The sequence below is a fragment of the Quercus robur genome, chromosome 2 (genome assembly GCF_932294415.1).
Source record: "Quercus robur chromosome 2, dhQueRobu3.1, whole genome shotgun sequence".
NCBI classification, from domain to species: domain Eukaryota; kingdom Viridiplantae; phylum Streptophyta; class Magnoliopsida; order Fagales; family Fagaceae; genus Quercus; species Quercus robur.
In genome coordinates, this window is record NC_065535.1 from 65,166,229 (window position 1) to 65,310,407 (window position 144,179).

Below are 144,179 nucleotides of genomic sequence, written 5' to 3' on the forward strand. Positions count from 1 at the left end.
ATGGAGGGGTATCATCCACCTAACACCTTGTGACATTTTAGATTTACTAAGACCAATCTACACTCATCCCAGTCAATCCAAAATATCAATAATTTTTTTTCTTCAAAAAATTAAAATCAATATTTTGTATGCTTCACTTTTCTCAAAAATAAACCACAGGATAAGGTCATACTCTATTTTTATAAGAGATCATACTCATCTTGAAAATAACTTAATTCTAAAATTAATTATATCTTACTATCTTTTTTCATTTAAACACACTCAAAAAAAAAAAAATTATAGTACTATGTATCAAAATTTGATTAGAAACTGTGTCAATTTAATCTTAAAATGTTAAGTTTCTCAACAACAACAACAACAACAACAACAACAACAACAAAAAAAAAAAAAAAAAAAAAAAAACTTAAAATTTTAAGAGTCTGAGTTATTTTTACAAAATTACCCTATAAAATAATATCACTTCAAGACAAAAGGTTAATTATAAATGAAATCAACCTCGATTTCAGCCACTAATTTTATGAATAAAATGATCTTAAAAACATCATTAAATAAAAATAAATTTCAATTAAACTTTTGTAATTGAAATTTGAGTATAGTATACTAGTTTAGTTTGGCCAAAGACAACAGAAAAATAAAGAAGTGAAACTGTCTTTCTCAAACCCCAATTATCATATCAGTTCACATTTCTTTGAAGTCAAGAAAACTCTGTTATTATCCGCGGACAGAGAGAGAGGCAGCAAAAGACACTATACAGAAAAAATAATGAACCTCAAAGTGATCACTGATCAAAAAGTCAAGAATTAGCTAGCTTGTACTATATATAGGAATATGACACATTTTTTATCTGCTAACTCAATTTCTCTTTACTTATTATAGTAACTCTTCTTCAATCCACTTCTTTGATTTCCCTGCTGAAGAAGAAACAGAATCCCATCAGCGGCCATGGCGTTCGTGCTGTTCTTCTTGTTGTCGCTGATTTTGTTGGCTTCATCAGAATCCACGTTCATAGCCTACAACACCACGCACAGAATCGTCCCAGATAAGATCAACGTCCACTTGGTCCCTCACTCTCACGACGATGTTGGTTGGCTTAAGACTGTCGATCAGTACTATGTTGGCGCTAACAACTCCATTCGAGTACTCCCATATTGCTATTTTTTGACTTTCTCACACTCTTTATCTTTGTTTGTGTTAAAGACTGATTTCTGGGTTTTTGTTTGGTGGAATAGGGAGCTTGTGTGCAGAACGTGTTAGACTCTGTAATTTCGGCTTTGTTGGATGATAGTAATCGCAAATTCATTTATGTTGAGATGGTACCCATTTTTTGTTTTCTCTTTAAATTGTGTTTTTTTGATATGGGTATTTTTTTTTTTTTAAATAGTGCATGTGAAGGACTAGGGGTTAAAGTAGTTATGGTTGAAAAATTTGTTCAGGCATTCTTTGAAAGATGGTGGAGGCAGCAAAGTGAGGGTAGGAAGGCTAAAGTCAAGGAGCTTGTCAACTCTGGTCAACTTGAATTCATGTATGATTGATTAATTTCATAAACTAATTAATGTACTAGTTCTTTGTGAGTTGAGTAATTTGTTGATTTTGTTTCGCACATTACAATTTTTTTGGATTTTGAAGAAATGGGGGTATGTGCATGCATGATGAGGCTACTCCGCATTACATTGATTTGATTGATCAGACCACTCTAGGGCATCAATTTATCAAAGACGAATTTGGTAAGGTTCCTAGAGTTGGTTGGCAGATCGATCCTTTCGGGCATTCTGCTGTGCAGGCTTACTTACTTGGTGCAGAGGTATGCCTATAAAAAAATTTGTAGCTCTCTTTTGTGTTCTTTTTGGTGCTAGAAATTCTTTATCTGTTGCAATCTAACAATGGGTATTTATCAAAGTTATCATGGATTGAATCAAGGACCTGGTCATGTGGTAGATTTTTATAGTTTTTGTGTGAGCGTTATCGTCCTAATGTGTCTGAATTTCTGTTGCAGTTAGGATTTGATTCTCTCTTTTTTGCTCGAATTGATTACCAAGATAGAGCTAAGCGTCTAAATGACAAGAGTCTTGAGATTGTTTGGCGGGGTTCCAAGTCTCTAGCTTCATCTTCACAGGTTAGGGAGGGACATGATGTCTATATTCTTTTACCTATTCAAAGCGTTCGACTTGAGAATTTACTACTTGTTTTATGTGTTCTACTTTGATGATATTTTATGTACTCTTTTGACTCATTTTGCAAACTTCATATGCAGATATTCACTGGGATATTCCCTAGGCATTATGACCCTCCTGATGGCTTCACATTTGAGATTAATGATGTTTCCCCTCCTATTCAGGTAAAACTTTTTGTGGTAAAAAACATACATATGGTTCTCCTGAATTTTTGCTCTAGAGGTCTTATTGAAATGATATTTTTGATTGAAGGATGATATTCTCCTGTTTGACTATAATGTTCAAGAGCGAGTTAATGACTTTGTAGATGCTGCATTGGCACAGGTAAGCAGTAGAAATTTTTATCTCATCAATATTCATGTTCCTTATTGTTTGCACAACGTGAAGGTTAATTCATAGCTTCAAATGGCCATGTTGTGTAATGACTAATTTGAATAATTCAAGTTTAGGAAGTGATTGAACTTGAAGTACTTCACCAAATGCACATGGAAAGAAATGCCTTCAATCCCACTGAAGTTTTTTAGCTCAATGATTATTACAGATAAAAAATAGACTTTCTTCTTTTCTAGGCTAATGTAACCAGGACAAAGCATATTATGTGGACCATGGGGACAGATTTTCGCTATCAATATGCAAATTCATGGTTCAGGCAGATGGACAAGTTCATTCATTATGTCAATGAGGTACTTAATTTTTAGAAGCCTTTTCAAAGATTACCAGATTAAGATTACATGGCTTCATAGGTTTACGTCCTTTTGTCATTTCTGTCACTGTTTTATATGTATTGTAAATTTATTAAAAAGTTTTATTGGAATATTCTCAGGATGGGCGTGTTAATGCACTGTACTCAACCCCGTCCATCTACACTGATGCAAAATATGCAACAAAAGAAAAATGGCCTCTCAAAACCGAAGATTTCTTCCCGTGAGTTTGATATTATAATTTTGGCACTCAGCTCATCTTTGTTTTACGAACTTCGAATTTAAATATATAAACCATGTTCAGGTATGCAGATCATCCAAATGCCTATTGGACTGGTTACTTTACAAGTAGGCCAGCGTTTAAAGGTTACGTCAGGATGATGAGTGGTTATTATCTGGTAAGATCTTGGTCCTTACTTCTTCTATTATGTCCTGTCAGGCTATCTTGGCATGCTTTGAACATTTAAATCCTTTTGTGTTCTACGATTAGGCAGCAAGGCAATTGGAGTTCTTCAAAGGCAGGAACAAATCTGGGCCAAACACCGATGCACTAGCTGATGCTCTGGCAATTGCTCAACACCATGATGCAGTTAGTGGTACAGAAAGAGAGCATGTTGCTGCTGATTATGCAAAACGATTGTCGATGGGCTATGCAGAGGTGCAACTTAGTTTGATTTCCAACAATAAGTTATGATTGTTGACATTGTAAAGTTTTATGTGAATGTCTAATACTGCCGAGTTATATTTCTCTGCAGGCAGAGAAGGTGGTTTCCTCTTCACTTGGTTTCTTGGCAGACTTGAGATCAAGTACTAGACAAGGAAATCCAGTAACAAATTTTCAGCAGGCAATATACAATATCGACTATTTTCTTTATTTATTTATTATTTTTATTTTTGTATATCATGTACTCTCTGCTTTATATTACATCAGGAGGATCATGCTATAAATTATTCTTTCTGGTATGGTGGCAAATCATTTGACACTAAACTTCATATGACTAATATGATTATTAGATCATGTTACATGTCATCTTTTGTATCTGCTGCAACATGAACTCTGGTTTGTTTCACGCTCAAATTTTGGTGAACTGCACTTTCATACTAAATTATAGCCTGTTGTAAGATCTCAAGATGATGTCTTATCTAACAACAGACTATCCAAGATCTGAAGTTTAGGTGTTTTTGTTTGTCCCTTAATTTATCATGTGTAAGAGTGCTACGTTGTCTTCTAAGAACTTATTCACGAAAGGTATAAAAAAAATCATTGAAATATTATTCTGCTTAGCGTTTGTAAGAAAATTTGGTGAAGGCTACATGTGCTCACCCTTTTCCTGACCATTTTGTATCTCATATGAACTCTGTAATCAATTCTTAATTTTAAATAATAACAGAGTTAAATGTTCTGCTGACTTTTGTCTCATGGAAATTTTGGGTACTTGGCAGTGTCCTCTTCTTAATATAAGTTACTGTCCTCCCTCAGAAGCTGTATTGTCAGATGATAAAAGCTTGGTAAGGTCATCATTTTATTTTAAACATTTTGATTTTATCCTTCATTAAAAATTAAAACTAAATCTTGCAGTTTGATATATTAATTATTGTCTTGTATTCTCATTTGCCCTGCAGGTTGTTGTTGTTTATAATCCCTTAGGATGGAAGAGGGAGGAAGTAATACGAATTCCTGTGAGTGTTTCTGTTCTTAGTCTTTCTTACGTAATTGAATGAATATTTTTCACCAATGCTTCATAGCCAGCACTTGTTATCATGCTCCAAAATTAAATTTATTATCATATTGTTTAGATTTTTCTTCATCCCTTGTTTATCTAATGGTAATTATCTACATGTAAACTGCTTTTTCATAAGTTTAATCATTGCTTATTCATTCCGATCTCTGGGCCTTTCTGATACTACTCCCTGCCACTTAGAGCACCCTGAATAGCATTGCTTTTAATGACTCTGCATAGCTTATGATGTAACCTTGTAATAATTTTCAAATTACATAAAAATAAACCTTTGTTTCAGTATAAATTAACATTATTTTATTTGACCATCCAGAAATCAAACTCTGAGATTGTCTCATAAGTTGTATTATAAACATGTATGCTCTCACTTGCACAGACACACAGTTCATCTACATAGAAAGGTAACCTCTTATTACCTAAAATGAGTGAACATAGAAGAGGATGTGAATCGTAAGATAAGAGCATGGTGGATGGGGTGAACATCAAGAGTATTATGTGGTTGTAGAATACCTATTAAATTAAAGGGATAATTTTATAAGACTCCTATAAGACTTGTTATGCTCTATGCTACTAAATTAAGAAGTGACATGTTCATAAAATTAGTGTAGCTGAAATGAGATTGTTTAGATGGATAATTGGAAATATAAGGAAAGATAGGATTTGTAATGAGGATATTCGCTTAATGATGGAGGTGGTCTCTATTGATGAAAAGATGAGGAATAGTTGCCTGAGATAGTTTGGTCATGTGCAAATGAGGGCAATTAATACACTACTGAAAAAGGGTAAGTTGATTCAAGTTGAGAGCACATAAAAAGATAGAGAAATAACTAAAATAACTTTTAGAAGTAGTAAAAAAAGACATGTCAATTAAGGATGTTAAAAATAGTATGACTTTGGACATAATAGAATGGTGGAAAAGAATATATGTGGCCGACCTAGGACTAGCCTATTGAGGATCCATAGCTGACTCCAAAATTTGGGACTAAGACTTGATTGTGGTTGTTGTTATCAAAAAGCTCCTATCCTTTTGTTAGGGTTAGAATTTACATAATACTTTATAGAAGTCATTCAAATCTTAAAAAAAAAAGAGAATTAACTTTACTTACAAATAGCTTACTGCAAATTGAACTTGCTACAGGTTTCTTCTGATAAGGTTTTTGTTCAAGATTCTGATGGGAGAGAAATTGAATCTCAGCTTCTACCTTTGTCAAATGTGACTTTGAGCATAAGAAATTACTACGTTAAAGCATATATGGGTACATCCCCTAATGGATCACTTAAGTATTGGCTTGCTTTTTCAGCATCCGTGCCTCCTCTTGGTTTCAGCACTTACATTGTCTCAAATGCAAAACAGACAGGTTAGGAATATCTTTTCATTTACACTTCCTACAAACATTGAACTATAAGGAAACAGTGGTACCAAGTTGCTGACATGAAATATTATTTCCATCTTTCCACTTATTGAAATAAAGGTCCTAGTTCCACCATCTCAATGGTTTATACATCAGAAGGAAGCACAAGCAATACCATAGAAGTTGGGCAAGGCAGTTTAAAGCTAATTTTTACTGTAGATGAAGGAAAACTTACTCATTTTGTTAATAGCAGAAATCTGGTATGCTATATTGTATAAGATACAGTTTCAGTGTTCTATTGTATTTTGTCCATGTGACTTATCTTTACCCTGGGATATGTTGAATCCCAATATGCTTTCAGATTATGATCAAGTAATTAAACATGGAATATATAGTTTAATGATCTTCAATCATAGCCTTTCTCTATATATTCTAGAATGATGAATGTAATGCTTACATTTTGACAATCTTTTTCTCATTACTGAAGGTCACAGCATCTGCTAAGCAATCATACAGTTATTATTCTGGAAGTAATGGAACTGATAAAGATCCTCAGGTAGTCAAATCTGTATACATCAAAGCTTTATTATGTCTTGTGAAACATCATTATTCCACTGTTTTTATATTACTTGCATCAAAATTTCTGTTTGCTTCAAATGTTGAAAGAAAGTTGTAAGATTTATTACCATTTTATAATTTTTCCTTTTGTTGAAGGCTTCTGGAGCATATGTCTTCCGCCCAAATGCTACGTTTCTGGTTGAATCTGAACACCAGGTAATCATGTTCTTCAAAGATCTTCCAAAATTCATCAATAAATCTCTCTCACTATAAACTCATTGCGTACAAAATTTGAGTGCCTGATTGCAAGTTAATATGCATCTCTGTTCCAGGAGCCTTTAACAGTTCTCAGGGGTCCAGTATTGGATGAAGTACACCAACAAGTCAACCCATGGATATCTCAGGTTGTTTGCTTTTCAAAAGAACACACAGACACGCACACACACAGAGGCACCAACTTTTGTACTGAACCTTACATTTTCTAATGCAGTAATATAAAAAAGATTAATTTGATTTTCTCATCCACTAAAATTATATCGATAAATCATTTACTTGATTCAAGAAAGCTTTCTGAATGCATATGTCAAGAGATTTGTGATGGTGTCACATGCATAAAGAGGAAGCTGCATATGTTTTGTGCTATAGTGATTGAGCTGAGAGAGAGAAACCAAAGCAATTGTTTATAGGTACTGTTGCTGTATTGCTTCTGTTGGTGGAAATGTGACGAAGTAGGTTGAGGATGGACGTGGATGCATTTGGTGTTGGCCTAGGTTGTGCTGGATGCAATATTATGCACCAACTTCTATGGGGCCCCGTTGAATTGAATTTTGGTGAGGGTCACAGGTGAGTGTTGTCAGACAAGAGAGGCTGACGATTATGAATATATATCGGGATAGCCACCATTGAGAATGCTGTATGTGGGCATTGCTAATGAAAATTCCATGTAGTGTGCTTTCACCTGTTACCTAATTTCTTTGCAGTTGTGGAGGAATTGTGGAAATATGACATGTGTTGGTTTTAATTAGTCTTATTGAAATCTTTTTTTTAGATTTATCAGTGTCACTTCATGAAATAGATAGTGCTTTAAAAGAGGAAGCAGTGAGATCAAACAGTTCTCTTAGATCCTGAGGCGGTTATATTCTAATTTCCTGCTGAATCTCTTTTTGAACGATAACTTTATGCTGTGTAAAATCTATTGTCTCTCTCCCCCACCCCCTAAAAGAAAAGATTTTTTTACTTCTACTTCCATAATATTATGCTGGTTGTGTGGACAGATTACCAGAGTATTCAAGGGAAAAGAGCATGCTGAAGTTGAGTTCAGTGTAAGTTAACTTCTCTTGTATGTTGATTTATTTAAGCGATTACTTTTCCTCCCTTTTGTGGTTTGATGAGATAGCGTTTATGCAAAATAGAAATAGAAAAATAGAAGACGAAATCACACAGGGAACACAAACAATTACATGGTTAGGCCTTAGGCCAATGCCCATGGGCAGCGTCAATGAGAAAGTTTCACTAATAAAATAAGGAGATTACAAAGGTGGCACAAAAGGACTCTCACAAAGTCTAAACCCCAAATACACCCAAAGAGCTATCTTTCTCAAAAGCACACAAGAAGAGAATCCTTATTTTCTCTAAGCTAATGCCACAGCTTGAACCCTCTTTTTCAAAACAACCAAGATATGTATATAGGTGCTCCCTGTATCACTAAAGAAGACCTAATAGAATCGGCTAGTAGAGGTCCAAATATTACTAGGGCTAGGTCAATAATATTAACCAAAAAGACCTCTGAAGCAACATGGTTATTATATGTTTGAGAAATCACTTTGAGGCTTTATTTGTTTACTTTATTTACATGAATTGTAGATTGGCCCTATACCTGCTGATGATGGGATTGGGAAAGAAATCACAACTCAAATCACAACAACAATGAAGACCAATAAGACATTCTACACTGATTCTAATGGACGTGATTTCATCAAAAGGGTATGGCAATACTTGCTAACTGTTGTTTCTACAATTTGTTTCTTTAAGATTTAGCTGCATTACTTATGATTGGAACAATGTGAATGATTTCGACTGTTGTATCTGCTATGTTTTAGGTGAAATTCTCCTCTCTCTCTCTCTCTCTATATATATATATAATTTTTTTTATTTTAATAAATGGCATCCCACCCCGGGGGGGGGGGGGGGGGTGTGGGGAGTTGGGCATATAGCTTAAATAAGACAGCATTATCGTTATCATTAAGGATGAAAATTTGAATGGGGATATTTTGGAAAAGAAACATACATGATATGCTTGATTAAAAAATTGCACTCAGGGTATTAATTATAGTATTGACTTTCATTTCAAGGTTTGGCCTCATACTTCTAATTGATTTGCAGGTTCGGGATTTCAGGACAGACTGGAACCTGCAAGTGAACCAACCAGTTGCTGGAAATTATTATCCTGTATGTTTTTCTTTTGCATGAAATATTTTGGCAACTATTCTTTTGATAGATATAAAATGTTAGGAGCTTTTTTAATTTATGTGAATTCTTATATTCATATTCCAGCTTTTTCTCTACTTTTCCAATCTTTATATATTCATGCGCCTTACAGGATACACACACCCCATTTTTCCCCTCCCTTTTCTTGGACAGAAAATATATCATTTTGATACAAGTGGTGTCTTAAGTTAATGCTATTAGTTTCTTCTTTAAGAAAAAATTCTTTCTCAAATGTGATGTCTAGCAGTCTCCACAATGTCCTGCATATCAAGCAAAATTTGTTAATTGAAAGAAGTATCAATTGAAAAATGTTTCATCGGGTATATTCTACTGTTAAGTGTTGACATTACTTCATGGCACTCAGATGCTGTCCGGTAAGCCCCAAAAGCCAGTCAATTACCACCACCAGTTTAAAGTTTTATGTTGCATATAAAGCATGTTAAGTTGTATAGTGGTTCAGTGTCCCTTGCATATAAAGCCTGTTAAGTTGTACAGTTGTTCACTTTGTCCCTAAAAAGGCATTATATGGAAACTAGAAACCAGTCCGCTTGGACACACCAAATCCACACCCAATTTCACAACATGTTTGGGTGTCAACTTGTGATTGGATTACATCACTTACACATGGAACTACCACTGGTACTTAGTGAAAAAGTGGATTTGGGTGAACCAATTACAAGTTGACACTAAAGCATATTGTGGATTTGGATATGAGTTTGGGTGTTTCCCTAGAGTTTCCAGAAACTAAAGGCAAGCCAACTTTTAGAAGCACTTGCTTACTTGCCTTTTAAGGAATATTGGGTTTAAAGATGGCAAGCCTCTTATGAAAGCATTCAAGGAGATCTCTCTTAGCATTTATTGTCAAGCATATTTATAATGAATTCGTTTTCTATGTTGTTCATTTTTAATAATTCTTTTGCATAGCAAATCTTTTTCTTTTACCTTTACTCCATTGCTTCAGATCAATCTTGGAATTTATGTACAAGATAGCAGCATGGAACTCTCAGTATTGGTGGACCGCTCAGTGGGAGGAACTAGCTTAGTGGATGGTCAAATAGAGTTGATGCTGCATAGGTTTCTTATATCTCTCACTGCTTTCTATGATAATCAATTATAATCAATTATTATGTACTTTGATTCTGTTTTTATCCATTTCACTTGTATAAAGAGAATTTCTTGTTCCTTCATGATCTCTGATGTGCTTCTCTGTTTCATAGGAGGTTGCTTCATGATGATTCAAGAGGTGTTGGTGAGGCATTAAATGAAACAGTTTGTGTCCTAGCTAAATGTGAAGGTTTAACTGTAAGCATCCTTTTCTCAAAAAAAAAAAAAATTGTAACCATCCCTTACCATGTCACATACAAGAACATGTGGTTCTATCGTTACTATGTTTCTACCTGATCATGTGGTCAGTTTTCAAATATTCAAGAAGATCATATGATGTACATGTGTAATTTGGCTTCTGGCTGTCTTTAATACCCATTTCCCTCAAGGCTTTTACCTTCTTAAACCTATTCTTCTCCCTTTTTACTGCTGCCTTGTTACTAAATATCAAACTTATTTTTTAATTTATTGTCCTTTATTTGATGATAGACCATCAGATTATGGTTGTTTTTTTTTGCTACAGTACACATTAACATTTTTTGAAGGCACTGTAATAGAGATTGAGCGTAAACCCATATATTGCTATTTCTCTTTTTACTGCAGCTGTCACCTCTTATTGATCTATGGCTATATTGCAGGTCCAAGGAAAATTTTATCTCAAAATTGATAATATAGGAGAAGGTGCCAAGTGGCGCCGCACAGTTGGCCAGGAGATTTATTCTCCACTTCTCTTGGCCTTCACAGAGCAGGTGAATGAAAAATCTTGACGTTGATTTGTTGCCATGGGGTCACAATACTCAGGTGATTAGTTTTCCTTTTTTCAGGATGGAAATAATTGGGTAAATTCCCATGTACCTACTTTCTCAGCAATTGATCCTTCCTATGCTTTACCAAACAACATTGCCGTGATAACCCTCCAGGTAATGGGTAAATTCCTTATGAATATTTCTTCTAAGTTGGGCCCCGTTAATGTTAATGAGGACAGGTTGGTTATAAATTTTTTTATTTTTTATTTTTCTTGATATTGTAGGAACTTGCAAATGGAAAAGTGCTTCTTCGGTTGGCTCACTTGTATGAGGTGTGCTTATCTGCTTATAAGGCTAAAAGTGGTTATTCTGGATACCAACTTTAAAGATTTGTATGGGCTACCCTTAGCCTTAAGTATTTTGAAGTACAAATTCAAGAAACTGGTTTACATTTTAGGTTGCTCTATCACATTGCTCTTCATGTAGGTTCTGTGTGTTGTGGAATGAGTCAAGACATACATTCTTATGCAAACTGTGATTGGCTGTTGGTTTCTTTTTCTCCAACTTTGTTTCTTCCTCATGCATATTTAATTATGTTTGCCTGTCAATGTGTGATGGGTTCACATATCTGCTAGCTTCTAGTTTATCTTGCCATGGTCAAAATTTTTTTATCTATTCCCAACATCTTTCTATAGTTTCTTTCTGCTTCTTTGAGAACTGTTTTGCAATTTACTGTTGAGTAATTTTGAATCGGATATCGCTGGAAATGGAGGTAGTCATTGCAATCTACAATGATCTTACCAGAGTAGCAGTGTTGCATTATGAATCGGTTGCTTTCAAAATGCCCAAGTCCTGCTCTAGAACCAAAAAAGGGAACTCCTGGCATTTGTCTGTTGTCTTATGTGCCAACTTGAATATCATCTAAGAAGAGTTTTTAACAAGTGACTGATAAATTTTAAGCATTACTCTTAAAGCTGATTTATCAATTATTGCCCTTTGGTTTACATATACGCATCAATCAATATATATTCTAAACTCGACTTGGTTGCTCTTTGATGTGTACAAAGATTGGAGAGGACAAGGACTATTCAGTGATGGCGAGTGTGGATTTGAAGAAGCTGTTTCCAAAGAAGGAGGTAAGAATAATAAGTACATGACTAAATCACTCTTATCATTGGCAAATACGTTGTTGAATCATAATTCTTAGTTTCATTCCATATTCTTTGCAGATAAGTAAAGTCACAGAGGTGAGTTTGTCTGCCAATCAAGAAAGAGCTGAGATGGAGAAGAAAAGGTTAGTCTGGGAAGTAGAAGGCCCTGCCGAAGAATCCAAGGTGGTAAGGGGAGGGCCTGTAGATCCAGTAAAGCTAGTGGCGGAGCTTGCCCCAATGGAAATTCGGACTTTCTTAATTGACTTCGATTATCTCCAAATGTTTGGTTCTTGAAAGAGAAGCTTAGGTCTAAGTTGCATTTTGGTCTAAGGTGAACTCTTTGCTAAGCTTCACTTCTGTATGTGCTAATGTCACAGTGTGGAAATACCTCTGTACAGTACCCATAATTTCAAAAAAAGAAAGATAAAAGAACTGATAATCAGTTTTTATATTATTGTAATTCATTAGTGGCTGAAGTTGAAATATCATTCAATTTGTAAGCACCAGAAAATGCCTGTTTGACCCTCGTGTGTAATTGATATCTGAGTAAGAGCAAGAAGAGCTCAGCACCCAGGTACCACATGATCACCACCATTTTCGTGCGAGAGTAATTCTAGGACTGCACTATTTTTTATAATTATCCTACGTGATAGATTGTGACTGACTACCATTTTACTTATACATGGTTTCAACATTTTTTCTCCAACTCTCACAATTTGCAACATAAGAGTTGTGGCACAAAAAAGTGTAGTTAAATTTTTATCTTTTTGCTCGACTTCTTTCTTGCATTTAGATATAATATTTGATCAGCATTTACTGTGTCAACAGTGCACTCCGTTTGCTACGTCAGATATTTCTGGCTATTGACTGACAGAAAAGACCAAAATAACACGAGCTAATTGATTTAGGGGCTAAAAGTGGTGAAATTAAAATGTAGGGACCAAAATGGAAAAAAACTAAAATGTAGGGATTAAAAGTGCATTTACGTATTTTATTTTTAGTTATTTCACAATGTTGAATTATCACTTAGATTGGTTAATATTTTTAGTTAATCATAATGCAATTTCTAGATTGGTTAATATTTTTAGGACGAGTTTGGCTATAGTTTTTTTTCTTTATTTTTTGAGAAGATTTTTTCTTTTTACCTTTTTAGTCTTAGCTGTTTTTTCAAATAATATAACTTTTAGGTTTTATTAGGAACGAAACTAGTTTTTAGCTATTTGTTACACTTTAACATAAAACTTACCAAAAATTATATCTTTTTGATAAATATTATGCAAATAACTACCGAAAATAAACAAAACCCAAACGGACTCTTAGCTTCCTATTGTTTCTCAAAAAAAAAAAAAAAGATTCCTGTTAAGATTAAAAAATTGTTCTTTTGATTTCGTTAACATTCTTCTTTGTTTCTTCATTCAGTTGCCAAACAAATTGCCCCTCTACCAGCCATTGTTACTAGCACACCCACCTAAGTTTTTTGGAATGTCCATATGAACACTCTCTTAGCTGTGTACGTTGACTTATTTTCTTTATTTATACTCAATTTTGGTATGTTTTCTTTACTTATTTTCACTTATATATGAAGAAGATCATGGAGCATACCACAAATGACAGCTTAAGAATTACCCACAATTCGACACATATGAAGATATTCAGTAGTAGTTGGCTTAAAACTCTTTAGTTTGCTAAGCAGTAGTTGGTTTAAACCTCTCTTTTTGACATAATAAATAAATTATTAAAAAAAGATGTGTAAAATTGTGGGAATACTAAACTTATGTGACAAAATATTAGAATGTCAACAAATGGTTAAACACTTCGGTTTTATATTTTAGTTATGAACTTGCGAAAAATATTATTTTATTAAGAAATTAAGCGAAAATTTATTACATAGTTTCAGAACTGATAGTTTTTAGACCTCATAAAAACACAATTAGATTAACCTAGGTAATTAGTCAAGTGATTACTTAGTCCAAATTACAAGTCTAGGTTATCACAATCAAACAATCATATTATGCATAGCAGTGGAAAGATAAATAACACAACGATATGATAACCTAGAAAAACCAAACCGGTAAAAAACCTGGGGAGGATTTAACCTAGCTATCCTCAAGGTAAAAAACAAATCCACTAGAAAGAATCGAAGTTCATACAATAAGACTTACAAGCCCCCACGCTCGACTTCTTATTGCTACCCACCAGTAGAACTTACTGACACGACCATGTGCAAGCTCCGAATCCACGGACTCCTTCTTTCTTTGGCCTTTGCAAAACACAAACACCCCCGTTTGTGACTTTGAGATCCCACTCAAAGGTTTAGCAACACAAACTCTCCTGTTTGTGACTCCAAGACCACCCTTGAAGGTTTAGATCATCAACACCTTTGATGACAAGAGAAGGTAGCAACTTCTACAATACCGGATCTTGAGATTCTTCAAGGAATAGTACCGGTAGAAGACATAAGAAAGTTTTTTAGGAACAAAACCCTAAATATAAAAGAGACACATTCTTTTCTCTCTGAAAAGCCACATAAAAACGTGCTTAGGGTTTCCTTTATATACTGGGAGAAGTAGATTAGAAACCCTAATCCTTAATGGGCTTGAACTGCTGTTTGGGTTTAATTAAAATTCTGCAGATACGACTTTCGATCGATCGAGCCTGTCTTTCGATCGATCGAACCAGACAGATTATGAAATCTTCTTCCTGCAGCTTGTGTGTTCTTGAATCTTGACTTGAATCACATTGAGTATTGTCTAATAAAACCTATAGACTCCAAGATCTATATCTAGACAAGTTTGTGTTCATGATTTGCTAATTGTTCTAAACATTTAGAACCTAATAAACTCCCCATTTGGCAATTCGTGACAAAACTTTCATACAAAATGAAATGCTCAAATACAAGAACAACCCAATATAATAAAATGCCCAATTACATCAAAAATCCCAATCTAAGACTCCTAACCTAGAAGTTGCCAATAAGAGGTAGAAAGTCTTGATCAGAATGTACTTGTCTTTCCTGAAACACTCAACAAACACATCACCGCATGTGTGGAAAGAAAGACATATAAACAATAATATGAAACAAAATATAAAAAACAAAAGTAAATTCTAACTCTCCCCCTAAGTTAGATACATCAAAAAGTTTTTATATTCTCCCCCTTTGAAGAACAATTTTATCTCCCCTTAAACAAAACAAACAGGATTCCCACATATTCTCACATTTCATCTCCCCCTTTTTGTCATGTATTGACAAAATCAACCCAATCAGAAGGTTGACAGAAAACATACGCAACAGAGAATAAGAGAAAATAGAGACAACTCTCCCTACGAAGAGCAACAACTCCCCCTATGAACAACAAGGGTTAAAAACAAGCTTCCCCCCTATAAAAATAGGAAAAACACAATAAGTTTTGGGAAAAACAGTTTTGGGGAAAAATAAAGGGGGTGGGGATAAATAAAAAGACACAATCCAAGTTTAAAAAAAAACTAAGTTGAGGATACACATGAAGAAAAAATATTATCTCTTTCAATAAAATGCAAACATGGCACTATGTGACCCATAAACAGTTGCATGAGTAGAGAAAATATTTGCACATTGATTATCCATCATAACTCTTAAGAAAATAATTTTCTACAATTCACACATAAAAATAGCATATACTAGAAAGTACATAACTCAAAAATTAATCAATCAATTTTTAAATCAAGTTGAGTTCTCAATTTAGCAAAGTGTATGCATGTTATGTGTGAAAACAATGAGAGATATGACTGCAAAACTGCAAGATGGATACAGAAAACAATCCAATGCATGTGAATCCTAAACATAAATGATGCATGGAAAAATCAAATTTTTGAAAAAACAGATCAATTTAATGCAGAAACTCCTCAAAGCACAATATTTCATGAATGAAATGCATGAGTATGAGATTAAAAGTTAAAAAAAAAAAAAAATTGAATTCAACCCAGATCTTCCAAAAACAAGTTTTTCAATCAATTTGTCCTCAAATCTCAAATATTAAAGCACATTTTGCATCAAAATCAAGGAACATGTAATCTTGGATGGCCACAACAAGATCACACACAATATAATGTACCAAGTTTAGCAAAGAGTAACTTGTGTAGTGTGTGCAACTAGTAAAAGCTTGAAAAACATGTGAGGTGATATGTAAATAGAAATCAATCGCAATTTCTACAAAATTCATCACATAGAATTTGAAAGAGACTATCACCTAAAGAGTTACATCATATAATTCCCACATCTCCTAGATCATAAGCTTGCAATTATGTAAGTTTCTTGAATTATGCCTCATAATATACACACCAATTTTATTTGAGTAGAAACTTATTAAAATAGCCGGGATAATGTACACACCAATTTTATTTGATTGATTTAACATTAAGTCTAATAATGTACATACCAATTTTAACATTTAAACCGAGGCTACACCTTATGTTCTTTTTGTGTATGTGCTACACTTTCTCGAGTACAAAATCTTATGATATACACTAAGGTGTTCATGATTGGCTAGTGAACAGTGGTGAGATTGTTATTTATGCATTTCTCTAAAGGTTCAAGTCCGAAAGTCAAAGACATGTGACTTGAAGATCAAAACAAAGTGATCAAAACCATAAACATCTTTCCCACACAACATGCACTACAAAGTTTCAACTAGTAAAGTATAATAAGTAAGCTCATCAAAGCTAAACAAGGTACATAAACTTGTTATGTAAAGATAATATGGTCAATCCTTGATTATAAATCCAAGATGTGAAATACAAAACACAAAAAACTTTTTGGTTTTAAAAAAAATTATGACCAAAAAACAAAAAGCACACATTATGCTAAATGAACAATGCAAATGCAATGCATGATAGTGCTTAACTAAGCTATAGAGGGTACACAAATAAAAAATATTAATTTCTTAATTAATCCTTGAGTTCATGTACAACTTAGTACATACTCACATAAAATCAAAAATAGCTTAGCACTTATATAACACATACTATTCAAGTTTCTCCACAATGTCAAGCATGTTCTAAATCAAGAGAGATATCATAATTCATGTAATCCTCAAAACAAATAAAACAAGACACAAAATAAAATATTTTTGTCTTTTTGAAAAATTTTCAATGTTTTTGGATTAAAAAAAAAAAAAAAAAAAAAAAAACTTAAAAAACAAAACAACCAAAAACAAAAACAAAACATGTCCACAAACAATTAAAAGAATTAAATCAGGGACAAGTCAACAACACTCACCTTAAAGAATCTTTTCTCACCCATATAGCACGAGTCTTCGGCTTTGTAGGTGAAAATCCATGTGAAACAGAGTGTATTTTAGGAATTACACAAATCTTCTGAGAAAGACTAAAATCCTGTAAATTCCTTTCACAAGCCAACAAGCTCAAATTTTTCAAAAGAATATGAAACAATTTATATGGACTTATGGCAGGAGAAATATCATCACAAATCCTAGATTGAAACACAGAATGCTTAAATTTTAGTTTATAACAATTAGGACGAATGTGACCATAAACACCACAAAAGTGGCAAACAGGAACAAATTTAGGAATATCAGTATTCCTAGTGCAGTTTCCGGTCACAGGCTTTGGTTCTTGCCTCAACAAAGAACAATTTGGTCTAATATGACTAACAACACTACAAAGGTGACAGGTAGGCACAAAAACAGATTTATTATACTCTTTAACAGTAGGTTTAGACTTAGGTTTAGAAACTTCAGCGTTTACATCAGAACTTTTACCTTTGTCTAACCTAGCAAAATAAGCATTTTCTTTATTATTCCTCTTGAAAGGAGGGATATAAACTTTTTCAGTTTTAGACTTAAGAGAAACAGAAACACTTATATTATCAACAACAGGCTTGGTACTAGTCAAATTTTCAATTTTAGCTTTAGATTCAACTAACTCTTGTTCCAAGCTTTTCATCTTCTCATCTTGAGAGGAAATTTGATTTCTTAAAAATTCATTCTTTTTATTAGATTCATCTAATCTAACAATCAATTCCTCTTTTCAAGATTAGCCAATTTTAACTCTTCCTTGAATTTCTTAGCAATTTTCATAGATTTTAATAATTCCTTACGAAGAGTTTCACAGGTATTAATAAAATCAACAGAAGCATGAGCAGAAACATGATCAGAAAGACACTTCAAATTATCCATGACAATAGGGGTCAAGGATCAGCTCATAGATCAAAAGATCTAAAACAAAAGAGCTACCCGCTCTGATACCACTTGATAGTTTTTAGACCCTTTAAAAACACAATTAGATTAACCTAGGTAATTAGCCAAGTGATTACTTAGTCCAAATTACAAGTCTAGGTTATCACAATCAAACAATCATATCATGCATAGCAGCGGAAAGATAAATAACACAACGATATGATAACCCAGGAAAACCAAACTGGTAAAAAACTTGAGAATGATTTAACCTAACTATCCTCAAGGTAAAAAACAAATCCACCAGAAAGAATCGAAGTTCATACAATAAGACTTACAAGGCCCCATGCTTGACTTTTTATTGCTACCCACCAGTAGAACTTACTGACACGACCACGTGCAAGCTCCGAATCCACGGACTCCTTCTTTCTTTGGCCTTTGCAAAACACAAACACCCTCGTTTGCGACTTTGAGATCCCACTCAAAGGTTTAGCAACACAAACTCTCATGTTTGTGACTCCAAGACCACCCTTGAAGGTTTAGATCATCAACACCTTTGATGTTGATGACAAGAGAAGGTAGCAACTTCTACAATTCCGAATCTTAAGATTCTTCAAGGAATAGCACCGGTAGAAGACATAAGAGAGTTTTTTAGGAACAAAACTCTAAATACAAAAGAGGCATATTCTTTTCTCTTTGAAAAGCCACATAAAAACGTGCTTAGGGTTTCCTTTATATACTGGGAGAAGTAGATTAGAAACCCTAATCCTTAATGGGCTTGAACTGCTGTTTGGGTTTAATTAAAATTCTGCAGATATGACTTTCGATCGATCGAGCTTGTCTTTCGATTGATCGAACCAGACAGATTATGAAATCTTCTTCCTGCAGCTTGTATGTTCTTGAATCTTGACTTGAATCACATTGAGCATTGTCTAATAAAACCTATAGACTCTAAGATCTATATCTAGACAAGTTTGTGTTTACGATTTGCCAATTGTTCTAAACATTTAGAACCTAACAAGAACTTCCATATAATAAAAATGAAAAAAAAGAAGAAGAAGAAGAAGCTGAAAGTAGATTTTACTTTCAGAAAATTATTAAGCAAAAACTATTGGTGCCTTGGCCTAGCTATGATAATGAGCAATTATTTAAATAAAAAAGAAGAAAAAAATTATTAAATACCCCTTTATTAAACTTTGTGTTTAAACTCCAAGAAATTACCCAAACACATTTACATGAAGGGTTATAAACATAGAAAATTAATTAAATTTAAAAGAAATTTCACTACAATAACCAAAAAAAAAAAAAAAAACTTAACTTGATTGTAGAGTTAAGCCGAAACTCCAATTCAATAATTAAAAACAATCCAAATTTATTTTAAAAAATAGAAGTTGAGTTAAGAGAGAGAGAGAGAGAGAGTCACGTGATGTTTGAAGTTTTGAACTAAAACAAATCTATCATTAAAAAGATATGGAATGCACGTTTTTAAAGTATATCATAGAAGATATATTTGGAATCACCTGAAACTTTGATAGGTAGTAGAATTTTAGTTAAATTCTATGATCTAAAAAAATATAGGAGAAAGTCCAAACTAGATATACTTAAAGGCACACTTCTATTATTTTAACTTTTTAAGACCAACTTGCATGAAACTTTTGACATGTTAGGCCTTTATATGTCAGTGTTTTGTTGTTTGGATCAATTGCTCTTGTTTGTTATTACATATTTTAACCAAAATTTTAAGTTTTTAGCTTTTTAATGTCTTGTGTTTTTATACATACTTCAATTTATACTATAGTTTATTTCCAAATAAATTATGTTTCTGTTGGAAATTAAAAAAAAAAAAAAAAAAACACATTTCATACTGGGAATATTGATCCAAAAAATTTATGTAATATCATTGTACTTTTTAATCATATTCCTTTAAAGAATATCGAATTCTCTCACACATTGTGTGGGCCAACAATTAGTTTGACCATAATAAGACTTACTATTTAACCCACACAAGTGATAATGTAGTACTGATCCAGTTAATGGGTGTTTTTAGAGAATTTAGAAAAATTTTAATACTACTACTTTTATGGAAAATATAAAAATTTGTCAAAAAGGTTAGCTTTTTTTTTTTTTTTATAAAAATTTTCTAAACTTATTTTCTTAACCTCCTTAGAGTATTTTTTTTAACTTTCTAAAAATTTTGCAAGTATGGAGAATATAATATGAAAATGTAATCTAATGGTGGATTTGTCAAAATTAATCTTTAATAAAAAAAATATTTAGTAAGATTGTAGCATAAGTTTATAACCAATTTTGTAACTAAATGTTGTCATTTTTTATTTTATAGGTAACTCTAACCCACACATATATAAAGAGAGAAGAAAGACTATCAGCTTTATTAACTCAAATTAGCCATATTGGCCTGAACAAAATTCAAAGATTGGGATGAAACATCCACCAACCACACAGTATAGTCTGAAAAATTTATTGCTAGTCTTGCCAAACTATGAGTAGTTTTATTGTCATCTCTCTTAGTATGAGAGTGAGACAATGTGGAAAAGGAACTAGAGAAGAGGCTAGCATCCTTAAGTAATAACCCAAAAGTCGCTGACCCTGATTCCTCGTTTTCCAAGGCCTTTAATACTACCTCAGAATCTCCCTCTAAAATAGGCCAATGTATGCCAAACTCCAAACCAAACTTGAGGGCTCTACTTGCTGCCATGGCCTTGACCTCAACTGCTTGATAGGCTTGGGATAGTTGTTGAACCAAGGAAGCAATAACCAACCCTTGGTTATCCCGGATAACAACTCCAATATCTGATTTGTTCACCTTTGCAAAAACAACCCCGTCATAATTAAACTTAAAATAATTCTTTGGGGGTGGCAGCCAATTTGCTCGATGTTGTTGCCATCGCGACTTCATTGAATGGTGGCAACAATGCTTTGAACTCCTCATATTTGTTTTTAGCTACTTGAGATAGGTGGTCCATGGGGCAACTAGGTTAATGGAGATGAACTTGGTTTCTCTAGTTCTAGATAGACCAAACTGTCGTGGCAAAAGGTTCAGGTCCTTTGTTTTTCTTCAGAATCCATGCAGTGAGGGCTTTAAAATCCTGGAAATATACTTGACTTCGAAAATCCGAGTCTTTCTCGGCTGTCCAGATTATATCAAGCTCGGAGCATGACCAGAGGGCATACAATGGATTCTCTGTAGTTGCTACGCATCGATCACAAATTGGGTATGAAATTATAGTTCGTCGAACTAAGTTACCCTTCGTTGGCAAAGAATTTATACAAGCCCTCCAGATCAAATTCTTCACCTTATTTGGATATTCTAAAGCCTAGATTTCTTTCCATAAGTCCTTCTCCAAGCCTGGTGGTTCTTTTATGATGTTGACAGTAGCTTCTTCCTTCAAGAATCGATAGCTTGATTTACATGTGTATTTCCCATCTAGCTCCATGGGCCAGAAGAGAGAGTCCTCCACCACAACCTGAGACAAAGGGATTTTCTTAATTGCATTAGCTTCTTCAGGCACAAAAATACCTCCAATCTTACCATAGGAACCTAAACAAATAGGGAAAAACGAAGCTTTAAAGATTCGGTAAATTAAAGAGAGAATCCTTGTTATTTAGGACCTTCCAAGCTTGTTTTCCTGGCAAAGAATCATTAAACAAGGTTAGGCCTCTAAAGCTCATCCCACCAACCATCTTGGACTTCATCAGTAGTAAACTGTTCTCACACATTCCATCATTAGATCCAACCATCTTGAACAAAAGCCCATTTTTCTCATGAGTTTTTCCAGAAAAATCCATCCCACTCAATCATATACCAAAATTTGATCATATTGTTATTTATATTTCCTTTGTTGATATCATAAATGACTCATTAAATTATTGCTGAAAAAAACCTACCAAAAATATCTTTTGTTTTTTATAATGCACGGTTTTTTTTTTTAATAATTATTTTTAATCTATGATGTCTACTCTTAAAGATTGTTCTTAGTTTTTGGAGTATGCGAGGATTGAACTCTAGATCTTTTATTTGATGACAAGAGACTTTTACCAATTCAACTAATTAGAATCCATAAAACAAGGCTTAAATGATTGATAAAAGAAACGAAAAAAAACACACACACACACACACAATTGCCTTGCATTTATCTATGGGCTAAACTTAGATACAATACTCTTAAACTTCTCTCTTAAATTTTAGCCATCTATCTATTTTAATAGCTTAGCAAGTGGGGGATTTTGATTTTGATTTGCAAGTAAATCAAAGATCAAGACAAAAGAAAATCAAATGGAAACTGTGAATTCAAAAAAGTGCTTAGAAGATCTTAAATTTCAGCCACTAAATCATTGAAGAAGAAAACTAGATGGCTTCAGTTCAGATTTTTGTTACAATATAAGTGTCTCACATGACTTAAGTACTAGTTTAACCATTTGTATAAAAGCCCTTGGGCAGTACCATTCTCTTACAAGTCGGTTGATTTTTAAGAGTGGGTTCTACCCATGAGTTTGTATCAATCTTTCTAACTTCTCCCATCAAATCTCACAAGAAGAAATCTAAATTTAGTAAAAACTACCATCCTTCAAAAAAAAAAATTTTTCCTACGCTTTCTTGGGAACCAAATAGAGTTCAAACCAGATGGTTACTGTACCAGAGCATAAACAAATGTTCTTGGAGATGGTAAAAAAAGAAACAACAATAAGAAGAAATTTTCTAAGAGAGAGAACGTGTGGGATGGGAAGAAGTTGGAGAGATTTGAATTGAAGAAGTACACATCTCTTTTCTCACGGGCCAGGGAAGGGAAATATATATATAAAGATGGGATTTTGTTATTATCAGTTGTTGTACTATCTCAGACATTGTATTTAAGTTTTGACTATTTATCTATAATTTTTTTAAAAAAATACATATAAAATGAATAATTTTTCATTTTTCTTGATTTCATCAAATATCTCCACGACATGTAAGCCGGTTATGTTTCTAAAGAAAAAAAAATAGTCTTAAGTGCAACTACAATTTATTATATATATATATATATGTTACTTTTGAAAAAAAAAAAGAGAAAGAAAAAAAAAACTACCACAATTCTTGAAAATAAAATTATTTCTCTTAGTCCATTTAGATTTTATTAGCTTTGTGAGAGAAAATAGTAACGAGATCCTTCCTCAAGTGAGATCCTTCTAATTAAATCCAATAGGAAAGTCATTTATGTGAAAAATAGTCTATGACATTACTCATTCTGCAAAGATAACTACAAAAGATTAATTTAAGAAAATTATTTTCTAACTTACATACTATTTTCCTTTTCTTCGCATCTAGATGCAAAAATTATCTATTTTTGATTCTCAAACTTATTTTATTTATTTTACTGTCCCATTTTGCAATTTATTTTATGCATTTTACAACTCACCCAACATCTCAATTTTTATTTTTACATAAAACTCAAAAATAATATAAACTATACTTTACATACAGCTCAAAAATAATATAAACTATACCAACAAATAATATAAATAAATCAATTTTACAGTGATGTGACATAACCGAATAAAACATGTTTTTGGTGTGTGAGGGTGTAAAATAGCAATTGGGGCTTTTACACTCCAATGCTAAGGCCCTGTTTGATAATTAATGCTCTTCTAAGTTATTTTTTGAGAACATAAACATGCCCAAATATAATTAAAAAAAATTTAAAAATTCTATTATGATTATTCAACACAAAATTACAAAAATCTTGGCAATATGGATTCCTTTTCTCACATTGGGTGTTCTTTATTTTTTTACATTTTGAAAGACAAAATAGTTTGGTTTTGGAGACTTGGATGTATACCTGCTTAGCTCCTACAGATAGGGGTGAAGCTTTCTTCAAAAATACTAACACCTCGGAACATATTAATAGGAGGAGAGCTTCTTAGATTAAAAAATTCAAGAGCTTTGCTTTTGATGTCATATAAATACCATCTTTGTGCATCGTCTGAAAATACTAGTATTTTCCCTATCCTGAGGCATGATACACATTCTGGATATGAGTCAGAAGCATCATATTCATATTGTTGGAAATCCTCAAAAAAGACTCTAAATCGAAATTCCCATTGATGATTCTCCAGCATGATATAGACATCTAAGTGTTCCCCATTGTGTTCGACGAAGTCAACTAAACACAACCTCCCTTCTTCATGTTCTGCCAAATACAAAGTCTTTAAAGGGCTCATGTCAACTTGTGGAGGTAGACCGATTTCTTGGAATGTTTCATCACTAACGTTAAATGCTGTAATGTGATGATATTGATATTGATTTTGGTTTTTGGAGTAATTCAACCAGTAGAAAGTGCCATTAATACAGAATGTTATATTATTAGAAAAAGGATAGGACGATGGGATGTCAATAATCCTCCATGATGAATTCGAACGACCCACGGTTATTATTGCAGCCTTGAAGCCAGAAAGTGGAGTCTGATTAAACACGTCTCCATACACATAGTGAAAGATGCTCAATACTTTATATTGCTTTGTCAGAGGACAATATCCAAATCCAGATAATATAACAGACCTTCGCGAATCTGGAAAAGCTGGAAAAGCATCGCAAGGACAAGGTGGGAGACTAGCAAACTCTCCTGTGGTGGGATTGAATACATCAAAATCTTGGCCATCGTTCAAGCAGATCAAACCGTCCAAGGAATGTACTTGGCCGATACTCCAGTACCGCGAGTACATGTTTGATCTAAATACCTCTTTTTTCAAGAGAGTCTTAAACCGACCTCCTACTTGTAAAGAACGTATTTCAAAGGAAATCTTGCAATCACCAGAATCACAAGAATCACGGTGGGTGTGCAAGTAGACGATCCCACGAGATGTTTCCCTCAAGCGCTTCAAGTGTAAAGCTTCAAAGTCACTGATTAACGCAGACCACGCCTTACACACGCACTTCAATCTGAACACACAATCCAGTGGAAGCAGTGAGAATATATATGAGAATATATGGAGGATGATATCATGTGGGAGAGAATCGTAACTGCTGCCTCCTTCCATCGTTCTTATTGCTTCTTCTTTGGCTTGACTATCTGAAACACAGTAATATACAGATAACGTGTAATAGTCGCGCATATATATACAAAAAAATAATTTAGGGTTAGTTGAGAGAAGGGCCCAAGCCCAATACACAGTACCGACAAAAATAATAAAAATATTGTTCATATATATTTTACTCAGGGGGATAAAGTTGAATTTGACAGATTTGACGGGTGCATTCTGGAAAGCAAAGGGTACATCTAGTACATTCCGATAAACATTGATATCCAAAATACCTTTTCGGTCTAAACAAAATTAATTAGCTCAAAAATAACAACTTTAACTAGACCAACCAAAATCCAACCATAAAATAAAAATCCGATCTAAAAAATTAGACACAAAACAATCACTAATAAAAAATTCCAAAATTAGTCAAAATTTTCAAAACATAAAATAAAAATCCGGTCAAATCAAGACTATCCACAAAACAATCACAAATCAAAAAATTACACATACCGTTTCTCTCTCTCTCTCTCTCTCTCTCTAGTCCTACTCTTAAAACCTTTTGTAGGTAGCTTAGGCTTCTCCTCCGATCTGATCACGTCTGGTGCTCTCTTGAGGTACAGTTTTAATTTTTCACTGACAAAAAATAATAAAAATGTTTTTTTTTTTGAGAAACGAAAATAATAAAAACATTATTACTCCTTACTCGTATATCAGCAGATACTACATAGTAGTTCATAAATATTGTAGGTAGATCTTACTTGGCCCTTAATTATTACTAATCTCATCACATGCGCTCCGCATGTGCGATGATGTTTTTATTATTATTTTGAACTTAATGTAATTTTTCAATTTGCATTTATCCATTGTTAGTGAGGTTACTCAGGAATGAATTTTTAAAAAACTAAAATTTAGGATTTGAAAATAAGTTAACGGATAGGTTTAGTGTGTGTAAGTTTTTTTTAAAAAAAATTATTAAACGAGATATATTCAAATAGAGAGTGGACTAATTTTTAGGAAAAAAAGTTTATCTAATGGTTTTTTTTTTTTTTTGAATTTTGTTGAATTACAAATTTAACCCTATATATATTTTTTTAAAAATAAGGATTATCTAATTAGATTAGGGGTATTTTTGATATTTTTTGAAGTCATAACTAACTTTTTGAATTTTCTTAATATATAAAGATAACATGATACGTATACCAAGGAATAAAGTTTGGATTTGGGAATTTGATTAAACTTATTTGAATAAAACTTGACTGATTTTATACTAGTTGCTACAACTTAATCATCGAAAAATAAAGACTCTACTATGTTCACGATCTAAAAACAAGGAACTGCCCATTACGTGAGTTACAATGACTCAACTACCCAACCTATTAGGACTCTAACAACTAAAAATAAACTCCAACTTTACAATAAATAAAAAATAATAACAACAATAACAAATACCAAATTCTAACGTGAATAAAACAATACTCATAGTAAATAAACTAAATTACTAATGGATATTATTTCTCACATCACTTAGTTGTTGGCTCCTATTATTTCCCATCAGCCCATCTCTTCTAGTGTTACCCATATGGACACCAACTACACAAACACAAGTCCTCATAGAAAACCACACTCCAACAATTAGTCCAATGGACCAATAATTCTAAATACATGTACGTATCATTAGGGGCGGAGACAGGAATTTTTGTTTGGGGGGCCAAGTTGTAGCACTGATATATTTATCAAGACAACCCCCCACATACACATATACACACGTTTTTTTATTATATACACACACTTTTTTATTTGATAAGTTATATATATATATATACACACATCAAAAAAGAAAAAAGAAAAAAGAGCTTAGTATTTTCAATCAAAATTATGTTTGATGGCGATCTTTTATAAAATAAAATTCATTTTTACCATTTTTATAGTGAAATTCCTAAAAAATTTCATTTTTGATACAAATTATCAAATTTTATACTAAAGTAAGTAAAAAAATCTTTCAATTGAACTAATGAAATTTTCAAAAACATGAATAATCGAAAACTTGGAGGAATAAAGTAGGCTCCAAACATATTTGAAACTATTTTGCTCTAACCCATTATGTGGCAACTAAAGAGACATTTCATTTGTAGTTTTAGTGACATTATTTTTTTGATGATTTAATGACTTGTTAATTGCCACATAACTGGTTGAAAAAGATATAGATTCAAATATCTTTGATGCCAAATTTTATCAAATATTCAGCAAATATAAGAGCATATTTTATAATAAAAAATAGAATTACGAAAAATAATGTTATATCTCTATAACGGTTAGACCAATTATTTTTTTTAAGAGTATCATTGGACTAAATCAAATATTTGGGGGGGCCAACTCTTATTTTTGTAGACTAAATTTTGAAAACATTAAAATAATTATATATATTTAAAAAAATTTCAAATTTTGTTGGGGGGGGGGGGGGGGTAGCCCCCCACCCTTACACATAGCTACATGCTGCGACTTAAATAATGCTCTCAAGTGCAGGATTGTTGTGAAGTAATAACTTGGTAAGGCCAAAGTCGAATCTATTGGGAAAAGGGAATTGATTAGCAAACCACAAGAAAATAAAACTAAAATAATAAAGTTTGATTGAAGAGATTTTTGTTTGGTTTAGTAAAGTTAATTGAGTAAAAATAACCATATATTAAGGTGTTAAGGTTTAGGGATCCACACACAACACATCAATTGGTAGTCTTAACAATATTTATTTTATAACTCAACTAAAATTCATACAAATGAAGATCTTAGTTGGATGATTTAACAATAAAAACTCAAGAATTAATTGTCTAAGGTAGTTTCATGAAATTGATTGATTTTAGGCAAAACAAAACAAGTTAATTAGTTCGCAGGAAATACCAAGCATTTAACGTGCCTGGAGTCTATGATAAATCAAAGAATTATACAGAGCTAAACACTTTTCTAGATGAGTAAATCAATCAAAAACATAATAACATAAGCATTAAAACCATAAAATAATTGTTAAGAACATACCAATAAACAGTTGGGTTTCACTCCTTACCTTAACAAGGTTTCTAGCAAGCCATAATACAAATAAAACTCTAAAAATTGTAAAGAAATTTTAAGAAAACCTAAATTAAATTCTACAGCAGCTCCCTCCTGAATTTGACCCTAAAGAGCCTTTAAATAGGTCAAGGAATCCTATTACAAGTTGAATTCCCGTTTGGAGAAAATTCCAGGTTTTTAGGCTTCACTTAACCAACGTTTTCGGCCAATTTAACTTCATAATTTGGACTTTTGGTAAACTACAAAGTTGTAGCTCTTTAAGTTAACTTTACATTTTAACTTGAATCATCTCGATTGGACATCTGAGCCGAAATTTATGCTCCAAATACTAATTGGTGCATAGGTTGGAATCCTAATTCTAATTGGACTGATTTGGTGCAAATTTCCTTTGATTTCTTGCTCCAATTGGACTCGAATTTAATTGGGTTGGCCTTCTTTGCCTTCATCATGGCCCTTGTAAAAGTAAAGTCCATTAGCTTTCTTCTTTACACAAATTCACTTATTTAATTTCATTATCCTATAAAAGATAAATTCATGCAAAATTCAATTAAGCACAAAATTGATTATTTAGCATTATTCCAAAACCAACTATAAAATGCAAGAAATAACTCAAAAATAAGTATGATAATGCTTTCTAATAATGATATAAATATGCAAAATATATTAAGCTATTATCACTACACTCCTGCGTATCATAACATCATTAATTGTCCTTCCCTTAGGTTAAAAAAAAAAAACAAAAACAAAAAAAACAAAAAAAAAAAAAAACAAAAGGGTTTCCCACAGATGAATCAATGAGTTCCGAACATTCAAGCCAAACTAATAGTCAAAGAAATGAGAATAAAAAAGGACCTAGAAACCCATAGCAGTTGTGAGGAACAACAAAGCTTGGAGACACCAACCAATCCACAAGAACACAAACTTCTCCAAACTAAACACATTACGATCCCAAGACTTCCTGGATACAACAACACAAAGCCTCACTTTTCATCCAAATTTTTGGTAAATACATATAATACAATTAAACAACAACAATAACAATACTAATAGTTAAGATAAAATAAAGAAGACCCAGAAAGAAAAAACTGTTCTTTGAGGAAAATATAAATGAAAGATGATAATTCAAAGAGTTATGATTTTTTTATTTTTTTTTTTTCTTCACTTTAAAGCTTTTTTTTTTTTAATTAATTTTTTTTTCCAATAAAATATTCTCCCATCTATTGCTTCTTCTTCTTCTTGGTTGGAGCCGCTAAGTAGACCTTCTGGAGTGGAGCTGAGCCACTGAGAAACCCTAGAGCAGAGCCACTGAACACCTCCTTCTCCCTCTCGATCTCTCTTTCACCCTCTTTTAGTCTCTCACATTTGGGTTAGGCTATAGGGATTTTTTTGTTCTTTAGAAGAGGTTGGGTGGGGACTGTGGGGTAAATGGGTTATTTTAATTTCATGTTTTTTTTAATTAACATTTTTTACAATCAAGAAATAAATAATTATATATTAAATTATAGCCAAAATGACGTCGTTTTAGGTAAGTTAACGGCAAATATGGATGTGAGTTAATGGAGAACTTAATCGAGGAGGTTTGAAACTTAAAGGCCTGAAATGACAAAATGCAAACTTAGAAAATTGAAATGAAAAGTGATGAAACTTAGAGAGTGAATTTTGTATTTTGGCCTTGATTTTTTTTTTAATTCATAATAAATGGTGAACAGTAGACTATTCAAATGGGCTTGGGAAAAAAAATGATTGGTAGTCAAATGGGCTTGGCCATGAGCAAACAAACTAATTTGTCTCTTAAATATTCTATTGGGTCTCATAAAATAAAAATAAAAATTATTGGGTACTAAACTGTGCTTTGTCATGACTTAAAAATAATTTAGAAACTCAATAGCTATTTATGTTTTTTTAGAATTTAATAACTCTTATTTGTATTATGAAAGTTATGTTATAAAAAATACTATCTATATTTGTTTTGGATTATTTTAGTCAAAATTTCAATTTTTACTAATCTAATATATTTATTTATAATTTAATTATGACGTCATCACGGTTTGATTTCGGTTTGACTTCGGTTCAACCTTAAAAATCTTGAACCTCTTTCTTTTACGGTTTATTGAATGGTCCGGGTTTCAAAACCATTTTGTAGGTAGATCTTAGTTACTTAGACCTTAATTATTATAACATTATTAATTGTCCTTCCCTTAGGTCAAACAAAAAACAAAAGGGTTTCCCATAGGTGAACTTTCTTTTTGGGTTGTGAGTACCTGGAGTTGGAACGAAAACAAAAAACAAAAGAGTTTCCCATAGGTGAACTCTCTTTTTGGGTTGTGAGTACTTGAAGTTAGAACGAAAATGAAAATATTAAAATATTAAGAGGATAAATTCAATAAGAATTTAGTGTAAAAGCTTATATATATACCATACACTTATATTGTGTCATGTCAAATTTTTACAATTTTTTTTTTTTTTTTGAGAAACAGTCAAATTTTTACAAATAATTAATTGCACATAATAGTCATATATATATAAATTTAGGGTTACATGACAGAGGGGATCAATCCCAACACAACACCTACTCATGCTACGTCAACTACCACTCAATTCTAAACCATTTCTAATAATATAAACCTTGACCGTCTAAGTAAGTTTAGTGAATGACCGGAAATGGCAAATAAAACCAAAGAGAAATAGATTTTTGCTTTATTTATTAATTTATAATTTTTTGGGGGATTTAGTTAAGGTGAAAATGCAAATTTCTAAACAGAGTAGCATTTGTTTTCTATTTGGATTTCAATGAATTCAAATCATAAAATTTTTCACTAGGATTGTGATATTATATAATAGTCCTATGCATAAACTATATCCTTAAATGCGTACATACATATTGTGTGTGAATAAGGGTAGGATCAAAACAAAAGTCTATTTCACTCACTTTTGTTTTTCGGAGCAACCTATTACATCACTGAGATGCTGTAGTGTGTGTTTTTTGTTGCTAGCCTTACACTATCTTTTTCATTTATATTGTGGTCTTTGTGGTTCGTAGTGAACATTGTTTTACCCTGCAATTTGATGTTCACCCATGGTGCAATAATTGATATTCCTTTAGGATTTCAGTTTGTTTAATTGGGAACTATTTCATCTTATGCCTTTTTGTTATAGTATATATATTTTGGGCTCATTTATAAATCATAATTGTTAGACTTTTTTTTTGGGGGCAAATGGCTACTAACATTAGTTTTCTGAAGTCTGAACCATAGCGCTATTATTATCACTGATCATATGCTATGAACTATGCTAAAATGAACCATTTTCAAGTGCTTCCCTTAGGTCAAACAAAAAACAAATTAAAGGGCTTCCCATAGGTGAACTCTCTTTTTGGGTCGTGAGCACCCAAAGTTGGAACGAAAACATAAGTATTAAAATTAAACGGCAACTAAAAGACCTGCTGTTTGGAACTTAATTCACCTAACCTGTGCAATTGTGCGTTATATATATAGTCTGATTTATCAATTATTGTTCTTTGGTTTCCAAATACTCTAAGGGTCCGTTTAGATACAGCTAAAAATTGAAAACTGAAACTGAAAACTGAAAAACACTATAGCAAAATAATTTTTAAATGTGTGAATAGTACTGTGGGACCCATTTTTAATGAAAAAGTTGCTGAAAAGTGAAATTTGTGGGTCCATAAATAGTACACAATGTGCACTGATTGGCTGAAAAAAGTGAGAAAAGTCAAACTTTGCGATTACTGTTTATTGAACAGTGCATGAACAGTAGCCGCAAGTCTCACAAAGGCGTGAAAAAAAAAAAAATTACAGATGCAAACGTGGGTTTTCAGCCCAATCCAAACATAACCTAAACACGACTTGGTGGCTTTTTGAAGCGTGCAGAGATTGGAGAGGACAAGTACTATTCAGTAATGGCAAGAGAGAATTTGAAGATGCTGCTTCCAAATTAACATGGAGCGTAAGTAGGTAGGTAACTAAGAACAATAAGTACATGACTAACTTGCTCTTATCGAATGTATAATTCTTAGTTTCCTTCCATATTCTTTTTAGATAAGTGAAGTCACAGCGAAGAGTTTGTTTGCCATTCAAGAAATTAATAGCTGAGATTGAGGAGAAAAAGTTAACCTAGAAGTAAAAGTCTCTGATGAAAGAACTCAAGGTATTGCACCATGCAATTACCATTTTTTTTAGATATAAAAGTTAAAATTATAATTTTTTTAACCTTTTACGTACTTTTTAATTTTAATTTCTTTCGATTTTTTGTTTCAATACCTTTTTACCATCTTAATTTTTATATGTCACAACAAATGTTAACTGTATGGGCCAGTGGCGGAGCCAGGAATTTAGATCAGGGGGGGCAAGATTAAAAGACAAGATTGGAAGTAAAAAATTAATCAATATTAATAACAAAATAAATAAACAACTATATGATAATGTAATTGTCATACAGAATCTAACATAAAATGTAAACTTTAATTTATTTTTTCACACTTAGCTTATTTTACTCAATTGCCCTCGACGATTTTTCATATTTTGAAACCGCTGCATGATTTCTTCACATTCAATAGTTTTGAATATATCTTTCTCAATATATGTGACTAAGCAATCATTCATCCACTGATCTCCTATTCGATTGCGTAATCGATTTTTAATTATGTTCATTGCTGAAAAAGCTCTTTCAACAGTAACTGTTGCAACTGGTAAGATCAATGCCAAAGTCACTAATGAGTAAACCAATGGATATGAAACATTCTTTTTCATTTCTACCATCTTTTCAGCAAGCTGTCCAATTCCTTTAAGTGCTGAAAACTCTTCAGTGGACCGCATGTCATGGATGTATGTCTCAAGTTGGTTATCCAAGAAAGAAACTTGAACTGTTGAAAAATCACTTGGATAAAACTGAGCAAGCCGAATCAATTTCTCCTTGTTGAATGCTGAAAATAAGTTATCTGGGTTTAAACACGCAACACAAAGTAATAATTCAGAATTTTCAAAACGACTATTAAGTTCCTGAAGTTGCATATCTATAACAGTATAAAAAAGCTCCACTTGATAATGATGTGAATTTTTCATGTTTTGAGCTTTTCGTCGTGGCCAAGGTTGATATAAATCATCCATATCAGGAACATCAATATTATTTTTTGCACAAAATGTAGAAACCTCCTCTAGCAAAGTGTTCCACCCATCATCTCTCATGGCTTGTAAACGTTGCTTTGAAATGTCAACCAACTTCATAGCATTCACAATATCTTGATCTTTTCGTTGTAATGCCTGTGACAACTCATTACTTATGCCAAGCACACCTTTCATCAAATGTAAATCAAACACGAATTCAAATGTCTGGAGTAAACCGATTAAGATATTTGCTTCTGCTCTCTGATCAGAATCTAAACCATCTTCTATAATAGTTTCAATCACATCAATTACAGAAGAAAACATATGAATAAGATTTACAAGTGCACCATAATGAGAGCTCCAACGTGTATCTCCAGGTCTTTTTAGACTCATTTCTTGATTCAAGCCACGACCAGTTGAAATTTCATTATTTTTTAGTGCTTCTATAACTTCAGCATTACGTTTTTCGCGAAGAATATCACGACGTTTACATGATGCTCCAACAATATTGAATACCTTTGCAACCAAGTTAAAAAAGGTTGCAATTTGGATGTGATTTTTTGCTACTGCAACTAATGTTAGTTGAAGCTGATGTGCAAAGCAATGGACATAATAGGCAGAAGGATTATCTTTCAAAATAAGAGTTTTTAGTCCATTTAACTCACCTCGCATGTTGCTTGCCCCGTCATAGCCTTGTCCCCGCAATCTACTAATGCTTAAGCTATGTTTATTAAATACTTCCTCAATTGCACTCTTTAGTGTCACTGCTGATGTATTATTAACATGTGTAATGCCTAAAAAGCGCTCATTCACATGTCCCAATTTGTCCACATAGCGCAAAGCAATTGCCATTTGCTCTTTAGTAGACATATCACGTGATTCATCAACTATAATAGCAAATAATGAGTCTCCAATATCTTTAATAATAGCATTTATTGTCTCAACAGCTGCAGCATTAGCTATTTCTTTTTGGATATCAGGAGAGGTCATTTGATGATTTTCAGGAGCATTTTCAAGAACTGCCTTATCAATCTCTTCATTGTGATTTGCAAGAAACCGTAATAATTCAAGAAAATTTCCTTGATTATTGGAGTCTTTAGATTCATCATGGCCACGAAATGCTAATCCTTGTCGTTGTAGAAAACAAATACAATCCACTGATGCATTCAAATGAGTTCGATATTCCCTTTTCTCAACATCTGATTGCTTGTTTATAACTGTTTGAATACTTTGTCTCTGGTTTAACAAAGCTTCACATTTTCTTTGAGCTATATTATGTGCACTGTTGTGATCCCCGATCCCCAACGTGATTTTGTAATTTCTCCTTTTTTTTCCAATTTCTGAATCCTTCAGTAACAAATGAGTCTCCCCCTCCTTGATCACCAGTATCAGGTTGAAATAGATAACAATATAGACAATATGCAGCATCTTTGGTAATGCTATATTCCAACCAACCTTCAAATTCTTTGAACCACACTGGATTAAATCGACGCTTTGTTTTGCCAAATTGACTTTGTGGAAAATCATGGTTAACTGGTTGACAAGCTTTATTTTGTAGATAATGCCTTCTAATTTGATCTCTTTCATTAGGATGATAGTTAGAAATTTTTATTCTTAAACCAGGATCCGTGGGAAGATTTGCAACATCCACTTCGATACGAGTTCGTTTAGGATTTGATCCGGACTCATTATTATGATCAGGATTCTCCATAATCTCAATTAACTACAAATATATATGTCATATCATTAAAATAAAGAAAAAAAATTACAATTTATGATTAAGAATAATCAAATTAAGAGATCATTATAAATACAAATAGTTTAAATATATAATTTGAATTATAAATTAATGGTTAAAAATAGTCAAATCAATTCATCTAAATATAAATAGTTTAAACATATAATTTAATTCTTTAAAAAATTAAATAAACAAATAAATTAAAGCAAAAGTATTAAAAATATACATACCTATGAATATTTGAATGTGACTTAAAAACCCAACTTGAATGCTTTTAAAAACTGCACAAAAACTCTGAGATCCAAAGAAAGAGACTGGTTTGAAAAGAAATTTTTTTCTTTTTGATGGGAGGCCGTGCTCTGTTTGCACTTTGCATTATATATACTTTTTATTTTTTAAGAGTTCTATGCTAGTTCTGATTCCTATTCCGTGTAGAGGTAGCAAAGTTGTTATTTTATTATTATTTTTTTTAATCAATACCAAGTGGGACCCACGGTTTTATTGAATAAGGTGAATTCATTTAATAATAGATCTCTTCAGGCGGCTTGGTAGAGCATAAAAAAAATTCTACTGGCAACTTGGTCTAGTCTATCAAGTTTACTAAGTGGGGCCCATTGATTTTATATATAGAATTGTACCACCATTAGGAGTAGAAGTCAACTGCTACTAGGAAAGTTGGAAAGGTAATGTGAATTTACTTAATTGAGATTTTTTTTTTTTTTTTTTTTTTTTGTCTTTTGTGTAGGGGGGGCAAAGATGGTATTTTAGGTCATATTAGTTAAAAAAATTTGAAAGTTCAGGGGGGCAGGTGCCCCCCCTCCCTCCGCCCCTGGTATGGGCTATTGCACCAGATTTAAATCCGCAATTTAGTTATTATCTCAAGAGAATAAGTTATGATAGTTTCAACTTAAGTGCATGAAAGATCTTTCAGTTACTGCTATGGGGAGAGTTTGTTGAAGAATTCGTTTATCAACCACTTTAAACTGCACACCTTGCAATTGCCTCATGATCTAGCAAATCTAACACTGCTCAGAAGTGTCAACTGTCTAGACTCTAGAATACTCTCCAACTGTAACAACCAGAAATAACCTTCAATTCTTCATTCTCCCTACTCTTTTTAGTTCTTTTACTATAGTAATGCACTGTAGGGGCCTTTTCTGTGTGATATGGTATGTTGGGTTGCCTCCTACGGTAATGGGCTGGGCTGCCTCCTGCGGTGATGGGCCCTATTGTTTTTGAGTAAGGGAGTTAGGGCCGGTCCAATTGTAACTCAACTTGGGCCGGTTTGTGCACAAACTTATGCCTTGTCTGCTAGGAGCAAGTTTACGGCAAGCAGAATTGTTGCAGATGAATTACGGCAGGCGGAACTGCTGTAGACGAGTTACGGCAGGCAGATATAATAATAACTAAAACAGAGTATTTTGACTTATTTAAATAAACATCTATGTATTTCCTACTTAATAAAGCATGATTACAGTCATAATGATATCGATCACAGAGAAGTACGAAGAAAATAATACTGGTTAATTTAAATGGGCATAAATTAAGTTTTAAGCTTAGTCTGCCGCAGCAAAGCCAAAGAGGGGAGAACGCCTCTTCTCAATGCAAATAACCCCCTCAGGAAAAGGATCCTGCCATGGGGATTAATGGCTTTGAGGGAGTCGGACCTAAATGGTTGTTACCCAAAAGAAAAAGTCATTGTTTGCGTTTTGGAAGAAGGTAAGATTTGAAGGGGGAGAGGGAGAAAACGATCTATAGGTGCATGCCCTCTTTGAAATAACTCTCGTTTTTCTTAGTTTTTTTCTTATCTTTTTTTCTTTCTTCTTGCTATGTTTTCTCATTTTTACTCAAGAAAATATACTATGTTTTTCGATCCTCATTACAAGGCACGGCAAGAGCCTTTTTATAGTGCCTGCCGCAACCATGATTTTACCATTTTGCCCTTTAACCGTCTTTGTCTGGTCTGGGCGTACTTGCCGACCACCAGAGGTGTGTGCCACTCACCCTTGTCAGACAGAGGCAGGTTTCAGTTCTCCCCCTGCCGTAGCACTTCTTTCCTGCTACGGTATAAATGCTTTCTCTCTCTACTCTCAGAGCATGCACCAACGGTTTCCCCCTCAAACTTGCCTCTTTTGGGTGGTCTATCATCCCAGCAGGACGTACCTCCCAAAAGAGGCTTGGGCAGGAGCCGTAAATAGGTCTTTTCCCCCCTCCCCACCACCAAACCACACCCCATTTACCTCTTATCTCTGGCCCATGGCCCCACCATGTCCTATATTGGCTGGGTACAGGCTGGTGGTGCCTGGGCCTTGCGCGTGCTTCCCTTTCAAATTTGTCCAAGAGTCTGCTTGCTACTCATGCGTCTACCGTGACCTGGAGACTCTCCATTTGCGTTTTCTTGGCCTTTCATGTGGGCTTTCCTTTGGTTTTTTCGCTCCATTCAGGAGCTGGGCCTTGGGCTTCACATTTCCTTGGCCCACTTTTGATTTTCCTTACTGCCTGCCATGTTGAACTGTTATTCCTGCCGTAATAACTCAATCCTGCTGGACCTCCTTTTGGGCCAGCCGTTTATCTATTTTCTTAGTGGCCTATTGTGGGCACTGTTTTGCTTTTACTCATGGGCTCCTATGTCCCTTTGGGCTTTTCCTTTGGACATTCGTGGTCCGATTGCTTTTCTTGGGCTTCCTCGGCCCGTTTGCTAATTCCACACTTCCATGGGCTTTTTACTAACTTCATTGGACTTCCCCGGCCCAATAACCTTATCCTTATCTTTGGAGTTCATGGGCCTGCCATAAACTCCTTACTTTCTTAGTTTACAATTGCCTTGGGCTTGCGGTGGCCCTTTCTCACTTTTCTACCTTATACTCTGCCCATGGGATGCTACTTCTTTCTTTCCTGACTTCTTTGAGCCCGCTTGCCTTTTCAAGACCCATTTATTCATTTGTTGGGCTTGTGATCTATTATTCCTGCCGCTTGGGCCTAATGGGTTCTTTGCTATTTATCTTGTCAATTCTTTGTGGCCCTCATTATTGGGCTTTTTTGTCTGCTGGGCTTCCACAAATGGCCCTCAACATACACTTTGATAAAACTTTTGCCATAACTTGATAACATGTATAATTGTAATTGATAAACAATCACTTTTACAGAAGTTCACTTTTTTGGTATCATTCACCGTCCAACATATCAAAGTTGTGATAAGAGTCTTGCCATAAAACTTATGACCATAGATTTTGCTTTATCTTTAATATGAAGGATAATCTAATAAGATTAATATGCAATGGGAACCCACACATTGTGGCTCTATTATATTGTATTGGCCCTATTGAGTCACCAAATCCGGATATAATTCATGATACATTAGGTAGGCAGTACACGTCCTTACCTCTTCAATATGTCAACACCTATCACCATTTTAGACTTATCCTCTTGCAGCCTCTACTCTATAATATAATAAACCTATGAAAAGGGCTGAAATTCAAACAAGAGGGATGTGAAAATTTTGGAATGAAGTCAATAATAATGCTTTTGCCTGATGTATTTTCTGGGAAACAAAATCATAATTCATAACAATATGGCTTTTGTTAAAAGAGTATCCTAAAGGAACAAGTTAAGTTGTATTTAATACTTTGTTAAATGATATATATATATATATATATATATGAAATAAAATAAATAAAAATCAAGTTGTGCATAAAAAAACACACACACATAACTCTAATGAAATTGTGCACGAAAATCCATGATTTATTGACTAGAATATTTTTATTTTTGAAGATAGTGCACTGAAATTTATTATTAAATATTTACTATTCTTAAGCCCTGCCCCCCAAAAAACAAGATATTAAGGTACCCAAAAGAAAATTCTAGTTAAGGCCATGGACCAACTTGATGAGTTATACGTAGGATGATAGGAATACTACATCCACATTTTTATCTAATAAATAAATAAATAAAAAGACCTAAATGTCAAATTAAAAAGAGGCTTGCATCTCCTTTGTTTCCTTGTGAGTTGTGTTATGACTTGTTTTTGTGTTGGCTTTATTCCGACCAATTTGCTTGTATTTCAATTCATTACACTTAATTTGGTGGGCTAATTGTAAATTTGTAATTGGTAGAGGTTCTTGGGCTAAAGATTGCTGCCAGGAACGGAGCTAGGATTTCGAGTGAGGGGGGCGAGATAAACTCAAACCCAAATGCATAAAAAATTTGTTATAGCCTAAATCTTCATATCCTAGCTATAGATTAACCCAAAGACAACCATTTTTTTTTAATCCAAACTACTTATAAAAGAATATATATATATATATATATAGTGTGTGTGTGTGTGTGTGTGTGTGTGTGTGTGTGTGTTTATTCCAAGCTTCTTTGGGGAACTTTGTCAAACACTTAAGCTACAATTATCCTATACAAATGCTTTAAGATAAATTTCATAAATTATTTAGAACCCAGATAAAAACTCACAAAAAGAATCAAAATTCAATGAAAATTTGAATAAAGAAAAATAGAGTATGAAAATTCAAAACCACATTTTATATATTTTATATTTTGATTTTTTTCATTGGGCTAGGGGGGGCCATTGCCCCCCTTAGTCCAAGCATAGCTACATCCCTGATTGCTGCTGTTGAGGAGAGAATTTCATGTAATTTCTTTTTTGTTTGGTTAAAAAGAAAAATAAAGGTAAAAAATGTAGTTTGTATAAATCTACTTTCATGTCTCTATTACATTAAAAAAATTATTAATTTGTAAGAAAATAAAAAACTAAACATTACTTTCATAAAGGAAAAAACAAAGGAAACAATTTGAGAGAGAGGAAAGGGTAGATGGGTAAATTCCTATCTAATGTCCTCTCTCCCCAATTTTCTCTTCAGATTGGGAGACTCCAAAATCATTTCAAATAGTAGACTCGAGTAAAAAACTATTTGGTGCTGTTAAAATCTCTCTCATTTGCCCCCTCAACCAAATACCATTTCTTATCATTTTCTCCCCACTTTTCTTGCACCCATTTTCATCTCCCAATTTTCACCCTAACCAAATACACCGTTAATTTATGGATAAGCCATTGTTGAGTATCCAAATTAATTCAAATATAATCCATAAAGTAAACTCCCATTTAAGCCAAATTAAAATAAAAATTCCTTTAATTTTTTTATTTTTATTGAGAGGACCTTAATTAGAGTAAAAATTTTATGTTCGCGAGTGATAAAGAATAAGATATTACAAATTTTAATACACAATATATTTTACATTTTCCTAAAGTATGTATAGACATCATGATAGTTGAAATTCCTTTGCTTTCTCCCATCTATGATATAAAAAAATGTGGTATTATCAATTTTACTACAAAATGTTATAAAACTTACTGATAAATAATGTGGGTAGTATCATGTCAACAATTTAATAAACAAATTTCTTAATTTCTTTGTTTGTTTTATATTTATATAATATGTGGTTACACGATTTTCCTGGCCCAACTTATGTTGATTAGGCCCTGGCCCAAAGCGCAACCAACAATAATTATTTGTAGAGGATGGGTCAAAGAACTTGGCCTCAGTGAACTTGTTCGGTCTAATGCATGGACAGTATGGTTTGCAAAAAGAAAATAGAAAACACCAGAATGGATCTTTCTCAAGTCTGATTTTATTTCTTTTTGTTCCTGATACAGTTCTCCCGTCCCCTTCTTTGAGGGACTCCACTACATTATATATTCTTCTTCTTTTCATCTCAGCCTTACACCTGTTAATCATCCAAGCATCCACTTGAGCACCTGTCCCATCAGACGCCCTCATCAGACCCTTTGTGAGTTGCAGAGGCCAAGGTGGTACTGTTCAGGAGTCTTTTCCTCATTAATGCGGCCAAGAGAGTGGTTGGGGCGCAATTAATGTGGTGGTAGCCTTCCGTGAGATATTTTGGATTTAATTCATTTTATGTTGGGAAGACGAGCTGAAATGGCTGGGGCAAGTTCCTCGTCTGGGCTTCGTGATGTCCGAGGAGGAGTTACTCCTCGGACAGGTTTCCTTGGCGCTATTAGGGTTGAATAGCGCTTCATATGAGGCTTCTCTTTGGACAGTACGCTCCTCGGAAGGGCCTGAGTTTGGAATAGCCCATCATTTTTGGGCCGGGCCTCACATAATATATTTGATAGTATTTTTTTTTTTAAATGTGAATATTTGATAGTATCCTAGCATTTACTCTCTGATCCGCATTTGAAGCTAGACCTCATGGTATACAAATGAGGGTTCTCACTTGCTAGTGCTACCTTTGCTGTCCTCCACTTTCTTTAAAATAAGAAGAAGAAAGAATCAGACACAAAAAATATGGTACTTTTACTTAAGAATCAATTTTAACAAGGGTATTTTTAAATTTGAAAATTGTGTATTGTAATTCATAATAAATATTTACATTTCTTTAATTTATGTACTTAAATACTCATTTACATAACTCAAAAATAATAGCTAGATCATAAGTAAAACGACGTTAGAAGGTGCCTAAATTTCTTGTAATCACCTTGATTAGTTTTTAAAACCGGGGAGTCTCAAAGAAAATTTTCATCAAGGCTATGGACCAATTTGATGAGTTACATGGCAATACAGCTACCACATTTTTATTTGCTAAAAAGAAAAAAAGAAGAAGAAAAGGAATAAAGAAATTCAAACGGTTTTGTCAAATTGAAAAGAGACACCTGGATCTCCTTGATTCCTTGTGAGTAGTAATCAATCTTTCCAATGTTGAGTTGTGCATTTATTATCCCTTAGTATATATATAAGAGATTGTTATTTTGGCTATCCCAATTAATAAAAAATATTCCATTAAGTTAACTCCAGTTTAATTGATATTTTACAACTTCCTTAAATAGAGTAAACATTTTATGTTGGTGGATAATGAAGTATAAGATACTACAAATTTTATAGATTGTACCATGCAATTAACCCCACTCTTTTTCACAATATCTTTTTACTAATCTTACTTTTTAAAATATTTTTTTTATTCAATGGTTGAGATTTAAAGTTGCATTTTGTAATTTTAAATCTTAGTCACTCACACCAATTATATTAAGGTATTATACTTTATCTCAATCCAAATTTTATACATAAGTTTTGCAAAATTTGTCATTAATTACTAGAAAAATAATTTAAATACTTACTTATTATGTCATTGAAGTAACACTAATCACATTAATTGTCTTTTATAGTAAAATTCGTAATAATTTTAGTATTTTTCTAAAGTACAGGAATTGAAGAATGTATTCTTAGTTAAAATTCCTCTACTTTCCCACATGATCCATGAAAGATGAGGTATTATCAATTACTGCAAAATGTATATAAACTTAATCCCAATTAATGTAATTCGTATCAGAAATCAACAACATATTACATACAATTCTTAATTTTAAAAAAAATATTCATATAATAAATCAATCCCAGCATTCATTCTATGATCCACATTTGAAGCTAGCCCTCATGGTATACAAATGAGGGCTCCCTCTTCTACTCTCCCCCGCTTTCTTAAAAAAAAAAAAAAAAAAAAAACCGAGTCAGACACAAAAAAAGGGTGGTACTCTTACTCAAAATGACATTGACAGCTTCGGTTTTACACAATTTTCTCCATTCCAAAACCAACTCAACTTGGGCAAGTTGACCCACAAAACCCCATTCGAAACCTTTCTAAAAGACACTTGTAATCTGTAAAGGATTATTATCCATGCAAAAACCCACCTTTTCTGATAAAAATCACACACCCAAATTAGTAGCATCAGCAGCAATTTAAGCCTGTGACAAGAACTGAGAAATTTGGTGTCTTTAATGGGGATCAAGGTGTTGTTGTGGCTGGTTCTTTTGGCAGGAGTTTTATGTATTGAATCCAAGTTCATGGTGTACAATACTTCCCAAGGCATAGTCCCCGGAAAGCTCAATGTCCATTTGGTTGCTCACACCCACGATGATGTTGGTTGGTTGAAGACAGTTGATCAGTACTACGTTGGCTCCAACAATTCCATCCAGGTCTCTCTCTCTCTCTCTTTCCCTTTTTGTCTTTGTTATGAATTTGATTGAAGATGAAACTTAAACATGTTGTTTTTGGCTGTGTAGGGGGCTTGTGTGCAAAATGTATTGGATTCTCTAGTGCCTGCATTATTGGCTGACCCGAATCGAAAGTTTATCTATGTTGAACAGGCAAGTTTGTTGGTCCAATTGATATTTCTCATTTTAAGGAAACTAAAATTTTAACCTTTACCGGTTTAATTGATGAAATTCCACACACTTTAGTAATTATGTTGGGCTTTTCTTACTTGGGTCCTATTTGATGGATAATCTAAGATTTAAAATTGCTATTTCTTTTTCTACATTGTCCTGGTAAACAAACAAAGCATCATGGCTTGGTTGGTGGAGAGACTATGAAGAATGCAGGGGACTATGCTGAACTTGCACATAGGAATAGGAGAATCTGAATTTGGGACTGTGAAAGTTTATAAAAAATAATATAAAACCATTTTAATAGCCTTTGAATTATGCCCCATCTCAGTCTCACCAATGCCCTCTCTGCTGTTCTTGAAATCAAACTGTAATTTGCAGTTCATTGAATCACAGTGTTACATCAAATGTCTAGTTTGTCATTAAAAACTAAAAGTGAAGAAACTAAGTGCTAAGAATTGGTTGAACTTTGGTCTATTTTGGTATTTTGGTGTGAAGACACTTTGAGTGCCAATGCAATTCTCTTTCATATACATGGTTGGTACCATCATATGTTAGTTTTCTGGTACCTATATCTATATGAACTGTGTTACCTACCAGCCGTTACATGATGCCATGTGTTCAATTCTTGCCATCTATATGTATTTTGTCCTATATTCAGAACATATAAATTTTATGACTTTTTCTCGTGTTTCATAAATTCAGGCATTTTTCCAGCGCTGGTGGAGAAATCAGGGTGAGAAAATCCAGCATGTGGTCAAGCAGCTACTGAGCTCGGGTCAACTAGAGTTCATGTAACATACTAAGTTAACAAATACATCATGCTATTTTTCCTTTTCTTAAATTTCTATGGAGGCCTTCCTAGCAATGCAAGGGGGAGGTTCAACATGAGCTAGTGCTCATTGGAATAGGATATAAAATCATTCGTTCATGTTTGCTAACATGGATTGTTTTCAAAAATCTTTTTACCCCCTTGATTCTTATTCAATTTTTATTTTTTATTTTTTATTTTTATTTTTATTTTATATATATATATATATATATTGCAGAAATGGAGGTATGTGTATGCATGATGAGGCAGCAACACATTACATTGACATGATTGATCAGACAACCCTTGGGCATCGGTTTATCAAAGAGGAGTTTGGTATTGTTCCAAGAATTGGTTGGCAAATTGATCCCTTTGGACATTCTGCTGTGCAAGCTTATTTGTTGGGAGCTGAAGTAAGCCTCTCTTTATATTTAGCTTTGAAGCTTCTTTTGTCATATTCCCTTTCCTGTTCAAAGCATATACAATGTATAAAGTCAAAACTAATCAATAGCCAAATGACTGAAAGAACTTCCATATGCACATCTCTCACAAACATTGGTCAATTTCTGGTATTTGTGCAGCTTGGATTCGACTCACTTTTTTTTGGTCGGATAGATTACCAAGACCGGGCTAAACGCATAAATGAGAAAAGTCTTGAATTTGTCTGGCAGGGTTCCAAGAGCCTTGGTTCATCTGCTCAGGTAAAGAGTGATTTTATTTATTTATTTATTTTTTTGGGGGAGGAGAGGGGGGGGGGGGGGGGGGTACAGGGCTGGTTTCTCAGTATTTACTTATTTTAGTTTCATTTCTTTGTTTCCTTTGCATTGTTTCTGACTTTTTGTAAGTTTCTTTCTTAAATGCGCAGATTTTTGCTGGTGCGTTTCCGAAGAATTATGAACCTCCACCTGGTGGTTTCTACTATGAAGTTAACGATGATTCCCCAATAGTTCAAGTAAAAATGATGAAAACTTGTTATAGATGCTATCAGCATTTTGAGTATTTACTTGTTTGCAAAGTTAAATTTCATTTCCTCTTTTGATGAAGGATGACATTAATTTGTTCGATTACAATGTTCAAGAACGAGTAGATGCATTTGTTGCTGCTGCAGTATCACAGGTAAATGTGAAAAGCTCAGTATTTACCCTGCATGTGATTATTTTATTTGCGTTCCCATTATTTGGTGGAATTGGTTATACATTTTTCACATTTGCTTTCAAATGATCTTCAATTTTGATGTTTGCATATCTTGTTTCCTCCATCGTGACTGGTGAGGTCTCCTATTTCTTATTTGAATTTTCACATCGTAAACTATATGGTTGCTGGGACAATGCATTAAATTTGTACTAGTAAGTTTCTGCTTAAGGCCAGTTCTTACCATGAATCATGACTTATTTGTCATCTTGGTAAATGCTAATCTATACTAAACATGACATCACAACCAAGTGTCCTTTTGGAACTTTTACTAGAGGCTCAAAGGCTTTTCAACCTTGGACTTTGCATAGGTGTTGCACCATAAGTTTTGAGTTTGCCTTGTCATCTTTTACTGCTCCTTTTGATTTCTGGAAGTGCGAAATCACCATAGTTCTAAATTATCTATTTGGAGTTACAGCTATTTTAGGAGATGTCCCTTATGCATCAATATGACAATAGATTGTGTTCAAAGCAACGTGGCTTGTTCTTAAAGAATATAGAATTACGTTTTATGAACTTGAACTCCAATTAAGCATTGAAGCAATTATCTTTTCCCATTTACAAGGGCCTCAGATAGTTTCTAATTGCAATTGTTTCTTTTTCAGGCTAATATAACTCGAACAAATCATATAATGTGGACTATGGGAACGGATTTTAAGTATCAGTATGCACACACATGGTTTCAACAGATGGACAAACTCATTCATTATGTCAATGAGGTGATTGATTGTTAAAACTGCAAAGATGGTTTTCAGCATTATAATCTTATTCCTTTCATGTCTCTACGAAGTCCTTAGTTGAGGATTGATTGATAGACTCATTGTTTAAGTAATAATCTCTGCAATTAATATGCGTGTCTCATGTTTATTCAAGAAAGGAAAATTAGATGATAAGATACTCATTCCAACTAAGATGCATTGTATTTCTGATAAAGGCTGCTGGTAATAATTTATGGAATAATGTTGGTAATCTACTAAAAGGTAAGTGTTAAATTAACAATTCTCCCAAAAGCTTAAACTTTTAAGAAATGGTGAATTTAATCACTTAACCATAATTCTAACAATAAGAATTGAGGAAGCATTGATTTTGTTTCCTGTTTGGAAAATTCAAACATGATTTAGGTTGAATCTGAAGAATAAATGGCATGGTACGGAGATTCTACCTCGTTGAAATACTTTATACTGCTTATATTCATATTAAAATATGGAATTATAGCATTTGGAATATGCAATTGTGCACAATTTTGGCCTGTATTATATCAGCCTTAAAACTTATTAGGATTGATAAAATATGCAGGATATATAATCTTAAAAGCTGTGCCAGAATTTTTATTTTATTTGTCCCATTTCTTTACGCATAATTATTCAGGTTTGGCCAATAGGGTTTAACGTTAATCAAACTTGCTATAGTCATGCTAAATGAGTTAATAGTTCCATCTCATTAATACATGCCATTCTAAAATAAGATTTAGTTCATACATGTATTTCTTCTTCTCTCTCTCTTTAATGTTGAATTTTTCTTGTGTCAGTAAATTTTGCCTCATCATTTCACATGCTGCTTTTATTTTCTGAATTGTTTTTTGGTTCTAATGGGCTTTCTAGGATGGGCGTGTCAATGCTCTATACTCTACCCCATCCATATATACTGATGCAAAGTATGCTACAGATGAATCCTGGCCAACCAAGACTGATGACTTTTTCCCGTAAGTTTAACATTTGGATGTTATATAACCTATTTTCTTGTTGTTTCTCACTTCAACCTTTTCTTAAAGTTTGAAGCGTGCACCATGCCAGTTATGCAGATAGTGCAAATGCATTCTGGACAGGATACTTTACTAGTAGACCAGCCTTGAAGCGCTATGTCAGAATAATGAGTGGCTATTATCTGGTATCATCTATGTGACTATTTTAGTTTGTTTGATGGATTTTATTTGAACAGTCTAATGACAATTTTAGAGTTTGAGATCTATTTATCTCTAATGAATAATTAGGCTGCAAGGCAACTAGAGTTTTTCAAAGGGAGGAGTAATTCTGGGCCCAATACAAACTCACTGGCAGATGCTTTAGCAATTGCTCAACATCATGATGCAGTTACTGGTACAGAAAAGCAACATGTGGCTAATGATTATGCAAAACGTTTGTCAATAGGGTACACAGAGGTGAGTTTGGCTTAACAATTCAACCATATGTTTTTTTTCAAAGTTTCTCTCTCTCTCTCTCTCTCTCTCTCTCTTCCAAGTTTCATTCATTTCTTCAAAATTTATGTGTAGGCTGAGGAATTAGTTGCATCTTCACTTTCTAGCTTGGCTCAGTCTACGTCAAATACTGGATGCAAGAACCCAACTTTGAAGTTTCAACAGGTAAAGTATTATGATCTTCAGCTAGTGAGCTATTTTAATTCATTGCTTAAAGGGCTCATTTTATTGTGGCATTTGTATAGCCATTTGTAGTACCTTGATTTACCTTCTTTAAATTTTGAGTACATTATTAGTTCTCTTGTTATTATGGTACTATCTGGCCGAAATCCTTTATCCTTGCATTTTTCTTTCAATGGCTAAGAGATGGTAATGTTTAGAGGGATAGTTTATCTTTGTATTATTATGGGTTAATTGCAATTTGCCCCCTAAACTATAGGGTCCAGTTCAACCTCCACACTAACTCTAAATATGAGCAATGTCCGTCCTGATTGATTGATAATGGGCAAAATGTCCTCTGCAGTTTGAAAATTCTGTTCAATTTAAAATTTTAAACTGAAAATTAAATTGTCTTGAAACTTTTTGTTCTAATATTTGTATATTTTTGGCTAATTTTACATAATGCTAACTTCTTTAGGGCATAAATGCTTGTAACAACTAACAGGGCATTTAATGATTTAATTATTGACATTCTTGTCAAAGAATAATTTTGCAGGAAACATTTAAAAAAAAAAATTGAAAATCAAGCTAAAAATTGTTTTGACATATGGATTGTGTTTGTACTCTTCTCTCCTTTTATTATCTTATTATTTTTCTTTTCTTTTTCTAGTGCCCACTTCTGAATATAAGTTACTGTCCTGGATCAGAAGTTGATCTGTCTCAAGGAAAAAAGTTGGTAAGGAAAATATTTTTCCCATATTATGTTCTTTCTCCTTGCAATAATTATGATTGTTTCTATTCCATTTAGATAAATACCATTTTTTGGTGTCTTCTTATCTTTGTAGGTAGTCGTGGTCTACAATTCTCTTGGATGGAAGAGGAACGATGTAATTCAAATTCCTGTGAGTACTTCCATTCTTATAATAGTGTCTTGTGTTTTGTATATGTGAATGTCCACTTGTATGTGTATGAAACACTTTCAAAATGTGAACCAGGACCAGTTGAATGTAAGGTTAGTAATTGATGACTTCATCGATATCTGAAATGTCTCCCTCCTCTCTCTCTCTCTCTCTCTCTCTCTCTCTCTAGGGAATAATTCTTTATTTTAAAGGTAAAATGAGAGGCCTCAGTATTCCACGATGACAGTAGTTCTTTGGGGTGTATGTGTGTGAGAGTGCATCCCATGTATTTTCCGATATGTCTGGGAGTATTTGTACCATGGCAATCCCATTGTTTCATCATTATCAAACATGTTCCATTGTAAATATAGATTGGCATAACTTTTATTCCTACTTACAAGATCTTACTTTCTTTAGGTTATCAATGAAAATGTTACTGTTTATGACTTTGAGGGGAGAGAAATTGAATCGCAACTTCTTCCTCCTGCCAGTGCCTATGTGGACTTAAGGAACTACTATGTTAGGGCGTACTTAGGTCAAAGTCCAACTGAGACACCCAAGTATTTGCTTGCATTTTCAGTGTCTGTACCACCACTTGGTTTCAGCACATACACTATTTCAAGTGCCAAAAAGCCAGGTCTGCTCATATTATTGCAATAGATATACCTTCTGATTATTTTTAAAAAGTGGAAAAACCTGAAATCCATTCTTCAAGGAACCAATATAAGTTTTTGAATTGTTCTTACCTCTTGGTTGTAGGTACGGGTTCAACCAGATCATCTGTGCACAGGTTTCAGAATAGTAAAAAATATACTGTTGAAGTTGGACAAGGAAACTTAAAGCTTACCTTTTCCACCGATCAAGGAAAGATGATAAATTATGTTAATAGCAGAAGCTTGGTATGTAATGTGCCTGACAGTTCTATAATCACTTGTTTCTTGAAATTTATGCTTACATTTTCCTCCTCCATGAATTTTTTCAAAATTTTGTTTTCTTAGCTATGATCAAAAGCAAAATGAATGACTTTGTTGTTGCTGCATTTTTTAATAGTTCATTTTCCTTACCCCTTCTGCCCTCCCCCCATTCCCAAAATAAGATATAGACCAAAAAAAAAAAAAAAAAAAAAAAAAACAGCATGAAAGCAGGGAAATGTATGATCCTGTAGCTAATGCACTTAGTCATAACTTTTGAAGGTTGAGGAATCAGTTGAACAATCTTATAGTTATTACTCTGGATATAATGGAAGTGACAAAGATCCTCAGGTACACTTAAGTTCATCTTGTGTTACATATCTCTCTCAACCTTTCTTTTATTTATGTTTTGAAATTGCATGACTTAAAAGTTGAAAGAGTTGTTGAGTTATCCCTTTCCGAGTTATTTTTCAGAATTCTGGGGCATATGTCTTCCGCCCAAATGGCACATTTCCCATAAAGCCTGAAGGACAGGTGTGTGATGCCTTCTGATATTTATTCTCTATGGAAAACTAATAATCATGGTTATCTCAATTTGAAGCTGCTAAGAGCAACCGCATCAGAGGTTGCAAAATTGTGCAAAATACAAAAAGTGGTTAATTTTACACATTTAAAAAAAAAACACCCACATCAGTGCTTGCAAAATTGTGCATATATACAAAAGTGTTACAGTAACTGTGTATATATGCATGGTTATTGTAGCTTTGCATTTAATATTTTACTATTTGTTTCTCTCTTCTTCACCTCACTCTCTCTTTTGCATCATTGAAGGAAATAATAAAAAAATTTAAAAGAATGAATATTTTATTGAATAAATGTTTAGAATAGATAAACTGACGTGGGTGTTTTGTAAAAGTGGGTGTGTAAAATTAAAAAAGTATGTTTTGTTTGCTAGACAGAAATTTTACACCCTCTGATGCGGTTGTTCTAAAAGTTTCAGGTTGCTTTGACTGTTCTGCGTGGACCAGTTGTAGAGGAAGTACATCAACAAATCAATCCGTGGATATATCAGGTGCCTTGCTTGTTATGATTTCTGTCCATGCATTATGTTTTTCCTCAAACACCTTTTTCTTTTGTTTCAGCACTGTGAACATTACTATTGCATACTGAAGATAATGACAGTATATATATATTTTTAATTAACAATGAGTGGTCACTTCTAAATTTCAACTAAAGCTTATCATTTGGATTAAAAGTTAAATTTCTTGTACTTATGGCCTTGTGCACAGTTTCAGAGATTAGGAAAGAAATGCTAATTCAGGTGCAACTAATTATGAGTGCTTTTGTAACTTCAGGGAATCTGTGTGGAGAAACCATCCTCTTTCTATTTTGGATTTACTTGACCTTTGTAATTTTCATTCTTGACTTGCTCCCCCTTGTATACTTCCTGTGTGCTTGGGTGTATCTTTTTTTCTATCAATGAATTCTTATTACTTATCAAAAAAAAAAAAAAAAAAAAAAACTTCAGGGAATCTGCTGTTGTAGTTATATGTGTTCAGAAGCTTAGATATTGCATATATGAATTTTTTGTTTCTCTTGATTTCGATTGAGTGTGCTTCATATGATTCATACCCATTAAAGAAAAATCTTTGTTCAGAAGCTTTTAGCAAATACACCATAACATAACACATAAGTGTGTCATGTACTCATGTTTGTAGGTTTGGTTTGAAGCCATGAAATGTGACAGTAAAATGAAAACATAGAGCAAAAATTTGTTATCATTGTTATGTACACCTTTATGTTCCAGCTCTAACTGCCCTTATGCACTGATCATGGTTGGGCTATAACTTAAAAAATTGATTGCAACTTAGACAATTAATGAAGCATTTTGAAGTAGGATCATTCATTATCCTTTTTACTAATATTGTTGTTAGAATAAATGCTAGCACGCAATATCTTTAATATTTACTAAATAAAGATTCAGTTTCCCTGTTGCTAGTAATGTTATGTAAAAATGTGTTTGCAGACAACCAGACTTCACAATGGGAAAGAGCATGCTGAAGTCGAGTTTATTGTAAGCTTTACCAGATAACTCATTTTGTGTTGTTTATTGGTGTTGTTGCTTTAGTTTTTATTATTATTATCCACCTCATCTGGTTGGTGGAGAGAATCAAGCACTTAGGGGGGTGGGGGACCTTGGTTTCATTTGTTGGGTTGTTGGATATTAATGTTTAGCTCTGCATCTTATGTGCTGGATAATCCTATGGTGGTTATATGAAATAATTTTTAATATCAGGTTGGACCTATTCCTATTGATGATGGAATTGGCAAAGAAGTTGCAACTCAAATTACAACTTCCATGGTTACCAACAAAACATTTTACTCAGATTCTAACGGACGTGATTTTATCAAAAGGGTATGTTGCTTACATGCCATTATATGTCATCTTTAACATGTAAGTTTGTGTGCATCAGGATGCTAAGAATGGTTTCCAACTTGAACCTCCTCAAGTTTCTTTATATGTCTCTTTATACCAGGGTTGGTGGTGTTTATATATCCCTATATATCATGAGTAACATAGATAAGAACTTCTTGGTGTTTATGTTATCATGTTCATTTTCCAATATCCTCTTAAAATGATCTAAAGCATTTATGTCATTTGCAGATTCGTGATTATAGAACAGACTGGGACTTGGAAGTGAACCAACCTGTTGCCGGAAATTATTATCCAGTATGTTCATTTTCCAATAAATATATTGCCCAATTTTTTTGGTTTATTTTTTTTTGGGTGGCTGTACTCCTGGTGTATACTTAAATTGTGCTTGCTAATTTTTGGTTGTACTGGTGGGCACTCCTGGTGTATACTTAAATTGTGCTTGCTAATTATTTGTTGTACTAGTGGGCTGATGTGGGAGATGCAAGAAGATTTTTATTTAGTATTATTTATGTTTGCCAGTCAATTTTATTTTTATGTTTTAGGTCCTAGTAGTTTATTAGGCTATTAGAATGCTAATTTGGAAGCAAGGTTATTTTGTAATAAGGCATTTAGGGTTTCCTAAGCCAATTAGAATTAGGGTTTAGCAATCCTTTATAAGTAACTTATTGTACTCCTTGAGGAGATAGATGATATTTTGATGAATGAAAAAAATGGTCTTTTGGTCTGGTGCTAACTTCAGTTCCACCCTAGGTGCTGACTCCTAGTGGTTTTCCCACTTGGTGTTGACTCCTAGCCGGGCCTAGGTGCAGACTTTTAGGTCATGTCCCGTTATTTTCTTGTTGTTTATTTTGTTTTGGTTGTCTTGCATCATGGGCTTAGTTATATTTTACTACTACTATTATCCTTCAGAGACCTTGATTATGACCACTATGAATCCAGTGAGTATTTTAAAACAGTGTGTTCTGCCTATAGCTGACAGACACACTGATGACATCTCTTTCATAAGCAGGATAAAATGAATGTGCCTGCGGTGAAATTTGATGTTTTTGTACACAATGATTCTTTTAGCTCATCTATACATTTCTACATGAATTTAAGCCCCATTATAATAAAGTAGTCAAAGAAAATTACAATCAGTAATTCTATCCTTGCCTTTTGCTTGATACATCATCTAAATTTTCCTTTCAGATTAATCTTGGGATTTACATGCAAGATAATGAGAAGGAATTTTCAATTTTGGTGGATCGGTCTTTAGGGGGATCCAGCATAGTGGATGGACAAATAGAGCTGATGCTTCACAGGTATGTTTTGTCTTCCATGTTAATTTCGTCATGGTTTATGTGCATGCTAAAAGGATTGGTATTTCATTGGTGCGCACAACTCAGAAGGGAGATCTTATTTAAAAGAATGACTGTTGTGCACTTTAATAGCATTACTTAAATGGTAATGCATAAATTCATGATTAATCTTTTCATGTACCATATGTAATCAGAAACATTATTGAGAGTTTCTCTCATTCATCTTACTTTACAGGAGACTACTACTTGATGATTCAAAAGGTGTTGCAGAGGCCTTAAATGAAACAGTCTGTGTTCTTAATAAATGCACTGGACTAACAGTAAGTACATGCTACCCATTGGAACTCGTTTTCAGCAAGTAGCTGGCATGTTGGATTAAAACTGTCACCATAGGTGATTTAATTAGTCAACTTTACTACTCACTCAACAATTAATCTCAGAAAATTCCTGGCTATTGTCCATTGTATTTTAGAGCCAGAAATTGGCATCTGTGTCAAGAATTTTCTATCCTATTATGTGGTTAACTTATTTTCAATTAGTAAGTTATAGCATCCGTATAGCGTATATTATTCCTGAGAATGTTGCTTTCAAAGATTTTCACATTGCCTTTAATAGCAAGTCATGATTGCAATGATATTTTGAATTCAATCTCTCCTACGTAATGTGATATGAAGTATTTGCTGAAAATTTTAGCATTCAGTTCTTACTTACTGAAGACTTTTACAGATCCAAGGAAAATTTTATTTCCGATTTGACCCACTGGGAGAGGGTGCCAAGTGGCGTCGAACTTTTGGCCAGGAAATATATTCTCCACTCTTGCTAGCCTTTGCTGAACAGGTGAAATTGGAAAAGAAAAGATTTGAGCTTATTTATTTTAGTCTTCCAATTTAGTTAGTTACCAAAATAAGGGAGAAAAAAGGTAGGTAGTGTCTAAAAAAGGTAATTCTCTATTTGCAGGATGGTGATAACGGGATGAGTTCTCATGTAGCCAGTTTTTCGGGGATTGATTCCTCATACAGCTTGCCTGATAATGTTGCTCTAATAACTCTCCAGGTACTTGACCACTTGAGGCTGTTCTTTATAGTTCCATTTTATTTATCGTTTCATTGTAATGTTATTTTGGAAAGTATAAGACAAGAAACAGAAACCAGTTATCAAAGAAGTGTTAGACCTCGACAGCTAACTCAACAGTGGGGCCGAATATAAGCAGTTTGGTATTTCCTTTCTCTTCTCATTTTGATTTTTCTTCCCCCGAATTATGCAGGAGCTTGATGATGGAAAAGTTCTTCTTCGATTAGCACATTTATATGAGGTTTAACTCTCTCTTACATATTCTGCTCAATGACGTTTTGTGTTCGCTCTACAGTACTTCATTTGTTTAGATGAATGCTCCTTCAAATATTAATATTTTTTTTGATTGGTTTGTTCAAACTATGCAAGATTGGAGAGGACAAGAATCTTTCTGTAATGACAAGTGTAGAGCTTAAAAAGCTGTTTCCCAGAAAGAAGGTAGAAACATGAGTCTCATGACACTATCCAGGCGTCTTTGTTAACTCCACTTTATAGTTTTGTCTCCATAATAATGTCTACTTGTATTATGTCTGTTTCAGATCGGTAAAGTGACAGAGACAAACTTATCTGCCAACCAAGAAAGAACAGAAATGGAGAAGAAGAGACTCGTTTGGAAAGTAGAAGGGTCTTCTCAGGAAGAAAACAAGGTTGTGAGGGGTGGACCTGTTGATCCTGCTAAACTGGTTGTAGAACTAGCCCCCATGGAAATCCGCACCTTTGTTATTGACTTCAATCCAGAGTCCCTCCGTTATGTATTTGATGCATAAAAATAAGAAATGCCCCATAACATGAGGTCCTTACAAGACATTTACTTTGTGTTGTACCATAATCCACAATCTACTTGAGCTCCATTTCAGTTGTATAGTATTTTAGTCCGCAAGACTAATTATTGCACGATGACTCTTTACCCACGTGTATCAATAAACAAGATTAATTAGCTCAATCTCTATGCTTTATGTGTGTCATAGCGAGGTTGCATGTCTTGTGGATGTGAGTCTAGTGTAAATAAGTTGACATTTTTCTGTATCATCAGAATACTGAATACATGATCGGAATCATCGGATCCAATCATATTGTTTTGCACTCAAGAATATTTTAGCTATTTTCCCATTGATTAATGTCGAACTTATCAGCTCTTCTGGTCCATAAGAAATCAAAATGAACCCAGCCCTTTACCACTGAAGAGAAAATGAGTCAAAATCACCTTTTTAATTCTTATAGGTTAATAAATTTTCCATTTTCTGCAATGAAAGATCGGTCAGACTGAAAATGGTTCCCCATCACAATGTTAGGGGCACTATTTTTTTTAACCTTTAAAAAAAACTTATTGTTATCTGAATTCAAACTTAAGGTATCTATTTTATGACAATGTTTTATATTTTATATTTTTATTTTATTATATATTTTTTAGGATTTGAACTTATGAGATTGGTATTATAACAATATTTCTTTATTATAAGGTTAAAACACTAATGAATTTTTAATGTAGGAGATTTAAAACTAAGTCTTTTGTTGCATGATTATAAACTTTAACAATTGAGTTTAAAGAAACTAACATTAGTTCATAAAAAAAGAAAAAAAGAAACTAACATTAGAGATACCATAATTCACAACTGTTGTAGTGTAATATCATTTTTACATCCCTATTATCTTAAATCTTATAGTTTAATGACTTAACAAAATAAAATATAATAAAAAAATTATTATGATTTTTGAGCGAAGTTTGTGGTATGCCTTTGTGTTAAAAATTAGTACTCATTTTCCTTGCTTTTTGTATATGTGTTTGTTTCTCAAAAATAAAATAAAATACTAATATAATAAAAAAAGTAAGAATTTAAAATCTATAGACACTACAAAAAATTGGATTTAGGCTGTGTTTGTAAAACATCACAAAAAATGAAGAAAAAGTTGATGAGACACAAATGGTCTATCGCGGCGTTTTTATTGCGACGGTTATATGCCCCGTTGCAATTGAAGAAAATGCCGCGAAAAAAAAAAAAAGGCCTAGTAAGCTTTAAAGTAACAAATTAAAATTAAAGTTTTGAAAACCGTAACAAGTTAAATTAAACAATTAACCTATATTAAAAATTTAAAAACACATGGAATTTTACTTAAATAAGTTGAGATTTAATTTATTATAATAATTTGAGGAAAAGGTAACAGATTAAATTAAAAAATGAACCTATATTAAAAATTTTAAACACCTCTTAAAAAAAAATTTAAACACAAACAGAATTTTACTTAAATAAGTTGAGATTTAATTTGTTATAATTTTTAAAAAGAGGTATTACGCCCACAATATTTTTACAATAAATATTAAATAGTAAGTTGATACTAGTTCTAATTTGAACTAATTATTGAAATTTTACTCTTTTTTTTCCACTAGTAACAATTTGCCAATTAAATTTTGTTGAGAAAATATTGTAAACATAACCTTTATAATTTTTATTTAAAACCACTCAAAATTTTTTTTTCTTAATTGAAATTGAAATAAGGAGAGAGAGGATGGGTATATCCGTAAGTACAGGCAGGTGCTGAATATATTCGGTGAAAGATGCGGCAGCAAAGAAGTAGATACTCCAAACAAAGAAAAACGCGAACCTTTTTTTAGATTATTAATTGTAAAAAAAAAAAAAAAAAAAAAAAAAAACCGAGAGACAATAAAAATCAATGTTTGTTATTACTACAAAGCTAAAAAGCGCAACAACAATACAATCGAAACGAAACCGCAACAGGTCTCTCTTCTGACTTTGGTTTCTCTCTCTATCTCCCACAAAGTACTTTCGAAGATTTTCATGTCCATCTTGCCCAACAATACTCAAGGTTCTACGTCGTCGTTTTCCTCCTCTTCAATCTCTCCTAACCCTAATTCCCAACATGGAAATCCAACACCAACGCACTTATTTCAATCTCAATCTCAATCTCAATCTCAATCTCCATCCGCTCTTTCCCGCCAATTTGGATCGCTCCAGATCTCCGACTCTCTCTCTCCAATCCCTATGTCCTCCCTTAATTCAGGTTTTAATTTTTAATTTTTTTCTTCTAATATGTATTTAGTAATGTTTGAATTGTTGGAATTTAACGTGAATTGTTGTGCTTTGCTTTTTATTTTCTGTTCTAAAATGGCCAATTGAGGTTAAGAGGGTCAGCAGAGTTGAGTTTCTTGCTTTTTCTTTCATAACTTTAACGGTAAATCAAATAACACTAATAAAAGCCTAATGAATCTTTTAAGCTTGTTTTATGCATATATGATTAGAAATTAGAGTACACTAGAGGGTTTTTTATTTTTTGGGTAAATGGGTTTTTGAGTTTGTGAATTGTGATGGTGTTTGATATTTAACTGCTACATGTTTAGTTATTAAAATGTGTGTTTGTGTGTGTGTGTGTGGCAGGGCCGTTGGTTTCAGCTGCAGAGGCTTCTGGTGGATCTTCCAAAAAGGTATATTTGGTTTTAGTTGTTTCAGCCTTTTTTTTTTTGTGTATCGATGTAAATGTGTATTTTTATACAATGCCCATGTAGAATCAATGAAGCTTCTTTGTAATGTGTGATTAGATTAGTAGTTAGTTGGTCTAATATGGTATTATGAAACGAAGATGGAACTGGAAGTTGTGGCAATTTTCAATCTTTTTTAGTGATTGTTGAAACTGACATTGGGCATCCTCTCTTGTTTTTCTTGTTTCCATAGGTGACTGAATTAGGGACACCAAATGGTAAGACAAGTTTTTCTCATCAAAATAGTGACACAAATTCCCCGTATCACTCAGGTGGACGAGAGGTTGGATCCTCTCAGTCCAGAGGGAAGATGTCAGGAAACATCGGTTCTCCTCGCAACCAGCAGAATACTGGGTCTTCAAACTCTCATGGAAGCACAGTGCATTTATCGGGTAGAAAAGCCCAGTTGATGAATGGTAACCACTTGCTGAATTTTCATTATGACCCCATTTCTCGTCCTCAACATCAACCAAGGGCTCCTCCGCCAAGAAGGCAGCAGAAGACAAGGCCATACAACAAAGATCTATTTCTTCAGGCAAATTACAAATTCGTGGTGTTAGATTCTGGAAATTATACACCTGAATCGATGGATCCAGATAAAATGTTGAGGTGGGAGGATATAATATGTGTAAGGTATTTGACCCCATTTCTGGTACAGTGTCCAATTTGTTTGGAGTCTCCTCTATGTCCACAAATTACCTCATGTGGGCACATCTTTTGTTTCCCATGTATTTTACAGTACTTGTTAATGGGTGAGGAGGATAATAAAGGTAACAGCTGGAAAAGATGTCCATTATGTTTTGTGATGATATCACCAAAGGATTTATACACCATCTACATTGAAAATGTCAAGCAATCTTGTGTGGGTGATACAGTAGAGTTCATGCTTTTGACTCGACAGAAGGATTCATTTACTCCATCACATAAAAGTGAGCAAGAGACGGATGAAATCTATGATCCCTTTTCTAAGTTTACATTTACTTCAGATGTGGATCTCTCAGTCAGAAAAGCAATATCTGATCTGGATAGTTGGTTAGTTAGAGCAGATTCGGGGCTTGTTGATGACTTAGAGAAGCTTCCATATGTGTGTGCTGCAATGGAGCAATTAGAACAGAGGAAGAAGTATTGGAATGACCTACGGGCTTGTGACAGCAATAAATCATTTAAAATTACCGATCATGAAGCATGTGGTTGCAGTGAAACTGTGTCTGCTGATGTAAATGACCAAATCAAGTGGTCAGATAATTTGATACTAGAAAAGTCAAATGGAGGGGCTTGGTTTGATCAAACTACGGTTGAGAATGAATTGTTGGAAGGGAAAGACACACTTCTATCTTCCTCATATGAGGAAAGGCACTCAAATGACTCTGGAGATGGAAAGGACAAGAACTCGTACAATTTCTACCAGGTTACTGATATTCACATATCATTTTCTTCTTTCTTTGTTTTCTACCATTATCTAGTCATGAAGAAAAGAGTTGTTCAGTTTTAGGCAAATCAGTTTTATGTGGAATTAGGTACATGGTGTGGACTGTGGACCTTATGGTATGGATCTAATAAATTGTTCAATTTATATGTAGGACTTCATAAATTCAGTTTTGATCATTTATGGAATTATTTAGCTGCCATAGTCTTGCTGAAGCTATCTGAAGATTAGAGCACAATATTTAAACATACTGTCTCTTTATTCAGGCCTGACCATTAGCAGGATTGTGTCTCTTTAATCAAATTCGAGAGAGGTTTAAAATAGTAATGTTGAATAAATGTGTTGAAAATGGGAAAGAACATATATTGGCCATTCTCGAAATAGAAAAGGATTTCGTACAAATTTTAAATCCATTGGGTTTCATCTTTTTTTATTATTAGTTAGACAAAAACTTTAGATAAAAAATGGGTTTTGAATCTTTAGCACAATCCGTAACTCAGAATAGATCTAAAATTAGAAAGGAAAATCTGTGGAGGTGTTTCTCGCTTGCAGTTGTTTAACGGTTACCATGGCCAAATTTCTTGAGTAGCTGATATTAGTGAGCACCTTAAAATGAAAATTTTATTGAATAAGACTACTTTGTGTATATGAAATGAACTTATGAATACAAAGAAGTAAAGAATTACAAAAGGTTAGGTACCTAGAAAGATAACGTTCTATTAGTCCCTGCTAATTGCTATTCAATATCATTTATCAACAATCATGTGATATTCCCACGTTTTCTGATTTTATGATTGACATTTGACCTTTGTCATAGGTTTTTTTTTTTGAGCAAATACCTTTGTCATAGTTTGTGTTGTCTGCTTGTGCCTGTTTCAGGCATCTGATGGTCAGCACCTCATTCTTCATCCACTAAACATGAAGTGTCTTCTACACCATTACGGGAGTTATGATATGCTTCCACACAGGTTTGGGGGAAAAAAACTGAATTATGTTCTTTACTGTGTGATTAGAAGCGTTTGAAAATTATTATGAAGAGTTTTTTGATATCCTTCCCACTCCCACAGGAAAAAAGAATTTTTGTCTAGAATGAAGAACTTCTTAAAACATTGTAATTTAAATTGCATCTGCAAAATAAGATTCTTGTATCTTATGCTAATTTTGAACCTTCATCATACTTAACTTACAATTCCCATTGTTGCACTTGTGTCAGAAACTATAAGATATCTGTCTCACTGGTAGTTGGGAGGATTTAATATGTTTATGCAAATACATGTGAAGATTTTTCGTTAGATCTTCTGGGCGTTAGGCTGAAAATAATTAAAACTCAGAAAATGATGTCACTAAAGTATAAATTACTTCTTTTTAACTGAAGTACTTTTGTCAATGGGCTTTTTGATAAGTTTTTAATTGCAGAATAAGTGGAAGGATTTTACAATTGGAGACAGTCACCCAGTCTGAGGCTATAAGGAGGCGCTATCGTTACTTAAGCCATTTTTCTCTAACAACAACATTTCAGGTACTTTTCTACCTACATTTTTTCTCCATCAATTATTCATGTGGTTTGTTTATTATTTCTAATTGTTAGCCACTTTTTTTTTTCCTTTCAGTTTTGTGAAATTGATCTGAGTGAGATACTACCTCCTGATGCCCTATATCCATTCTTGGATGAAATAAAGAAGCGTGAAAAGCAGAGGAAACAACTTGTCAAGAAGGTAGCATCACCTGTTCTGCATTATGCTTATGTTTTTGGACACTTCATCTATATCTTTTTTGTTCTTTGCTAGGCTAAATGAATTTATGTCCATTATGCAGACACATACCCTCTTATAATTTATAGATTTATTACATGAAAAGTCATAAGGTGAGGAGCACAGTATGCACTGTAAAACCTAAGGTGGGCAATTTTATAACAAAGAAATACCCATGGGTATAATGTCCCGTTGTTAAGAGTTTTTTCTAAAATGTCAGATGGCATATATTGTTACATTGTAGTTTATGATGGAGCTTTAGGGAATGAAGGTTTGATCTCTTTGTTCTCAATGTTGATTTTTTTGTGCTTGCCTAAGTTGCCTCTCACCCATGCACACACAAAACGTAGAAAAAAAAAAAAAAAAATCTAAAGCACTGTCTGTTTTGTTGGTTGAGTTCTTTCCAGATTGTTTTGTTTTATTTATGTTGGGGGGAGTTTAACATGAATTTGTCCATTCTTTCCCAATTATATGTGATTTTATTTCTAGGAGCGGAGGGAGAAAATTAAGGCTGAAGCTGCTACTGCATATACTGTGCCTGAAATATACAGTTTTGGACAGTCCATTCATGTTGACTCCCCTACGTTTTCCATGAATGACTTTGAAGGTAATCAGCTAGATCTCTGTTAGAAAATGTGCAGACTATACTATTGGTGATGACCAGAGTAAAATTTTTGCCTTTTGAGTTCTCTTCTGTGCAAAACATGAGGTGACACAATTTTTGGCTTATGAAAATTTTTTCTGGGGTTCCTGAATTTATGTCTTACCTGAAAGTAGAAAATCCTACTGGCTGTATTGGGAAATCTTACAACAATGGTAATTTAATTTCTAGCATCAGGACCTTCTAACCAATTAGAAAGGATGTGTAGTTGTGAAATTCAACTGGAGATCCTGATGGCTGTTTTAATCTGTGGCATTACCTTTTTTCTTCTGTGATTTCAGTTTACATTTCATTAGTTTAAACCCATTTATTAATTCTCATCTTCACGTTGTCATAGCTTTGGGAAGTTCTCCTGTGACATCATCAAGCCCTCCAACTGTCGGGGAAAGGAAACTATTTTCGAATGTTACTAGGCTTGGTTTTGCTGCTGCGCATGATTCTCCAGCTCTGAAAATACAAGAACCCAATTCTCTGCCTGACAAAGGAGTGACAAGCAATCCTTCTGGTATAGATGGTATTTCCCTAATGCAATTAGAATGAGCTTTGGCTCTTAGATTCAAATGTTATGCAAGAACCCTCTAACTTACATCATTGGAAGGATCATTAGTAGCCTAGTAAACTAGTTTTTTATTTTATTTTACCTGATGTCAGGGTTGAATCCAACACCCCCTCCACCCCCCAAATTGTAATTATCGAATTTATAAAAAGTAGTGACTGTTAAAAATCTGTTTCTGGGAAATTTCAGTGCCCTGATTTTTGGACCTCTTTGTTTCCGTAGGTTCAAAGAGTGCAGGCACACCCTCTTTTGTCAATATAATATCGAGAGGAAAGTCTGCTGAAACTTTGGATGGGCCCAAGATGACTGAATTGGGGAAGAAAGGAAAGAAACCAAGTCGAGTACTTTTGTCAACCGCTGGTGGTCGTCGATATTGATTGCTTTGGTGCTAACTATGAAACCTTTAATGTAAATGCATGGTTTTATTTTAATTGGAGTATAATTTAGTACCTTGTAAATTCCAGCACTTACAATAATGTTATTGTAATTGGGATTATTATAAATGTTCTCTGCAATGCAATATAATCGTGGAAAAATAAATTAAGCGACTTAGCTAAGGTGCTTGTAAGAATTCGCCAATTCTGATGCAGATTTTAAAAAGAACACTTCAAAACCCCAATTTTGTTTTGTTATTCTTATTTTTTTGGTGTGGTGGAGTTTCCTATGCTATGAGAGAGAGGATGCATATATCAAATGTATGAGAATGAGATACCTTTTCGGCTTTGGAGGGTTTTGAAGCAACTCACTATATGCTCTTATTATGTAAACAAAACATTAATACAATACAGTTGATGATCCGATCTGCAAGGCCCATGAATGGGAATTGTTTGATCATCTTTCTCCAAGGATGAGGTGAAACAGAATCTCCAGCAACAACTGAGACTGTCTGCTGAAGGATTTGCCATTCCATTTTGGTAGGGTTTGGGACAGATGTGAAAATTATTTGCATTCAAATTTCAAATATTGGAAGCAGAATCTTTAGGACTTGGAGATTGAGAAATTGAGTGTGGAGAGATTACACATTGTATAATATTTTTTTTAAAAAACTCAATTTATTGTCGTTAAGACTCCATCCCTTAGCAGTTTGAAAATTAATCCAACCTAGTAAAGGGAATTTACAGAACACATGCTATTACTGCGTTATATTGAACACTGCCTGGTACAGGAATTCATTGCTAGCCAGATTCCAGAAATCCCTATCCATCAACCTTCTGCTCAGCATCAATGGCGCCCTCCAGAACCAGATGCAGTCAAAGTGAACTTCGATGCGGCGCTCTTCAAGCGGACGAACTCAGCTGGTATTGGCATCATCGCACGTGATTGGAGAGGAGGTTCCCTTGCTGCCTTGTCCATGCCTATTCCGCTATCTTCATCAGTTGCTGATATGGAAGCGCTGGCCTGTCTCAGAGCGGTCCAATTAGCAGCAGAGTTGGAGTTTCAATGCGTAATCTTTGAAGGTGACTCGGCCACAGTCATTTCTGCAGTAAACCAGGGGTCTTCACTACTATCTTCCTTTGGAAATATTGTTGACGATATTCGGTATTTACTTCCTAGTTTTTCTTCAGCTACTTTTAGTCATGTCAACCGCACTGGTAATTTAGTTGCGGATGCTCTCGCAAAAAAGGCTTCTTCCAACGCTGGTAGCCAAGTTTGGATGAATGCTTTACCTTCAGACATTGCCGTTTTGGTAGACTTTGATGTTCATTAGTTTTTTTTTTTCAGTTCAATAAAGTCCCAGACTTGAGGTCTGGTTTCTCAAAAAAAAAAAAAAAAAAAAAAAAAGAACACTGCCTGCATCATTATTGTTAGCAACTGCTTTTGATATTTTTGGTTTGGTTCTTTCTCTGATTAATCATGGTTTTTCGGTGGTTAGTTTACATATGTGTGTGTTTGCACCAGAGCTGTTTGATTATTTGCCTCGTGTTCTTTTCTTTCCAGTTTTCTGGTTTATGTGAAAATGGCGGTAATCTTTTGAGTTTTCTGGATATATAAAATTTTTAATTATTTAGATTTGGTATAAAATAAATTTGAAGAATATATAAGCTTCTAGGAGAAAGCGGTAATTTACTCTAGTTGCATGTCTATTAGTTTGTATAATTATTATCAGTCAAGTTTATGCTGTGCTGACTAATTGCTTTACTCGTCACCATGCCATCTGATATATATGCATTTCTCGCTTCATGAGGCTTGGTTGTCCCCAGCCAATTGTGCTACCCGGGGGTATTCTTACGTGTATTTTTACAACTATAATAGAAGCTGATCGTGTTAAAATTCCAATTGCCTAAAGTAAACCAAACTCTCACTTATATGCATCTTATTCAAGAGAACATCAATATTCAGTTTCTACTGAAATCCACAGACCAAATTAAACAAATAATAATAAAGCAGAAACATGAATATTGATGATAGCCATAGAAGTTTCAATTTTGACAGTCTTTAGGCGGAGTATATAATAAGATATCAATTGCATAGTTCATGTAATAGCTCCCCTACACATTAGGGTACAGGAGGAATCGAGAGACAATGTCACTAAAACAAACTACTGACACTTATAAGCTTGTTGATTTAGACTATATAGCCTGTTTCTTATAACATCAGTTTTTGCTCATTTTCTGACTTTTCTTAAAAATTAGACACACACATAATACATATATGTTTTTCTATAAATCAATTGCAGTTACAAATAGATAATATTTAACTTGAACAAGTATCTCACTCTAGCAGGTACATGATTTTTTCTTTAATTTTTTGACCAGTACAAAGAAAGGGGTGCAACACGAGCACTTCCCAAGAGATCACCCATTCTAGCACTATTCTAGCTCAAACACATGATTGATGATTCTTTGTATAAAAAATCATTAAGATTCACAACTATTACCTCTACAAACTTACTGACATAATCATTGTATATTATGAACCAAAGTGACTAGATTTTCTTTAGAGGAACTAGAATAAATTCTAAAACAAATGCCACCGAAATTGTGAAGACCCTTTTTCTCTTTTGTTTGCCATTTTCCAAATCTGAACTGGAGTAACTACTTGTACAAAAGTTACAGCACCATCGACTTGTCTACAAGAAAATTCCTTTGAGTACAGGAGAGTCTGATAGAAGTGATTGGAGCTCTCTGAAGTAATATTCTGGACGACTAGAGTCTGAACTTTGCTCTTGCAAACCTGGTACATGAGAACCAGCCTCAGCATCATCACGTCGTTTCAGAGCCTTTTTTGAGATAATATCATCATTAAATAACCTAAGGGCATCTGCTGCTAAAATAGAGTGAACAGATTCATACAAGCCCCTGAATTCATTTCTCTTTTCTTGTGTTTCCATTAACTTTTCTTTTAACCCATCTGGAAGCAAAGCCAAAGCACTTCATATGCGTTGCAGATATCCCAAAAAAAAAGGAAATTGTAATGTCTATAGCAATCTAAAGTAATTCAATATTTTTCTGCAAGCTAGAAAAATAGTAAAATAATAGTTTTCCCCACCCCTTGTTACTTGTTAGCCTAAATGCTAGCGCTCAATATCTTTAATATTCATTATTCTTTTTTTTTTTTTTGGTAAACATTCATTATTCACTACTTACTAAAGATTTCACTTCCAGGTTGCTAGTAATGTTATATAAAAATGTGTTTGTAGACTACCAGACTTCACGAGGGGAAAGGGCATGCTGAAGTCGAGTTTATTGTAAGCTTTACCAGATTGCTCATTATTATTATATTCCCTTTTTGCACCTCATTTGATTGGTTGAGAGGATCAAGCGCTTTTAGGCGTGGGGACTGGGGAGGGACCTTAGTTTCATTTGTTGAGTTTGGATATTTAAGTTCGGTTCTGTATCTTATGTGTCGAATAATCCTAAGGTGTTTATATGAAATTATTTGTAACATCAGGTTAGACCTAATATTGTTGATGATAGAATTTGCTTAGATTGAAGAGAATTATCCTTGATTATCTAGAATAAGCTTTTCTCCTATGTATTTACTGCTTTTATTTATTTAACATGTTAGTTTTGTGTTTTTTTTTAACCAAAAATGTTAGTTTTGTGCATCATTATGCTATGAGTGGTTTCAAACTCTTGAACTTTCCCTCAAGTTTCTTATTTTTATGTCCATATATATATATATATATATATATAAATTTCTTAAGAGTTTATGCCATCAGGTTCATGTTAGTTTGTACACATTTATGACTAAGAATTTTCCTTAATTTGTATATAATTAAGGCAATACATAATTGTTGTGGATTTAATAACATTATTGAGTATTGATGTTTTATAAGAGGTTACAATTAATATACGTGATTAATCTTTTCATACATCATATGTAAATATAATCAGAAACATTATTGAGAATTTCTCTCATTCATCTAACTCTACAGGAGAGAGGAGACTCTACATTATGTTTCAAGAGGTGTTGCAGAGAGGCTTTAATAAATGAAACAATTTGATGTCTATGTTCTTATTAAATGCAAGGGTCTAACAAATAACTAACAGTAAAACAATAAGCACATTGGAACTCGTTTTCAGCAACTGGCTAGTAGGCATGTTGGACCTCTTTTAATTAAACATTCATGTGGGAGAAGGGTTGGCCCATGTTTGAGTTACGATACAAATGGTAAATCCTTGGTTTTGTTGCAAGGCTGAAGTTGGGCAGTCATGAAGTAATTGGAGAGTATTGGCCCACATGAGAGAGCGAGTGAATAAGAGAGAAGAAGAGAGAGGTATGAGAGTGAGAGGGATTAGAGGATCAGAGAGAGAAGACAGAGAGACAAGAGAGAAAGAAACTAACTATAAATAACAGTGTTACAAGCTGTTTAATTTTAAGGATTGAAATGGCCAATTTTAAAATGTTTTGGACCTGGTTGATAATAACCCAAACCTCAAGGGTAGTTAGTGAAATTTACCCAATTACAAATTACAAATGTGTGTGTTTGCCAACAATTTTTTCTGGTAGATTTTTAATTTATTTATTTATATAAAACTTCTTAAAATCTCTCCTTTTTTTTTTTTTTTAAGAACAATTATAGTTAATTTGATCAGCTTTCAGCAAATAAAGAAATAAGCTTACACGGCAAATCACTCCATCCAAAGATTCCAAAGAGACAAAAAGATTTGAAACATTGCATGCTCATGGTGGTGCTAAAGTCTTTGACTATGGGCCATGGATTAGAACAAGTGGTGGCGTAAATCGATGGCAACAGTTGTGCCAAGATAGAGAGAAAGGCCTTCACCAAAATATGGGCCCAGCCCAATAAAAAAGAAGCATCAATAACGGAATATCACTGTTTTGGCCCTTTCTGAGGTACTAGCTAGAGTTCTTTGTGGGCCTTTCTCGTTGTCAATCTAGCCCTTGTTATCTCCAGCTAGCTATCTATGATCTCTTGTTAGCTCTCCACCCTCCTCTGTTTGTGTCCCTCGAGTTTCATTTGATTCAGTTTTTGCTTTTTCTTTAAAAAAAAAAAAAAAAGGGAAAAAAAGGTCCACATTGCATCTAGGTGGCATCAAAATTACTATTATTTTATTAACATTTTTGCCAAGTCAGATTTTTCTAACAACTACTTAACAATAGAGATTATTGTGACAAAATAAAATGGTTAGGAACTAGCTAGATCCATTTTGAAATATGAGACAAAGGTTAGGGATCAGAGTTCTAATTAATCCCACTTAAAAAGAAAAAAAGAAAAAGAAAAAAAGAAGAGATATGCTCGTAAATGTGCACTATTAATTCTTGAACTATTCCGTTAATTTTTTATTATACCTTTTTAATCAGCTTAGGATCTTTATGGCATATGTAATAAACTATGATCATTATATTTATATAGATACCGCCATAGGTACCCTGAACCTTCTTCATCACTAGACTAGAAAATTAACTTGAGACTTGCACATACATTAGTCTTGTTATCCTACTTGTTTCTCTTAATTTTAACTGTGATTGTCAAATAGCTCTCACACATGATAACCACATATTAGGGCTGTGGCAAGTCCAGAACTTGTTGGAATTATAAGCATTCATTGGAACTTAAATTCTGGAATTTAATCTTCCCCTGACAACTTCATATAGGCATTTGATCCTTCTAAAATTGTTGGGACAAAGGTACATAATTTTCAGTTCAAAGCATATTATTTATGAACATATGTAGTTACACAGCCAAGGTAGACCTATATATATTCAACATTAAAAGTTGGAAAGATTTCTCCCAATGTTCATGGCAAAGACTTTTTCCTTTAGTAGACTCCTCTTTGATACTCACGCTCACAGAATATTCCTCCAAGATCATCACAAGCCTCAGCTAGGAAAACCCTGCAAAATATATTATAAGTTAGTATACATCTCAAATATTTGGAATTGACAAAAATACTAATATATATTTACATCTCTTGAGAATTGAGAATTACGTCTTTGCATCAGTGTACTGAAGATACTCTCGGTCAGCATTCTCTGAAGCAATTCTTGCTGTGTTGTTTCTGGCCTCTGGTTGGAGCCTTACTTCAGGGTATATGTCTGCCAAACATGCGTCTCCACCAATAGTCTCACAGGCTTCTGCTGGAAAGACACTGAAAACAGAAAAGAAGTTCAACAACTTTCAAGCATATCTAAGTTTGGAAATTCACTCTAAATTTCTCATATATATTTTGCGTGTATAATCAAATGAAAAGGTTAGAAGAAAGGCGAAAAGGACGTTACGAGATCTCAGAATTGTAATCAACTATGGTAGTGTCGTAGGTAACCGCAGTTGCTTTGATTGGGGTAAAGCGGGCAGCAAGTGAACCAGTTAACTTGGGAGAAAAACTGGTCTGTACTGTGGCAAAGTTCTTAGAGGGTGTCAAAGGGAGAAGGGTTGGAGCAATGCTTAGAGCTGCCTGCATTTTGATGGGTACTGTACGTGTGTAAATGTAATGTAATGTAATAATTTAATGGGTTTGAATCATCACAAAGAACTGCGTTCCACATATATAGGAATAGGATAGTTTAGATACTAGAAGTGCAAGATATTTGTGCATTGGATAAGAGTTACTTTTTCGTTCTGGGACCATCTTAAGAGATGGAGAAGCTCTAGCTTGTTCCCATCAAGTTGGAGATATTTGTGAATATCTTGGAAGTTTCTTATCATTCTTGGAAAATATCTCACTTGTCGTGCATGGAATCATGTATATATCGAAGACCAGGTCTACGTCCTATATGTTATACCAAAGTTTGTCATGGCATTTGTGACGTTGGAGGGCCCTTTGATCCATGAGATTCCATCGCCTTTATGCAACTAAATATAAGATCTATATAAAGTGGTACATTGAGAGAATAATTGGAAGAGTACTAATCGATTGCCTGTAAGTATAAAATTAATATTAAGATCTAAAACTAATGGACTACGACTAATGAAAATATTTAGGGGATTCGAATCATCCAATAGTACCCTATTTAAAGTATAATGCCAAGATACATAACATGATTAAATCCGTTCCATTGTTGAAAATATTGCCATCAGAGAGTTCTACTCGTAGTCGTGAGCAATATTGAAAGCAAAGTTAACAAACAAAACGGAAAAACTTACCAATTGACATAGAAATGAATACTAATGATGCTACTTTAACAACTTAATAAATAAATATTTGAATTACTTTTTACGTAAATGGTGCTACTTCAACAGCATAATAACTAAATGCTTAAATTACTTTTTTATAATTGGTAATCAATTTGTAAGACTTGTGTTGTAAAAGTTATAGTATTCTAGCGTCACTTTAGTTGAAAACTTCTTTAATATAAATGATTAATTTCTTACTGTGGCTATTCAATGGCGAGCTTAGTGGTACCACAAATATAATAAGCTTTTATATTTTCTTTCTTTTCTTTTATGCATTATGCATAATTCTTATAGACTTGAGCACCTACTTTTTTAAATAGAAGCATATTCTTCTTTATCTACTTTATTTAATGAGTTTTGTTTCACTTTTTTTTGTGCGCTATGGTTTTAGATTCGATCGAAGTGGTTTCAAGGTTGATGCAAAAGCTAAACTTGATATATGAAAGTGTTTTAAGAGTATGTTTTTAATTGTAAAATAAAATTATTCAAGGATACTATTTTACCTAATTTTATACTATTGTATTTTTCAATCTTAAATTATTGGGTAGTGTAACATTATTTAGAATTATATTAGGTGTAACTTGAATCCAACTATATATATATATATATATATATAGTCTATCAATTTTATGGATTGTGATGTTGGATAGTATCGAGCAATTTACCATTCTTCTTTTTTTCATGTCAAACAACATATTTTATTTTGTTCAGCTAGAATAAGTGTTTAACATCTATAAGTGTAGTGATACAAGAAGGAATTTCCTCTTCCTCTAACCATATCCTCGTAGACTCTACATATATAGCATCCAAGGAAAGGGCATAGGCTACTCGGTTACTCCTATTGGAAACGCATTGCAAGCCTACTTCAGTTTTTTTTCTTTTCTTTTAATAGTTTGATAATTGAGGGGAGGAGATTTGAGCATTGGATGTTTCTACTAAAACTATTAGGAAGTGCTAGTACAGTACAAGACTCCTGGCCATCTAATTGGAGTGTTGAATTATTTGTGCAAAACTTTCATAAGATTTGTCAGATGATTGTAGTTTTTGAGAATAACAATGGCAACTCTTTTACTGTAGTATCTTCCTTTGCTCCAGTTTCTATCACCTACTTATTGTTTTATAAGCAGTGAATTCCAATGAAAATATTCCAAAAGAAATGGACTAGTGTTGTGTGATTAAAGCAACCCTAAGTCACACAGTTCTAATTTAAACTATAATAAAACATATGGGGTGTTATTAAAAATAGTCAGACTTAGAGATATATAGATACATTTTACTTTTTTTTTTTTTTGGTTTTTGTTGTGAAAATTTGTGAAATAATCTATTTACGCTAGGTTAAAGAATAGAGAAGAGAAAATATATGACATAAGGAAATTTATGTGGTTCAACAATATGCCTACGTCCACGAGAGGCGACAAACTAAAGTTTTATTATGACTTTGGAGATTACAACAATAACTTGAAGACTCTCGCACAAATCCAAACCTCAAATACAACCTAATTAGTTCTCTTACAAATAAATAGAGAACACCCTATTGTATTTAGACAAGATTTGCAAGACACTCTAGCTCCCTATCTCTGTGCACACACATGGAAGAAATTCTTTGCTATCTGACACAGGAGCTCTCTTACATCTTCTCTCAAACTCACCATCTATTTATAGCTAGAGATTCAGCCCAAGTTGAAACAGTTTGATCACATGAAAATAATGCAACACTTAATGCAACATGGGTCCGTTTGGATTGAGCTTATTTTTGCTGAAACTGAAAACTGAAACTGAAAATACTGTAGCAAAATAATTTTTAAATGTGTGAATAGTGCTGTGGGATCCATTTTTAATGAAAAAGTTGCTGAAAAGTGGAATTTGTGGGTCCATGAACAGTGCACAAATGCACTGTTCACTGTGCAAAAGTCAACAAATGCGGGCTGAATCAAAAAAAAAAAAAAAAAAAAAAGAGAAAACCGCAGAAAAAAACGCAGACGCCAGGAAACGGGCAATCCAAACGGGCACATATAGTGGCCAAGAATCCATGCAACATTTAACGCAGGGTGTAGTATTTCTTCACACACTCATTTGCTGGATTGCAAATCTTTGGCTTGGTTGAATATCAAGCCATACTTTCATCCTTTCTGACATGGGCATGCATGCAAACATTTAATGGCTTGTTGGCTAATGTCAAGTCATCAACTTTTGACAATTCAAGCCATTCCAATAGTTTCTAAATTACATGCTTGACATGTGGAAGTCTATTATTAATTAAAATGAAAATACGAATAGGTTTTGTCTTTGATGTGTATTTGTGAGTTCAATATGAAGACCTAAGATCTGTTGAAGAAAATGATGTTTCTAGAATATTAGTACATCCTCGATCAATCGAGAATTGTGGATTCAATTGTTGATCTAATGCGATTTTATTAAGTTTGTTATACAAGTGGGTTTTTGTAATCTTAATTAGGGAGCCTAATAAAGGCCTATTAAACAAGTTTTAGTTAAACAAGAAATAATATTAATTAAACACACTCAAAATGTTAAAATGAAATATTTGAAAAGATGGATAGATGAAAAATAATTTTTTAAAAAAATAATTTTTAGGGAGAAAAAATTATCTTCTACAAAATTTAAAGAACAATTTACACATCATACCACAATTACAAAGTAATGTTCATTCTTACGTATCACGTAGAGCTGCAACTAGTACACAAATTTACACATCCTATTTTTGAACCGGAACCGTGACTTCATTTATTTTTCTTATTTCTTCCAAGCCATCAAATCCCAAGCTAATTAACTAACAACAGAAAGAAAAAGGCTACAAATCCCAAGATGTGCCGTGCACCAAGTGCACATTTTATTGCTAATTCTGGCCGGTCCTCACAATGGGTGTAGCAGCACTTGAATTCCATGTTGTGGACGAAGGGTAAAATGTTGAACTGGTGAGTGGACATAGGTTGGGGATATGGTGAAGGCATAGCGTTGTAGAATCATTGAAAGAGCAATCTTTGCTTCATTGGTGGCAAAGTTCATACCCACACAAGTCCGAGGTCCCATTCCAAAGGGAAAAAAAGCAGCTATGTTGTTGTTAGTAGCCTTGGCAACACCTTCTGAGAATCTCTCTGGTTTGAAAAGATGCACGCCCTCTCCCCAAATTTGAGGGTCATGATGAAGTGCAAGAGGTGGGATGTACAATGATAGATTAGCTGGAAGAATGAGCTTCCCCAGTCTAGCTTCCCTTTCAACTATTCTTAGTACTGAAAGTGTAGGAGTATATAACCTCAAAGTCTCATTGATGATCATGCTCATCTGCATATGAAAGAATATCGAAAAAATTAGAATTTAATATTTGCGATGTTAAAAATCTTATTAGTGCCTCTCTGTCTCTCTAGAAATTTTTCTCTCCCATCATTGCCCACACTTGGTAAAAACACCATCTAGATTTCTATATTCTTCTACAAGCTGTTCTGAGTAAAAAATCACCACCACTGATTCTTATGGAAGTTTGGATAAGAAAAAATTTACTGACAATAAAAGAGGAATTTAGAAGCTTCGAAATCGCTGGCTTTACCGACTTGAAGCAAGTGTTAAAAGGGGGAGATGGTGCCTGTGTGTGAAGCAAGTGCATGAGTGATAATAGTGAGTGTATAAGTTTCCAGGGACTGGGGTGTGTATGCAAGTGTTTAATTGAGCGAGTGTTCTATATAAAAACTGAGTGTGTTCAAGGTGTTAAAGTGATATAGAACAAGTAATTGATATGATTTTTAGAAAATCTTACGGTCTTGAGTTTTGTGATGCCATCTGGAGTTGGATTTTGTTGGCCAAAAAAATCGAGCACCTCCTTTCTTGCTTTCTCTTGCCAATCAGGGTGGATTGCCAGAAGAAATAGAGTCCATGTAAGTAAAGTAGTAGTGGTTTCTTGTCCAGCAATGTAAAATGTCTTGCACTCATCCACTATATCTTGTACTGAAATCCTTCGATCAACATTGGCATCATGATGAGCCTTTAAAAGTAAATCAAGAAAATCACCCCCGGTACTGCTGCCGAACTCTCTAGTCATTACCTTCATTTCTCTTTTCTTTATTATCTCTAATATAGAGTCGTGTATATCTTTTTCAAGCTCCTCCGATTCAATTTCATCATTTGTTTTATAAATTTTACTGTAAAAATAGACAAATGCTTAATGTTTAGCTAAAAGGACTTTATCTGATGCTAGGAAACCCAAGTTTACTAGGACTTTACCTGATGCCGGGAAACCTGAGTTTGTAACCATTGATGGCTGTTAACGAGGCCAATTTCATCAACATCTGAAAAATCTTCTTCCCTTCTACGTAACTACTCCCAAAAGCAGTCTTGGAAATCACTTCTGATGTATATAGTCTAATTTCTTCGAATACCTCGATCTCTTTGCCTTCATGATGTTTCCACCGTTCTAGCATTTCCTCCGCACTTGTGATCATTGCTGGAGTCATATTCTGCAATCAAAAGTGAACCACTTCTAACAATTCAAACTAAGTTATTAATAATTTAATAAGCTAGTTTGTTATTGAGTTTAGTTACAATTAAAAACAATATCTATTTATAAGAACAAGAGGATCATCAAAACTGTACAAATTAGCATGGAATTAAACTTATGAGTTACACTATAAAACTTTGGGAAAGGGTGATTGAACGTAGGTTAAGGCATGAAACAACAATATAGGAGAATCAATTTGATTTCATGCTAAGACGATCTACCATTTAAGCTATTTTCTTACTTAGACATCTAATGGTAAAATATAAAGAGGCTTGTAAAGAGAAACTATATGGTAGGGTCCCTAGAGAGGTTATCAAGTGGGTTTTGGAAAGTAATTAGTTCCTTTGAAGTATATTAAGTTGATTAAGGATATTTATGATGGAGATATAATTAGTGCGATAACAATTGGAGGAATCACAAGTTTCCTATTCTTATAGGTTTGCATCAAGGATCAACATTAAATCCATATCTCTTTGCAGTAGTAAAAGATTACTTTCAGGCTCTCGGCATGGAAGGCATGATTGGCCAATTTCTTCATCTTTGCCCATTTTTCACCTTCAGATGCCGAAAGCCCATCTCCGAAGAGCTTCTTCATATAGCCTACAGCCGCTTCCTTCGGATAAGCTTTGTCTTTATTGTTCAGTATCTCTTTGATAAGCTCTGGTTCTGTAATGACCAGTTGAGGTTGAGTGCCATACCATTGAAGAAAATTCTTCCCTGCACCGAAGAGAGGGGGAATGTAAGAAAATGAAAAATGATCAAATTTAGTAAAACGTACATAGTTGGAGTTTTTTTTTTTTTTTTACCATATTTGTTGACCCATGAATGAACATGAGGCTGAACTCTGGACAATAAGTCATGTGATAAACCCATTGGCCTACTCAAGGCTTCTTTTTTCATGTTCAAAATTTCTTTGGTGCTTCCACCGACGAATCTGTAAGGAAGACCTGTGATTCCCTGTGAACGCATTTGATGTTGTATGCGAATAGGAGTCCACCATAGTTTGTGAACGACCCGGATTAGAGCCAAGACAATGTAGAGGCAGAGAGAGCTTGAAAAAAAGATTGCAAAGATTCTAACAGCACCCATTTTTTCTTTTTCCACGAAACTTTTTGGAACTTCACTTCAGAATCAGTACATATGATTTTCCTCAAGGTAGGTTTCAAAGTCTGTGTGATGGAATGGTGGGATAGAAATGAGAGAGTGAGAAATGATACTGATGTTTTATAGTTGCAGATGAGAGACTGAACTAACTGAAGTGTGCTACCAAAGACCCTGATAACTGAAGTGTGCTACCAAAGACCCTGATAACTGCAGTGTGAAATGATACTGATGTTTTATAGTTGCAGATGAGAGACTGAACTAACTGAAGTGTGCTACCAAAGACCCTCATAACTGCAGTGTGCTAACTGACGTGTGCTACCAAAGACACTGATAACTGAAGTGTGCTACCAAACACACTGATAACTGAAGTATGCTACCAAACATACTGATCACTGAAGTGTGCTAAACAGGGGCGGAGGGAGGGGGGAGGAAATATAGTACATTGGTATGTTCTGGAATATGGAGTGGACGAAGTGGTAGCCTGGTAGAGGAGAAAAGTAAAAAAAGAAAAGTCACTGATAACTGAAGTGTGCTACTAAACACACTGATGTTAGGTGGAACAAGAAGCCTCACAACTGCCCAAAGTCCATTACCACAAGAAGAAAATTGGTTACAGACAAAAGGATAGAATGATTGTCAGGTCTTCTAGATTTAGTGTGTGGGTCTCAGCTTCATTTGTCGGTATTCCCCACTTGTGGTTCACAGCTAAAATCTTCTTAAATTTAAGAGAATCTTCGGCAATTTATTCGTATTTTTATAAAATTCAAACACTTCTAAAATTTATGAAGTAAAATTTAAATTCTAAAATGTTAAGGGAGTAAAATTCAAACACTTCCAAACTAGTTTTAAATAAAAGTAACAAATTCAAAATGACCTCAAATGGTGCAATTCACAAATTAGGCATTAATTTAGTCATTCTGTCTATTTGCAGATAAAAATTTTTAGGCGATGAGAAATTTTTGACAAGATCAATGTTTTCCAAGAAGATTTTGAGATTTTACTTCGATTCATTTACTAGTTTCTCAGATATGTTCTAACTTGACTAATTCTTTCTACACTCGATATAATTGAATTTGAAGAGTTATATAATACGTAAGTGCTTCAATTAGATCAGGCAAAGCTTTTACAATGGTTTATTGGAGTTTGGATTAAGCTTTTACAATAGTTAATTTTTTGAAGTTGATTAATGCCACTATAAAATAATCCATTTCTTAACAGTCTCTGCCCCACACCACCCTAACCTACCTTTGCTCCCACCCTACATGGGGTTTCCTGCCCTAAGGGAGGATGAGCTACCCATGGTCCAATATATACCATCCCTCCCTATTGTCATCTTTAATAAGCTGATTTATTTTGTTGGCTTCTAATGTCACCTCATAATTTACAATAATCACTTTTTTGACATTAAAAAATCTCAAATTATTGTTGCAAAACATAACCAGCAAGACAACGTCATTTGATTATGTTATGAGACCTCAAGCCTTTCTAGTTTAAGGGATCATTTTTCATTATAAAATAAAATATGTGACTTTTGGCTGGTATCTCTTCACATATTAAAGTGGATATCCCTTAATAGTGTAGATGACTTTTACTAAATGCTAACCACTAACTACACATAATAGTTGTTTTGAAAGCTCATAAAAGAAACCAAGAGACATTTAGATGGCTCTCCAATTAAATAAAAATTTGGTTACAAAAAATGTGCCATATAACATTTAGGCTTGTTTAAGTATTGGTTTGACACTTTTCTCAACCAAAAAAAAAAAAAAAAGTACTGCTTTGACATAATTTCTTCCCATTAGCTTAATTGGTAAAGTCTTTTATAGTAGAATAAGAGATTTGAAATTTGATCCCTACCTACACCAAAAATCAATTAACGTCTTGGTCTAATATTAAAGAGCAATCATCAAGTGAGGACGCCATAAGTAGAAAATAAAAAAAAAAAAAAAAAAAAAAAAAACAATTTCTTCCATACATAGTCATATATTTTAACATGATCGAGTTTATTTTTCCTAATCCAATCAAACTTACCATCATAATGTTCAACTATCAATTTTTTTCACCCTATAAATTTCCTTCTCTATAAACACAAGTATTTTAGTAATAACTTCCATATATAAAGACCATATATGTTGTCTTTTTGTTAATGAATAATAGGATGCTATGAACTCCATATATTGAATATGCATTACTCAGTAAAGCTCGGCTTGTTTAAAGCCCTAAAGTCAATAACCACCATTCATTTTCTTCCTCTATCCTTGAGATACGTAAGAAAAGAATAAAAAAAATTAACTACAAAATGAATAGAGCTAGTGTAAATTTACATAGCTATTGTAGCAACTATGTATTTTTACACAATTTTGCATAAGTAGCCTGATGTGAGTGAATTTTGGGCTTGATTGGCTAAAATGTGGTACTTTCTTTGAAAAGTCACATGCTAACATAAAAACTATTATAAAATTAGAACAAAGTTTAGTTACAAAAACCTTAGTCAATAAAATAAATATTACAATATATTTTAAAAATCCAACCATTGAATTGTATGTTATTTACGTTCTTAATACACATGTTAAATTTTGTGTCAATCAAATATTATTTACTATATGATTTATAAGTTTATATTTTATATATACATAATTTTAAACTACAAAAACTTGCAATTTAAATAATTTATTGATAACATGGCTATTGATCTTTAATTTTTTAGAAATTTTTGCAAGCATGGAGGATATAAGAAGAAGATATAATCCAATGATGGATTTTTCAAAATTCACCTCCAATAAAAGAATATTGAATAAGGTTGTAGCCTAAGGATATAATTAATTTTGTAACTAAACTTTGTCCATAAAGTTATTTAACCTTGCCAAAAAAATTACTTAGGGTCCGTTTGGTTGGAATGGTGAAAAGTGAGAGGATTGAAAATGGTGAGAGGATGGAAAAGTGGGAGGATAGAAAATATTTTAATTTTTTTCCTTTTTGTTTGGCTGGGAGTGGAAAAATGGAGGGATGGAAAAAGTTTGTATAAATTTACGCATATACCCTAATTAAAAAATGATGCCCAATTAAAACCAAAAAAGTGACAAACAACCAAAAAAAAAAAAAATCAATCACCTAAATTTATTAATAAATAAAAATCATGTCCATAAAAAAATCACATCTAAACAAAAAAAAAAAAAAAAAAAAAAAAAAAAAAAAAAAAAAAAAAAAAAACACAAAAGAAAGCAAAAGAAAAAGAAAGAGTACTAGACAAGCCTGCCGAGTAAATCAAAATCAAAATCAAAAGAAAAAAAAAAAAGAAAGAAAGAAAGAAGAAGAGGCAGGCAACGAGCATGCCCAGTAAATCCACAAAAAAAAAAAAAAAAAAAAAGAAAGAAGAAGAAGAAGAAGAAGGAGAAGAGTAGGCATGCAACGCCCAGAGGGAAAAAAAAAAGTGTGAAGAAAAGCAAGTGGATGAAGCCCATGTGCAATTGCATATGGACATTTTCGACCAAAAATGATGCCCAATTTCTCCTTTCAATTTTCTCTTCATTTTGGGGAGAAAACTTTTTGGTGGGTTCGGGGAGAAAACACCTAGATCCCACCATTATTTTTCCTTCCTGCTCACCCAACCAAACACACTCTAAAAAAGTTTTCCTTCCCATTTTCTCTCCAAAGTTTTCCATCTACCATATTTCACCTCCAAACAAACACATCCTTAGACTAGAGGCCACTTAACTTGAAAATGCTCATTATATATATATATATATATATATATATATGCTTATACTTCAAAAAATCATAATTATTAATCAGTACGTATTTGATAAAAAAAAATGAGAATAAATTGAATTTATAAATTATATTATAATTGGACAAAAGTTTGGCTACAATTTAGTTTGTAGCTAGTGGCTACAACTTCACTCAATATATTTTTATCGTATGTAAATTTTAACAAATCCACAATTAGATTACATTTTCTTCTTATAACCTCTATGCTTTTAAAATTTTCATAAAATCAAAAATGAATAGCTATGTCATCAATTAAATGTTTAAATTTTAAGTTTTGTAGTATAAAATTATGCACAAAAAAAATATAAATTGAATAGTAAATAACACCCAATTATCACAAAATTTGATATGTTTGTTAAAAATATAAATAATATGCTATCTAACAATTAGATTTTCAAAATATGTAGTCATATTAGTTTTTTTAGTAGACGTATTAGCTATTGGTTACAAATTAGTTTATAGTCAAACTTTATCCATTATATTTGTATCAAATATGTATAATCATTTTGTTGTATGTAAAGGAGAAGGGTTTAAGTCATTATGAATTTAACTTCATAAATAAGAAAACTTATAAGGTTGGAAAGAATTGATGGCTAGGAAATTTATGAGAAAACTCATGGTGACAATGATAGATTTACTTATCCTTATTCTCCTTGAAGTGCAAGCTAATAATCTTGTCCCTACTTCTTCCTATCCTTCACTTTCAAACCCACTTCCAATTCCCTTTGAACTTGACAATGTTAAAGTACTAGTTTATAATTGCCTTGATGTAAATGTCGCACATTGTAAAAAAATGGCTAAAAATCTTCTGTTATCTTCTTTGCAGAATGTGTTAGTATGTGTTAGAGATAACATTATGCATCGAGACGACCCAATGTGGCCAAAGGCTCAACAAGGCATGCATCATTGCACTATAGAGAATGAGCGGACCCCTAAGTTTTTCGTTGATTTTGTAGATTGTTTACTTTAATGGTTTGAAAGAATGAAAGAGGATTGAGATGTCATCTATATATTTATATAAAACCGAAACTTCTAAAACTCTCACAATTTTCCATGTTAGCACAATATTAAAAAAAAAAAAAACATAATAAAACTTTTCTAAAACCCGAACTCGATGCTCTGCCTTCTCTTTCTCCAAAATGCACACCTTGCCTTCTCTCCTTCTACCAGCTCCCCCAACCCAACCCTCTTCTATGCTCCCTCTCTACCAACTCCCCCAACGATCAAACCCATGGCAAACCAACAGCAAAGCATCTAAAGACACCATACCCACCATACCTATAGATTCCTCAATCAAAACCCACCATACCCACAAACCAATAGACATCTTCTTCCTCAGAACAGATCTATAATAAATACTATATAACTGAAACTTTTGAACCTTAATTTATTAATCTCTCGAGAGAATGCCACATCAGCTTTGTTGGCTCCTTACTCACTAGCCAGTCAAAACCCCACCCCCACTCCCAACACCTTCACTATATAGAAGAGTTATAAAAGAAAAAAGAAAAAAGAAAAAATAAATTGTCAAAGTCTAAAATTTTCTCTACCACAAAATTTCTTCTATATCTGAGATTTCTTCTCCATGTAGAACTTAAAACTCTTGTTTGTCAAGAAATTTTATCTCCTTTTCCTTTTCTAAGAACATTGTGGGAGCATAATGACCTTTTTCATTACATACGTAACATTACAAGTTTTTCTCTTATTAGTGTTCTTTCTCTCCTAATTATATTCATATTTGATTTTCTTATTTTGTTAAAGATTTCATTTATTTCTTAGATAGAAAGTTATGGATCTTTGTATCAAGGAACATCAACGCCGACTACCAACATTTTTTTTTCTTCTAAGGATAAGGCAATAATCAAATCAAAGTGGATAAGAACACGAATCAAGCCCCAGGCAGAGACATCACTTCACCAAAATAAGCATGTCCTGGAACCTTTTAGCACAAAAAGAAAAAAAAGGGACCAAGATACAAGGCACTAATTACTTGGAATAGCTTCGAAAATTAGAAAAGAATACAAATTTCAAAGACAACAACATTAATGATCCACCAATTAATATCATGTGCTTTTCTTAGAAATTTAAACAAACTAGCTATCATCCCTTCTACCAAACAAATTTCTCGTTTTCCATCAACTCTATAGTAACATAATTTAAGCCCAACTCGCACAAAACCTATAATGATCACACCTTTACTCCGTAAACTCAATTCTTAATATCCACATGCAGGAGAGTCTCCATGAAGCATAAAGAATTAATCCCACCAGTGAAATCACGTAACATCCATGTAATTTGCTTTAGCAGATCTTGAGATTCCATTTTGCCTCTGCTGCCAACAAAATTTTTTGTACGTGGGTGATAGTTGTGTTCATGACAATTTATTGACTGGTTTAATTTGATTAAAATTTAAAATAACTCTATGACACAAACGGTCGGCTAACCTAATTTTTGTTTGAAAATTATTATGTATTTTAGGAGTACATTCGATCCCTTCCTAGCCTCTCATAAAGGGGTGGACCCCACTCATCATGGGGCCCACCCTCTATAAGAGAGAGGGAGCATAAGTATGAGGATTTATTAGACATAATACACAATAACTCTAACCTCTAGCTCTAGGCAATTCGCCAAATGCACCTATCCTAAATAAATATATCAAGTAATTTAGAGAGGAAAAAAAAAAAAAAAACACTGATATCTCAATGCCCACATGGAAAGCAAACCATTTTATTCAATTTGTTTTAAAGAAAAGAATAAAACCATTTATATGTGAAAACGGACCAATTTTAGGTTTAGTTTCTTTTTTTATTTTTTTAGAGAAAGTTGAGGGGATAGGATTAGTTTCTTGATTTACCATTCATTACATGTTATAAAATTAGATAAAATCATAAAGTGTCAACATTTCTAATTATTTTCAAATATTTTATGATTTATCTATTTAATGAGGCCTATTATATAAGCAACTACTGCAAAGAATTAATTCATGAAAATTACTTTAAGTTATAAAAACCATTTTCCTTCAAGTTACTTTTTGAGAACATAAGAACCCCATGAAATAAATAATTAGAAGTACGTAGTCAAACTATCAAGATTATCAAAACAAAAAAAATTACTAAAAACAAAAAAGAAATGCATTTTTATTCCTTCTCGCATAAGAGTATTCTACTTAATTTTTTTATACCTAAACGAACAAAATAGTTAGGGTTTTCCACTTTTTTTTAATAGGAAAAAAATACACACACAAATACTCAAGGTATGCTCTTAACTCTACTCAAAAGTCATGATATTTTTTTTTAAAAAATAGTGGAATAAGTTATACAACACATAACACTCTCTTAAGCAATGTACAATAATTACCAAGATTTTCAAACCCGGACCGTTCATTGATAGAGGTTCAAGGTTTTTGAGGTCGAACCGAGATCGAATTGGGGTCGAACCATGATGACATCATAATTAATTTAATAATTAATTAAAGCCTAAATATAGATATTAAATTTATAAAACTAGCAAAATTGACAATATATCTATATATGTAAGGGAAATTTAATGATTTTCAAGCATATATTTAATAATTAAATAAGAAAGTTAATAAAATAAAATAATAACTATGAAAACATTAAAATTTTTGATTAATTTTTGAAGTAAAGTTGAATATTTTTGAAGGATTTTAATTATAATTTTTTTTATTCCTTGTAAGAGATGGATAATTTAATTAAGTAGAATAAAATAGTGTTAAGTTGTTTTTATTAAAAAAAAAAATGCTAAGGGGTTCACAGTTCTTGCCACCGGTTCGTGCGGTCCAACCCCGGTTTTAGGGGTTCACGAAATTAACAAAAAATCCGGTTCTTTATGCTTAGTGTTGCACCATAAGTTTGAGTTTGCCTTATCATGTTTTAGTGCTCCTTTTGATTTTCTGGAAATGCAAAATTATGATAATTCTAAATCATCTATCGGAGTTATAGCTATTTCAAGAGATGTCCCTTATGTATCAATATGACAATAGACTGTGGCCAAAGCAATGAGGCTTGTTCTTAAAGATTATAGAGAGTCACTTTTTATGAACTTGAACTCCAATTAAGCATCAAAAGTAATTATCTTTTCCCATTTACAAGGGCCTCTGATAGTTGCTAATTGCAATTGTTTCTTTTTCAGGCTAATATAACTCAAACAAATCATGTAATGTGGATGGTAACAGATTTCAAGTATCAGTATGTGTACACATGGTTTCGACAGATGGACAAACTCATTCATTATGTCAACAAGGTGACTGATTGTTAAAACTGCAAAGATGGTTGTAAGGTCGCAATTCGGGGTCTAGGCCTAACAGGTATGGGGTTCTGGCTCAAGGAGCCCGAAACAATGAATTTATAGAGAGTGGGTCACAGAACTAGGCCCTAATGAAGTGCATACTAGTTAACATTGGGCCATACAACAATTGAAAATATGAAAATCTTCTTCATGTCCATGAGATATACGGTCCGAGGAGACTTGGAGGATGTATTTCTGTCCATGCTCAAAGGCTATGGTTCTCACCTTGTTCTTCTGTTCTAAATTCCTGTTTTTTCATCCCCTTCTTCATGGGGACTCCTCTCTCTTATATAGCCCCCTTGAAGTCATCAGGGTCTTACATTTGTTGATCATCTGGACCTTCACTTGAGTGTCCGTCCCATCGGACATCTCCCCCATCTTTCTGTGAGTTGTGGTAGCCAAGGAAACATTGTTCACAAGTCCTCTCCACATTAATGCGGTTAGAAAAGTAGCTGCCATGCATTTAATGTGGCAGCTGTAGCCTCTCCCTTAGCATCCTACACTTTCTTCCCTCTTACGGGCTTGTGGGACTCATCCTTGTTACTAATACTTGTAGGAGTGGATTCTTATAGCAGGCAGAGTGCACGTTTGAGCCATATTTGGTACGTCCGAGGAGACATTTCTCCTCGGACCGCCTCTTAAATTATTTTGGGCCCATAAGAATTGGGCCAGGAGCCCTTTTGGCACCCACACCTTCTCCTCGGATGTGGTCAAACTTTTATATGGGACCCAAGGCCCATTGTATGATCTTGAGCTTTTGCCCCTACAATAGCCCCTCAAAATTCCGGTTTTTCCCTCTTATCAGAGGAGAAAAGGCGAGATTTTGATACTCATGGGATTACTTATTATAATTCCTTGACTCGCGCGAGTGGAGGTACAGTCTCACGTGCCTCATTATTGCTACCTGTGTTTTCGTAACTCACGAGGCGCTATTAATTGCGCCAAGCGGCTTTATGTTCCCTGCATCCAATGGTGGGGCGCCTAATCGACGGTTGACATTTCCCCAATCCCTTGGGCGGGAGTAAGCCCGTTCAATTCCTCCTTACTATATAAGACTTCTGAGGGGAATTATTCCCTTTTTTAGAAAAAGCACTCAAACGTCCCAGAGCACTCCAGTACTTCCTTTTGCAAAACATTCGAAACTCCATAGCCACTCCCGTGAGGATTTCCAGCAAGTTCTTCGCAAGCTCGAGAGGTTTAGGATCTTCGCTCCCGTAAGTATTCATTTCCCGCATTCCTTAGCTTTTCCCCTCCGTTGCCTTTCTTGGCTTCCTTCCCTAAGTAAACCTTCTTCGTGTCGCCTAGGGTTAGTGGGATGGGTAAGTTTGAGAAATTGGTAGATTCTCCGGTCGGTATGGAGGGTTTCAGGGCCAAATACCGTATCCCGCCGGGAGTAGGTCTAAAGTATTGCTCCTCGGACCAGATCTTAGTTAAGAAAAGGACAGGGCAGGTTGCCATTCCAATGATAGCTTTCATAGAAGGAGGAATGACAATCCCCATGGGGAGGATAACTAGGGATTATCTACGCGGTCATAGGTTGGCCCCCCACCAGTGTGCCGCGAACATGTTCCAGATCCTGGGGTGCGTAGATGCTCTGAACGAACAGATGAACCTCGGCCTCTCATGGCATGATGTAGTTCACTTGTACGAATGCCGTTGCCTTAATGAGTCATATTACCTGAAATCTAGGTCCGACGAGGTGAGACTGATATCCTGCCTTCCTAAGTCCAACAAAGGCTTGAAGGACGACCATTTGATTGTCTCCGAAGCATGGCACGACGGTCTTCACTGCCCAGTTAGGCGGGAACACCAGGTGGGGCATTGTAGGGTTAGATCCCTCGGCAGGGACCTTAGTCTTAAGCTTTCCTTTAACTTATTTCAGTTTTGGTTTTGGTTATTTGCCCTCTCGGACTGACATAACCCTCCTTTTGGGTATTTTGCAGACAAAGAACAAACAACTCCAAGGATAGGTCTGGTCAACGTCTAAGCCCTTAACTTCCTCTTAAGGTCCGAGATCTTTGTGAGCGAGAACAGGCAACTGCGTGTCGCTCCCCTTATCTTGGACTACGAGCCCTCTTCTCGCGCTTTCGTGGACGCGGGTCAAGCCATAAGGGCTGGAAGTCCTCGATTAGCCTGCATCGACATTTCTATACCGGGCTTTCTTGCTCAGAGAGACCTGCCACTAGCCTAATTGCCCGTTCGGCGTGTCGTCCAAGAGGTAGCTGTCCCAAGAGAAGGAGTTGATTTCTTGCACTCATCTCTTGAGGCTGAAATTGACCAATTCTGCTTCGCCGAGGAGGGAGAGGTATCAACCAGACCTGTAGAGCTCTCAGACTCCGGCTCAGACGCAGATCATTTCTCGGCGGCTCCCACTCCTGGCTTGGTAATTGCTCAGATTGACACCAGCCAAGAGATTGAAGAGGAGAACATGGACTTGAAACCAAGGTTCGAGCTGAGGGGGCTTATGTCCAATAGGAACAAGGGGCAATCCTTCAAGGATGCCCCTAAAGAGCAAGTTCCAGCTAAAATACCTCCTCCTCCTCCTCCCACTTCCACTGACCTCGCGCTACAACCACTTCCCAATTTGAGGCGGAAGAGGCCTGTGGAAGAATTGGAGGAAGGTGAGGTCGGCCCTCAGAAGGCCAAACAATAGAAGAAGGGAAAAGAGCCAAAGGACAAAAGGACGAAGTCTATTGACAGCTGAGAGGAAGTGGCCATTAGGAGGAAGCAACGCACTTGGTCCCCTCGCTTGGAGTTGGATGGCACCCCTATTCCATGGGACGCCATTCTTTGGAAGTCCCAGCGGGGCAGGCATCCTACCTCGCTAAACCCTACAGCAGCCCCTTCTCCTGCCTTGTGATATGGAAGGACTCCGAGCCACCAGGAAGCTCGACCTCTTCATGTCGTTGAAGAGAGACCTCGCTATGGTAAAATGAGGATCCTTGTCTGCTCGGACTCCTTATTCCCTTCTCATCTATCTGTCATTTCTGTCTTAATGATTTCTCCGTTACTTCTGTGCAGGTGACTCAACAGATCTTCGTCATTGAGGAGTGGGCGAAGCACTCTCGGGAGGAGCTAAACGCTGAGGTTCAGGCCCGCCTCGCTGTGGAGAAGGCTGCGGGTGCTCTCATACTGGACAAAGACCGCTTGAACAAGGAGGTCAAAGAGGCACTTAAAGCCTAGGCCAGTGCCGAGGCGGGGCTGAAGACCACAACGAAGTAGGCCGAGGATATGCGCTAGCAGCTTCATACAGCAGAGATAAACCTTGCGACCGAGAGGCAAATGGTCTCGGACCTGAAGGCTCAGCTGCTACAGGCAAAGGAGGCAGCTCGTTTGGCTAGGGAGGCGGCTGAGGCTGCGGTGGCAGCCTCCTACAAGCGCGGTGTGAGGGATACTGAAGCTAGGCTGACTGAGGAGGTGGCTGTGGTTTGTAGGGACTATGTCACCGAGTCTTGGGGAGTGACCTTAGACCGGGCAGCAGTTCCTGCGGACTCCGACCTTAGGAGGATCAAGAATATCTTCTTCCCTGAGGATATTCGCGAGATTCCTACTTCTGATCCCCCTCAAGAGCCCCCTTCCGCTCTGAACACTGTCTTCGACCCCACCACATTTGAAGGGAAAGGTGGGGACAAGGAGGTGCAACCGCCACCTAAGGACACGTCGCCCGAGGACTCCCTTACTATAAAGGATGTGGTCGCGTAGGTCAAAGAAAACGGACTCGAATCTACAGCAGGAGATGACCGCCTTGCAACTGAAGACCCTACAAAGGTTTAGGGCAATAGTGTAGGAGTTCTTTTGTAATTGTTTTGTTTTGTTTTCATTTCCTTAATCTTTATTAGTGTTTGTAAGATGGCGTCTCTTAGAGCTTAATGAATAATATAATTTCCCTTTTTGGACTTCGTTTTTCTACTTCTATTTCTGTCTCCATTATGAACGAATTTAACTGTGCTACTAGACCTCCGGGGATAACCCGTTACTTGTAGTTTAAGAAGTTCGGCTAAGTATGAATCTGAGGAGAGTGACCAATTTCTCCAAGGCTTGTGGTCCGAGGTGTTAAGCAGAACTTGGGCTCCATTTTGCACTTAGATAAGCACCAAGTTGTGGTTAATTTCTCCCTGGCCTGTGGTTCGTGGAGCCACGCAGGACCTGAGTTCTGTTTAACACTTAGATAAAAACCACGTAGTTGTTAATTTCCCCCTAGCCTGTGATCCGGGAAGTCAGGCAGGACTTGGGTTCTGTTTAACACTTATATAAGACCGCGTAGTAGTTAATTTCCCCCTATCCTGTGGTCCAATGAGCCATGCAGAACAAGGGTTCTGTTTAACACTTAGATAAAAATGCAGTGGTTAATTTTCCCTTGACCTGTGGTCCGAGGAGCCACGCCGGTCATGGGTTCTGTTTAACACTTAGATAAAAACTGCGTAGTTGTTAATTTCCCCCTAGCCTGTGGTCCGGGAAGTCAGGCAGGACTTGGGTTCTATTTAACACTTAGATAAGATCGCGTAGTAGTTAATTTCCCCCTAGCCTGTGGTCCGAGGAGCCATGCAGGACATGGGTTCTGTTTAACACTTAGATAAAAATGCAGTGATTAATTTCTCCCTAGCCTATGGTCCGAGAGGCTAGGCAGGACTTGGGTTCTGTTTAACACTTAGATAAGACCGCGTAGTAGTTAATTTCCCCCTAGCCTGTGGTCCGAGGAGCCATGCAGGACAAGGGTTCTGTTTAACACTTAGATAAGACCTTGTAGTAGTTAATTTCCCCTAGCCTGTGGTCTGGGGAGCCATGCAGGACAAGGGTTTTGTTTAACACTTAGATAAAAATGCAGTGGTTAATTTCCCCCTGGCCTGTGGTCCGAGGAGCCATGCCGAACATGGGTTTTGTTTAACACTTAGATAAAAACTGCGTAGTTGTTAATTTCCCCCTAGCCTGTGGTCCGGGAAGCCAGGCAGGACTTGTGTTCTGTTTAACACTTAGATAAGACCGCGTAGTAGTTAATTTCCCTCTAGCTTGTGGTCCGAGAAGCTATGCAGGACAAGGGTTCTATTTAACACTTAGATAAGACCTTGTAGTAGTTAATTTCCCCCTAGCCTGTGGTCCGAGGAGCCATGCAGGACATGGGTTCTGTTTAACACTTAGATAAAAATGCACAGTGGTATAGCGCCAAAAATTACAAACTTTCATTAATAATAGTACATTTTGAGGTTATTTACATTCCAAGGACGTGGTACTACATGTTCATCCAAATCTTCTAAAAAGTAGGCCCCTATGCCGGCCACCGAGGTGATATGGTATGGGCCTTCCCAATTTGGTCCGAGCTTTCCCCACGCGGGATTTCTTGTAATGCCCAGGACTTTTCTCAATACCAGATCCCCAGGTGCTAGGGGTTTTAGCTTCACCTTGGCATCATAACCTTGCTTGAGCTTATGCTGGTAGTAGGCGAGTTGGATCATTGCTCTCTCCCTTCTTTCCTCGATGAGGTCTAAGTTTTTTTCCAGCAGCCTGTTGTTAGCATTGGGACAGAATGTGCTCGTCTTCAGTGTTGGAAAATTTGTCTCTAAAGGAATGACGGCCTTAGCTCCATAGGTCATTGAAAAGGGGGTCTCTCCTGTGGACCTGCGTGGCGTGGTGCGGTACGTCCACAAAACATTGGGCAGTTCTTCTACCCACCTCCCTTTCGTGTCATCTAATCTCTTTTTCAACCCATTTACTATGACTTTGTTAACGGCCTCGGCCTGCCCATTCCCCTGTGGGTAAGCCGGTGTGGAGTACCTATTTGCAATTCCCAACTCGCTAAAATACCTTCTGAAAGTTTTACTATCAAACTGGAGATCGTTGTCCGAGATTAGGGTGTGAGGGACTCCGAACCTGGTGACGATGTTCTTCCAAATAAATTTCTTGGCATCAACGTCTCTAATGTTTGCCAGCGGCTCAGTTTTGACCCATTTTGTGAAATAATCCGTGCCAACGAGAAGAAACCTTTTGTTCCCCACTGCTTTAGGAAATGGTCCTAGGATGTCCAAGCCCCACTACGTGAATGGCCAAGGGCTGGACAGCGAATTAAGGGTCTCGCTTGGTTGATGTATATTTGGGGCGAACCTTTGACATTGATCGCACTTCTTCACATATTCCTGCGTCTCTTTCTGCATGCTCGGCCACCAATAACCTTGCGTTATGGCCCTATGGGACAAGGACCTACCCCCCATATGGCTCCCACAAATTCCTTCATGCAATTCCTCCAGGATAACCTCAGCGGCATCTGGGTGTACACATAGCAAGTATGGTCCTGAAAATGAGCGCTTATACAGTTTGGACTCCTCAGACAGCTAGAATCGAGAAGCCTTTCTTCTAATCTTACTGGCCTCGTTCTTATCTTTGGGTAAGATGTCGTTCTTTAAAAACAGTACTAGAGGATCCATCCAGCTAGGCCCTGCCTTGACGTTGTGAACATGCACCAACTCGGTTCTCACCATCGATGGCCTGTATAGATCTTCTACGAGTATGACCCGAGGGAGGGGTTGCACTGAGGAGGTGGCGAGCGTTGCAAGGGAGTCAGCGTGGGTGTTCCCGCTTCTGGATAAGTGCATTATGCTTAAATAGTTGAAATGCGCCTGCAAGCGCTTGACTTGGACTAGGTACTCTTGCATTTTTTCATCCCTCGCCTCCAATTCCCCATTTACTTGTCCCACAACAAGTCTTGAGTCTGAGAACATGTTTATGGATTTCCCGCCCAGCTTTTGGATCACAGACATTCCTTCCAATAAGGCCTCATACTCTGCCTCGTTATTTGTGACGGAGAAGCCCAGCCTTAACGATTTTTCGATGGTAATCCCCTCGGGGGAAATCAGGACAAGCCTCACCCCTGAGCCCCTTTGGTTGGCTGCGCCGTCAATGTATGCTTTCCAACAAGTGGGCTCTTGCTGAGAGACTGTGCCGATCAGTTTTTCGTTTGAGTTTAGTGACCCTCCTCCTCCTTCTGATGAGGGTTCGGCAAATTCAACTACCAGATCCGCGAGGACTTGGCCCTTCACAGCGGTGCGAGGCATGTACCTAATGTCGAAGGAGCCCAGAATCGTCCCCCACTTTGCTATTCTGCCCGTGTAGTCGGCACTCCGGAGTATTTATCTGAGTGGGAGTTGGGTTAGTACAACAATGGTATGTGCTTGGAAGTAGTAGGGGAGCTTTCACGTGGCTTGTACGATTGCCAGGACGGCCTTTTCGAGGGGGAGGTAACGGATCTCTGCCTTATGCAACGATTTGCTCACATAGTAGACGGGCCGTTGTGTGCCGTTGTCCTCCCGGATTAGCACTAGGCTCACTGCGTGAGGGGCCACAGTAATATAGGCGAATAGAACCTCGTCGGCTTCAGGACTGGACATGATTGGTGGCCGAGACAGGTATTCCTTAAGCTGCTGGAAGGCTAAGGCGCACTCTTTAGTCCACTCGAACCCTTTCCACTTGTTTAATAAGAGGAAGAAAGGCCTACACCTGTCCGCTAAGCGGGAGATAAAACGGTTTAAGGCGGCAATCATGCCAGTGAGTTTTTGGACCTCTTTGGGGTTCCGAGGAGGCTACAGGCTATGGATAGCTCTAATTTGGTCGAGGCTGACTTCAATACCTCTATGGGTCACCATGTAACCTAAGAATTTCCCTGACCCCACTTCGAATGAACACTTGGACGCGTTCAGGCGCAGCCTGTACTTTCTCAGAATTCCAAAGACATCGCCGAGGTCTCTGACGTGGTTGGACACTAACTTGCTCTTCACCACCATGTCGTCTATATAGACTTCAATGCTCTTACCCATCTGTAGTTCAAACATCTTAGTCATCATCCTCTGGTAGGTCGACCCGGCATTCTTCAAGCCAAAGGGCATTACCTTATAGTGGTAGTTTCCAACAGGGGTGACAAAAGTTGTTTTTTCTTGGTCGTCGGTAGCCAGGGGTATTTGATGGTAGCCTTGGAAGTCGTCCAAAAAGCTCATTCGAGGGTGTCCCACGGTCGAATCCACCAATCGGTCTATCCGAGGCATAGGGAAAGGATCCTTCGGGCAGGCCTTGTTTAGGTCTGTGAAGTCCATGCAGACCCGCCATTTCCCACTCTTCTTCTTCACCACGACTGTGTTGGCCAGCCACTTGGGGTAAAATACCTCTTTGATAGCCCCTGCTTTCTTCAATTTCATCACCTCCTCTTTCACCGCATCCGCATACTCTTTCGACGGTAGCTGAGGAGGTTGCTTCTTAGGTGTCACGGCTGGGCTAACATTAAGGTGGTGGAAAATGAAATTTGGATCGACCCCCGGAGCCTCGTAGACGTCCCATGCAAACACATCTACATTCTGTCTGAGAAAATCAATCAGCGTTTCCTTCTCTTGGGGCGGCAGTTCTGAGCCAACCTGAAAAAATCTTTCCGGGTCGGAGCCCACAAGAACTTTTTCCAAATCCTCACAACTCGCTCCCTCGGCGGGTCCCCCACTACCCAAGGCCAGGGCCGGGGTTGTTAATTGCTATAAGCCATTCTCGGCTGAGGTGGAGGGCTTAGTACTCGGTCGTTGCGAAATGGCGGACACCATGCATTGCCAAGCCATGGCTTGGTCCCCTATTACTTCTTTCACCCGACCCTCCGACGGCTACTTCACCTTTTGGTGTAAGGTTGATGACACAGCCCCTAGGACGTGAAGCCACGGTCTGGCTACAATGGCAGTGTAGGGGGAGTAAGCATCTACCACTATGAAGTCCACCTCCACTATGTCCGAGCCTGTTTGTATAGGCAGCCTAATCAGGCCTTTCGGAGTGACGGTTTTCCCTTCGAAACTCACTAAAGGGGAGTCGTATGCTGTCAGGTCCTCTAGTTTCAGCTTCAGCCCTTTGTACAAGTCGGGGTACATTACTTCCACGGCGCTGCCCTGATCGACTAGCACCCTTTTCACGTCATATCTCCCAATCCTGAGCGTGACGACTAGAGCATTGTCGTGGGGCTGAAGGGTTCCCAGTTTATCCTCATCCGAGAATCCGATTAGGGGCGTGGCCTTCCCTTTAGCCCTCTTGGACTCCCAGTCGTTAGCTTTAACGGGGAGTCGGGCCACCGACATCACTCTGAAAGGATGGGAGCCGGTTCTTCCTGGTACGGCAAGAATGACATTTATCGTGCTAATGGGTGGCCTCAATGTGCTTTGCCTTATTTCGACATTCGACTGCTCCTGCCGTCCAACAGGATGATGCAAGAGGTGTCTCAGCTTTCCCTCTCGGACTAGCCGGTCCAAGTGGTTTTTCAGATTCCTATAGTCATCGGTGGTGTGGCCATGCTCTTGGTGATATTCGCAATACAGATTCTGGTTACGTTTCACGGGGTCGCCTGCCATCTTGCTTGGCCATTGAAAGAACGGTTCGTTCTTCACTTTCTCTAGGATCTTATGTAATGGTTTTCGGAACACAGCATGGACTGCCTGTGCCCCTGTGGATCCAGATTGCTCCGAGTAATCCCTTCTCGGCTGGTTACTGTTGTTAAAGCGGTCCGACCTGAAGTTCCTCCTCTTCTGAGGGACAACCTTCGCTTTGCCCTTTCTCGTCTATTGGTCCTCTTCGACTCTCTTGTACTTGTCGATTCTGTCCATGAGTTGGTGCACGCTGGTGACCAGTTTCCCAGTCAGGGACTTTCTTAAACCATGCTCTGTCGGCAGACCCTTCTTGAATGTGCTAATGGTGACGTCATCGTAATTTCCCTCTATCTCGTTATACATTTCCCAATATCTGTCTGAGTAGGCCTTCAGGGTCTCTCCTTCTCGCATGGACAAGGACAGGAGGGAGTCTAGGGGCCGAGGAACCTTGCTGCTAGTTATGAAGCGAGAACCGAATGCCTGTGTTAGCTGCTTAAAAGAGTTTATGGAGTTTGGCTTGAGGCCGTCAAACCATCTCATCGCCATGGGTCCCAAACTGGACGGAAACACTTTGCACATTAACGCCTCGTCCCTAGAATGGACGGCCATCCTCTGGTTAAACTGGCTTACATGCTCTACTGGGTCCGTCTGACCATTATATATGGCAAAAGTAGGTTGGTGGAACCGCCGATGAAGCTCAGCCCCCTCTATCTTACGCGTGAAGGGTGACTGGGAGATACGGTCCAGGGCCTTACTCATGGCGTTGTTTACTAGGTCCTTGTAGGATGTGTTTTTGTGGCTGCGTTTGTGAGGTTGCTCTTCCTCATAGGAGAAGGTTTCACTTGGCGGGGTTCTCGATCTCCGCCTGTACTCATTGTCCTCCTAATCGCTGGTGTCCGGAATGGGGGAAGGATGCCTTCGTTGCGCTCGGCGTAACCTCTTCTTCAAGTCGTCGATTTCTTGCTGTAGAGCCCTATGATTGTCCTGCTTTTGGGATGCGTGACCTTTCCCTTTCGAGCAACTTCTGCTCGTGTGGGAGGTATTTACACTACCCTTTCGTCGCTTGTCTTGATGTCTCTCCCGTTCGAGATTCAAGAAGTTGTCCTGTTGTTGGGAGTTTGCGTGTCCCGTTTGGCGTAGACCTGATCCTTCCATCTCTAATGGTCTCACTTGCTGAGGCATAAGTTCTTCCTATAGACAGTGCCAATTGTAGGGTCGCAATTCGGGGTCCAGGCCCAACAGGTATGGGGTTCTGGCCCAAGAAGCCCGAAACAATGAATTTATAGAGAGTGGGTCACAAAACTAGGCCTTAACGAAGTGCATACTAGTTAACATTGGGCCATACAACAATTGAAAATATGAAAATCTCCTTCATGTCCATTAGATATACGGTTTGAGGAGACGTGGAGGATTCATTTCTGTCCATGCTCAAAGGCTATGGTTCTCACCCTGTTCTTCTGTTCTAAGTTCCTGTTTTTTCATCCCCTTCTTCATGGGGACTCCCCTCTCTTATATAGCCCCCTTGAAGTCATCAGGGCCTTACATTTGTTGATCATCTGGACTTTCACTTGAGTGCCCGTCCCATCAGACATCTCCCCCATCTTTTTGTGAGTTGTGGTAGCCAAGGAAACACTGTTCGCAAGTCCTCTCCACATTAATGCGGCCAAAAAAGTAGCTGCCATGCATTTAATGTGGCAGCTGTAGCCTCTCCCTTGGCATCCTACACTTTCTTCCCTCTTACGGGCTTGTGGGACTCATCCTTGTTACTAATACTCGTAGGAGTGGATCCTTATAGCAGGCAGAGTGCATGTTTGAGCCATATTTGGTACGTCCGAGGAGACATTTCTCCTCGGACCGCCTCTTAAATAATTTTGGGCCCATAAGAATTGGGCCAGGAGCCCCTTTGGCACCCACACCTTCTCCTCAGACGTGGTTGAACTTTTATATGGGACCCAAGGCCCATTGTATGATCTTGGGCCTTTGCCCCTACAATGGTTTCAGATGGTTTCTCCATCATCATCATAATCTTATGCCTTTCAGTCTCTACGAAGTCCTTAAGTTGAGGATTGTTTGACAGAATATTGTTTAAGTTATAATCTGTGATTAATATGCATGTCTCATGTTTATTAAAGATATGCAAATTAGATGATCAGATACTCATTTGAACTAAGGTGTATTGTATTTTTAATAAAGGCTGCTAGTAATAATTTATGGAATAATGTTGGTAATATATCTACTATAAGGTGAGTGTCAAATTACTAATTCTTCCAAAAACATAAGGAAATGATGAATTTAATCACTTAACCATAATTCTAATTCCCCCCGCACGTGTGGGCCTAAAGTTCCCCTTAATAAGTGGAGCTCAACACGTGATATTTTTAACATTTTAAATGGGAGGTAAAGTAAAAATAGAGATCAAACTTAAGATTTCCTACTCTAATACTATGTTAAATTTCCAATTCTCTCAAAAGTTTAAACTTTTAAGAAATAGTAAATTTAATCATTTAGCCATAATTCTAACAGTAAGAATGGAAATAGTAAATTTAATTACTTGACCATAATTCTAACCCTCCCCTCACGTGTGGGCCTAAAGTTCCCTTTAATAAGTGAGGGCCCAACATGTGAGATTTTTAATATTTTAAATGGGAGGTAGAGTAAAGACAGAGATCAAACTCAAGATTTCCTATTCTAATATCTTGTTAAATTATCAATTCTCCCAAAAGTTTAAAATTTTAAGAAATGGTAAATTTAATCACTTAGCCATAATTCTAACAATAAAAATTGAGGAAGCTATGAATTTGTTTCTTGGTTGGAAAATTCAAACATGATTTAGGTTGAATTTGAAGAATAAATGGCAGAGGTACAGAGATTCTACCTAGTTGAAATACTTTATACTACTTATATTTACATTAAAATATAAAATTATAGCATTCGGGATATGCCATTGCGCTCAATTTTGGCCTGTATTATATTAGCCTTAAAACTTATTAGGATTGAGAAAATATGCAGGATATAATCTTAAAAGCTGTGCCAGAATTTTCATTTTATATGTCCCATTTCTTTACACATAATTATTTAGGTTTGGCCATAAGAGTTTAACATTAATTAAACTTGCTATAGTCCTGCTAAATGGGTTAATGGTTCCATCTCATGAATACATGCCATTCTAAACTAAGTTATAGTTCATACATATGTCTTCTTTCTTCTTTTTCTTCTTCTTTTCTCTCTCTCTCTCTCTCTCTCTCTCTTTAACGTTGAATTTTTTGTTGTGTCAGTAAATTCTGCCTCATCGTTTCACATCCTTCTTTTATTTTCTGTTTTTTATTTTTATTTATTTTTATTTTTATTTATTTTTGGTTCTAATTGGCTTTCCAGGATGGGCGTGTCAATGATCTATACTCTACCCCATCCATATATACTGATGCAAAGTATGCTACAGATGAATCCTGGCCAATCAAGACTGATGACTTTTTCCCGTAAGTTTAACATTTGGACGTTACCCGTTTTCTTGTTGTTTCCCACTTCAACCTTTTCTTAAATTTTGAAGCATGCACCATACCAATTATGCAGATAGTGCAAATGCATACTGGACAGGATACTTTACCAGTAGACCAGCCTTGAAGCGCTATGTCAGAATAATGAGTGGCTATTATTTGATATCATTTTTGTGACTGTTTCAGTGTCTGTACCACCACTTGGTTTCAGCACATATACTACTTCAAGTGCCAAAAAGCCAGGTCTGCTCGGGCTGTAATCGGTTCGGTTCGGTCGGTGTTTTTTTATCCGACCAACCGAAACCGAAATTTTCGGTTTGTAAAAGTCTTAACCGAAACCGACCGAAATAGTTGAAAAACCGTCGGTTTCGGTTTGTTTCGGTTTCTGTCGGTTTTTCGGTCGGTTCTGGTTTTTGGGCCTGGAGTTTAGGCCAGTTGAGCCTTTGGTTTTTTCCTACTAATTTTTCGCATTTTTCCAGCCATTTTCTCAACTCCCAAACAAATTTTATAACAAAAAAATTCAAAATATACCCTTAACACAACCAAAAATCAAAATAAAACATCTTTTATTCACAATCCAGGTGAGAGGAGGAAGAAAGGAAAAATCAAAATAAAAACATCTTTTATTAGCAAACTCAGTGAGAGGAGGAAGAAAGGGTGAGAGATTGAGGGAAAGAGAGGATCGGAGTGGATGGAGCGGCGGCAGCCAGATCGGTTTTCCTGCATGTGGCTCGTCCGTGCTTTCCGAGGCGTTGCCTGTGACTCAGTATGGGAGAAGCGCGGCCAGATCGGCGATCGGTGTTGGTGGCCTGGGTCGGTTGTCAAGATCGGAGCTCGTCCGTGCATGGCTGGCGATCGGAGAGGTGGATCGGTGATGAGGGAGGGGTAGGCTAAGATCTGGGTGGACCGGTGATTGTGGGTCTTGGGTGTTTGGCCGACACTTGATCTGGGCGGTCGGTGGTGTGTGGAGGCGGCGGCAGAGGGAGATTCGGCGTGAGACTGTGGAGTGAGGCTGAACTTGAGAGAGAGGAGAGTGTGAGACCGTGAGAGTGAAATCTGAAAAATGTGGGAACGTAGGATTGGGTTTTCTAACCTTTGAATTTATACTCTAATTAGTTTTAGTTTAATTAGTTTAATTAAATATTTACTTAGTTTAATTACAGATGATTAATTTAATGGATTTTAAAATGCTATATTTACTTTAGTTTACTTGGTCGGATGATTTGAATTTTGAAAGGAAATGAGGGAAGCCACTGCCAGTTTATCACTGACTTGTATTAAAATGAAAGGATAGATGATGGAAAGGTCCACTGCCCAACACAATGCTGAAAGCAGCCAGCCAATATTTACAAAATATTATATATTTAATATAAAATATAATATAATAATATATAATAATATATTTCGGTTCGGTTCGGTCGGTTCGGTGTATTAAAATTTGAAACCGAAAACCGAACCGAACTTTTCGGTTTTTTACATAATAAACCGAAACCGAACCGAACCGAAACCGAACCGAAATTTCAGTTCGGTTTCGGTCGGTTTGAAGCGGTTTTTTCGGTTCTTCGGTTTTTTGCACACCCCTATCTGCTCTTATTATTGTAATAAATATACATTTTTTATTATTTTTACGAAGTGGAAAAACGTGAAATTTATTCTTCAAGGTAGTGATATTGCCAAATTTGCTTGTATTTCAGCATTTAGTAACCCTGTATTTAGGTGGGTTTGTTGTAAGGGTAGTGAGTGAGATAGAGTGTTGAATACTTAAGAGTGTGCAAGAAAATAGAGTCTCGCGGCTGGATCTCGCGGGTGACTTGTGGCTGCAAGCCGCCAGATGCAGCACACGTGCCAAGCATGCCAGAAGGTGAATAGTCATGCTAGCTGAAGCACTACAGGACAAAATAGGACAACTGGCCATTCGGTTATCTCGCGACTCAGTCAAGTCGCGAGCCAACTCTGTTTTGAAAAACCTGACGTTTCACATTCCTCTCTCACCCTAGTATATATATACCCCTTATACCCACAAATGAAAGAGAGCTTCCAGAGAGAATTTTGAGAGAGAAACCTTAGAGTAAAACAAGATTGATTCATCCACAATCTTTACATAAGAGTTTCTTCAAATTCCTCAACTCTCTTCCTTTCCATTGTCAAATCCTTGAGAGGTATTTTACCAAAACCTTTTCTCACCATATCCATTACTGTGAGAGGACTGTTTGGTGTTCTGGGAAGTAGTTAGGAAGGAACCAATTTACATTGGTTGATGCTATGGTCAAGTAGCGGAATCCGGGAAGCTAGAAAAGAAATAGGTTTGGCGCAACCTCGTTAGAGCAAGAAGCTTGGAGGGCTTAGGTACATTGGGTAGATTAGGCTTAGAGGGTCTATTACTGTTCATGTATCCCCACTACATTTTCTAGTGGATTATTGACCGCTTGGAGGGCGGCGGAGATGTTTTACGCCGAGGGCTTCGGTTTCCTCTTCGATAACACATCGTTGTATTGTCCTTGTATTTGCATCTCTCTTCCCTTAATCTTTGCCTTTTATTTTCTATTGTGGATGTGATTTTTAATTGGCATAGATTGTTTACCAATTCTGTTTATAGCTTGTGTTCATTTTCTGCACACTTATTGTTTGTCATAAAGCTTGAATTGATAATTTTTGTTATTGGGGGTCTAAACGTTCAATGGTGTTTTTATACACATATTTGAACTTTCAATATATAAGTTTTTGAATTGTTTTACCTTTCAGTTGTAGGTACGGGTTCAACCAGATCATCTATACACAGGTTTCAGAGTAGTAAAAAATATACTGTTGAAGTTGGTCAAGTAAACTTAAAGCTTACTTTTTCCACCACTCAAGGAAAGATGATAAATTTTGTTAATAGCAGAAGCTTGGTATGTAATGCGCCTGAAAGTTCTATAATCACTTGTTACTTGAAATTTATGCTTACATTTTCCATATATATCTCCATGAATTTTTTTCAAATTTTTGTTTTCTTAACTATGATCAAAAGTGAAATTAATATTTTTGTTATTGTTGCATTTTATAATAGTTCATTTTGCTTACCCCTTCTGCCCTCCCCATCCCCAAAAGAAAATATATACAAAAAAAAAAAAAAAAAAAAAAAAAAAAACCAGAAAGAATTAGGAAAATGAATGATTCTGTAGGTAATGCATTTAGTCATAACCTTTGAAGGTTGAGGAATCAGTTGAGAAACCTTGCAATTATTACTCTGGATATAATGGAAGTGACAAATCCTCAGGTACACTTAAGTTCATCTTGTGTTACATATCTCTTTCAACCTCTCTTTTATTTATGTTCTGAAATTGCATGACTTAAAAGTTGAAAGAGTTGTTGAATTATCCCTTTCCGAGTTATTTTTCAGATTTCTGGGGCACATGTCTTCCGTCCAAATGGCAAATTTCCCCTAAAGCATGAAGAACAGGTGTTTGATGCCTTCTGATATTTATTCTCCATGGAGAACTAATAATCATGGTAATCTCAATTTAAAGCTGTTAAAAGTTTCAGGTTGCTTTGTCTGTTCTGCGTGGACCAGTAGTAGAGGAAGTACATCAACAAATCAATCTGTGTATATATCAGGTGCCTTGCTTGTCATGATTGCTGTCTATGCATTATGTTTTTCCTCATAAACCTTTTTCCTTTGTTTCAGCACTGTGAACATTATTATTGCATGCTGAAGATAATGCAAATGTATATTTTTTAATTAACAATGAGCAGTCACTTCTAAATTTCAACTAAAGCATTTGGATTAAAAGTTAAATTTCTTGTACTTATGCACAGTTTCATAGATTAGGAAAGAAATGCTAATTTGGGTGCAACTAGTTATGAGTGCTTTTGTTACTTCAGGGAATCTGCTGTTGTAGTTATATGTGTTCAAAAGCTTTGATATTACATATACGTATTTTTCTGTTTCTCTTGATTTCGATTGAGTGTGCTTCATATGATTCATACCCATTAAAGAAAAATCTTTCTTCAAAAGCTTTTAGCAAATACACTATCACATAAGTGTGTCATGTTTGTAGGTTTGGTTTGAAGCCATGAAATGTGACAGTAATATGAAAACATAGAGCAAAAATTTGTTATGATTGTTATGTACACCTTTATGTTCCAGCTCTGATTGCCCTTATGCATTGATGTGGTTGGGCTATAACTTAAAAAATTGATTGCAACTTTGACAATTAATGAAGCATTTTGATGTAGGATCATTCGTTATCTCTTTTTCTAATATCATTATTAGAATAAATGCTAGCACGCAATATCTTTAATATTTACTACTTGCTAGTAATGTTATGTAAAAATGTGTTTGCAGACTACCAGACTTCACAAGGGGAAAGAGCATGTTGAAGCCAGATAGCTCATTTTGTGTTGTTTATTGGTGTTGTTGCTTTTATTTATTAACTAGTCGCTAATCCGTGCTATGCACGGGAACCTACCTATTTATGTGATAAACTAAAATGATTTTATAAAATTTTAAATTGATTAAGAAACTACATTATTGCATGAATTTCTCTTGTATAACTTCAATTTGTGTTACAATTTGATAAAGAAGTCATTGTTTGAACCTATAAAGTAATAAATTTTAAATTTTAATGGGTCTAAACTTTAAACAATGAAAAAAATTCACATGTTAGGTTGTGTTCCTAGCAACCTTGAAAGAAAAAGTAAAGGGGAAAAAAACCATGAAATACCATTAAGCAATAAGTTTTAATGGGTTTAAACTACAAACAATGAACAAAAATAATCATAAACAATCATAGGTGCAGGGTTTGGTTACCAAGATCAGATGGTTGTAAAACACAACCTTTCAACGTTGATTTAGGGTTATGCAGAAGGCAACATAAATGACAGAAAATTGTTTTTACGTTGTCTGCTTTGACAACCATCTAAATATATTAATTCCAAAAAATATTAAATAAAATAATTCCTAGAATTATATGAGATAATTAAGAAGAACATCAAGCCCTTGCGTGGATGTTATTTGTGGACGGCTGTCCATCACTGCAATTCATAGACTTTGTTGTTAATAAGACAATTGAGTTCAAAACTAAAAGCGATTAGGTGGCCTTTGTACTTCAGGATTTGTTCTCATTGAAGAATCAACTTGCTTCCTACTATGGCTTCAATTTGATATATGTGTTTTCTTTGTGAAAATTTGAGTGAGTATAAAGGGTTTCAACCTTGGCAGAAGTTTATATTTGTGAAAATTTTTGTTATAGAATTTTAGTTGAAATAAAATTTTCAAGCTTTTGAAACATATATCTAATAGAGTTTTATTTAAAGAAGTTTATATTTGTGAAAATTTTGTTATAGAATTTTAGTTGAAATAGAATTTTCAAGCTTTTAAAACATATATCTAATAGAGTTTTATTTAAAGAAGTTTATATTTGTGAAAATTTTGTTATAGAATTTTAGTTGAAATAGAATTTTCAAGCTTTTGAAACATATATCTAATAGAGTTTTATTTAAACTAAACTATTGTAATACTTGATAAGATATAAAACCAAAAATAAAAAGAATCTAAAATAAAAAGAAAAAGAAAATAGTGATGACGTGGAAAATATATATATAAAACTTCGGTTATATATATTTATATATATATATAGATTATTATCCACCTCATCTAGCTGGTAGAGAGAATCAACCACTTTTTTTTTGGGGGGGGGGGGGGGGGACCTTGGTTTCATTTGTTGATTTGTTGGATATTAATGTTCAGCTCTGCATCTTATGAGCTGGATAATCCTATGGTGGTTATATGAAATAATTTGTAATATCAAGTTGGACCTATTCCCGTTGAAGATGGAATTGGCAAAGAAGTTGCAACTCAATTTACAACTTCCATGGTTACCAACAAAACATTTTACTCAGATTCTAATGGACGGATTTTATCAAAAGGATATGTTGCTTACATGCCATTATATGTAATATTTAACATGTTAGTTTGTGTGCATCAGGATGCTAAGAATGGTTTCCAACTTGAATGTTTCCTCGAATTTCTTTGTATGTCCCTGTATACCAGCGTTGGTGGTGTTTATATGTCCCTATATATTATGAGTAACATAGATAAGAACTACTTGGACACAGAAAAGCAACATATGGCTAATGATTACGCAAAATGTTTGTCTATAGGGTACACACAGACGTGAGTTTGGCTTAACACTTAAACCATGTCTTTTCTCATAGTTGTCCTCTCTCTCTCTTTCTCTCTTGTCAAAGTGTCATTCATTTTGTTCAAAATTTATGTGTAGGCTAAGGAATTAGCTGTGATGAGGATAAAATATGGACAAAAGCGACGGTACGAGTTTTGGACATGGGTGACGGGATTATTTTTGCCGTTGGCATTCTTGAAGGGCTGACGGTGAAATAGAGTGAAGAAGCTCCACATGTAGAGTACCGTGACGCTGGACGCCCTGAAGCTGACGGTGCCTAATCTGACGGAACAACGAATACTGACGGTGTCAGCCATGAGATGCGTGATCGCCACGTTTGCGTGTGTAAGTAAACAACTTGCTCCCCACGCCTCACGAAATCTAAGGATTCCTATATGGAAAGAATCCCGCAAAATACGCCTAAGAGAACTCCTATAAGGAAAAGACTTTTACTCCAAGGAAAAAGGGGAGAACCCTACTACTGTAAAAACCATACTCCCTCACAAACCAAGGTACGCATAATTTAACCTCTCTAGCACTCTAGAGCAGTGAGAATAGTTCTAACTTGACCTTCGGAGGGTGTTTGGCCGGTACCACACTGGTATTCCCCGCTAGGTTCTTCCTTTTCGTTGTGCAGGTACCATTGGCGACGTACGAGGAACGTGTGACTCACTGGTGGTATTTTTCGGCATCATCAGTTGGCGCCGTCTGTGGGAATACGTAGCACATTCTCGCTTCCTAGACAGAAGAGTTACATGGTACTCACTCGCTCAATGGCGACCACCAACGACGTTCAAGAAGAAGAAGCCCCTATGACTGCGCTTGAAAGACAAGTGAGGACACTCGCCACTGCCGTGGAGCGCCTCACCAAACAAAACCACGACCTAGAAGAGCAACTGAGACAGAAAAATGCAGCTCCCAACAACCAAGGAGCAGATCAAGAAGGAACCAGCGCCGACAGAAGAAACCAGGAAGGACCCCAGGTCAGCAACGCCCCAAGCAAACCAGAACGACAGAACACAAGCATCCCCTCCCTCGCAGAAACCACTCCGCCACTTGTTATCGCGGAGATGCAAGCCATGAAGGAACAAATGGAGGTTATGATGAATGCTCTCAAGGGACGAGTATCAAGCAACCTTGACGACCTTGTCAACCGAACTGACTCGCCGTTCACCGCCACCGTCAACTCTTACCCTTTACCAAGTAAGTTCCGCATGCCACAGATAGACAGTTATGACGGGGTCAAGGACCCACTGGACCACCTGGAGACCTTCAAGACCCTAATGCACCTTCAAGGAGTAGCGGACGCCATCATGTGTAGGGCCTTCCCTACAACACTGAAGGGCGCAGCAAGAATTTGGTTCAGCCGATTGACACCAAACTCCATCAGCACCTTCAAAGAGCTCAGCGCTCAGTTTACCGCACACTTCATTGGAGGCCATCGATACAAGAAGTCTACGGCTTGCTTGATGAGTATGAAGCAGCGAGAAGATGAAACTTTAAGAGCCTACATCTCCCGCTCCAACAAAGAGGCACTCTCGATTGACGAAGCCGACGATAAGATACTTGTTGCGGCATTCACGAATGGCTTGAAGAAGGGCAAGTTTTTGTTTTCCCTATACAAAAACGACCCAAAGACCATGTCAGAAGTACTTTATCGCGCCACAAAGTATATGAACGCTGAAGATGCGCTGTTAGCTCGGGAACAGAGGCCCAGGAAAAGAGAAAGGCAGGAAGACAATCGGCAGGACCAAGGCCGAAAGAAGGCAAGAACAGGAGACCGAAGGAACGAAAGGCGCCCTAAGCCCCTGGGGGGAAGGTTCACGAGCTTCACTCCGCTAACAGCCCCGATAGATCAAGTCCTTATGCAAATTAAGGACGAAGAGGCTCTGACGTTCCCGGGAAAATTGAAAAGTGACCCCAACAAACGTTCCCGGGATAAGTATTGCCGATTCCACCGCGACCACGGCCATGATACGGCTGATTGCTATGACCTAAAGCAGCAGATCGAAGCCCTTATCAGACAAGGAAAGCTGCAGAGATTCGTTAGTAAGGAGAAAGCGGATCCCCCCGCACAAGACCAACACCCCCGACGGGACAATGAGCGACCGAGGCCCCCGATCGGGGATATAAGGATGATCGTAGGAGGAACGACTGCCGCCGGGTCATCCAAGAAGGCCCGCAAGACCTATCTTCGGATGGTACAAAATGTTCAGCTGACGGGAGTCGTGCCGAAGATAGCACGGAGAGAAGGTCCCATAATCGGATTCTCAGAAGAAGACGCGCGACGCCTTCACCATCCACATGACGACGCATTCGTCGTTAGCTTGCATGTAGAAGATTACAATATGCACCGGGTGTTGATCGACAATGGCAGTTCAGCAGATATCTTGTACTACACAGCGTTCCAGCAGATGAGGATCGATAAGGAGCGACTAATCCCAACAAATGCCCCGCTTGTTGGCTTCGGCGGAAGCCGAGTATTCCCACTGGGCGCGGTCACATTATCCGTAATTGTGGGTGATTACCCTCAACAGATAGCCAGGGACGTGACATTCTTGGTAGTTGATTGCTCGTCAGCCTACAACGCTATCCTCGGGCGACCCACGCTCAACTCATGGAAGGCGGTAACCTCCACCTACCACCTGATGATAAAGTTCCCAACTGACTACGGAGTAGGGGAGCTGCGCGGGAGTCAGATGGCCGCGCGCGAATGCTACATAGCCATGATGGAAATGGAGGATCAGGTTCAAGCTTTAAGCATAGAAGAGCACCGGACGGTAACGGAGCCGGTTGAGAAGTTAGAAGAGATACCCCTTGACAGTTCCAATCCTGGCCGGACGACCAAAATTGGAACGCTCGCTAACCCCACGGTCCGTCAGGAGCTCATAACCTTCCTCAGACGCAATCGAGACGTATTTGCATGGGGTCATGAAGATATGCCGGGAATAGATCCTTCAGTCATGGTGCACAGGTTGAATGTGTCGCCCGCCTTTCCACCTATCAGACAAAAGAAGAGGGTGTTTGCCCCCGAGCGAGACCGAGCCATAGTAGAGGAAGTCAGAAAGCTACAGGAAGCGAGCTTCATTAGGGAAGTATACTATCCCGACTGGTTAGCAAATGTAGTAATGGTCAAAAAAGCGAGTGGGAAATGGCGGATGTGTGTGGACTTCACCGACCTTAACAAGGCCTGCCCCAAGGATAGCTACCCCCTCCCGAGGGTTGATGTCCTAGTAGACTCTACGGCCCGACACCAGTTGCTGAGCTTCATGGACGCTTTCTCGGGGTACAACCAAATCCGAATGCACGAAGCCGACCAGGAGAAAACGTCGTTCGTGACCAGCCAAGGCCTTTTCTGTTACAAGGTCATGCCCTTCGGCCTGAAGAACGCAGGCGTAACGTACCAAAGGCTCATGAACAAAATGTTCGCGCAACAAATTGGGAGGAATGTCCAGGTCTATGTGGACGACATGCTAGTCAAAAGCCGGAGGGAGGAAGATCATCTAGGAGATCTTAAAGAAACATTCGACACACTTTGCTCCTACAACATGAAGCTCAATCCAGGGAAATGTGCCTTTGGAGTGACGGCAGGGAAATTCTTAGGATTCATGGTGTCTCAAAGGGGAATCGAGGCGAACCCGGACAAGATCCGGGCTATTATGGACATGGCACCACCAAGAAATGTGAAGGAGGTGCAAAGCCTCAATGGAAAGATAGCGGCACTAAACAGGTTCGTGTCAAGGGCAACGGACAAGTGTTTGCCCTTCTTCCGAACATTGAAGAAATCTTTCGAATGGACCGACGAATGCCGGCAAGCATTCGAAGAATTGAAGATTTACCTCTCCTCCCCACCGTTGCTGAGCCCGTCGCAGCCGGGAGAAGAGTTTTTTCTCTATCTGGCCGTCTCCCCCGCAGCCGTTAGCGCGGCCTTGGTCAGAGAAGAAGAGAAAGTGCAAAAGCCCGTGTACTACGCAAGCCGAGCGCTTCACGGTGCCAAAGAAAGATACCCGCCCATGGAAAAACTTGCCTTCGCATTAGTTACGGCAGCCCGTAAGCTCAAACCGTACTTCCAAGCTCATACGGTAAACGTCCTGACTGACAAGCCCTTACGGCGGGCAATGAGCAGCCCCGAGGCCGCGGGACGATTGGCGTTATGGGCAATAGAGCTGAGCGAATTTGACATTCAGTATCGCCTGCGGATCGCCATCAAGGGACAGATCGTCGCCGACTTTATAGCTGAGTTCACCCATGACGAAGACAAGGGGGCAGCAGAGTCCCCTCAATGGAGCATATATACGGACGGATCGTCCAACAGGCAAGCCGCAGGGGCCGGCATTGTGCTACTATCGCCCGAAGGAGACACCATTGAATGTATGGTCCGTCTCAACTTCCCTGCCACCAACAATGAATCAGAGTATGAGGCTCTGATAGCAGGGCTCGACCTCGCCAAAGCAGCAGGAGCCGTGAGGGTAGTCATCTACTGTGATTCACAGGTCATCACTAACCAAATAAATGGAGACTACGAGTGCAAGGGCGAAAAGATGAAGAGGTACCTTGATGAAGTAAGGGCGAGAATGGGTGACCTAGAAGCCAAAGTCGTCCAAATTCCCAGAGAAGAAAACGAGCGAGCCGACCGTCTCGCGAAGGCCGCTTCAGCTGAACAAATGGTCATCCCTGGTAATGTACTCTCTTTCGTATAGCTTTCCCCGCTAATAGATCTCAGCAACATGCAGGAAATATGCTCCAACGGTAGCTGGACAACGCCGTTAGTTTCATACCTAAAAAATGGAGTCTTACCAGACGAAAAGGAAGCCGCAAGGAAACTTAAAGTCCAGGTGGTGAGGTTCGTCCTGATAAAAGACGTCCTGTATAAAAGAGGTTTCTCCCGACCATATCTAAGATGCTTGGGTACGGAAGAGACAGATTACTTCATGAGAGAGGTACATGAAGGAATCTACGGAAACCACTCAGGGTCTAGATCGTTGGTACACAAGCTTGTGCGAGCAGGGTACTATTGGCCCACCATGCAGAAGGACGCCGAAGCCTGTGTCAGGGCCTGTGACAAATGCCAAAGGTTCAGCAATATTATTAGACAACCAACCGAAAAGCTGACCCCGATGACGGCCCCATGGCCGTTCGCATAGTGGGGATTAGATATTATGGGACCATTCCCTATAGCCGTACGACAGCTGAAATTCCTGGTAGTAGGGATCGACTATTTCACGAAATGGGTGGAAGCTGAAGCTTTGGCAACGATTACAGAAAAGAACGTGCGGAGCTTTGTCTGGAGATGCATCATATGCAGGTTTGGCATTCCTAGAGTCTTTGTCTTAGACAACGGGAGACAATTCGAGAACGATCCCTTCTGGGATTTTTGCTCACAGTTAGGAATAAAGAACCACTACTCCTCCCCCTCCCACCCTCAAGCTAATGGACAGGTCGAAGTCACGGACCGATCCTTGCTCAAGATTATCAAGACTCGGCTCGAGGGGGCAAAGGGTATATGGCCCGAAGAATTGCCAAGTATACTATGGGCATACAGGACGACGGCAAGAACACCCACATGAGAGACACCGTTCCGACTGACGTACGGAGGCGAAGCAGTCATCCCGGCCGAAGTTGGACTCACAAGCTACAAGGTGCATAACCATGATGAGAACAAAAATGACGAGGCCATGCGACTACAGCTCGACCTAGTGGACGAGATCAGAGCAGCAGCAGAACAAAGGCTCGCTAGGTACCAGGACCGCATGGCCAAACACTACAACTCTCGAGTTCGACATAGAGACTTCCAAGTTAGAGACCTTGTTCTTAGAAAGGTCATGGGCGCCGCTAGGGACCTTACTCAAGGGAAACTCGGCCCCAATTGGGAAGGACCTTATCGAGTTACATCGTGGCAGAGAAAAAGTACTTACCACCTGGAAACATTGGAAGGACAGAAGCTACCACACCTATGGAACACCGAGCACCTACGAAAGTATTACCAATAGGAGTGGCAGCATGAAGACCAACCTATTTTTTATTCCAGCAAACTTTAGTTTTACTCCTCAGATTTATCATTTACTTTAGTTTTTATTTGCAACAAATACTTTTTAGCCCGAAGGGCAGGATTTGGTTTTAATTACTTTTATTTAAATGCATGGTAATAAGAGGAGTTTATTCAGAAATTGCTGGAGTATCTATTTTTTCTACGATCCACTAATTTCACATCCCAAAAATGACTAAGTCCATAACACACGGACTAAAACTGACAGACCAACAAAGATGTCAAAGACATCAAGGCCCAAAAACTGACGGACCAAAAAAGGTGTCAAAAGACATCAAGGCTAAGGCCGAGAAAATGACGGTCCGAAAATGCTAAAAGCTAAAAAGCTGAAGGTCCAATAAGATGAAGCAACCATCATATGGACAAGGTCCTCAAAACTGACGGACCAACAAAGATGTCAAAGACATCAACGCCTAAAAACTGACGGACCAAAAAAGGTGTCAAAGACATCAAGGCTAAGGCTGAGAAAATGACGGTCCGAAAAGGATAAAAACTAAAAAGCCGACAGTCTAATAAGATGGAGCAACCATCATATGGACAAGGTCCTCAAAACTGACGGACCAACAAGGATGTCAAAGACATCAACACCTAAAAACTGACGGACCAAAAAAGATGTCAAAGTCATCAAGGCTAAGATCGAGAAAATGACGGTCTGGAAAGGCTAAAGCTAAAAAACTGACGGTCTGAAGAGATTGACGACTTTAAAAAGGTGCGACCAACCAAGAGCTGTAAACCGACGGTCACGAAGCTGACGGGGCTCGGAGACTAGGCACGATGTCGTGCTAACGAGGGTTTCCAACAGTTCAAAGAACTGACGTATTCCAAGCAGACGGGAATTTTTACCAAAATTTCGTCTAAGGTCATCATCAATAGAGAGATATAAAAGCTACGGAAATTAAATACATACGCAACTGTACATAAACGAAGAAAACCAAAAGGGCACTTAAACATTGTTTAAAATTACAACTATTTTCCAAATATTTAAAAAGCAACTGTTTTGTACATAGCTACAATGCAGCATAAAAACTAAGCAGCAGGAACGTCAGTAGGGTCGCCGTCAGCTTGATGGACTTCAACATCCACAATCACGGCTGGAGAATCAGAAGCTGCAGGATTAGCAGCAGGCTGTGCCAGGACTACACTGCCGTCATGCTCCGGAGTAGGGTCGGGTTGAGGAGAGCCGTCGTCTCCATCATCCATGGTAATCCCAGACAAGTCCAGCTCCGGGAAGGCCGACGCGACTTGCCGAAGGCAATCATCGAACCCAGTGCCTTAATATTGAGCACATGAGTCAATAAAAGACTGCGACGCTTTGAAGTCTCTAATCGCGTCAGTCTCCACCGTCTGTAACTTCTCCCCCATAGCCGTCACCTCTCCCTGGAGCTTGTCATTCTGACCGCTGACCTCCGTCAGTTTTTCCTTAACCTCCTGCAGCTCCTTGTTAAGGATATGGACGGCTTCCTTGTATTGAGCTTGCTGATTCAACAAGTTCGTATTATGTTTACGAACTCGGGTGACGACCCCCTCTTTCGCCGCATAACGGTCTTGAAGGGCCTTGACGCGCACCAAGGCCTAAGAAAACATATCCGTCAGTTGAAAAATATACCAAAGCAAAGCAAAGCTTCCCCAAACAAAATTGTAGTAAACATACCTTGGTGAGGTCGAAGAGGGCTGACGCCCCTAGGTCCTCCGTCCCCACCTGGTCGCAAGGTTCAATGTCCGTCGGTTTTATTAAGAACTCAACCTCCCCGACAGCATAGTCCTTGTGAGTCAGGAGACGGCAGGGGCCCTCGCTGACGGGACCGGTAGAGGTCATCACCCCCTTGCCAGCGCCATGGCTAGGCTTAAGAGGGGACTTCTCCTTCAGTGGTTCGTCCCCAGGAGTGAAGGCAACCTTTTTTGTGGGACGGCTGTCACCCCCGTCAGGCTTCCTCTTCGTCACCTTAGCGACGGCCTTTAGGGTTGACGAGGCCTCTCCTCCTGCCTCCTTATTTTTTCTCTCCTCCTTCTGACGAGCTGCGGCAGCCCTTATCCTTTGCTTCACAGATTCCATTTCTACAATACGAAGAAGACCGTTAGGGACAAGTGACGGGGGAATGAAATTGACGGGATGAATAAAAGCTTACTCATGTCGGCGTGCAAATTCTTCCAACCTTCGAGCTGCCGCTGACGGTTCTGGATCCCCACAATATAAATGAAGGGTGTCAAGGGTGATCAAGTCCCTGCACTTATGATCTTCCAAAGGGATTTCCAAAATCCGTTGGATAAACTCCTCCTACTCGTCAGTTATGTGCGGACGGGTATAAGCTGAAAGAAACAAAAAGCAAGTGTTAGTAACGTCACTTCAAAAAGAAACAAAAGGAACATAGTTGACGGGATCAACCTGAGTCCTTGACAAAGGCCTAGGTGTTGTCAAAATAGTCGCGAGGCATCGTCGCCCACTCTTCCTGACGGCAGACCCAATCCGTCCCTTCCACAAAAAAGGACCTACTCTTCCAGTTCCTATTTGAATCTGGCATGTCCGATACAAGCCGTAACCCTTTCTCCCTAGCGTTGAAATGATATGTCCCCTTGGACGAGGCGATATGATGGGGCCTATAGCAATAAAAGAATTCGTTTAGCGTAAGCTGACGGTGTCCCCCACTAAAATTGCCCCATAGGATTTCAGCTCCTATAAAAGTCCTCCAGGCGTTAGGGGCAATTTGGGTGACGGATATGCCTAGGAAGTTTGCAAGTTGACGGTGTAGGGCCATCAAGGGTAACCTAAGTCCCGCAGCAAACATGGCATCATACATACCAACGTCAGCTATCCTCCCAGAGTAATACCTCTCGTCCTCTCTAAGAAGACGGATTGGGATGTGGTCTGGGATTTGATAACGAACACGTAACTCCCTAAAAACTTTACCACTCATCCTAGGTGAAAATTTATTGACGGCCCAATCCTCAGGAAGAATGAAGGGACGGTTATCTCCGGGATCCTCTGAAGTTCCTTCACTGGATCCCTCATCCCCGTCGCTCTCCTCTCCGTCAACATCCATTTCATCCCCAACATCTCCATCCCTTCTTTCCTCATCTCCCTCAGCCAAACTCTCATCAACGTCAGGAGATTGTGCCGACGTCTCTCTCTCTGACGGAAGGAAAAAGTCTGACTCATCTCCAGAACCATAAGTCTCGTCGTAGCCCGCTCCTTTGCGGACTAACGACTCCTCACAAGACGCGTCACTTGACATCTGACTACCTACAAGTGACAGATCCGATCTAAGTACCTAGACTGACGTTCTCGCTAATGAGGCAAAAATAAAAAAAAGAGAGAGAAGAAAGAAGTGGAGATGAAAACTTACCAGTATGATGACTTTCTGGATGCCTCTAATGACAGTGACGTTTGGGCTAACGGACCAAAAAAAACTGACGGAATGCGAGTGACGGTCTCTCTCTCTAAAGGATCAGCAGGGTTGAAATAGTGGAAAATGAAGGGGAGGTGCTGCTTATATATGGGAAAAAAGGGCGCGGAAGACGAAGCGACGCCTCGTCAGAAGCAGAGCCAATAGGAACGAGCCACGTGTTCGAAGCATTAAATACAGATCCAGGTGAACGATATCCCAGCCCCTCTGGAAAACAACTCCATAACCCATCAGTATGAAGACTGACGGAGTCATGGAGTAGGGGGCAAGTGATGAGGATAAAATATGGACAAAAGCGACGGTACGAGTTTTGGACATGGGTGACGGGATTATTTTTGTCGTCGGCATTCTTGAAGGGCTGACGGTGAAATAGAGTGAAGAAGCTCCACATGTAGAGTACCGTGACGCTAGACGTCCTGAAGCTGACGGTGCCTAATCTGACGGAATAACGAATACTGACGGTGTCAGCCATGAGATGCGTGATCGCCACGTTTGCGTGTGTAAGTAAACAACTTGCTCCCCACGCCTCACGAAATCTAAGGATTCCTATATGGAAAGAATCCCGCAAAATACGCCCAAGAGGACTCCTATAAGGAAAAGACTTTTACTCCAAGGAAAAGGGGGAGAACCCTACTACTATAAAAACCATACTCCCTCACAAACCAAGGTACGCATAATTTACCCTCTCTAGCACTCTAGAGCAGTGAGAATAGTTCTAACTTGACCTTCGGAGGGTGTTTGGCCGGTACCACACTGGTACTCCCCGCTAGGTTCTTCCTTTTCGTTGTGCAGGTACCATTGGCGACGTACGAGGAACGTGTGACTCACTGGTGGTATTTTTCGGCATCATCAAGCTGCATCTTCACTTGCTTGCTTTTCTCCGTCTGCATCAAATACTGAATGTGTGAACCCATCTATGAAGTTTCAACAGATAAAGTATTATGAGCTTCAGCTCGAGCTATTTTAATTCATTCTTAAATGGCTCATTTTATTGTGGCATTTATATAGCCATGTGTAGTACCTCGATTTACCATTTAAACTTTGATGATGGATCATGTTTTTGATTTTTTGAGCACATCATTAGTTCTCTTGTTAATATAGTACTTTCTGGCTAAAAAAGTTATTGATTTCAAATTAATGGAGTTCAAGAATCTTACATTATTTTTAATTTTTTGATAATTTAATATTTACATTAGTAATGGAGGGGGAATTTGAACCATAATTCTTCTCATAAGGAGGAGAATAAAAATACCATTGAATTACAAAATTCTTGACTAATCTTATTTTAAATTTCATTCAACTAATTATGATGAGACACCATAGATCTTTATCTCAATAATATTTGGTTATTTATAGAATTCAAGTCTGCACCTATTCAAAGTTTAGTAGTGCGTTTGGATTAGTATTTTACTAAAAAGTTTATTTATTTATTTGCTTAGAGTTTATAAAATACAAAAAACTTTATAATGTATCATCATACTTTAAAAAAATGATTTAAAAAAAATTGATTGTGAGGAGGAAGATTTGAACCTTGACATTTATTTGGAAATATCAAAATGTTCCAATTGAGTTAATAAAATAAGTTAATAAACTAAAATATAAAAATAATACAAAAGAATTCTAGAGTCTAAGCTATAGTTCGATTGAGACCTCCTAGTATTTCAAAATTTTTTTTTTTTTAAAAAAACATATAAATTTCAAACTCTAACTATCAACCCCAAGGGTTGGCTAAGTGGTTCTTAAATTCTCCTTATATATATGAGATCCTAAGTTCAAAACTAGGTGCGAGACAAGAGGACTACATATAAGGGCGGTTTGAAGCATTTAAGGGCCTAAGGCAAAAAATGAATTGGTTTTTTTATTTTTATTTTTATTTTTTTTTTTAAAATATTTAACCATGATTTTTTTTTTTTTTTTTTTTATATATAAAATTTTAAATTTTAAAAAAACTTTATTATTTTGTTTTAGATGAAAAATTACTAATTAAAATAAACCATATACAATTTTTTTTTTTTTTTTTTTTTTTTTTTTTTTTTTTTGTTGAGAAAGTTTATAAACACAAAAAATTTGTCAAAACTTTTCACACATGTTGATGTGTGGCAAATTGACAGGAGTAATTGGTAAGTAAAAAGATAATGTTAGTAGTGGACCTAAACAAGAACTAATAAGAGTTCATCAACTCAATTGTTGTGAAAAATGTAAAGAAATTTTTTGTGTATTGCTCTTTTTATTTTTATTTTTTGAAGTGCTACATTCACAACAAATCCTAGGCGTTAAGATATTACTCATTTTGATTTGAACCCACAACTAAAATTACTTTTTTGTACACCAATAATAGTCAGTAATAATTAACAACCTATCATTTATGATTTATTGTAAAAGTGTTGTAAAAATTTTTGTAAACATAATATTTCTCTTTCTCTCTCTTGTATTATTTTTCATTTGATATAAAAATATTATTTTATTTATTGACTAATATTTGAGCTTGATTAATACTATTATAATAAAAATAAAAATAAAACTTTGTTGGTTAAAATTTGTGGGCCTTAAGTGAACGCTTTATATGCTTATACTATAGATTTGATCCTGATAGACTGTATATACGTGAAGAAATAATTAAATACTACCTTGTTTATCAAAATAATTTGTTAATATCGAATTAAAAAAAATGGTTATAGAAAGTAAAGTTGAGTTTTCTTATTTCAAACTGTTTGTCTGGGAAGAGCCCATAACCTTTTTTTTGGTACTGAAAAAGGGAGATTACAAAAGAGCTGGGTTCAACCAGCAGTGTTTAATAGGCACCTGTATTGCCTTTTTTGCAACGTTACATAAAGTTTTAAGTAGCATATGAGGAACAAGGATCATGTGACAGAGGAGACCATTTTGTACAAGAAAATTTAAATCAGCAAGCCTATAGTGAGTTTGCCAATCAGAAGCCTTCCTGGTATTGAAGAGCTTGACCAATCCTCTGCTATCACTTAGGAACAAAATACTATGAAACCCATGATATTTTGCTGTAAGGCAGGCATCCACCACAACTTCAAGCAAAAATTCCTCTGCTGCTCCAACTAGGCTACTATTCACAGCAAGGAAGACACTTTCTCCCTGTATGTTGACAGCTTCAAAACCAAAAGCACTTCTATTCCTCTTCTTGTCTCTGAACCCAGTAACTTTGATAATTAATTGCCAGGATCCAGCTGCGGATTGGACTGGAGTTGTTGATATTCTTGGGGACTGGTTTGAGCTGAGCTGTTCTGAGAATGCATCCTTATACCTGCAAGATAGAGATTGCACCATGAGAATTACATTCATAGGATTAGGAGAAATACCCTCATGAACAACTTTGTTCCTATGATTCCAAATAGACCACAAGGTTGTGAATAATGCTTGCAGATAGTTCATAACATTAAGGTCCTTGTTGTTGTGCATAGTGATAACCCCAGTTAGCCACTGCTGCACAGACAAGTTATTGAAGTCAGAAGAGTGTATGGCCAAAGTGGTGCCATGCCAGCAAGCTCTCGAAAAGGAACATAAAAGAAATAAATGAGTGCTGGTCTCCTCATGCTCATTGCAGAAAGGACAATTAGATTCAGCTGAGATTCCTCTACTCCTAAGATTGGAAAATGTAGGTAAGCTGTCAAGAAGCAACTTCCACACAAAAGTGTTTATTTTCAGAGGGGTTTTCACTTTCCAGAGTTTGGTCCACACCACCTGATTAAAAGGATTATGATTAGAAGGTTGTAATTGCTTTAAGTTAAGAATCTCATAGGCCTTCTTAACATTGTACACCCCATCAGAAGAGTGTTTCCAAACCAATTTGTCCTGAACAGAGTTTGTTTTAGAGATGGGAATTTGAAAGATTTTTCTAGCCAAAGAAGGGGGGTAGAGATCTCTAACTAGATTACAGTTCCAAGAGGCAGATGTGTGGTTAATTAAGTCTCCCACAGTTCCAGTAGGAAGTCTATGGTCTTGAAGATTAAGAGGAGACCATTGAACCCAGTCTTTATGCTTGAGAGGGATATTATAACCATCCCCAATCCACCATCTTCCTTCCCTCAAAGTTGGACATTCCTGTTTAATGATGTTTTTCCAAAACCATGAATGGTGTGATTTGGGGCAACAATCCTGAATTGGTCCTCTAGGGAAATACTTTGCTTTGAAGGTCCTAGCTAGAAGAGAATGGGGATTATGATGAATACGCCAGAACTGTTTGGTGATCATGGCTTGATTCATTGTTTTGAATTTTTTCAGACCAAGCCCCCCTAGCCTCCTAGGTTGACAAACTCTATCCCATTTGATTAGATGTAATTTCCTTTCCCCAGTCTCATGCCCCCACCAAAAGGCTCTTACAACGGCATCCATTTTGTTGCAAATGGTATCAAGAACCCTGAAACAAGAAAAAGCATAGAGGGGAAGAGATTGGAGAACTGAAGAGATGAGTGTAGTTCTACCAGCTTGTGATAAGAGTTTAGCCTTCCAACCTTGAAGTCTAGAATGGAGCTTATCTACTAGAAAATGAAAGTCTGCGCGTCTATTACCCCTCATCTTAAAAGTCATTCCAAGGTACTTAGTTGGATTCTAAACCAGATTGACATGAAGTGTAGAAGCAAGAGATTCTTTGTCCACAGCAGCCATGTTAGGAGAGCAATAGAGATCCGATTTTGCCAAATTAATTTTCTGTCCAGAGATAGAACAATACCAGTCCAAGATGGCAAACAATTTTGTAATTGACATATCATCCTTTTTGAAAAAGAAAAGAGAGTCATCCGCAAAAAGGAGATGAGTGAATGAGAGACCATTCCTACCAATCTTCACACCTTTTAATTGTTTCTGATTTTCAGCTTGCAATAAGGCAATAGAAAGGATATTGGCACAAAACAGGAATAAATAGGGAGAGAGAGGATCTCCCTGTCGTAGTCCTTGGGAAGGCTTAATAGAGGATGTTAGATTCCCATTAGCAAGCAATGTATAGCTAACAGAAGTCAAACATTCCATTATCCACTGAATCCATCTTTCCTCAAACTTCATAACAGTAAGGACAGCCTTAAGAAAAGTCCAGTCGACCTTATCATAGGCCTTACTCAAGTCAATTTTAAGAACTCCAAAGCAAGCCTGTCTACCTTTTTTCTTCCTAAGCACATCCAGAATCTCATGAGCAATAAGAATGTTATCAGTAATGTTCCTGCCTTTAATAAAAGCATTTTGATAGGGTGTTATAAAGCTGTCCATGAGAGGTTTGAGTCTATTCACTAGAATTTTGGATATGACTTTGTAAATAACATTACAAAGACTAATGGGCTTAAAGTGAGAGACATCATCAGGGAAAGGAAAGAGCCCATAACCTGATGACACTTTAGACCCGGACCCAACAGATTACCGAGAGGAACTGAGTCTCAGATACTTTTTAAGTTTTAACTCTTTTTTATTCGGAATCTACATTATTATTCATACAATCAGTCCCAAAAAAACCATGTCTAGTTTACTAAGCACTCCTCCACGTCACCGAGACATAAGTTTAGTTTAGGTTTTGAAAAAATGAAATGGCGCGCTCATTTTTAATTTTAGGAAGCTAATTTCTATGTTTCTTTGTTTCCTATGAAACCTTTACATAGAGCAAATGCGCTTCAAACCTTCGCTTCTTTAGGAGCCTCTCAATCTCCAAAGCTACCTCTCAATGATGTCCATCGTTTTATCGATGCCCGTATCATCAAAACGGGCTTCAATCCACAAACATGCCGTTTTAACTTCCGGGTCAACGGTTTTCTCCAAAGAGGTGAATTGTCCCACGCACGTCAACTGTTTGATCAAATGCCTCAGAAGAATACAATCTCGACGAACATGATGATTTCCGGTTATGTGAAATCGGGCAATCTTTCTTATGCTAGAGAGTTGTTTGACGCCATGGTTGAACGTACAGCAGTGACTTGGACAATCTTGATAGGTGGGTATTCGCAATCTAATCAATTTCGAGAAGCTTTTAAGCTTTTTGCGGCGATGTGTAGGTGGGGGACCCAACCGGATTATATAACTTTTGCGACTCTCTTATCTGGATGCAGTGACTCAGAGACGGCGAATGAAGTTGTTCAAGTCCATGCCCATATTGTTAAACTGGGATTTGATTCGACTCTCATGGTTTGCAATTCCTTGGTTGATGCTTACTGCAAAACACGTTGCCTAGATTTAGCTTGTCAGCTTTTTCAGGAAATGCCTGAAAGAGATTGCGTCACTTTGAATGCGATGATAACAGGGTTCTCAAGAGATGGGATGAATGAAGACGCAATAAAGCTCTTTATGCATATGCAGCGTTTTGGTTTCAAGCCTTCAGAGTTTACTTTTGCCGCAGTTCTATGTGCTGGGATTGGATTAGATGACATGGTATTTGGGCAGCAAATTCACTCTTTTGTGGTGAAGACCAACTTTGTTTGGAATGTGTTTGTGGGGAATGCTTTGCTCGATTTCTACTCAAAGCACAGTCGTGTGCTTGAAGCAAGGAAATTTTTTGATGAGATGCCAGAGTTGGATGGCGTATCATACAATGTAATCATCTCGGGTTACGCATGGGATGGGCAAATCAAAGAGTCTCTTGATCTTTTCCGGGAATTACAGTATACCAGATTTGATCGCAGGCAATTCCCTCTGGCAACCTTGTTGAGCATTGCAGCCAATACATTGGACTTGGAAATGGGTCGACAAATTCATTCCCAAGCTATTGTGTCAACAGCTGATTCAGAAGTTCTGGTTGGAAATTCTTTGGTTGACGTGTATGCCAAATGTGGCAGATTTGAGGAAGCGAAAAAGATATTTGCAAATTTAGCCCACAAAAGCACAGTTCCATGGACTGCGATGATCTCAGGTTATGTTCAGAAGGGACTCCATGAAGAAAGCCTAAAACTGTTCAATGAGATGCGTAGAACCAATGTAAGTGCTGACCAGGCAACTTTTGCTAGCATCTTGAGGGCTTCTGCAAATTTAGCCTCCCTCTCACTAGGGAAACAGTTACATTCATTTGTAATCAGATCAGGATTTCTGTCAAATGTATTTTCTGGAAGTGCACTCGTAGATATGTATGCCAAATGTGGGTCATTAAAAGATGCACTTCAAAGTTTTCAAGAAATGCCTGAAAGGAACCCAGTCTCTTGGAATGCCCTAATCTCAGCTTATGCACAGAATGGAGATGGTGTAGGCACTCTTATGTCTTTTGAACAAATGGTCCAGTCAGGTTTTCAACCAGATTCAGTTAGCTTTCTTAGTGTCTTAACTGCTTGTAGCCATTGTGGGCACATTGACAAAGCATTGCAATACTTCAACTCCATGACTCAAGTTTATAAACTTGTTCCCAAAAAAGAACACTATGCATCATTGGTTGATGTGTTGTGTCGGAGTGGACGGTTTGATGAAGCAGAGAAGTTGATGGCTCAAATGCCATTTGAACCTGATGAGATTATGTGGTCATCAGTTCTAAATTCATGTAGAATTCATAAAAATCAAGAATTGGCTAAGAAAGCAGCAGACCAACTTTTCAGTATGGAAGAGCTTAGGGATGCTGCTCCTTATGTCAATATGTCCAATATTTATGCAGCAGTAGGCCAGTGGGACAATGTTGGGAAGGTAAAGAAGGCAATGAGGGATAGAGGACTTAAAAAGGTCCCTGCTTATAGCTGGGTTGAAATCGAACATAAGAATCATGTCTTCTCAGCAAATGACAAATCCCACCCGCAAATGGGGGATATCATGAGAAAGATTGATATGCTGGTGAAGAAAATGGAAAAGGAAGGATACAAGCCAGACACAGGTTGTGCCCTTCACAATGTAGATGAGGAGATCAAAGCAGAGTCTCTTAAATATCATAGTGAACGCTTGGCAATTGCATATGCTCTGATCAGTACACCAGAAGGGTCACCTATACTTGTGATGAAGAATCTAAGAGCTTGCACAGACTGCCATGCTGCAATCAAGGTGATCTCAAGGATTGTCGCAAGGGAAATCACAGTCAGGGATTCAAGCAGATTCCATCATTTTAGAGATGGTTTTTGCTCTTGTGGGGACTATTGGTGACCTTTATAAACCCCAAATGGGTGGATTATAATGTGTCTTAATTTCTGTTGCAGTTAAGATTTGATTCCCTCTTTTTTCCTCAAATTGATTTCCAAGATAGAGCTAAGCGACTAAATGACAAGAGTCATGAGATTGTTTGATGGGGTTCAAGGCCCTTGGTTCATCTTCACAGGTTAGGGAGGGACATGATGTCTATATTCTTAGACCCTTTCAAAGTTTTCGACTTGAGAATTTACTACTTGTTTTCTGTGTTCTACTTCAATGATATTTCATGTACTCTTTTGACTCCTGTTGCAAACTTCATATGCAAATATTCACAGGGATATTCCCTAGGCATTATGACCCTCCTGATGGTTTCACATTTGAGATTAATGATGTTTCCCCTCCTATTCAGTTACAGCATTTGGGATATGCCATTGCGCTCAATTTTGGCCTGTATTATATCAGCCTTAAAACTTATTAGGATTGATAAAATATGCAGGATATAATCTTAAAAGCTGTGCCAGAATTTTCATTTTATATATCCCATTTCTTTACACATAATTATTTAGGTTTGGCCATAAGAGTTTAACATTAATCAAACTTGCTATGGTCCTGCTAAATGGGTTAATAGTTCCATAATACGGGCCATTCTATAATAAGTTTTAGTTCATACATATGTCTTCCTTCTTCTTCTTCTCTCTCTCTGTCTCTCTCTTTAATGTTGAATTTTTTGTTGTGTCAGTAATTCTGCCTCGTCGTTTCACAGCCTTCTTTTATTTTCTGAAACTTTTTTTTGTTCTAATTGGCTTTCCAGGATGGGCGTGTCAATGCTCTATACTCTACCCCATCCATATATACTGATGCAAAGTTGCTACATATGAATCCTAGCCAATCAAGACTGATGACTTTTTCCTGTAAGATTAACGTTTGGATGTTATATAACCCGTTTCTTCTTGTTTTCCACTTCAAACTTTTCTTAAAGTTTGAAGCATGCACCATGCCAGTTATGCAGATAGTGGAAATGCATACTGGACAGGATACTGAGTGGCTATTATTTGGTATCATTTATTTGATTGTGTCAGTTTGTATGATGGATTTAATTGGGACAGTCTAATGACAGTTTTGGAGTTTGAGATTTATTTATCTCTAATGAATAATTGGCCGCAAGGCAACTAAAGTTTTTCAAAGGAAGGAGTAGTTCTGAGCCCAATACAGAATCACTGGCAGATACTTTAGCAATTGCTCAACATCATGATGGAGTTACTGGTACAGAAAACCTACATGTGGCTAATGATTACGCAAAACGTTTGTCAATAGGGTACACAAGGGTGTGAGTTTGGCTTATCAATTCAACCATATGATTTTTCTCAAAGTTTCTCTCTCTCTCTCTCTCTTCCAAGTGTCATCCATTTCTTCAAAATTTATGTGTAGGCTAAGGAATTATTTGCATCTTCACTTTCTTGCTTGGCTTAGTCTATGTCAAATACTGGATGTGGGAAGTTTCAACCAGTAAAGTATTATGAGCTTCAACTACTGAGCTATTTTAATTCATTGCTTAAAGGTCTCATTTTATTGTGGCATTCGTATGTCTCTGATGATGGATCTTGTTTTTGACTTTTGAGCACATTTTTAGTTCTCTTGTTAATATGGTACCTTTTGGCTGCAATCCGTTATCCTTGCATTTTTTTTAATGACTAAGAGGCGGTAATGTTTAGAGGGGTATTTTATCTTTGTATTATTATGGGTTAATTCCAATTTGCCCCCCTAAACTATAGGGTCCAGTTCAACCTCCACGCTAACTCAAAAAATGAGCAATATCCCTCCTGATTGATTGATAATGGGCAAAATGCCCTCTGTAGTTTGAAATATTCTGTTAAATTTAAAATTTTAAACTGAAAATTATTTTTTTTGAAACTTATTGTTCTTTCATTTTTGGCTATGTTACATAATGCTAACTTCTTTAGGGCATAAATGCTTGTAACAACTAAAAAGACATTTAATGATTTAATTATTGACATTCTTGTCAAAGAATAGTTTTGCAGGAAACATTTTAAAAAATGTATTTATAAATAAATAAACTTTGAAAATCAAGCTAAAAATGGTTTTGACATATGAATTGTGTTTGTACTCTTCTATCCTTTTATTATCTTCTTATTTTTCTTTTCTTTTTCAAGTGCCCACTTTTGAATATAAGTTATTGTCCTGGATCAGAAGTTGATCTGTCTCAAGGAAATAATTTGGCAAGGAAAATATTTTTTGATGCAGGAGATGCAAGAAAATTATTATTTAATGTTATTTATGTTTGCAAGTCAATTGTATTTTTATGTTTTAGGTCCTATTAGTTTATTGGGCTTTTAGTATTTTAATTTAGAAGTAAGGTTATTTTTGTAATAAGACAGTTGGGGTTTCCTAGCCAATTAGAACTTAGAACTAGGGTTTAGCAATCCTTTATAAGTAACCTATTGTACTCCTTGAGGAGATAATTGATATTTTGATGAATGAAAAAATGGCCGTTTGGTCTGGTGCTGACTCCAGGTCTACTCTAGGTGTTGACTCCAAGTTTACTCTAGGTGCTTACTCCTAGTGGTTTTCCTGCTTGGTGCTGACTCCTAGGTCATATCCCTTTATTTTATTGTTGTTTCAGTTTTGTTCTAGTTGTCCTGCGTCATTTTTCCTTGCAAAATTTTGATTGTTTCTATTCCAAAATTATGATTGTTTCTATTCCATTTAGATAAATACCATTTTTTGGTGTCTTCTTATCTTTATAGGAAGTTGTGGTCTACAATTCTCTTGGATGGAAGAGGAATGATGTAATTCAAATTCCTGGGAGTACTTCCATTCTTGCAACAGTGTCTTGTGTTTTGAAATTCAAGGCCGCATTATGGTTTTCATTTCTTTGAATGATCTAAATATGTGGACTAGTCATGCAGTATATATTGAAGAAGTTAGGCTACTTACATGTATTGGATCTTCATTCTAGTCGACAAGCCTTTTGCTTACCTGCTCCTTCATACCAACAATTGGGATGCGCTAGATGAACATGTTCATTTTTTAGAGTCAGAAATTATACATTAAAGAACAATATGAGAAGTTAAATGATTTGTTATGTCGGCTGGTTACTACATGGAGAGAACCAGAAACATTTGTGTAGATTTGTTGAATGATGCAAAGCACGATAAACTTGTATTAGTTTAGGTAATATAGCAGTGTGATTAAAATGACATTTTTAAGCCTGAGCATTGTATGTGTGAATGCCCACTTGTATGTGTATGAAACACTTTCAATGTGGACCAGGACCAATTGAATGTAAGGTTAGTAATTGATGACTTCTTCAATATCCTAAAATCGTGGAAGATGTAGAACTAAAAAAATATGAATTGTCTCCCTCCCTTCTCTCTCTCTCTCTATGTCTCTCTCTGGGGAAGAATACTTTATTTTTATAGGTAAAATGAGAGGCCTCTTTAAGAGTATTCCTTGACGACAGTAGTTCTTTGGGGTGTATGTGTGTGTGAATGCATCCCATGTATTTTCTGATAGGTCTGGAAGTATTTATACTTTGGCAATCCCATTGTTTCATCATTATCAAACATGTTCCAGTGTAATTAGATTGGCATAACTGTTATTCCTATTGACAAGATTTGACTCTCTTTAGGTTATCAATGAAAATGTTACTGTTCATGACTTTTATTGCAACTCCTTCCTGCCAGTGCCTATGTGGACAAGGAACTACTATTTTAGGGCGTGCTTAGGTCAAAGTCCAACCGAGACACCCAAGTATTTGCTTGCATTTTCAGTGCCTGTATGTACCACCACTTGGTTTCAGCACATACACTATTTCAAGTGCCAAAAAGCCAGGTTTGCTCTTATTATTGCAATAGATATACATTTTTTATTATTTTTAACGAAGTGGAAAAACGTGAAATTCATTCTTCAAGGTAGCAATATAAGTTTTTGAATTTTTTTATCTTTCAGTTGTAGGTACGGGTTCAACCAGATCATCTATACACAGGTTTCAGAGTAGTAAAAAAAATACTGTAGAAGTTGGTCAAGGAAACTTAAAGCTTACTTTTTCCACCACTCAAGGAAAGATGTTAAATTTTGTTAATAGCAGAAGCTTGGTATGTAATGCGCCCGAAAGTTCTATAGTCACTTGTTACTTGAAATTTATGCTTACATTTTCTTTCTCCATGGATTTTTTTGAAAATTTTGTTTTCTTAACTATGATCAAAAGTGAAATTAATGTTTTTGTTGTTGCTGAATTTCATAATAGTTCATTTTGCTTACCCCTTCTGCCCTCCCCATCCCCAAAAGAAAATATATACAAAAAAATAAAAATAAAAATACAGAAAGAAGCCGAAAAATGAATGATTCTGTAGCTAATGCACTTAGTCATAACCTTTGAAGGTTGAGGAATCAGTTGAACAATCTTACAGTTATTACTCTGGATATAATGGAAGTCAGGAAGTGACAGATCCTCAGGTACACTTAAGTTCATCTTGTGTTACATATCTCTCTCAACCTCTCTTTTATATATGTTCTGAAATTGTATGACTTAAAAATTGAAAGAGTTGTTGAATCATCCCTTTCCGAGTTATTTTTCAGATTTCTGGGGCATACGTCTTCCGTCCAATGGCAAATTTCCCATAAAGCATGAAGAACAGGTGTTTGATGCCTTTTGATATTTATTCTCTATGGAGAACTAATTATCATGGTAATCTCAATTTGAACTGTTTAAAGTTTCAGGTTGCTTTGACTGTTCTGTGCGGACCAATAGTAGAGGAAGTACATCAACAAATCAATCTATGGATATATCAGGTGCCTTGTTTGTCATGATTGCTGTCTATGCATTATGTTTTTCCTCATAAACCTTTCTCCTTTGTTTTAGCACCGTGAACATTATTATTGCATGCTGAAGATAATGCAAATATATATTTTTTAATTAACAAGGAGCAGTCACTTCTAAATTTCAACTAAAGCATTTGAATTAAAAGTTAAATTTCTTGTACATATGCACAGTTTCAGAGATAAGGAAAGAAATGCTAATTTGGGAGCAACTAGTTATGAGTGCTTTTGTAACTTCAGGGAATCTGCTGTTGTAGTTATATGTGTTCAGAAGCTTAGATATTACATAATAAAATTTTGGCACTCAGCTCATCTTTGTTTTATGAAATTTTCATTTAAATATATAAACCATGATCAGGTAATGCAGATCATCCAAATGCCTATTGGACTGGTTACTTTACAAGTAGGCCAGCGTTTAAAGGTTATGTCAGGATGATGAGTGGTTATTATCTGGTAAGCTCTTGGTCCTTTCTTCCTTCTTCTATTATGTCCTGTCAGGCTATCTTGGCATGCTTTAAACATTTAAATCCTTTTGTGTTCTACGATTAGGTAGCAAGGCAATTGGAGTTTTTCAAAGGCAGGAAGAATTCTGGGGCCAAACACTGATGCACTAGCCAATGCTCTGGCAATTTCTCAACATCATGATGCAGTTTGTGGTACAGAAAGAGAGCATGTTGCTGCTGATTATGCAAAACGATTGTCGATGGGCTATGCAGAGGTGCAACTTAGTTTGATATCCAACCATAACTTATGATTGTTGACATTGTAAAGTTTTATGTGAATGTCTAATACTGTCAAGTTGTACTTCTTTGGCTGAGAAGGTGGTTTCCTCTTCGCTTGGTTTCTTGGCAGACTTGAGATCAAGTACTAGACAAGGGAATCCAGTAACAAATTTTCAGCAGGCTGTATACAATATCGACCATTTTCTTTATTTAGTTTATATTTTGTATAGCATGTACTCTCTGCTTTATGTTACAGAAGAAGAATCGTGCTATAAATTATTCTTTCTAGTATGGTGGAAAGTAATTTGATAACAAACTACATATGACTAATATGATTATTAGTTCACGTTACACGTCATCTTTTGTATCTGCTGCAACATGAACTCTGGTTTGTTTCATGCACAAATTTTGGTGAACTGCACTTTATACTAAAATTATAGCCTGTTGGAAGATCTCAAGATGATGACTTATCTAACAATAGACTATCCAAGATCTGAAGTTTAGGTGTTTTTGTTTGTCCCTTATCACGTGTAAGAGTGCCACCTTGTCTTCTAAGAACCTATTCATGAAAGGTATAAAAATCATTGAAATATTATTCTGCTTAGCGTTCGTGAGAGAATATGGTGAAGGCTACAAAGAACTACATGTGCTCACACTTTTCCTGACCATTTTGTAGCTCATATGAACTCTGTAATCAATTCTTAAATTTTAAATAATAATAGAGTTAAATGTTCTGCTGACTTCTGCCTCATGGAAATTTTGTGTCCTCTTCTTAATATAAGTTACCGTCCTCTTAAAGGTCGTCATTTTACATTAAACTTTTTTACTTTACCACTCATTAGAAATTAAAACTCAATCTTGCATATTGATATATTAATTATTTGTCTTGTATTCTCAATTCCTCTGCAGGTTGTTGTTGTTGTTTATAATCCCTTAGGATGGAAGAGGGAGGAAGTAATACGAATTCCTGTGAGTGCTTCTATTCTTAGTCTTTCGTACGTGATTGAATTTATTCCTTTGAATATTTTTCACCAATGCTTCATAGCCAACACTTTTTATCATGCTCCAAAATTAAATTTATTATCATATTGCTTTGATTTTTCTTCATCCCTTATTTATCTAATGGTAATTATCTACATGTAAGCTGCTTTTCATCATTGTTTATTCATTCTGATCTTTGGGCCTTTCTGATACAACTCCCTGCCACTTAGAGCACCTTGAATAGCATTTAATGATTCTGCATAGCTTATGATGTGACCTTGTAATATTTTGCAAATTACATTAAAACAAACCATTTATTCAGTACAATTAACATTATTGGGCTTACAGGCTGTGTAATCTTAACCATTCAGAATGTGATATTGGCCGCGAGATCCTTAAAATTTAATGATGTCTAAGATGCTTGATGTTGATACACTGGCCAAGTCAGGCGAGTGTATCAATGTCAATGGTGGATTACAAATAAAGATTACACAGTCTGTGACCAACATGAGTGTAAATCGTTTCTGCCTTTCTGGAATAGTTCTTCCCAGCCATTATCATTAGCTATGTTGGTGTTGGTAGTGTTTCTGTATAAGTGTGGGTGTGGAGGTGGAGGTGGAGGTGGAGGTGGAGGTGGGGTTGATACCATACCACATGTCTCTGCCAATAATGTTCAGACACGTGGATAGATCCAGCTGGTTCACTCAGCTGTCGAGTTGTCACTGGCAGCCATGAGTTAAAATAGCTCTGATCAAAACATTCAATTCATTTTCTGACGCTTATTACATGAAAAAAACAATACTCGCCCTATTTACTCACTTTGTTTAAAGTGCATTGGGACATTGTGCCTGTGGGATGTGAAAGTGAAAAATCTCTTTATTTATTGTTTTACTTTTGCTTATGGCAGCACTGACTGCAGGGTGAAGCAAGAGTTTTTGTTTGAAAGGTCTAAGATAAAATTATCATATTGATTTATAATTTAAAAAAAAAAAATTAAAGACAATATACATATATATGTTTTCATGCATTAAATATTTATTTTTTTTGAAGAAATCCAAAATAAATCATAATTCATATATAAATAGAAATTAAACTGAAATGTCAATAAAAAAGAAGAAAATGAGTTTTGTATCTCTCAAGAATCGCTTAAATTTTAAATAAGAAAACTCTTTGTTAATAGCCAGAGGAGTTAATAAAATTGTGACTATGTGAGAGCATCATAAGGAAGAAGTAATAAATTGAAATTGTAGAGAGAGCACCGGTGATGAGAAGACTCTTTTTGGTGGCTATAAAGTATAATGGAATATCTTTTTGGTGGATATAAAATGTAACCAGACATCGTAAAGAGTTTTAGGAAATGACTAAATTTCTTAAGGATAGTAACTTAATTGTAGTACATTAAGTTTTTTACTTAAATTCAAATACTTGTATACATGACCAATAAAATAGAAATAGTTTTATTATTTTTAAGAACAATTAAATTCAATATGGATGAGTATAATAAGGAAATATTATGTACTATTCCTAAGTTTTATCTTTTAGAAAAAGTGAATGAATCTTCTAAAGGAAACTAAAACTAAAAATTATGACTATAACTTAATTGGAAAAAAGTTAGTTAAAGATATTAGATATGGCTGAAGTGTATAGTGGAGGAATATAAATAGACAAAAGGTGAAAATGTGAAAAGTTGGAGTTGTTTTTTTTTTTTTTTTTTTTTTGGGGTGGGTTTTGGGGGGGGTGGAGAGAACTTGCAGTAGTGGTGCTAAAAAGCTATTTGGAGCTGCAGCAGTGGAGCTATAGCCAAAAAATTTGGCTTCTTAGCTACAGTTTACAGCTATCTTTAGCTATGCATTGTAATTCAAAGGTTAAAAAAAAAAAAATTTGTGTTCACACGGCTGGTTAGAATATTTGTAGTTTTTTTTTTTTTTGGTAGTGGGATGTATTATTTTATTGTAGTAGGTATATTATTTTATTGTAATGTTTATATTATTTTATTGTGTTGAAAGCTAAAATAGATCTACTACTGCATCATGTGAGTAGGTAAAATAGATAAAGTAACTTTTTGTAGTGACAAATAGCTAAAAATATAGTTTCACTATTGTAGATGCTCTTAAAAAATGGAGTTGATTCACCGTTTACCTACTATTATAGAGATTTTAAATAATTTTGTTGGGGTCATGGCCCCCAACCCTTAACATGGTTCTGCCCTAGGCCCAATTGGACATTTTTTTTTTTTTTTTGAGAATCAGATCAAAGGCCTAGTTGGACATAGAAGCGCTATACAATGTCGTTTCTAGCTATATTAGGGTCCATTTAGTACATGTATTTAAACACATGTTTTCAATTTTTAGACAATATTATACGAATTTTCACACTTTTTTACCCATACATATTTCTACAAAAATTGAAAACTGTTGTTTAAATACACGTACCAAACGGACTCTTAAAGTTCAAAATTATTATACAAAGAAAATGTTATTTTATTTTTGTAAAAATAGGGTTTGGTGAAGTGTGCGGTGTGCCTTGTTATTGGGAAATTTCTTATTTGAATTTTAAAATAGTGGAATATCAATATGCATGGATGTTGGGAATGGGCTACTGTATAGAGCTTTAAGAAAGATTGTTTTTATAAAATTAATTATATTTGCCTGATGATAGGAGAAACATTATTTGATTGATTTTATTTTTTATTTTTTTTGGTTGCTAAATATTAGATTGACAATTTGACGTTATTCAATTTAAAAAGGTTCACATTCTCAAAATTTTTTTTTAAAAAAAAAGGTTCATTGTTGTTCCTGGTTTTATGTTCAAGTTAAGATTAATGGTAACGTGAAGAATATCACAACGGCCGACTATACGTGGAGCTCTTTGATTGGATACGTTTTCTGGATGTCTGAAAAGTAGCCTGTTGCCTGTTGGGAAGGGAAAAAACAATTGAAAAGTGAACAGTTAAAACCATGACACCGTACCATTAGACAGCCAGAAAACTCTGAAAACATCCATCCAGCTTTTACCAGTATTACTTTATAATTATTTTTTAGGTTTTAGTTAATAAAATTTTCTGTAGTCAAATAAAAAATCTCGAGTTTGATTTTTTGTTTATACTGAAAATTTAATTGATATTTTGATAGAATAATAAAAAGTAATAATTTTTTTTTTAAATTTCTAATTTTTTTATTGAAATTACTTTACTTTACAACTAAAAATAACTTTCAGTCTATTATAATCAGTATATATTTTCTTTTATCTTTATCCATTATCACTAAACGTTTGTTAAACAATAATTAATCCCATGGACTCAAACCCATCCATTATTATTATTATTATTATTTATTTTTTATGGTCATCCATTAGTGTTTTAAACCTGGAAAATGTCAGTGTTTAATATCATATTATAAAGATGTAATATTTCAAAAACTTTTACAAGTTGGGAAATTATTTAATGCATTTAATTTTTTTTTTAATACTAAGTATTTTTAATACACATACGGAGAGAGGAGATAAGTGTTTTTTTTTTTAAAGAAACTTACAATGGTGTATGTGGACTCAATAGTTTACGGGCCCGGCTCGCTCGCTTATAGGGAGTCCACAGGCCCCAAACTAAAGGAGGCCAGAGCCCAAGCCCAAAAATAGTGAGCCCGATGTGGCCCAAAGATACGTCCGAGGACCGCTCAGTCCTCGGAGGACCCAGAATCCCATTGACGAAAGTGGAATACAAGCAAACTTAAAAGATCAGAAAATATCTCAGGGAAATAGTCTTTAATACCCTTCATTGACATGACACCGCACCTAACAGAGCCGGATTCTTAGGCTTTATGGACCATCTCCCACAATTTCGGGATTAGACTGATGGGACAAATCTCTGTCCTGGAAAAGTCGACCCTACACGTGGACGGGAGATAATGAACATAGGCTAGTATAAAAGAAAACGCAAGGTAACAAAGTGGGGGGATCCATCTCACTTCCTGGAAAATACTCCAAGAACGAGAATTCACGGAAAGTATATACGCTCCACCAGGGATAACCCATTGACGGGTAACCGGAGAATACACTAGTGCTCCTCGGACATGATCCGAGGAGCCCAATCCCTCAATTCATAAAGTTAATGGGCTTAGATAACCGGACTAAACCCTTTTCCAATCTAGGTTTATCTAATGTCCGGCCTGTACTAACGTCCCGTGACCCAACTCTAGCCTTTCAAGCCCACTCTCTACAAAATTTATTGTGAGGGATCCATCACGCGCGAGCCCAACGTCATCGTTGGGCCGCTTGAGAATCGTGTCCCTACAATTGGCGCCGTCTGTGGGAAGGCTTGCGCGTTGGCACGGGTGGCGCATGAGTCAGCTCTCCAGCAAGCAGAGATTCACGAGTTTTTCCCATCTCCGGCGATGTACAGTTGTTGCTCCGCCATAAGCCTCTGCTAGGGGCTACGCCTTGCGCTGCTAACGGAGCGGGCAGCTCTAGGGGCTTCCGGCCTCGAGCCAACTCCTCCCTCCCTGGCCTAGGGGCCGACCTTCGAAAAATAAGTCAGTATAGAGAAAAGACTACTTAACAAAAAAGAGATCTTAAAAGTTTTGGACAGAACCAAGGCCTTGCATGGTCCTCGAACCCAAGCCTATGGGGAAACCAAGTACAAACAAGAGATCTTAAAAGTTTTGGACAGAACCAAGGCCTTGCATGGTCCTCGGACCCAAGCCTATGGGGAAACCAAGTACAAACAAGAGATCTTAAAAGTTTTGGACAGAACCAAGGCCTTGCATGGTCCTCGGACCCAAGCCTATGGGAAAACCAAGTACAAAAAAAGAGATCTTAAAAGTTTTGGACAGAACCAAGGCCTTGCATGGTCCTCGGACCCAAGCTTATGGGGAAACCAAGTACAAAAAAAGAGATCTTAAAAGTTTTGGACAGAACCAAGGCCTTGCATGGTCCTCGGACCCAAGCCTATGGGCAAAAAAAGAGATCTTAAAAGTTTTGGACAGAACCAAGGCCTTGCATGGTCCTCGGACCCAAGCCTATGGGGAAACCAAGTACACAAAAGCACCATCGGAGTTCCCTACTTCCCAGTCGATTGCTCGGATGGATTATTTAGAGATTATCAGCCTTAGACAGTGTTCGCGCGCTTATCACAGAATATCCAACTGTTATCCTGGTTAGTTTCCTAAGTTTGATTTATTATGAATTATCGATACAATGCCTGGTAGTATTGATAAACTGGAGTTAGTTAGATTATGTTTCAAGCTATTGTGCTCTAAATATTCTGAAAGAAACGCACACATGGGGCACACTCACTCACAAAGTGGTGTAATCAAAGGAACAGTATCCAAAACAAGTAAAGAAATTTCCATTATCACTAAAACAAAGAAATAGTACAACGTACAATGAAAAGCTGGAATCAGTTTGCGTCAAAGTTCATTACATAACCGAAAAGAAAGGAAGATACAAGAGAATAAAATGAAGCTGAGGAAGTAGGTCAGAGGAGAGGTTGGCTACAACCCCAGGACCTTGTTCTTCCTCAATGCTTTCACATGCCCACAACTCAAACAGCAAAAGAGATCCAACTTGAGCCTGACACCGTTGAAGGAAAAGTGCAGGGAGTTGGAGGTTGAGGGGCTTTCTCTAAATATACGCCAGCCGCAAAGCAGAGGCGCTGATGGCGGAAAATCTTTCTTCTGACATACCAAAATTCTGGCATGAACAGAACCTGCTTCGGATTTTGACTAAAAGAGGGAGAGATCCCCTTCCCCCTCGGTCGAAATGGAGTGTTCTCCTGAACTTATGCTTCCTGTGCCCGTACTTTACTACTTTGAGTCTCATGAAGGCACGACGTATCAGCGGCGGAGAGAGTTCTTTCTTCCCAACCCTTGCCTTAAACATGTTATGCTAAGGGAGGAGAGCTCCAGATATGGAAGCTGTGAGGTGGGAGAAAACTGAAGGATTTATGAGCATATATAAAGCAACTTTTTCTCCCTCCCATTTATTTGAAAAGACAAGGTGATGGCAGTCAACTCACGCGGCGTCCCGAGGAACGCTACAGACAAAATAGTTCGGGCTCAACTTCCAACGTCAACTGCAGCCACAAGATTAAAGAGGCTCGTAAAGGCGCACCTCGGTCATTGTGACATCAGAGAGTACCACGTGGCCAGAGGTTGCAGAGATATCTCTTAATTCATGGGCTGAGTGGATTCGCGGCCCAGGCCCGCCTTGCGTGAAGGTCCAGGTGCCGTGGCCCACGCCGAGCAATAGCCGTTGCCAAGGACAACCCCTGCTCAGCGCCTTGGGAAATGCCTTATGAAAGGAAGAATCTGAACTCAAAGAGTCTTGGATAGAACCTAGGACTTGCATGGTCCTCGGAATCAAGCCTAGAGGGAAACCAGGAACATAAAAAAGATATCTTATAAGTCTTGGACAGAACCTAGGACTTGCATGGTCCTCGGACTCAAGCCTATGGGGAAACCGAGCATCTAAAAGAAAAAGTATAAGTCCTAAACAAAACCCTGGCTGTGCGAAGTCCTCGGACTCAGGCCTTTTGGGAAATCAACTACTCGGATGGAGAAACTTCTCGGCTTAAATACTGGAAAAGGTTAAGACCAGTGTGTTAAGAAGATGGCGAAACGAACTGATGATCGTTAGCCTAAAGAAATTGCTCATTGAAAGGGTGACATGTCCTCGGATAATTACTTCTTGCCCCTTATCAAACACTTAATCCCCATCGCGATTAATTTTAAGGTAAGTCTCGTTCCTCACTGGTCGTCACTCAGGCTCCGGGTCTTTTGCGATCTGGTCAGGATATATCACTTAGCGGCCATTGGTAGCCTCGCACTGCTTGTTTCGAGTTCGGACCACCACTCTCACGCTGGTATGTTTTCAATTATTATTAATTTCTGTTTTTTCTTAGTCTTTTTTTTTTCTTTATTATTTGCCTGCAGAAGTTGGGGTTGCTGTTGCTGTTTCTCTGTTTGCAAGAATCTGTTGCTGTTTGGTAGAACTTTATTTAGGACCTGCAAATCTTTTGTTTTATATGGGTTGTATGGAACTTAATACTTTTTATTATGTCATGTGTTTTATGTTTTCTTAATTATATGCATTTGGTGACCCATGAATATTGGGCTGATGATCGAGGAAGGAGCCTATTAAGTTCTGGGTTAAGGTTTCTTAAATTGTATGGAAAGTAAAGAGGAATATCTAGAAATGCTCTGCTTTCAAGTTTAGTATGAAGGGATTTAAAAATAAAAAATAAATAAATTTGGGGGTATGAAGGTTCACATTTTAGCTTGAGAACATACAAGGACCTCATTTTTTAGAAGCAATTAAAACTACCAAGTTTTGAAGAAGTGCTTTCTAAACACACTTCTTTTTCCTTTTGGGGGTGGAAAGGAAAATTACTTCACCAATAAGAATCAAGAAGTGATTTTGACTAATTTTATCTTCAATGGAATAGGGTTGAGTTCATTTATTTTCATATGGACTAGAAGAGCAGGTAAGTACGACATTAAACAATGGGAAAGTAGTGAAAATGTTCATTGATGATTTTCCGTCGCTGATTATTATTTGAATCGGTTTTTGAGTGCAAAACCACGTTGTTGCACAAACTGATTGGATCCGATCAATTATTCAGATAATACAGAGAGCGTCGGCTTATTTACACTAGACCCGCATCCACTAGACATGCAAGCATGCAACCTTACTATGGGTCTTTGACATGCATAAGAGCATTCTCATCATCACTCTCAAATGCTATAAATGCTAAATTTTAGCATTAAAAGATAAAAAGGCATACTCCATCAATGGCATTAATTTTGCAATCCACTTTCCTCTCACATGCTTTCCTTTTCGCGCTTATCTCCTTTTTATTTTATTTTTGTTTTCTTCATTCTCCCTCAAGCCAAGCCGTTCTTCCCTTCCCTCAACCCACGCCGCTAAACCCATCTCTGTTCTTTGTTCTCTCTTCATGAGTCATGGTCCGATTTGGTTGATTTGGTTTGTGGGTTTTTTTTGGCTATGGGTTGTGGTTCGGGATTGAGAACGAGGTGGGTTTGAAACAAAGTGAAAAGTCAAAGCCAATGATAGAGATCAACGGTCTAAAATTCACGTACCCGGGAATCGATGGTCATCCTCTGCTGGGTTCCACTCCTTTAATCGAAGATTTCTCTCTCTCTTCACTCTGGTGATCGCTGCCTCCTTGTTGGATCCAATGGCACTAGTTCGTTCTATTGTTTCTTCTTTCATACTTTGTTTTTTTTCGTTAATACTACTCTTTGTTTGGTTTCCCAGAAAATGGAGGGATAGAAAAATCAAAATGGAAATTGTGATATTAATGTATTGATTTTTGGGTTCAATTATAATGGGGTTCGTTCAATTTTTGTTCTTTTTCACATTCAGAGTTACTTTGAATCTCTGTTTACTTGCCAAGAAAATCGAGGAAAGGGGTGGTGGAAGAGGGGGTTCTTTGGTTGCTATAGATTTTTGTGTAGTTGTTTTATTATTATTTTAATGAGTAGTTTATATTATTTAAATGAAATGGTAAAAAATATAGAGGCTTTGATGTTTGATGTATCTTAAAGTGGAATGGTATAATAAATAAAGTAGGTTTTTTAAGTGTTAAATGCCAAAAATTTTAGAATTCTTGATGGGAATGCTCTAAGTGTAGAAATTGAGCTAATTAACTTGTTTATTGACACACCTGCGTAAAGAGTCATTGCACAAAAGTTAAGTCTTGGGGACTATTTATTATACAACTAAAATGGAACACGAGGGATAAATGGGGCAAGTTCTGCAACCAGTTTAGCAGGATCAACAAGTCCACCCCTCACAGCCTTGTGTTCTTCTACTTTCCAAACTAGTCTCTTCTTCTCCATTTCTGTTCTTTCTTGGTTGGCAGATAAGCTTGTCTCTTGTCACTTTACTGATCTGAAACAGACATAACACAAGTATAACATTATTATGAGACAAAACTAGAAAAGATGCCTGGTTAGCGTAATGAGACGTCATTAGTCATTATAGAAAGATTTTTTTTCCTCTCCAATCTTGCATATACTTTGAACAAGCCAATCAAATTAACAAGATTAGTAGTTGAAGGAGCACTCGTCTAAACAAATGAAATACTACAGAGCACACACAAATGTCATTGAGAAAAATATATAAGAGAGTAGTTTGAAGGAGCACTCGTCTGAAAAGGAACTTGAAAAGGGATAATTTATTACTCTTTCAACTTTTAAGCCATTCACTTTCAAGTACATAAATGAAAGAGAGGATGAGAGAGATATGTAACACAAGATGAACTTAAGTGTACTTAAGGACCTTTACCATATCCAAGGCCGGCTCAACGAATTTGGGGGCCCTAGGCGAAAGCTTTAAACGGGGCCTTTTCTACTAACAAATCTCTTAATTTTATATCAATAGTTTTCCATTGACTTGGATCAAAAATATTTATAGGAATATAATTAGGTTGATCATTAATATTTTCACTCTCTTCTAAATTATTTTGAGCTTCATTGTCAAGAATGGTGACATTACATGTTTGAACATTATCATGACCACTTTTGTTATTATCATTTTTTTGGATATTTTCATTATCTTCTAACTCTTTTTGATGAATTTCTTGTTCATTTATGAAACCTTCACTCAAATTTTCTGTAAGATTTTTTTTTTACTAGTAATAAATTTGTCTATAGCTCCTTTTTGAGATTCAATTAGTTCTTCTCTGTCTTCTTCCTTTTTTTTTTTTTTTTTTTTTTTTTTTTTTTTTTTTTCCTTCCAGTTTTTCATATCTGGATGGATATTTTTTAGTAGACATTTGTAATTCAAAAATATTTACGAATAAATGAAATACAATCTATAATAAAAAAAAAATTACAATTTAACTAGAATAATATAAATTTAATGTATAAAACAATAGAACCTGGTTTCTCAAAATCATAATTGTAGCTTTACTTAATATGATCACTTTACACTTTAAACCTGCACAAAAAAATTAAAATTAATATTAATACAAAGTAAATTATTCTAAATTTATAATTTTGTTATCAATACTCTTTTTTTTTTGTGTAGCAATAAACATTTTTTTTTTAGCAAAATGTGTAGGACTTAACTTGATTGGATCTACTAAGACTAACCCACTAGCAAAATAGGTAGAACTCAACTTGATTCACTCATTCACTAAGACTAAAAGTCCATCACACTAAATCTGATTCTTAAAAAAAAAAAAAAGAAAAAAAAAGAAAAAAAGAAAAAAAACAAAAACAAAAGCAAAACGTGTAAGACTGTCTAAAACGCGTAAGAGTAAAAGACTAAAATGCGTAAACTCTTTTTCACTTTAAAAGACTAAAATAGTAAGAGTTTAAGTGGCTTCTAGAATCTAGAGAAATCTAAAGCAATCTAAGAGTCTAAAGAGTCTAGAGAAATGAGAAATCTAAGGGTCTGGATCATGGCTTCTAGAAAAATCTAAGGTTGTCTTTTTCACTTTTTGTAAAGTAAATTCTTTAAGTCTTTTTGTTTGTTCTCTTGCCGGCACTGTTTGTAATCTTTACTCAGCAGCAATGAGCAATAGCAAAGCAAACTCCTCTTCAACAAAAAAAAAAAAAAAAAAAACCCAGACACCCAGCAGCAAACCAATGACCATGAAGAAGACGAAAGAGCCAAAGAGGCAAAGGAAGAGAAAACAAAAAACGAACCTAAAATGAAGATCTGTGAACACACCAAGTCTATTGCCAACACCAATTGATGAGTAAGTGAACTAAAAAGAGTGTTTTTTTTTTTTTTTTTTTGAATCAAGATGGAGACTGGAGAGAGTCAGAGAGTGGGCGATTTTTTTCTTCTTTCTGCCTTTTGTAATATTTTCTTCTACAAACTAAAGATTTCTGCTTTTTGTAATCTTTTCTTCTGCAAGTTAAAGATTTGGTGATGGGATTTCATGTCACTTCAGTGTAAGAAACGGCCTTTTTTTTTTTTTTTTTTTTTTTTTTTTTTTCAAGATGAGAAACGGGCTTTTTGTAATATTTTCTTCTGCAGATATGGTGATTGCATTAGCCTTCATGTCACTTTAGTGTGAGAAACGGGCCTTCCTTTTTTTTTTTTTTTTTTTTTTTTTTTTTTTTTTTTTTTTCAGACAAGAAAACAATATTATATACTATATTATTACTACTTGGGGGCCTCTTACAAGTGGGGGCCTTAGGCGGCCGCCTAAGTCGCCTATAGCTTCAGCCGGCCCTGACCATATCCGTTATATCCAGAGTAATAACTGTAAGACTGTTCAATTGTTTACTTCAAAGTTATGACAAAGTGCTTAAGCTACAAAATCATTCTTTCTGTTTTTTATTTTTCTTTTTGGGATGGGGAGGGCATAAGGGGTGAGAAAAATAAACCATTTAAGATGCAGCAACAACAAAAAGTAATTCACATTTAATCATAGTTAAAAAAACTAAATTTAAATAAATTTCTGGAGATGGAAAATTTAAGCATTAACTTCATGTTTCAAGTGATTATAAAACTACCAGCCATATTACATACAATTTACCAAGCTTCTTCTTGTACGCTTTAATTTATCTTGACCAACTTCGACATTATATTTTTACTACTCTCAAACCTGTGTACAGATTATCTGGCTGAACTAGCACCTACAAAGGGATGGTATAACAATTTAAAAACTTATATCAATACCTTGAAGATTGGATTTCATGTTTTTCCCACTTCACAAAAATAATCTAAAAGGTATATGTATTGCAATAATAAGAGCAGACCTGGCATTTTAGCACTTGAAATGGTGTATGTAATGAAACCAAGTGGTGGTACCGACACTGAAAATACAAGCAAATACTTATTTGTCTGAGATGGACTTGGACCTGAATGCGCTCTAACATAGTATTAGTAGTTCCTTAAGTCAACATAGGCACTGGCAGGAGGAAGAAGTTGCGATTCAATTTCCTCTATAAAGTACATGGTATGAAATCACAATGGAACATGTTTGATACTTTGATAATGATGAAGCAATGGGATTGCCAAAAGATAAATACTTCCAGACCTACCAATAAATATTAAATACAATGGATGCATTCACACACACATGCACCCCAAAGAACTACTGTTGCCATGGAATAAAGAAGAATGATTATGTCAGAAAGAAGTAGCTTAATTCCCTTAATAAAAATACCGTAAGTTCAAAAAAAAAAAAATCAAAAAAGGAGTTTACCAATATTCTTTTTCAAGCAGCTAGTTCAAGCACAAACCCTCCTATTTAAAATCTTGAAGTCAACAACGATAATAAGCCACCGTGAAAAGATAGAACCTAAAAAGTTGTTGGAGCCTCTGACAGTAAATGTCTTCAATCTGAAGAAAAATAAAGGAGGATATAGAGCTAAATTAAATGCCTTCAATCTAAAGAAGAATGAGAGATAGAAACTAGTAGTGTACGTAAGTTTGTGGGTCTTAAAGTGTAGAATTTTTAATTTACATATTTATCCCCATTAGTTGAAAACTTGTAGGTGGGTATGATGAGGGTATTTTGGGCAATGTATTAGTGAGAGTTAGAGTTGCATTTTCACCGGATTGTCCTTTAATTTTGTCTTTACTTAAATATAGGGGTGTAGGGGTATTTTTAAACTAAAAAAATAAGGAATCCAAATAGAGAAAGCCCCTTAAATAGTATTATAGATATCTATAGTCTATGGAGTCTTGACTCTCTTCTTCACCTTTGGGCTACTCAAATTAGGCCGAGCAAACCTTCTCAAAAAAAAATTTAGGCCTAGCAATAATTTTTTTTTAGAGAGGCCTAGCAATACCTACTAGGCGCATTCTTATTAAAATAGAAATACTTTTAATTATTTGGAAAATCTAACATCTTTTTATTTATACTTTGTTTTTCATTATTAAAATCGTGTCTTCAAAACACTATTTTACAATGTTTTATTATGACTTAATGAAACCTACAAAGGTAATTTGTCGAAATTGAAATCATGTTTTCAAACACACAATTATAACAAAATATCAAAATCATATTTCCGAAACACAATTTTAATTTTTCAATTCATGTTTCGGAAACATGATTACAACAAAAATGCATGTTAACATAGTGCCAAGAGCAGTGGTTGTTGCTTATAATACATAATGTGGTTGCTAATGTTCGAATATACCATATATTGATATATAGCCTAAATTTGCATATGTTCAAATCCGTGATTGTTTCCTGATATTAGCTCAGTCAAGGATCTCCCTAGGCCAAGATCAAAGTTTACATATTCATCAGCTCAGTCAAGGATCTCTCTAGGTCTCATCATGTATATTTCGAAATATAGAAAACACAAATAATATACAAATTACACAGTTTATTCCATCAATTTATTTCATTCTTTCTTTTTCTTGTTATCTCAACTTGGTATTAGAGTCACATTCTTGTAACCTTCAATAGGTTTTGTCCATCACTATGCAACCTTGCACATCACTATTCAACAGCATCACCCACAAACGAGCTTGCTCAACATCACAGATCTTCTCTTGTCTTGAAATTGATTCCAAGAATCAATTACATCTTCAAAAATTAGCCAAAAGAATTAAACTGAAGTTGATTCCAAGCTCACACGTGCTTGCTCAACAATCAAAATCACATATTTTTGGTCATTGCTCATTATTAAAAAATAGAAAAGAAAAAAAAGAGAGACAACTTAATATCAACAATTACTTATTTCTCTTGACCCCTTTAAATAATCAAACCAAACCAGACCAGAACCCCCCCCCCCCCCCCCCCCCCCCCAAAAAAAATCCATTATCACATTCAGTTGCTTCAAAAACCCACTACCACTTTTAGAAATCATAGCCTAATGCTGGAAATCATTGCCTAAAGGCTGCATTCCACTACACAACACCACACCTGGAAATTTACCTCACAAGTCACAAGCTTACTTATTCTTACAAGTCACAACTTATCTTTTTGGCTATGATGAGGGCAAAGGAATTATGAGGAGAAGAAAGCAAAATATTGAAGTTGTTGAAGTAAAAATCTTAATGTGTCCACTTCAAGGAGGATAGAAACTAAGGGGGAGAAAATTTTATTTTTTAGGCGTTTGGTTGGAAAGAATGAGAGGATGAAAAATTAGTAAGACTCAGGTCTTTCCTCCCCTAGCCCCTAGGCATGGACCATTTTTTTTTTTTTTTGGCGTGATACAGGTTGTGGATACTTTCTTTTGTTTTGCTCTTCTTCTTTTCTTCTTTTCTTTTTTTGGGTTTAACAAGATTTGAATTTTTTTTTTTTTTTTTTTTTAGCTTTTATTTTTCTAGGCATGATTTTTCTTAATAAATTCGGGCTATTGCTTTTTTTTTTTTGGTTCTTTGCCATTTTTTTTGTTTTAATTAGGTATCATTTTTTAATAAGGACATATGAGTAAATTATACAAACTCATTTTTTCTATTCTCCACTTTTCCACCTCCACCTGAACACAAAATGAGAGAATAAAATTTCTTCTATCCTCCCACTTTTTCACCTCTTCAACCAAACGGATCCTAAAATTAGGCTTAAAAGTCATAATTGGACCAAGTGCCAACCTTTTCCTATGCCAAGTAGATATACTCTTTTTTGCGCCAAGTGACTATCATTTATTAAAAACTTTGACAAACTTCACAATTCCTCAATATTTTTGGTGATTTCAAATTGAACCCTTAAATTTTTAAAAAGTTTAATTAGAATATGAATTTTTAAATTGTTTCCTTTCATGCCCTCAACACGTTACTCTTAACTTTAATGATAAGTAGATAGTGGGAAAGGACCATAGGTAGGGGACATCATAAATGATGTTATTATTAGTAATAACTTGAACCCTAAAGTTAATCTTAACTAAAATAACAGAAATTCACATAAGTTATGACTAAAACCTATTTGAATGTTGAAAATCATTTTATGGAAAAATGTTAGACCTCTAGTACATTAGAAGAGAATTATTAAATCATATAATAATTAGTTATTTAATTAATGTCATCAAAAAGTTATTTCATGAATGTTATCTAATTTCATGTCTAAATCATATCATATTCTATATAATAAAGTAGTGTCCAAGATATTATAGTTGCGTCAAGTGAATACTCTCTTTTTCTATTATTAATTTTCCACTTTTTCTCCATAATCATGTGGTGCACTACAAATACGTTAAAATAATTAATTTAATTACTATAATTGAAGACTCTATTTCTTTTTCTTTTTTTGATAAAACAAAGGATTTATTTTTTAACTAAGGAGCATTGTTACAAGTATTGTCCATTGGGCACTTGTGAGGAGTGCCTAATTGCAAAATATCACACACATATTTTACATAAACAAAATTTGGACATTCATTATATTCTCTAACACTACATTGGTGCTCTTGTCCCCTCTTTGAATATAACTAAAAAAATTGAGTTCTCTAGCCCACAGTTTCTTTGAATATAACTAAAAAAGAGAGAGAAGTAAAAAAGAAAAGAAGAAAGATTGAGTTCTCCAACCCACAGTTTCTTTGAATATAACTAAAAAAGAGAGAGAAGAAGACAAAGATACCACTAAACTCTATAGTATTACTCAAATTTTAAGAAAGCCAAAAAGATAGCAATTATGATATATCTACTCCCAAAAACTTAAGTTTGAACAATTATTTGTTGACATTCCCCTCACACGTGTAGGTCCAAATTCCCCTTCAATAATTAGAGTATAGTATATGAAATATTTAATTTTTAAATGGGAGTTAATAGGCAAATTGTACCCTATAGTTAGAAGACCATTAAATTTAGAAATTTTAACAAAATATGTTATTCCTTGAATTAGTTTTTTTATTTATAAAGTGTAAGGTTGAATTTATTCAATCATGTATTGGCTTTATTTCGTGCCAACTTTGCTTGTAATTTAGCAATTAGATATCTTGTATTTAGGTGGGAATTATGTAAGGGTTGTGTGTGAGAGAGTGTGAAGAAATGCAAGAATGTGTGCATTTGGAGGTTTCTCGTGCTGGATCTCGCGAGTGACTCGCAACTGACAACTCGCCAAAATGCCACACGTGTGAAGTATGCAGGAAGCTGAAGGGTCATGACAATTGGAGCACTATAGAACAAAAAGTACAGTCTGGCCTGACAGTTATTTTGCGACTCAAACTCACGACTCATCCCACTCGCGAAATTGAGTCGCCAGAATGTCCTGTTATGCAGAAAAATAACCTTTCACATTCCTCATGTACACTATTATAAATACCCTTATACCCACGAAATGTAGAGAGTTTCCAAAGAGAATTTTCAGAGAGAATTTTGAGAGAAAAACCCTAGAGAAAAATAAGATTGACTCATCCACAATTTTAGACATTTGATTCTCCAAATTCCTCTACTCTCACCCTCTCCATTGACATATCCTTGAGAAGTACATTTGCCAATCCTTATCTCACCACACCCATATCAGTGAGGAGGTATTTTGGTGCTTAGGAAGCAGTTCGGAGATGACTAATTCACTTGGTTGATGCAATGGGCTTATTGCGGGATCTGGGAAGCTAAAGAAGACACGGTTAGGCTTAACCCTGTTGGAGCAAGAAGCTTGGAGGGCTTAGGTGCATTGGATAGATTAGGTTTAGAGGGTCAATTGCTATTCGTGTATCCCAACTTTATTCTTTAGTGGATCATTTTACCGATAGGAGGGTGGCGGAGACGTTTTTCGCCGAGTTCTTCGGTTTTCTCTTCAATAACACGTGTCGGTGTTATCTTTGTGTTTGCATCTCTCTAACTCTTACTCTTGCCTTTTAATTGTTGTTGTGTTGTGATTAATTATGGTGTAGAGTTGTTTATTTGTTTGAGTTTTTGCTTGTACCTATTATTCCACACATCTATTGTTTGGGTATAAGCTTGTATTGGTTATATTTGAAATTGGGGGTCTAAATATTCATTAGTGTTTGTCACACTAATTAAACTTTCATAAAGTAATAGAAGTTTTATTAACTGAAAAAAGTACTCTATGGTCATGCCGATGAACACAAAGTACCTAAAACAATTACAAGACAATCAATTAGAAGATCTAATAGAGAGTTGGAATTCAAAAAATGGAAATACACTGAGTAAAACTCCATGTCCAAGAGGCCAAGACCAATCAAACAGAGATCAACAAGGACTTGAATTGATCAACAGGTCTCACAACATCCTCAAACGTGAGGTTGTTTTGTTCCTTCCACTCTAACCACACCAATTTTACCCTCCGAGTCAAACATGCCAAATTAAGAGGTGTGCGTCAACGTGAACATAGGAGAGGACGACTTGGGGTGGCAAGGAATGGGCAAAGGATGTAATAACAGAGATAAAGAAGGAGGTTGTTCATGGGAAGGTGAGGTGTTATGGAGCTTGGTATTCTGCGGAGCAAGGGATCACCAAATGAGTTGCAGCTTGGGAGGACTTGTTGAAGACTTCGGCAGAGACACTAGAGGGGTGCCACATGGCGGTAATGGGGTCCGGAAATGTCTCCACCATCAAGAGACTCAAGGACAATAGGTACAGGGGTCTGGACGAGTTATGAGATGCAGGGGAATGCCTCCTGTAACAAGGGGGAGCCAATGAAGTGGAAGCCATAGTGGGTAGGTTACTAATTAATGTGGTGGTGGTACTCTTGATCTGCATCATTTCATTGCTCCTTTCATCCATGATCAGCAGGAATACTTGATTTGGCTCTTGATTGGCGTGAAGTCTTTTTTTTTTTAAAGGTTGATTGCTTTGTCG

The 144,179-nt window shown here is 36.2% G+C and overlaps 8 protein-coding genes, 1 long non-coding RNA gene and 1 pseudogene across 10 annotated transcripts; 6 read left to right on the top strand and 4 right to left on the bottom strand.

Moving 5' to 3' along the window:
• The first annotated feature begins 684 nt into the window (after nt 1-684).
• Nucleotides 685-12,715, top strand: LOC126714509 (alpha-mannosidase At3g26720-like). The gene is made up of 29 exons (XM_050414688.1): nt 685-1,137; nt 1,230-1,313; nt 1,434-1,522; nt 1,627-1,801; nt 1,994-2,113; nt 2,252-2,335; nt 2,424-2,495; nt 2,741-2,854; nt 2,995-3,095; nt 3,177-3,270; nt 3,363-3,530; nt 3,628-3,717; nt 4,316-4,381; nt 4,496-4,552; nt 5,750-5,969; nt 6,084-6,223; nt 6,451-6,519; nt 6,678-6,737; nt 6,854-6,925; nt 7,796-7,843; nt 8,385-8,504; nt 8,904-8,969; nt 9,970-10,082; nt 10,226-10,310; nt 10,751-10,861; nt 10,937-11,032; nt 11,143-11,190; nt 11,926-11,994; nt 12,088-12,715. Exons 1-29 carry the CDS (start codon nt 943-945, stop codon nt 12,301-12,303), a joined length of 3,042 nt encoding a protein of 1,013 aa, XP_050270645.1. The 5' UTR covers nt 685-942; the 3' UTR covers nt 12,304-12,715.
• A 20,040-nt stretch (nt 12,716-32,755) lies between these two features.
• Nucleotides 32,756-35,212, bottom strand: LOC126701974 (uncharacterized; annotated as a pseudogene).
• A 7,465-nt stretch (nt 35,213-42,677) lies between these two features.
• Nucleotides 42,678-55,217, top strand: LOC126714511 (probable alpha-mannosidase At5g13980). The gene is made up of 29 exons (XM_050414690.1): nt 42,678-43,114; nt 43,202-43,285; nt 44,009-44,097; nt 44,353-44,527; nt 44,696-44,815; nt 44,980-45,066; nt 45,159-45,230; nt 45,911-46,024; nt 46,907-47,007; nt 47,099-47,192; nt 47,296-47,463; nt 47,575-47,664; nt 48,329-48,394; nt 48,504-48,560; nt 48,975-49,194; nt 49,317-49,456; nt 49,751-49,819; nt 49,943-50,002; nt 50,469-50,540; nt 51,495-51,542; nt 51,765-51,884; nt 52,134-52,199; nt 53,094-53,206; nt 53,439-53,523; nt 53,930-54,040; nt 54,161-54,256; nt 54,468-54,515; nt 54,644-54,712; nt 54,814-55,217. Exons 1-29 carry the CDS (start codon nt 42,917-42,919, stop codon nt 55,039-55,041), a joined length of 3,060 nt encoding a protein of 1,019 aa, XP_050270647.1. The 5' UTR covers nt 42,678-42,916; the 3' UTR covers nt 55,042-55,217.
• Nucleotides 55,218-56,930: 1,713 nt separating this feature from the next.
• On the top strand, nt 56,931-62,713 carry LOC126714513 (uncharacterized). Of its 2 annotated transcripts, none has more exons than XM_050414692.1 (9): nt 56,931-57,292; nt 57,667-57,713; nt 57,961-59,175; nt 60,073-60,161; nt 60,610-60,712; nt 60,804-60,908; nt 61,434-61,551; nt 61,943-62,119; nt 62,384-62,713. In XM_050414692.1, the coding sequence occupies exons 1-9, from the start codon at nt 57,070-57,072 to the stop codon at nt 62,536-62,538; spliced, it is 2,232 nt and encodes a 743-aa protein (XP_050270649.1). In that variant the 5' UTR covers nt 56,931-57,069; the 3' UTR covers nt 62,539-62,713. The 2 variants fall into 2 exon arrangements, with proteins under 2 accessions (XP_050270649.1, XP_050270650.1); XM_050414693.1 differs by having other exon boundaries at nt 61,943-62,110.
• Nucleotides 62,714-63,287: 574 nt separating this feature from the next.
• On the top strand, nt 63,288-63,869 carry LOC126701977 (uncharacterized). The gene has a single exon (XM_050400474.1). The coding sequence runs from the start codon at nt 63,288-63,290 to the stop codon at nt 63,867-63,869; it is 582 nt and encodes a 193-aa protein (XP_050256431.1).
• A 4,389-nt stretch (nt 63,870-68,258) lies between these two features.
• LOC126714515 (light-regulated protein 1, chloroplastic-like) lies at nt 68,259-69,100 on the bottom strand. The gene is made up of 3 exons (XM_050414696.1): nt 68,849-69,100; nt 68,560-68,718; nt 68,259-68,464 (listed from the first exon to the last, which is right to left on the bottom strand). The coding sequence occupies exons 1-3, from the start codon at nt 69,028-69,030 to the stop codon at nt 68,389-68,391; spliced, it is 417 nt and encodes a 138-aa protein (XP_050270653.1). The 5' UTR covers nt 69,031-69,100; the 3' UTR covers nt 68,259-68,388.
• Nucleotides 69,101-72,383: 3,283 nt separating this feature from the next.
• Nucleotides 72,384-75,629, bottom strand: LOC126714514 (cytochrome P450 CYP749A22-like). Its single transcript, XM_050414694.1, has 5 exons — nt 75,057-75,629; nt 74,744-74,967; nt 73,977-74,209; nt 73,513-73,894; nt 72,384-73,043 (listed from the first exon to the last, which is right to left on the bottom strand). The coding sequence occupies exons 1-5, from the start codon at nt 75,337-75,339 to the stop codon at nt 72,615-72,617; spliced, it is 1,551 nt and encodes a 516-aa protein (XP_050270651.1). The 5' UTR covers nt 75,340-75,629; the 3' UTR covers nt 72,384-72,614.
• An 11,525-nt stretch (nt 75,630-87,154) lies between these two features.
• On the bottom strand, nt 87,155-90,473 carry LOC126701978 (uncharacterized). The gene is made up of 4 exons (XM_050400490.1): nt 89,786-90,473; nt 89,627-89,686; nt 88,794-89,437; nt 87,155-87,190 (listed from the first exon to the last, which is right to left on the bottom strand). Exons 1-4 carry the CDS (start codon nt 90,471-90,473, stop codon nt 87,155-87,157), a joined length of 1,428 nt encoding a protein of 475 aa, XP_050256447.1.
• A 26,772-nt stretch (nt 90,474-117,245) lies between these two features.
• Nucleotides 117,246-123,758, top strand: LOC126714512 (putative pentatricopeptide repeat-containing protein At2g01510). Its single transcript, XM_050414691.1, has 3 exons — nt 117,246-120,130; nt 120,755-120,854; nt 123,648-123,758. Exon 1 carries the CDS (start codon nt 117,499-117,501, stop codon nt 119,956-119,958), a length of 2,460 nt encoding a protein of 819 aa, XP_050270648.1. The 5' UTR covers nt 117,246-117,498; the 3' UTR covers nt 119,959-120,130; nt 120,755-120,854; nt 123,648-123,758.
• Nucleotides 123,759-133,232: 9,474 nt separating this feature from the next.
• LOC126707004 (uncharacterized) lies at nt 133,233-133,596 on the top strand. The gene is made up of 2 exons (XR_007648785.1): nt 133,233-133,341; nt 133,412-133,596. It is a non-coding gene; the product is annotated as an uncharacterized LOC126707004 (long non-coding RNA).
• The last annotated feature ends 10,583 nt before the right edge of the window (nt 133,597-144,179 follow it).

Bases quoted from the DNA above. Each gene is read 5' to 3' on its own strand.
- LOC126714511 (XM_050414690.1), top strand. From the start codon at position 42,917: ATGGGGATCAAGGTGTTGTTGTGGCTGGTTCTTTTGGCAGGAGTTTTA. The intron at 47,464-47,574 runs GTGAGTTTGGCT...ATTTATGTGTAG, and splicing joins TGTCAATAGGGTACACAGAG to GCTGAGGAATTAGTTGCATC. The intron at 53,524-53,929 runs GTAAGTACATGC...AGACTTTTACAG, and splicing joins ATAAATGCACTGGACTAACA to ATCCAAGGAAAATTTTATTT.
- LOC126714509 (XM_050414688.1), top strand. From the start codon at position 943: ATGGCGTTCGTGCTGTTCTTCTTGTTGTCGCTGATTTTGTTGGCTTCA. The intron at 2,336-2,423 runs GTAAAACTTTTT...TTTTGATTGAAG, and splicing joins ATGTTTCCCCTCCTATTCAG to GATGATATTCTCCTGTTTGA. The intron at 3,718-4,315 runs GCAATATACAAT...GGTACTTGGCAG, and splicing joins CAGTAACAAATTTTCAGCAG to TGTCCTCTTCTTAATATAAG.
- LOC126714514 (XM_050414694.1), bottom strand. From the start codon at position 75,339: ATGGGTGCTGTTAGAATCTTTGCAATCTTTTTTTCAAGCTCTCTCTGC. The intron at 74,968-75,056 runs GTAAAAAAAAAA...TCTTCGGTGCAG, and splicing joins TTCATGGGTCAACAAATATG to GGAAGAATTTTCTTCAATGG. The intron at 73,895-73,976 runs GTAAAGTCCTAG...CTATTTTTACAG, and splicing joins CTCAGGTTTCCCGGCATCAG to TAAAATTTATAAAACAAATG.
- LOC126701977 (XM_050400474.1), top strand. From the start codon at position 63,288: ATGCTATTACTGCGTTATATTGAACACTGCCTGGTACAGGAATTCATT.
- LOC126714515 (XM_050414696.1), bottom strand. From the start codon at position 69,030: ATGCAGGCAGCTCTAAGCATTGCTCCAACCCTTCTCCCTTTGACACCC. The intron at 68,719-68,848 runs GTAACGTCCTTT...TTCTGTTTTCAG, and splicing joins GATTACAATTCTGAGATCTC to TGTCTTTCCAGCAGAAGCCT. The intron at 68,465-68,559 runs GTAATTCTCAAT...TATATTTTGCAG, and splicing joins CAGTACACTGATGCAAAGAC to GGTTTTCCTAGCTGAGGCTT.
- LOC126714512 (XM_050414691.1), top strand. From the start codon at position 117,499: ATGAAACCTTTACATAGAGCAAATGCGCTTCAAACCTTCGCTTCTTTA.
- LOC126714513 (XM_050414692.1), top strand. From the start codon at position 57,070: ATGTCCATCTTGCCCAACAATACTCAAGGTTCTACGTCGTCGTTTTCC. The intron at 60,162-60,609 runs GTTTGGGGGAAA...TTTTAATTGCAG, and splicing joins TATGATATGCTTCCACACAG to AATAAGTGGAAGGATTTTAC. The intron at 60,713-60,803 runs GTACTTTTCTAC...TTTTCCTTTCAG, and splicing joins CTCTAACAACAACATTTCAG to TTTTGTGAAATTGATCTGAG.
- LOC126701978 (XM_050400490.1), bottom strand. From the start codon at position 90,473: ATGCCTCGCACCGCTGTGAAGGGCCAAGTCCTCGCGGATCTGGTAGTT. The intron at 89,438-89,626 runs GTAGGTCCTTGT...TGGACATCCTAG, and splicing joins TTGTGGGAGCCATATGGGGG to GACCATTTCCTAAAGCAGTG. The intron at 87,191-88,793 runs GTATTGAGAAAA...AAACCTTTGTAG, and splicing joins CCCTAGCACCTGGGGATCTG to GGTCTTCAGTTGCAAGGCGG.